Here is a 144,179-nt window from a genome sequence, read left to right as displayed (position 1 = left end):
ACCCCATTTTGGAAACTAGACCACCCAAGGAACTTATCTAGATGTGTGGTGAGCACTTTGAACCCCCAAGTGCTTCACAGAAGTTTATGACGCAGAGCAGTGAAAATAAAAAAATAATTTTTTTTCCTCAAAAATGATTTTTTAGCCCGCTATATTTTATTTTCACAAGGCTAACAGGAGAAATTGGACCACAAAAGTTGTTGTGTAATTTGTCCTGAGTACACCGATACACCATATGTCAGGGGAAAACGCTGTTTGGGCGCATGGGAGAGCTCAGAAGGGAAGGAGAGCGATTTTGGAATGCAGACTGATGGGATGTTCTGCATGCATCATGTTGCGTTTGCAGAGCCCCTGATGTGCTAAACAGTAGAAACCCCCCACAAGTGACCCCATTTTGGAAACTAGACCCCCCAAGGAGCTTATCTAGATGTGTAGTGAGCACTTTGAACCCCAAGTGCTTCACAGAAGTTTATAAACGCAGAGCCATGAAAATAAAAAATCATTTTTTTTCCTCAAAAATGATTTTTTAGCCCGCTATTTTTTACTTTCACAAGGGTAACAGGATAAATTGGACCCCTAAAGTTGCTGTTCAGTTTGTCCTGAGTACACTGGCACCCCATATGTGGTGGGGAACCACTGTTTGGGCGCACGGCAGGGCTCAGAAGGGAAGGAGCGCCATTTGACTTTTTGAATGGAAAATTAGCTCCAATCGTTAGCGGACACCATGTCGTGTTTGGAGAGGCCCTGTCTGCCTACACTTTGGAGCTCCCCCACAAATCACCCCATTTTGGAAACTAGACCCCCTAAGGAAGTTATCTAGATGCATAGTGAGCACTTTGAACCCCCAGGTGCTTTACAGAAGTGTATAACGCAGAGCTGTGAAAATAAAAATATTTTTTTTTCCTCAAAAAATGATATTTTTAGCCCGCTATTTTTTATTTTCACAAAGGTAACAGGAGAAATTGGACCCCAAAAGTAGTTGTCCAGTTTGTCCTGAGTATGCTGGTACCCAATATGTGGGGAGGGACCACTGTTTAGGCACACGTCGGGGCTCGGAAGGGAAGTAGTGACGTTTTGAAATACCGACTTGATGGAATGGTCTGCGGGCGTCATGTTACGTTTGCAGAGCCTCTGATGTGCCTAAACAGTGGAAACCCCCCACAAGTGACCCCATTTTGGAAACTAGACCACCCAAGGAACTTATCTAGATTTGTGGTGAGCACTTTGAACCCCCAAGTGCTTCACAGAAGTTTATAACGCAGAGCCGTGAAAATAAAAAATCTTTTTTTTCCTCAAAAAATGATTTTTTTAGCCCGGAATTTTTTATTTTCACAATGGTAACATGAGAAATTGGACCCCAAAAGTAGTTGTCCAGTTTGTCCTGAGTACGCTGGTACCCAATATGTGGGGAGGGACCACTGTTTAGGCACACGTCGGGGCTCGGAAGGGAAGTAGTGACGTTTTGAAATACCCACTTGACAAAATGGTCTGCGGGCATCATGTTACGTTTGCAGAGCCCCTGATGTGCCTAAACAGTGGAAACCCCCCACAAGTGACCCCATTTTGGAAACTAGACCACCCAAGGAACTTATCTAGATGTGTGATGAGCACTTTGAACCCCCAAGTGCTTCACCGAAGTTTATAACTCAGAGCCGTGAAAATAAAAAAATCATTTTTTTTTCACAAAAATCATTTTTTTAGCCCCCAATTTTTATTTTCCCAAGGGTAACAGGAGAAATTAGACCCACAAAGTTGTGCAATTTTTCCTGAGTACGCTGAGCCCTAAATGGAAAAAAAACTTTTTTTTTTATTTTATTATTTGCGCCTGGCTATGGGGATGATAAAAGGGGGGTGTATTTACTTTTTTTTTTCATTTTGATCACTGTGAGAGTGTATCACAGTGATCAAGATGAAAAATGAACGGGCAGCCGGCAAATACATGGGGGCCGCCATCTTGGATAATGGCAGGCGCACTGCGCATGCGCCCGCCATTTTCCAAGATGGCGGCACCCATGATCCGGACGGCGGGACACCGGGAGCCACGGCGGGACACCGGGAGCACCATTGGAGGTCCCAGGGGGATCGGAAGGTGGGAGGGAGTGATAGGAAGGAGAGGGGGAGCAGATGATGACGGCGGCGACCGATCGCCGCCGTCCATCGGTGGCGGGGGCCGATCGGCCCCGCCAGTCGGTGTGGGGGGGGTCGGGTGTCGGTGTCCAGCCATGTCCGATGCTATTGCAGCATCGGCCATGGATGGATTGTAATATTTCACCAAATTTCATTGCTGAAATATTACAAATCGCTCTGATTGGCTGTTTCACTTTTAACAGCCAATCAGAGTGATCGTAGGCACGTGGGGGCTAAGCCACGCCCCCTGGGATTAACCGGAGAGTGTCCTATGTGTGCGGGTCGGGTGACCTTTCAGGGACCCCGGTCACCTGACCCGCAGGGGGGCTATTTATAGCATGACGCCTACGTAGGCGTCATAGGTTGTTTGGGCACGACTTTTCATGATGCCTACGTAGGCGTCATGGGTCATGAAGGGGTTAAAATAGTACAGCAGCTTACTCCTCAAGAATGGATGGATGTGCTATGAGGCACTGGAATAACAGCTACGCGTTTCGACCCTACATGGGTCTTTATCACAGCTGCAAATTACTGACATAATGCAAACCTTATACTTCATGCTAACCAATGAGAACTACAATGTAGATCACATGAGCAAGCCAAAGGTCCTGTGAGCATTACTACAATGCCTATGTTCCATAGAGACCAATGACGCTATCACCTTCTATCCACATGTTCTAATAGAAAGGTCCTGTGTACGAAGCTCCACATTCTCTAGGCTTGCAAAATAATACCACATAAAAACAAATTGATAAACATATATACAAATATTTAAAATATAGCAATAACCATCAATAGTGATACATGATCTCTGTTCTCTTATTTAACTGATTTGGATATCTAGACCCCAGACAGAATATCCAAAAAGCCTCTCTTGTAAGAAGACGTCTTTTTCCATCCCCACCACGCGTTGAATTTTTAACCCATTCAATTCCTGCAACTGACATCGCCTCCAAATCTCCATTATGCTGCATTAAAAAATGTTTGGACACAATAGAAATATTACGTGTATTGCTACTATTATTCTCTACATCCCTAATATGCTCCAGGATGCGAGTTTTTAGTTTCCTTGTTGTGCAGCCTACATAAGATAAATTGCATATTTTACAATGTATCTTATAGACCACATTTTCTGTATTGCAATTAAAAAATTGTTTGATGTAATACCTCCGAATATTAGGCCATATCACCAATAGTGGGAGCTCGTCTAGCAACAACATTAGTACCAGCATCTAATATTTTTGCTAATGTTTCATCCTCATAGAGGATTGGTAGGCATTTAAAAAAAATGGTCTTTATTTTGTCAAATTGCAGACTATATTCAAGACTGACAAATATTTTTTTATTCACGTCTTTCCTTTTTTTAAGATTCACATTAGTTTTTAGTTCCAATAAATCTTTTCTTTCCCTATTGTCTGCCCTGATTTTAGCTCTTTCCAACATCCAATTTGCATAGCCTCGTTTTTTCAATTTTTTGTGCAGCGTATCAAATTCTTTATTTTTCACCTGTTCCTCCATGCAATTTCTTTTTAACCTTATATGTTCTCCAACGGGAATAGATTTAATTACATGCCTAGGGTGTCCACTTTGGGCATGCAATATGGTGTTCACTGTAATAGGTTTACAGTGAGTATTAGACATAATTTTCTGTCCTACATTTCCCCGTAGTTCTAGATCTAGAAATGATATTTGGGTTTTATTGGATTTGTGAGTAAATCTGATATTATATGTAAGTATTAGGCTGGGTTCACACGTAGCGGAACTCTTGCGGAAATTACAGCTAGAGTTCGGGAATTCCATTCCGCGGGAAAATCGCATTTTAAATTCCCACGATTTTCCCGCGGAAAAATTAGCATTTTGCAAGCGTAATTAGCTTGCAAAATGCTAGCGTTTTCCAAGCGATCTGTAGCATCGCTTGGAGAACTGATTGACAGGTTGGTCACACTCGTCAAACATAGTGTTTGACAAGTATCACCAACTTTTTACTACTGAGGCCGCCTATGCAGCATCAGTAGTAAAAGATAAAATGTAAAAAATAATAAAAAAAAATAAAAAATGGTGCTATTCTTACCTTCCGACGTCCCGCGCAGCCTTCCCGGCTCTCTCCACGCTCCCGTTCCCAGTAATCCTTTGCGAAAATGCACGCGATGACGTACGTTCTCGCGGGATCGCAAAGTCTCGCGGTAATTCGCGATGACGTCGCGCGAATGACCGAGAGACTTCGCGATCCCGCGAGAACAGACGTCATCGCGGGCAATTTCGCAAAGGATTACTGGGAATGAGAGCGTGGAGAGAGGTGGGAAGGCTGCGCGGGACATCGGAAGGTGAGAATAACAATATTTTTTATTTTAAATTCTATTTTTTACAGGGATATAGTACCCAGAGCCCGGAGGACAGTCTCCTCTCCTCCGGACCGTGGGTACCATCCGCAGTTGTTCTGCTTACTTTTCGCATGGTGGGCACAGCCACATGCGGAAAGTAAGCAGAACAATGCATTCCTATTGGTGCGGGATCGCCGCGATTCCGCAAAATTAATGAGCATGCTGCGTTTTTTACTGCGAAGCGATTCTGCCGCGGTAAAAGCCGCAGCATTAGCACAGCATTGCGGAATACCATAGGAATGCATGGGATGCTTATTTTTCGCATTTTCGCTGCAAAATCGCGCAGTTAAAACAGCCGAGGAAGCGCAAAAAAAACACCACGTGTGAACTCAGCCTTAGAGTTAATGTAATCCATAAATGCTGGTATGGTAGATACATCACCCTCCCAAATAATGAGGGTATCATCGATGTATGTACCATACCAGTGGATACACTGCACATAGGGGTTATTCACTGAATAAATTAATTGTTTTTCCCAAAATGCCATTGTCAAATTAGCCAAGGATTTAAACGATTATGCAAGCGGTAAAACATATGAATTGCGCCAATGGGAGAAAACACCGCGCAGACCCAAATCTATTTTAAAACATAGCCAGACTCATAGCACCCCAACCAGAAAATCGCATGTTGCTTTTTCCATCTCATCGGACCCTGATTGATCTGACTCCAATTGCAGTACTTCTAATTTTTCCTTTGGTAACAGTGCCAATAGAAATAAAAAATTTTTTTGGGACATTCAAAAAACGCAGGAGGCGTGCCAGTAGGAAACACCAGAGAAGCACAAGGAGCAATCACCAGGCACAGGAAGAAAAAAATGAAGAATTAAATGTGCTGAATTTATCTTCACGGACTCTTACACAAGATCATCTGGACATTCTGGGTTTGGGATTAAATTATGCACCTGATCAAAATTTTGACCTTTTTTTTTTGACAATTTTAGATTTCAATAAATTTATTAGACATCTGACAATTAAAAACATTTTTTTGCTGAGACTGATAAAGAAGAAATAAAAGAATGTGAAATTTCACAGGAAATAAATATTTATCAGAAACTAGATTATAGAGAACAGTTATCTATCCTAAATTTACAGTCTTTAGAATCTGAAAATGGTGTAGGTGATATAGACAAAGTTAATCAGTCTCAACACTTAAATGTTAAAAATTCTTATTTTTATCCAATACAAAGTAGAGGGGAGTGTATAGATAAATTTCAGGAAGTTCTAGAAAGAGAACTAAAACAACTGAAAAATGAAATTTTTATTGACACTCGTGTCAAAAAAAACTTCAGCAAAAAACAAAAAGCTGCATTGATAGACCTGAAAAACATGACAGATATAGTAATTAAAAACAGTGATAAGGGAGGTATGGTGGTAGTCCTCCAAATGTTAAAACTTTTATCTGACAATGAGGTTTATGAGAAATTAATTTCTAATCCAACAAAAACCTATAATAAAATAGCTGAAGATATAGTCATGGAAGGTTTTAATATGGGCATATTAAACAAAAAACAAGCTGAATATCTGATAGTTCAAAATCCGATTTTGCCAATCATATATGGCTTGCCCAAAATTCACAAAATTGCAGCTATCCCTCCTATGAGACCAATTGTATCGGGTATTGGGTCTTCAAATGAGCATCTTTGTGAATGGGATGATTCTCTTCTTCAGTCTATGGAACGGAGCCTACCAGGCTACCTTAAAGATTCTAGGGATGTTTTAGTCACTTTTTCTGATAAAATATGGCGAGAAAACTTTGTATGGCTCAGTTGCGATGTTATATCGCTATACACATGCATCCCGCATAATCTGGCTATGGAAGTTCTGGAGTATTTCTTACGGAGTTATAATGAATATTCAGAAGATTTGATCAATTTTTTGTTGCAGGTTGTGTTTTTTCTTCTTAAACATAATTTCTTTGCATTTGATAGTACTATTTATTTACAGAAGTCTGGAGTCCCAATGGGAGCTAAATACTCCCCATCCTTTGCTAATTTGACAATGGCATTTTGGGAAAAACAATTTATTTATTCAGTGAATAACCCCTATGTGCAGTGTATCCACAGGTATGGTAGATACATTGATGATACATCACCCTCCCAAATAATGAGGGTATCTACCATACCAGCATTTATGGATTACATTAACTCTAATACTTATAATATCAGATTTACGCACAAATCAAATAAAACTCAAATATCATTTCTAGATCTAGAACTACGGGGAAATGTAGGACAGAAAATTATGTCTAATACTCACTGTAAACCTATTACAGGGAACACCATATTGCATGCCCGAAGTGGACACCCTAGGCATGTAATTAAATCTATTCCCGTTGGAGAACATATAAGGTTAAAAAGAAATTGCACGGAGGAACAGGGGAAAAAGGTGACATTTGCACGGCTTTACTTTCAAGCCAAAGTTGGACAGGGCTTTGACTACCTCGGCTAGATGCTATACAAGTGGTCTTTGTAGTTTTTGGAGAAGACAATGTTGTTATCCAGGTACAGCAGAAAGGTTTCAAAGTTTTTATGTCCAATGCAGCATTCCATTAATCGCTGAAATGTCCCCGGCGCATTGCTGAGACTGAACAGCATGTAGTTAAACTCGCAGAGGCCCATTAGTGTCGCAAACGCTGTCTTCTCTTTGTCTGCCTCTGCCACGGGAACCTACCAATACCCACTGGTGCGATCTAAAGTAGAGAAATAGTTACCGGTTCTCAGTGCAGCTAGTGATTCCTCAATTCTAGGTAATGGGTAAGAGTCCTTATGTGTAATGCTGTTAATCTGCCTGTAGTCTACACACATTCTCATAGTACCATATTTTTTTTTAACGAGGACTAATGGAGCTGCCCAGGGGTTATAACTATCTCTGATTACCCCAGCCTCCATCTCCCATAACATACTCTTGGCACATTGATAGTGTATTGGGGGGTACAGGCCGATACCTTTCTTTAATGGGCAGATGATCTCCAGTGGGTATATGGGGTTGGACCCCTTTTGCCTGCCCAGTCTAGAGGATGTTTGCTGAAGACCCGTTCAAATTCTCGAGCCACCCGGTAAGCCCCATGCTTTTGGTGCGAAGGGGTGGAGCCAGTGCCTACCTGTAGCTGCTGACACCAATCCTCCAGCTGCCCCTCAGAGCCATTGTCCTCCACCTGGCCAGATGGAGGCAAGGGCTCTGCTGCCTCTATTGCATTGTTACTGACCGTGAACAGCTTAGCAAGGGTGGCATACCAGGGTAAATGGACCTCTCTCCCCCCACAATTCAAGATGCATATAGGTACTCTCTAGAGTTGAGCGACTTTTGGTTTTTTAGGGTCACGTTTCGTTTCGTGAAACCCGACTTTTCCAAAAGTCGGGTCGAGCAAGATCGTCCGATTATAGGGAAAAGTCGGGGTCGTCCCGAAACACGAAACCCAATGTAAGTCAATGGGGAATAAAAGTCGGCAGTGAGAGGAGGACAGGAAACACACCTACAGTGCCCATTTGAATGCCAAAAGCATCAATTCTTCTTTCTTAAGCTTGTCAACCTTAATTAACTTCATAATACAAGTTACGCACTGAAAAATGGGGGTTATTTGGCTACAAACTGTGGGGGGGAGGGCTGGCTCCAGGTTTTCATGTGCCCTGGGCGAAAGAGCGCCCCTTTAACACATACCACAACTCATCATGCTCCGATACGGCAGAGAAATAGCGGTATAGTACAATGAAAAATACCTCACTTTTTACATCTCATGACGAGGCCCATCTATTTCTCCATACAGAATCATTGGTCCCATATAATGTTTGAAACAGTATATGATGAGCTCCACATAATGCTACAGTATATGTTGGTCCCCATGGATGAAGCTCCACTGTCTTATGGGCCCAAATAATGCTCCAAACATAATGGGCCCCATTTCTAATGCTCTAGTGTATAATGGGCCCTGTAAATGCTGCTCCAGTGTCTGCTGTCCACCTTTGGAATGTTCCAGTGTATGGTGGGCCCCATCTATCATTCTCCAGAGTATAGTGCTCCCCAAAAATTGCTGTCCCAACATTGAAAACAATCAAATAAGTCTCCTCGCTAGGGAATCCCTGTACTTGTCTGGACAGGTGCTGTAGCTTGCTTAACAGCTCGCCAGCCGTTCTCACGCCCAGTATGGATTACACGTGATTGCACAAAGGTGAGAAAGGGTACCGTATCCCCAGATAACATGTATGGATAGCGTACACATTCAAAATATATGTCTCAGGAGGCAGGCTCAGACGGTGTTAGGCCCAGTATGGATTGCACGTGATTGCACAAAGGTTAGAAAGGGTACCGTATCCCCGGATAACATGTATGGATAGCGTACACATTCAAAATATATGTCTATACAGCATGAGGCAGGCTCAGACGGTGTTAGGCCCAGTATGGATTGCACGTGATTGCACAAAGGTTAGAAAAGGTACCGTATCCCTGGATAACATGTATGGATAGCGTACACATTCAAAATATATGTCTCAGGAGGCAGGCTCAGACGGTGTTAGGCCCAGTATGGATTGCACGTGATTGCACAAAGGTTAGAAAGGGTACCGTATCCCTGGATAACATGGATGGATAGCGTACACATTCAAAATATATGTCTATACAGCATGAGGCAGGCTCAGACGGTGTTAGGCCCAGTATGGATTGCACGTGATTGCACAAAGGTTAGAAAGGGTACCGTATCCCTGGATAACATGTATGGATAGCGTACACATTCAAAATATATGTCTCAGGAGGCAGGCTCAGACGGTGTTAGGCCCAGTATGGATTGCACGTGATTGCACAAAGGTTAGAAAGGGTACCGTATCCCCGGATAACATGTATGGATAGCGTACACATTCAAAATATATGTCTATACAGCATGAGGCAGGCTCAGACGGTGTTAGGCCCATTATGGATTGCACGTGATTGCACAAAGGTTAGAAAGGGTACCGTATCCCTGCATAACATGTATGGATAGCGTACACATTCAAAATATATGTCTATACAGCATGAGGCAGGCTCAGACGGTGTTAGGCCCAGTATGGATTGCACGTGATTGCACAAAGGTTAGAAAGGGTACCGTATCCCTGGATAACATGTATGGATAGCGTACACATTCAAAATATATGTCTATACAGCATGAGGCAGGCTCAGACGGTGTTAGGCCCAGTATGGATTGCACGTGATTGCACAAAGGTTAGAAAGGGTACCGTATCCCCGGATAACATGTATGGATAGCGTACACATTCAAAATATATGTCTCAGGAGGCAGGCTCAGACGGTGTTAGGTCCAGTATGGATTGCACGTGATTGCACAAAGGTTAGAAAGGGTACCGTATCCCTGGATAACATGTATGGATAGCGTTCCAATTCAAAATATATGTCTCAGGAGGCTGGCTCAGACGGTGTTAGGCCCAGTATGGATTGCACGTGATTGCACAAAGGTTAGAAAGGGTACCGTATCCCTGGATAACATGTATGGATAGCGTACACATTCAAAATATATGTCTATACAGCATGAGGCAGGCTCAGACGGTGTTAGGCCCAGTATGGATTGCACAAAGGTTAGAAAGGGTACCGTATCCCTGGATAACATGTATGGATAGCGTACACATTCAAAATATATGTCTCAGGAGGCAGGCTCAGACGGTGTTAGGCCCAGTATGGATTGCACGTGATTGCACAAAGGTTAGAAAGGGTACCATATCCCCGGATAACATGTATGGATAGCGTACACATTCAAAATATATGTCTATACAGCATGAGGCAGGCTCAGACGGTGTTAGGCCCAGTATGGATTGCACGTGATTGCACAAAGGTTAGAAAGGGTACCGTATCCCTGGATAACATGTATGGATAGCGTACACATTCAAAATATATGTCTATACAGCATGAGGCAGGCTCAGACGGTGTTAGGCCCAGTATGGATTGCACGTGATTGCACAAAGGTTAGAAAGGGTACCGTATCCCTGGATAACATGTATGGATAGCGTACACATTCAAAATATATGTCTATACAGCATGAGGCAGGCTCAGACGGTGTTAGGCCCAGTATGGATTGCACGTGATTGCACAAAGGTTAGAAAGGGTACCGTATCCCTGGATAACATGTATGGATAGCGTACACATTTTAAAATATATGTCTCAGGAGGCAGGCTCAGACGGTGTTAGGCCCAGTATGGATTGCACGTGATTGCACAAAGGTTAGAAAGGGTACCGTATCCCCGGATAACATGTATAGATAGCGTACACATTCAAAATATATGTCTATACCGCATGAGGCAGGCTCAGACGGTGTTAGGCCCAGTATGGATTGCACGTGATTGCACAAAGGTTAGAAAGGGTACCGTATCCCTGGATAACATGTATGGATAGCGTACACATTCAAAATATATGTCTATACAGCATGAGGCAGGCTCAGACGGTGTTAGGCCCAGTATGGATTGCACGTGATTGCACAAAGGTTAGAAAGGGTACCGTATCCCTGGATAACATGTATGGATAGCGTACACATTCAAAATATATGTCTATACAGCATGAGGCAGGCTCAGACGGTGTTAGGCCCAGTATGGATTTGATGGCCAAGATTACACAGCGGAGGAGCAGGGAGAGGTAAAGATTGCAAATGCTGGGGCCCTGCCCAAGCAAGGGGGGCCTACTCGTGGGCGTCGGTACTGGCACTGGGCCCCTCATAGTACAGCGGTGTGTCTGACGGCGGGTGTACACCACCACCGTCAGAGACACTTGATTGCACTATGAGGGACCCTGTGCCAGTGCCCGCGCCCAAGAGTCGGCCTACCCACCTGTCCAAGGCAACGGCACTCGCATGGTGTCGTGCGGTAGGTGGTGACCCCGGCCATGGGGGGGGAGGCAGCACAGTTAGGGAGTTTTAGAAAGTGGCATATGTTGATGTTGGACATTCAGCTGATGCAAAAGGCGAAATAGGTGAAGTACCAGGAAGAGGTGGACCAAAGCAAGCCATTTTTCTGTCACCCTATGTGTCATCAGGGGAAGGTGGGACAAAATCCTTGGAAACCCATGCGTGGTTCATTTTAATGAAGGTTAGATCATCCACATTTTGGGTTGACAGACGGGTCCTTTTTTCTGTCAGGATTGATCCAGCTGCACTGAAGACTCTTTCCGATAGCACACTTGCAGCTGGGCAAGCGAGCTCCTGTAAGGCATATTGGGCCAATTCAGGCCAGGTGTCCAGTTTAGCGGCCCAATAGTCAAAGGGGAATGACCTGTGTGGGAGAACATCGATATGGGAGGAAAAGTAGTTTGTAAGTTTGTAACCATAGTTGACAACTGCTGTCTCCTGTCACTTTCCATCGATGCAGTATTACCAGTTGTGTGAGCGGTATTTGAAAAATCAGTCCACAACATTGTCATGAAACCCCTGTCTCCAACGCCACTTCTGCTGTGTGCACCACGAACACCTCTGCCAAGCTGCCCCCGGCCCGTACGGCTCGTGTTAGAACCATCACCGCTGCTGTGTGCTGGGAATGCCTCAAGCAACCGATTTACCAGAGTTGCTTGTTTATTAGCCAATATTAGGTCAAGGTTCTCCTGTGGCATGATGTTTTGTAATTTGCTTTTATAGCGTGGATCCAGGATGCTGGCCAACCAGTAGTCGTCATCGTTCATCATTTTGGCAATGCGGGGGTCCCTTTTTAGGATCCGCAAGGCATAATCTGACATGTGGGCCAATGTTCCCGGTGTCAATGATGCACTGCGAGTGCTGGGTGGAGGAGCACTTTCTGGCAAATCCACATCCCTCCAGTCACGCACAAACCCTGTACCAGACCTTGCCACGCCAACATTTTCACTTGCCCCACGAGATGCATCCTCCTCCCCTAAGTAATCATCCCCATCATCCTCCTCCTCTTCTTCCTCCACCTCGTCCAGGAGAGGTCCCTGAGCAGACAATGGCTGAATGTCATCAAGGATTCCCTCCTCTTCCTCCTCATCAACATTGGCTGCAGACGCCTGCTCCTTAAGGTGCGTCAAAGTTTGCATGAGCAGACGCATAAGTGGGATGCTCATGCTTAGGATGGCGTCGTCTGCACTTACCAGCCGTGTGCATTCCTCAAAACACTGAAGGACTTTACAAAGGTCTTTCAGCTTCGACCACTGCACACCTGTCAACTCCATGTCTGCTCTCAAAGTGCCTGGCCGTGTATCCTCCCACAAATGCATTATGGCCTGCCTCTGCTCGCACAGCCGCTCCACCATGTGCAGGGTGGAGTTCCACCTTGTTGCAATGTCGATAATGAGGCGGTGGTTGGGAAGGTGGAGCAATCGCTGCAGCTTCTGCATACGAACGGAGTGTACAGGCGACCGGCGGATGTGCGCGCACAGTCTTCGCACCTTCTGGAGCAGGGCTGTTAACTCCGGATAATTTTTGAGGAAGCACTGCACCACCAGGTTCAAGGTGTGAGCCAAGCAAGGTATGTGGCTGAGTTTTGAAAGGGCTATGGCTGCCACAAAATTACGGCCGTTATCACTAACTACCTTGCCTGCCTCAAGATGTACACTGCCCAGCCATGACTCAGTTTGTCGCTTCAAGTACTCGGCCAGCACCTCGGCGGTGTGTCTGTCGCCCAAACACATCATCTGCAACACAGCCTGCTGACGCTTTCCACTAGCTGCTCGATAGGGGGACACATCGTGTGCAACAGTGGCAGCTGCAGATGGAGTGCTCGTACGACTGCGCTCTGTGGACGAGCTTTCGCTTCTGGAGGAGGTGGAGGAGGAGGAGGGTCGAACGCCTACAGCCAACTGTTTCCTATACCGTGGGCTAGGCAGCACTGTCCCACCACCGCTGTCCCCTGTGGACCCTGCATCCACCACATTAACCCAGTGCGCAGTGATGGACACGTAACGGCCCTGGCCATGCCGACTGGACCATGCATCAGTTGTGAGGTGCACCTTTCCGCTCAATGACTGCTTGAGTGCATGGACAATGCGGTCTTTCACATGATGGTGGAGGGCTGGGATGGCTTTGCGAGCGAAGAAGTGGCGACTGGGTAGGTCATAGCGTGGTACTGCATAGGCCATGAGTTCGCGGAAAGCTGTGCTTTCCACCAACCGAAAGGGCATCATCTCAAACGAGATTAGTTTGGCAATGTGGGCGTTCAAACCCAGTGTACGCGGATGAGAGACTGAGTACTTTCTTGACCTACTCATAGTGTCTGGGAGGGTGAGCTGGACTTGAGAGCTGCATATGGTGGAAGTAGCGGTGGACAGGGCGGACTGAGAGAGGGTTGATGATGGTGATGGAGTTGGTGTTCTTTCTGGTGGCCTAGAATCAGTCTTTCGTTGATATAACTGTGGGATTCCCTGACTGCTCTGGTCTTGCAACGACACCTCAACATTTGCTGCTGTGCTAACCGGTGGGCTTACAGTGGGGGAAACAATGTAGCGTTGCTGACTACCTTCGTTGTGATCAGTTGCACATGTGGCACTTGAGGTTTGGTGTTGTGTCCATGCTTGCAAGTGCATGCTGGTTAAATGTCTAAGCATGCAACTGGTATTCAAATTTTTCAGATTTTTCCCTCGGCTAAAGGTCTTTGCGCACTTCTTACAGATAACCTTGGCCTGATCATGAGGATTTTGTTCAAAAAAGTGCCACACTGCACTCTTCCTACTTTGGCAGACATTTTGCGGCCTAGCACGCTGTGATCTTTTGACCCTCTGGACAAGCTGTCCAGCAACTCTTTTGATGTTTGGAACCTGTCTTTGGAGTGCTCCGGGCCTGCCAGATAACAGCTGTTGCGATGTCGATGTCTGCTGTGGATGCTCCTCATCTGAGCTATTGGAAGCAGCACCCTCTTCCCCCAATGGATGCCAATCTGGGTCAACAACTGGGTCATCCATCACCTCCTCTTCTATGTCATGTGCACCTTCCTCTGTGTCACCGTGTATGGTGGTATAGTGTGCGGGAAGGGGCACCTGAGTCTCATCAGGGTCAGAATCTGGCTCTGTACACTGCGAGGACAATTGAGAAACTGGGTCTGAGCAGAAAAAGTAAATTAATGTGCATGCAAAATGTAATTGCATATGAACACATGACCTTTACACAGAGAAAACCAAAAGCAAAACACAAAACAAATATCCTGGAATAAAAAAGTAAAAAAATATATTGCAAAAATTGCATGAAGGTATTATTACTACCTTCATGCAATTTTTGCAATATATTTTTTTAATTTTTTATTCCAGGATATTTGTTTTGTGTTTTGGTTTTCACTGCGAGGACAATGTAGTTCTCTGAGTGAATGTACCAGCAGAATCATCCATCAGAGGCTGTGCATCAGTGCACTCCATGTCAGATTCATCTTGGCCTGAGTAATTCACCATTTCACTTGATAATCCAGGCATGGTATGTGAAAACAGCTCCATGGAGTAATCAGTAGTATGGCCTGCGTCATCCTTCAATCTTGGTTGGGGTGAAGGACACAAGGAAAGGTGTGGTTCATGAACATGAGCCTCCAATGACGACTCAGTGCTTCTACTTTTTACAACTGAAGAAGAGGAGGCGATAGAGCTGGAGGCTGAGTCAGCAATGTAAGACAAAACTTTTTCCTGATGCTCTGGCTTTAAAAGCGGTTTGCCAACTCCTAGAAAACTAAGTGTTCGAGGCCTTATGTAGCCAGACGATGACGCAGGGTCAGCACCTCCTGCATTCGGTCCTATTTTGCTCTTGCCACTACCATCAGATCCACCACCAACACCGTCATTACCAGCTGCCAACCCCCGCCCAATTCCACGGCCTCTTCCACCAGCCTTCCTCATTTTTGTTAGAAATGTAGACAAAATCCAACAAACTATATAGTAATGTAAAACAAGGTACAAGGTGTCTATAGGACAGGGGAGATTTTGATTTTCTGCTCACACTTTTGGACACTGGACACTTTTGGATTGTGTGAGGCCCACTGATATCTGAGCGCTATGTGACAGGCTCGATGGCACAGCTGTGACAAAAGTGACTAGAGGATAAGGGAGATTTTGAATCTCTGCACACACTTTTGGACACTGGACACTTTTGGATTGTGTGAGGCCCAATGAATATCTGAGCGCTATGTGACAGGCTCGATGGCACAGCTGTGACAAAAGTGACTAGAGGATAAGGGAGATTTTGAATCTCTGCACACACTTTTGGACTGTGGACACTTTTGGATTGTGTGAGGCCCAATGAATGTCTGAGCGCTATGTGACAGGCTCGATGGCACAGCTGTGACAAAAGTGACTAGAGGATAAGGGAGATTTTGAATCTCTGCACACACTTTTGGACACTGGACACTTTTGGATTGTGTGAGGCCCACTGATATCTGAGCGCTATGTGACAGGCTCGATGGCACAGCTGTGACTAAAGTGACTAGAGGATAAGGGAGATTTTGAATCTCTGCACACACTTTTGGACACTGGACACTTTTGGATTGTGTGAGGCCCACTGATATCTGAGCGCTATGTGACAGGCTCGATGGCACAGCTGTGACAAAAGTGACTAGAGGATAAGGGAGATTTTGAATTTCTGCACACACTTGTGGACAGTGGACACTTTTGGATTGTGTGAGGCCCACTGATATCTGATCGCTATGTGACAGGCTCGATGGCACAGCTGTGACAAAAGTGACTAGAGGATAAGGGAGATTTTGAATTTCTGCACACACTTGTGGACAGTGGACACTTTTGGATTGTGTGAGGCCCACTGATATCTGAGCGCTATGTGACAGGCTCGATGGCACAGCTGTGACAAAAGTGACTAGAGGATAAGGGAGATTTTGAATCTCTGCACACACTTTTGGACACTGGACACTTTTGGATTGTGTGAGGCCCAATGAATATCTGAGCGCTATGTGACAGGCTCGATGGCACAGCTGTGACAAAAGTGACTAGAGGATAAGGGAGATTTTGAATCTCTGCACACACTTTTGGACACTGGACACTTTTGGATTGTGTGAGGCCCACTGATATCTGAGCGCTATGTGACAGGCTCGATGGCACAGCTGTGACAAAAGTGACTAGAGGATAAGGGAGATTTTGAATTTCTGCACACACTTGTGGACAGTGGACACTTTTGGATTGTGTGAGGCCCACTGATATCTGAGCGCTATGTGACAGGCTCGATGGCACTGCTGTGACAAAAGTGACTAGAGGATAAGGGAGATTTTGAATTTCTGCACACACTTGTGGACAGTGGACACTTTTGGATTGTGTGAGGCCCACTGATATCTGAGCGCTATGTGACAGGCTCGATGGCACAGCTGTGACAAAAGTGACTAGAGGATAAGGGAGATTTTGAATCTCTGCACACACTTTTGGACACTGGACACTTTTGGATTGTGTGAGGCCCAATGAATGTCTGAGCGCTATGTGACAGGCTCGATGGCACAGCTGTGACAAAAGTGACTAGAGGATAAGGGAGATTTTGAATCTCTGCACACACTTGTGGACAGTGGACACTTTTGGATTGTGTGAGGCCCACTGATATCTGAGCGCTATGTGACAGGCTCGATGGCACAGCTGTGACAAAAGTGACTAGAGGATAAGGGAGATTTTGAATCTCTGCACACACTTTTGGACACTGGACACTTTTGGATTGTGTGAGGCCCACTGATATCTGAGCGCTATGTGACAGGCTCGATGGCACAGCTGTGACAAAAGTGACTAGAGGATAAGGGAGATTTTGAATTTCTGCACACACTTGTGGACAGTGGACACTTTTGGATTGTGTGAGGCCCACTGATATCTGAGCGCTATGTGACAGGCTCGATGGCACAGCTGTGACAAAAGTGACTAGAGGATAAGGGAGATTTTGAATTTCTGCACACACTTGTGGATAGTGGACACTTTTGGATTGTGTGAGGCCCACTGATATCTGAGCGCTATGTGACAGGCTCGATGGCACAGCTGTGACAAAAGTGACTAGAGGATAAGGGAGATTTTGAATCTCTGCACACACTTTTGGACACTGGACACTTTTGGATTGTGTGAGGCCCAATGAATATCTGAGCGCTATGTGACAGGCTCGATGGCACAGCTGTGACAAAAGTGACTAGAGGATAAGGGAGATTTTGAATCTCTGCACACACTTTTGGACACTGGACACTTTTGGATTGTGTGAGGCCCACTGATATCTGAGCGCTATGTGACAGGCTCGATGGCACAGCTGTGACAAAAGTGACTAGAGGATAAGGGAGATTTTGAATTTCTGCACACACTTGTGGACAGTGGACACTTTTGGATTGTGTGAGGCCCACTGATATCTGAGCGCTATGTGACAGGCTCGATGGCACTGCTGTGACAAAAGTGACTAGAGGATAAGGGAGATTTTGAATTTCTGCACACACTTGTGGACAGTGGACACTTTTGGATTGTGTGAGGCCCACTGATATCTGAGCGCTATGTGACAGGCTCGATGGCACAGCTGTGACAAAAGTGACTAGAGGATAAGGGAGATTGGATTGCTTTTAAAAAAGCAGTTTGCGGAGCAGTGGGTAAACAGCAATGCCAGCCTGTCAGGAAGCCTTAAAAGGCAGCCCAACAACCAACACCACTGATACACCACTATATAGCCTCCCCTTGCACTGCACACACAGTGACTGGTGTGTTGTGCAGGCCAAATTGCTAGCAGCAGAAGCAGTTTTTTTTTCTTCTCAGCAGGACAAAAAAAAAAAAATTGGGATTGCTTTTAAAAAAGCAGTTTGCGGAGCAGTGGGGAAAGAGCAATGCAGGAATGTCAGGAAGCCTTAGAAGGCATCCCAACAACCAACACCACTGATACACCACTATATAGCCTCCCCTTGCACTGCACACACAGTGACTGGTGTGTTGTGCAGGCCAAATCGCTAGCAGCAGAAGCAGTTTTTTTGTCTTCTTCCCTTCCTAACGCTCTCCCTACAGAATCAGCAGCAACCTCTCCCTATACTAAGATCGGCAGAAGTAAGATGGCGGTCGGCGTGCACGCCCTTTTATACCCCCTGTGACGCCCACCAAAGCAAGCCAATCACTTGCATGCCCTTCTGAAAGATGGTGGTGACCCGTGCCTATGTCATCACGTTGCCCACAGTGTCCGTGGATCCTGATTGGCTGAAAAAGAGCGCAAAACAAACTTTTGAAACGCGACTTTGGCGCGTAAGTCGCCGACCTCGTGGCCGACCTCATCCTAGGGTCGGGTTTCGTTTCATGAAACCCGACTTTGCCAAAAGTCGGCGACTTTTGAATTTTTTCGACCCGTTTCCCTCAACTCTAGCGGTGACAGATGGGCTGTCCGTCCTCATCGTAACAATCGCTATCTCTCCCTCACAGTTTTTGTGAGTGCAGCCACTCTTTTGGTCAGAGTTCCTTGACCTGGAGACGTAGGTCTGCAGCAGAGTCATCATCTTGGGCTGGTGTGTTAGTCTCAATAGGGGTCTGGGGAAAGGATGCTGCATCCTGCTGGTATGTAATTGCTGGGCGCCTAGAGGGCTCTGTGCTGCTGCTTTATGGCCTGTAGCGCCTCCTGAAGGTTAGGGGCATAGTCCCGTATACTGTCCTGCACCCTTTGTTTGCACCCAAAGAATCTCATTTTTATCTCTGCTGCAGGGCGGGTGTCAAAAGTGTTCTTCAGTCTGGCCAAGATTTGTTTGACAGTTCCTTTATTAGCGTCCAGCCAGGACTTTAATTCCCTCTGGGCTGCACCAGTTAACTGGCCAATCAGGATACTGACTTTTCGACTTTCAGACAGGGGGTACACTTTGAACAAACTACATAGTCTTTCCTTAAAATGGCTCAGGGCGTGCGACTCCCCTGAGTACTGTGGTAACCAGGCCGCACCTGGTATATATGGCATTGATAGCGGGATTATGGAGGCTGCGGCCGCCGCTGGATCTTGCTGCACTATGGGGGCTGCCATGAATCTCCACCCAAGTTGGGCATTTTCTTCCCTCCTCAGTGAACCTCAGTCAAGCTCCATTTACCTTTACCGTTGTCAGCAGCTGCTCTCCGACGGGCTGGCTTAAGCTCCTCCTGATGTCCAAATCAGGACTTCCTGCTTTTGACTCACTCATAATAGATTGTGGCTCCAGCTTCACTTCGCCCGCTGACGTCAGAGCGCAGGGCAGAGCTTTGCTTCGTGCTTTCTTTCTGGTTCCGCCCATGATGGCACACTCCTCTCTGTTCACGCGCACTGTGTGACACAGTTATGGGGTTGATTTGAAAGCTCATTTAAGTCTCTAACACACAATTTAACAAAGTCTCTGGCACACAGAAAAAAAAAAATCCTGCTTGTGACGCCAAAATGACGCCCTCACCATGGCTGTGGGGTACCCGGAATCGGGCCAGACAATTCTGTGGGGGGAGGTCACGGGGCTGTGATCCATTTCCGTGACCCTGGCCATGTCATAAAATGGAGAATAGTTATGTGTTGTTTAATTGTGACACCACCCGTGGTGTTTGCAATGGGTGGCCGACGCTGCGGTTTTGGTCCCCGGGGGCTGATGGTGATGCAGCAAAGATGGTTCAGCTCCACACGGGTAGAGCGGGTCCCCAGGGCAAATATATTTGATTGTTCAGATGGTGGTGAACGTTGGGGTGCAGAGAAAAAGTGAAGGACACAGAGAGGTGTAGTTTTCTTTACCTTTTACTTGAAAGTATATGCAATCTGGGGTACCAATTACAGATGACGGATTGAGTCCGGCTTGCCTGGAGGCATTCAGGGGATCCACCCTGTCAGGTGGTGTTGGAGACCTTCTTTCTGCACTCTCTTTTCGGGTCTCTGCTGCTTGTAGCTAAGCTTTGGTCCTCTCCTGCATGATGGTTTCTAATCTGTATGGCAGACAGCGTGCGCCTATATCACGGGCACTGTCCATTTCACTGTCAGTCCCGGGCTTTTGGTCTGCTGCCGTGCCTTCAGGTGTTCGGTGTGGCCACGGAGCTTGCAGTCCCTGCCCTCCAGATTCGGCTGTCAGGGCGTACAGCACCCATCCAGCCAAGGACTCTGGCATCCCTTTTTATCAGCGCTCCACTCTGGAGTCAGCTATACGCAATTTTAGTTCCCCTGAGCTCTTGTCAGTGCTCCTGTCCCTTCCCTCTCCACAGACCAACTACCAACTCTCTCACTGTCCTGTCACGAGCTCCAACTCACTCCCGTTTCCATGACAACTCTCCTGTTTACTCTCTCAGCTGTCTGACTCACTAACCCCACTTGCTGGCCAGAATTTATAAGGAAGCTCCCCTGGCCTGGAGCAGGAATTGACATGTACACTGTGCTACCTGGCATGGGGACCCCCCTGCCTCCAGGCATGACACACCCCCTAGAGGGTGGCAATGTCACCGTGGCAGTCGGACTCTGGGGTGCCACATATAAAAAAGCACAGCAGCACTCTGTGAATGCCAAGACATATAGTGTCAATGGAAATAACTTCCAAATGCATTGTCCTTCAGCAATATGTACATACAAAAAAAAGCGAAGGTTCTTAGAGCATAAATTGGCCAATTCATGTGTGTCCGTCAACCACAGCAAGGTGACACTTCTCTGACAGGTCCTGTCATAACTCTTCCATATCCTACTGTACATGCCACTTTCAGGCTAAAAAGCCTACAGTAATGGACAAACATGTCTCCCCTGGGCTGCAAGCCTGCAATTTGAATGAGCAAGTAGAACTGGCTGAGAACACCTGCAGGTTAATTAGGAGTGCAGTGTCAGAGCAGAGGGAGTCACACCCTCCAAATTAGCTATATAAAAAAAACCTGATCAGCATGTCCTAAGTGTGAATAAGTGCAAGCTGTATTGATTACTGATGGGCGAGCACTAAAATGCTTCGGTGCTCATTGCTCGGGTTGCATATATAGGAAGGAGAGAAGTCCGGCTTTCAGGATCGCGCTGTTCCAGTCCAAAGTTCACAAGGAGTTAATCCAAGGACCAAGCAGTGATTATAACTTTCTTTTTATTCCATAAACTCTACATACATTAATTAGTATATGATCATCTGCCTGAAATATAAGGAAAGTAAAAGTATAATATGTTGAATGAAGGGTTAATACTGAAAGGAAAATATAAGTGCGGTTATATAAGAGATTTGTGAATGTTGTTCTGCTAATTGATATGATGTACCAAGAATTTTAGATTTTTATTGAGTATAATCATAATTTTATTATAATGTTTTACATTTTTTCTAGTGTGAAGTTTTACATATGTGTGTTTTTATGGAAGTGTGTTTTATAGATGAATTTGTGATTTTTGTGATTTTACATTATGTTGATAGTTATGTGTGAATTTTTTTAAGTGCAATGAGCATCTACCTCACTTCCTGGGGGAGTTAGTATATAAGGAGAATGGAATGTGATGCCAGTGTAACTTTGCTCCTGAGGAAGTGTACAGTGTGTACACGAAACGCGTAGAGTTTATGGAATAAAAAGAAAGTTATAATCACTGCTTGGTCCTTGGATTAACTCCTTGTGAACTTTGGACTGGAACAGCGCGATCCTGAAAGCCGGACTTCTCTCCTTCCTATATATGCAATTCTAGTGACCGGCTGATTGCTGCAGTTCATCGGATCCTACCCATTTGTGCTTATGGTTGTTGTGTTCCACACAACTGAACCAGGTGAGTGGATCCATATCTGTGAAACGTTTATATCATTGGATAAGACCCTATTGTGCGCTTCTGTCTCCCCCTTTTTTCATTGCTCGGGTTGAGCATTTTGAAATGCTCGGGTGCTCGACCCGAGCAAAGAGCCCAATGTAAGTCTATGGTAAACTCTAGCATTTTTGCCGCGGCCCCCCGGGGGGTCTTTAGAGGGTCTATAAACTGTGGAAATCGATAGGAACAGTGTTCAAATTACATGGGAACATCATGGTGAAGACCTCTGGAAGCATTTCTCCTATACTGTTTTTGCGTATGCAGTAAGTGGCAGGGCTGCCCAATATTTGGACGCACTCCAATAACCCTTTGAAACCACATACAAGATGGCCGCCTGAAAGCATTGTTCCCATTATTAATAGTAATAATCTTTATTTATATAGCGCCAACATATTCCACAGTGCTTTACAGTTTAACAGTTTCAAAATTATTAGGAAGTTGGTACTCCCATACTGTTTGCTTATACATTGCATGCAAGGCCTGCCCTGCATCAAATTTCAACACACCCCAATACCTCTTTGAAGCCACATACAGGATTGCCATCTGAAAGCAATGATCCCATGATTATGAAGTCTGTACTCCCATACTGTTTGCGCATGAAGTGAATGCAACCCCTGCCCCTAATTTGGACGCACCTGAAAAACCCTTTGAAGCCACGTACAGGATGGCCACCTGAAAGCATTGTTCCCTTATTAGTAATTTCGTACTCCCATACTGTTTGTCTATGCATTGCATGCAAGGCCTGCCCTGGCCGAAAGATACACGCACCCCAATAATGCTTAGAACTTGTAAGTAGTTGACACACTGGCACTTGTCCACTCGAAGAAAGAAAATATTCCCAGATGCAGCAGGTGATGAACAGGCTCTGTGCGACAGACAGCGGGGGAGCTGGTCGGAGGTAAGTATCACACATAGCAATATTGCTAGCGATATCGCTGCTGCCTCACCATATCGGTGATGCTTTAGCGATATTACTAGCGATATTGCTATGTGTAAAACCCCCTTTACTGCAGAATGAATAGAAAAACCACTGGATCAAGGTTGTTGTTTTCAGATAGGGAGCAACTTAAGCTCAGGCACTGTGGATTAAATGAATGTGAGTAGCAGCGTGTGCTCACGGTTAAACAAGGTGCTGGACCTGGTGCATTTACTTGTGATGACTAGTGCTCGGTGAGGTAGGCTAGGTGCTGGTGCTCAGCAAGGGGCTGCTGCTGCTGGGTCTGCATGAGGAGGACGCCGATGCTTCGCGCGCTCCGGCCTGAAGCAACGCTGAGGGAGGCGGCGTGGTATGGGGGCGGAGCTTGTGTGACATCACACTAACACTAGGACGGGTGCATGGAAGGGGCACAAAACCAACCAGTTTCAAGGGAAAGCTTCCCTCTTCATTTATCAACCCTTAGAACTAACGTACTGGATGGCCACCTGAAAGCATTGCTTCCATTATTATGAAGTTTGCACTCCAATACTGTTTGCCCATGAAGTGAATGCAAGGCCTGCCCCAAATTTGGACGCACCCCAATAACCCTTTGAAGCCACATACAGGATGGCCCCCTGAAAGCATTGTTTCCATTATTAGTAATTTGGTAGTCCCATACTGTTTGTCTATGCATTGCATGCAAGGCCTGCCCTGGCCCAAAGTTACAAGCACCCAAATAAGCCTTTGAAGCCACGTACAGGATGGCTACCTGAAAGCATTGTTCCCATTATTATTAATTTGGTACTCCCATGCTGTTAATTATGCAGGGAATTGCAATGTTGAGCCTGAAGAACCTACATTGGAGAATTGCAGTGTTGGGGATGAAGACCCAGCAGTGGAGAATGTCAGTGTTGAGCCTGAAGAACCTGCATTGGAGAATGTCAGTGTTGAGGATGAAGACTCGTCAGTGGAGCATTGCAGTGTTGAGCCAGAAGAACCTGCATTGGAGAATGTCAGTGTAGAGGCTGAAGGCCCGACATTGGAGCATTGCAGTGTTGAGGCTGAACACCCGGCAGTGGAGCATTTCAGTGTTGAGCCTGAAAAAACTGCATTGGAGAATTGCAATGCTGAGGATGAAGACCCGACAGAGGAGAATGTCAGTGTTGAGGCTGAAAGACCTGTAGTGGAGCATGTCAGTGTTGAGGCTAAAGAAACTACAGTGGAGATTTGCAGTGTTGAGTATGAAGACCCAGAAGTGGAGAATGTCAGTGTCGAGGCTGAACAACTAGCAGTGGAACATTGCAGTGTTGAGGCTGGACACACAGCAGTGCAGCATTGCAGTATTGAGACCAAAGAACCTGCATTGTAGAATTGCAGTGTGAAGGAAGAACACCCGTCAATAGAGCATTTCAGTGTTGAGCCTGAAGAACCGGCAGTGGGGAATTGCAATGTTGAGGCTGAAGACCCGGCAGTGGAGAATTGCAGTGTTGAGGCAGAAGAACAAGCATTAGTGAATTGCAGTGGTGAGCCTGAAGAACCTGCAGTGGACAATTGCAGTGTTGAGGCTGAAGACCCAGCAGTGGACAATTGCAGCGTTGAGGCTGAAGAACCAGCAGTGGAGAATTGCAATGTTGAGGCTGAAGAACCCGCATTGGAGAATTGCAGTGGTGAGCCTGAAGATCGTGCAGTGGACAATTGCAGTGTTGAGGCTGAAGACCCAGTAGTGGACAATTGCAGTGCTGAGGCTAAAGAACCTGCATTGGAGAATAGCAGTGTTGATCTTGAAGAACCTGCAGTGGAGAATTGCACTGTTGAGGCTGAAGAACCTGCATTGGAGAATGGCAGTGTTGAGGCTCAAGACCCGGTGTAAGAGAAAGATCTTACTTAGAGAGCTGGAAGAGCCTGACAAAATTGCAGACAATCTTCTTGATAAATATGAGGTCGAAGTTTATTCAGGAGATACACGGCAAAACAGAACGGACATTCAGAGAAGTTGAAATATGCGGGCAAAAACAGGAATTCAGACGGGCAGAGATTCGCTAGGAAGTCTGGCGGTGATAAGGCCCTTTAGCCTGGCCATGGTGTGGCACAGCGGCATGATGGAGGTGGAATGGCCCCGATCGACAGTAATAGGGGCTTCTTATACCTAACAAAGAAAGCTGCATCTTGCCGTAGAGGGCGTTTTCATGATAATCTACAGAAACGTATTTTAGAACAAAGAATATAGTGACATAATACGAAGACATTAATTAACGTTTCCGCAAACAACCCTAAAACTCATAGAATTCAATGATCTCTCTAGCTACTGTTATTAATCTTATCACTACTTTCAGGCTTGATCCATAAATTCATGCATTTGACATTTAATGAGTGTGTTCTTTCTACCAACAATATATCACATATACACACAATGACCATATATTTGGTAACCCTATTCCCCTATTGATCCAATCTTCCTCTATGCACGTCTACTGAAGTTGGTAGGAGACATGATCTCATTTTCCATCCTCCATTTAGTACATTTTATTAGCTCTTTTGTAAAAGTGGAATCTTTTCCTAAATTTGACAAGATGGCTGCCAAGCTCATCATGGCCACTTTAGTATATTATAGCTGACCATTCTCTTACACCCGGCAGTGGACAATTGCAGTGTTGCGGCTAAAGACCTGGCAGTGGACATTTGCAGTGTTGCGGCTGAAGAACCTGCATTGGAGAATTCCAGTGTTGAGCCTGAAGAACCAGCAGTCGAGAACTGCAAAGTTGAGGCTGAAGAACCTGGAATGGAAAATTGCAGAAGTGAGCCTGAAGAACCTGCAGTGGACAATTGCAGAGTGTTGAAGCTGAAGACCAAGCAGTGGACAATTGAAGTGTTGAGGCTGAAGAATCAACAGTGAAGAATTGCAATGTTGAGACTGAAAAACCTGCATTGGAGAATTGCAGTGGTGAGCCTGAAGAACCAGCAGTGGAGAAATGCAGTGTTGAGGCTGAAGAAACTGGATTGGAGAATTGCAGTGGTGAGCCTGAAGAACCTGCAGTGGACAACTGCAGTGTTGAGGCTGAAGAACATGCATTGGAGAATTGCAGTGGTGAGCCTGAAGAACCTGCAGTGGACAATTGCAGTGTTGAGGCAGAAGACCCGGCAGTGGATAATTGCAGTGTTGAGGCTGAAGAACCTGCAGTGGAGAATTGCAATGTTGAGGCTGAAGAACTAAGAGTGGAGAATTGCATTGTTTAAGCTGACCAAACACCAAAGTTCACATTATTAGGAAGTTGGTCTCCAATACTGTTTGCCTATGCAGTGAATGCAAGGCCTGCCCCACATTTGAACGCACCCCAATACCCCTTGGATGAGATGTGTAGAAGGGCCTCATAAAAATCTGTTCCCATTAGAAAGGAGCGGGTCTCCTATACGTATAATGCCCATAAAGTAAGTGTATGGGCTGACAAATATTTCCCCATGTCTACTTTACATTAGCACAATTTTGGAAACAACTTTTTTTTGTTAGGAAGTTATAAGGGTTAAAAGTTGACCAGCGATTTCTCATTTTTACAACAAAATTTACAAAACCATTTTTTTTAGGGACCACCTCACATTTGAAGTCACTTTGAGGGGTCTATATGGCAGAAAATACCCAAAAGTTACACCATTCTAAAAATTGCACCCCTCAAGCTACTCAAGAAGATTATTAACCCTTCAGGTGCTTCACAGGAACTAAAGCAACGTGGAAGGAAAAAATGGACATTTTAATTTTTACAAAAAAAATGTTCTTTTAGCATCAATTTTTCCATTTTTTTCATTTTCACATGGGCAACAGGATAAAATGGATCCTAAAATTTGTTGGGCAATTTCTCCTGAGTACACTGATACTTCATATGTGGTCATAAACCACTGTTTGTGCTCACAACAGTGTTCGGAAGGGAAGGAGTGCCATTTGACTTTTTGAATGGAAAATTAGCTCCAATCGTTAGCAGACACCATGTCGCATATGGAGAGCCCCTGTGTGCCTAAACATTGGAGCTCCTCCACAAGTGACCCCATTTTGGAAGCTAGACCCCCCTAGGAACTTAACTAGATGCATAGTGAGCACTTTGAACCCACAGGTGCTTCACAAATTGATCCGTAAAAATGAAAAAGTACTTTTTTTTACAAAAATTTTCTTTCAGCCTCAATTTTTTCATTTTCCCATGGGCAACAGGATAAAATGGATCCTAATATTTGTTGGGCAATTTCTCCTGAGTACACCGATACCTCATATGTGGTTATAAACCACTGTTTGGGAGCACGGCAGGGCTCGGAAGGGAAGGATCGCCATTTGACTTTTTGATTGGAAAATTAGCTCCAATCGCTAGCGGACACCATGTCGGGTATGGAGAGCCCCTGTGTGCCTAAGCACTGGAGCATCCCCACAAGTGACCCCATTTTGGAAACTAGACCCTGCACGGAACTTATCTAGATGTGTTGTGAGTAGTGTTGAGCATTCCGATACCGCAAGTATCGGGTATCGGCCGATATTAGCTGTATCGGAATTCCGATACTTAGTTCCGATACTTTTTTCATATCGAATACCGGAATCGGAAGTTCCCATAATGCTAGGAGCCCGCTCGATTTGATTCAGCCAATGGGGATCCTCAGAAGTGTGGGCATATCCTGTTAGGCATGTAGGCATGTTAACTACTGGCATGGCTGTGATTGGCTGCTGAAATGATGTCATGATGCACTATAAAAAGCGCTGCAGCCGCCATTTCTGGTCACTCTGCTGTGAATTCAGTTAGGGACAGGCTGCTGTTGAAGACTGTGAGGGACAGTTAGAAATAGCGATTCTAAAAACAATATTGTGCTTTATCCAGGCTACATAAACCACCACTGTAGCTTGCTTTTCCCTAGCAGCGCTGTTTTCACAGCTTTCTGCAAGGGCTGTGTGAGTGCAGACCGACGCTGTGTAGTGTGTCCTGCAGGCACGTCTGCTTGTAGGCCGGCCAGCGTGTGTCTCTGCCTCATACACATTTTTCTTTTATTGCTGCTTTTTTTTTCTCCTGTATAGTGTGCTTCCATACGTATCCATATACGTTGGTTGCAAACACTAAAGGAGTGGACAGCGGAGCCTTTCAGCAGCCTTTCAGTGCTATAGCCCATTTCTCTGCACTGTTTTTGGCTGTCTGATAGGTCTCTCTGTGTGTGAGTGCAGCTCACGTTGCAGTGTGTTCTACAGCCACCGCTAGCTGTAGTCTGCTCAGCGTGCGTCACTGCCTCATACATAGTCCTTTTTTTGCAGCACATTTAGCCAGATTTTTGCTCCTATATTAGTGTGCTTCCAACCGCATCCATTGTCATTGGTTGGTTGCAAACACTATATAGGATTAGATAGAGGAGCCTTTTTGCTGGCTTGTGCCCTTCAGGGCCAGCCAGGCTAGTATCACCCTATTTTTTGGAGCCTCATCAATTGCATTGTAGGTTAGCTTCCTGCATTGTAATCGCTCCAAAAAGTTTGTGATACTATAGCTTTCAAACTTTGGTCACATCCTTTCCTTTCCCCCCACCCAAAAAAAAAAAAGGAAATAAAGTTCACCAAACACTCCACTTTACAGTTGTCTAGGCCACATTAGATCATATTAAAGTGTAGTACACACACTCTTAGCCAAATTAGTGTTTCTTATACTGGTTAGCAGGTGTTCAGGAATAAGAACACTAAGCCACCCCTTTTTTACTTTTCTGCCTATCTTTATCAGTCTACCAAGATGAAGAAGGCAGGGAGTAAGGCACGTGGTCGTGGCCGTGTAGTTTCAGCAGGGAGAGGACGGGGGGATTCAGCAGGGAGAGGACGTGGGGATTCGGTATCTGCTGCGGCCACCAGTGACCCGGCATCCCCCACTTTTACCAGGCAACAGTCCATCATGCGCAGCTTTGTAGGACCTCGCCGTACCCCACTGCTGCGTGACGAACAAATTGAAGCCGTTGTCGGATGGATGGCAGCTAACGCATCCACTTCAATGACTTCCGCATCCTCCCAAGGCCAGAGCACTGAAGAGCAACCATCTGTCTCTTCACCACCTGCCAAATTGCCCAGGCAGTCTGAGAGCCCTGGACAGGAGCCATCTCAATCTTTACTTCTGTTCTCAGAATCTGTTGGCTTGGAAAGAGGTGGCCAGCCAAGCAGCATTCTAGAGCGTGAAGAAGAGGGAGTATGCAGTGATGCGCAACTGCTTTGTCCCTCTGAATCTGAAGAGGCGGGTGGGCCAGTGCCTATGGTCAGCACACCTCAGTATGCATCAGATGATGATGAGACTCAGTTGCCAATTTCTGGTGCGTACGGTGCTGGCGAGACAACCCAGGACCAGCCGGTGCTTGAAGAGGGGAGTGGAGATGATGAGGTCCTTGACCCATCATGGCGTCAGCCACAGGAAGGTGGTGGGAGCAGCTCTGAGGAAGAGATTCCCTGAACGGCCAAAAGAGGAGGGAGAGGGCGGGGGCAGACTTGGTTGCCTGTAGCCTCCACTTTGGCACCCGTGAGGAGCAATCCTCTTCCAAAACACAAAACGGGCGCTCCCAGGACTTGCAGTGCGTGGTATTTTTTTGACACAGTTGCAGATGACATTTGCTTTGTCAAATGCAAGCTGTGTCATCAGAAAGTGAAACGAGGCAAAAATGTGACCAACCTCAATACCACAAATATGTGGAAACATGTGCGTACCAAGCACGAGGTGGAGTTACACAGACACACTGAAGATGTAGGCCAACCTTCAGCAGCACCTACCACCTCTTCAGCTCGTGTTGGGGCCTCTTCCTCCAGCTCACACACAGCTGGTTCAGCTTCCTCACTGGAACGCCATGGAAGAACCACTGCCACTGTTGTCCAGAGACCCAGTGAAATTGCACCCACTGAACCACGTTCGCAGTCATCAGCACCCTCCCAGGCCACTCACCAGCAATCGGTAGCACAGGCATGGGAGAAAAAGCGGCCATACTCGGCAAACCGTCCCCAAGCACTGGCTCTGAATGCTGGCATTGCCAAACTACTGGCCCTTGAGATGCTGTCATTCAGGCTGGTGGAGACTGACACATTCCGTCATTGGCAGTTCCACAATACAATGTGCCCAGCCGCTTTTATTTCAGCAGGCAAGCTGTCCCTGCCCTTCAAAAGCATGTGGAGGGAAAAATTAAAAATGCGCTACTAAATGCCGTCAGTAGCAAGGTCCACCTGACCACCGATGCGTGGACCAGTAGCCATGGACAGGGACGATACCTTTCCCTCACTGCCCATTGGGTCAATGTTGTGGAGCCAGGTACAGATCTGGAGAGTGGCTCTGTACGTATTCTGCCAACTCCAAGGATTGCAGGAATGCAGTCTGTACATATTGAGTCCTCCTCCTACTCTAGTTCCTCGGAATCAGCACTGCGTGAGCCTGTTAGGCCAGATATGAGCACAGGTGTGGCCAAACGTCAACAGGCCGATCTTAAATTAATTTCTTTGGGGAATCGGAGCCACACAGCACAGGAGCTCTGGAATGCCATCAAGCAGGAGAGTGATGTGTGGTTTGTGCCAGCGAATCTCCAGCCAGGTTTGGTAGTGAGTGACAATGGCCAAAATCTAGTGGCAGCTCTGGGCCTAGGCAACCTCACTCACATACCATGTCTGGCACACGTGCTCAATTTGGTCGTGCAGAGCTTTCTGAGGGACTATCCGGATCTTGATGCACTGCTGCACAAGGTTCGCCTAGAGTGTGCTCACTTGCGGCGTTCCAGCATGGCAAGATCGCGCATTGCATCTCTGCAACGCCGATTCCGCCTGCCAGAACATCGCATCATATGTGACCTCCCCACCAGGTGGAATTCAACGTTACATATGTTGGAGCGGTTGTGTGAGCAGCAGGCAGCAGTAATGGAGTACCAGCTGCATCAGGCGCAAACAAGTCGCACTGTGCGCCGGACACACTTCACCACCACTGAGTGGGCCACTATGAGGGACATCTGCCAAGTTTTGCGTGCCTTCGATGACTCCACGCGGATGGCCAGTGCAGATGATGCACTAATCAGCATGACTGTCTCCCTCATCTGTCTGCTTCAAAAAACCTTTACAAGCACTAAGTGAGGAGGTTTTTGAAGAGGTCGAGGATGAGCAGTCAGAAATGCCATCTGCTTCTGGCAAGTCTGCGCAACGTGCTTCCACACAAAGGCCCAGGCAGGGGACACTTAGTGAGGAGGATGACGAGGAGTCAATGGAGGAGGAGGAACACATCTCTCCAGAGGAGGGAGGTACACAAGGCTCTAGTAGTCAGTGTGTACAGCGAGGGTGGGGTGATGCTGAGCAGGCAGAGATGCTGCCTCAAGCTGGGGACAGCGTTTCCGGTCCAGTTGGCAGTCTGCAGCACATGGTTGATTTCATGCTGCAGTGCTTGTTAAATGACCGCCGCATCGCCAACATTCTCCACACAGCTGATTATTGGGTGTACACCCTCCTAGATCCTCACTACCGGGACAACTTACAAAGCCTCATACCACAGTTGAACCGGGAGCGAAAAATGCAGGAGTACCAAGAAACAATTGTGCAGGCCATCATGTTCTCCATTCCCCCCACAAGTGTTGCTGGTAGTGCTTTTCAAAGCAGCCATGTGGGTAGAGGCAGTGGAGGAAGCTCTGCACAAAGAGGTAGCAGAGGCAGTGCCGCAGGACAAGGCAAGGCCAGTATGGCCCAAATGTGGAAAAGTTTTGTGGGACCGCCACAAACGGCTACACAATCACAGACGGCTCCAGTCAGCAGGAGGCAACGTTTCCGTCAGATGGTGACAGACTACTTGTCGTGCCCTGTTAGTGTTCTCCCAGACGGCTCTTCCCCGTTCAAGTATTGGGTCTCTAAGCTGGATACATGGCCAGAGCTTAGCCAGTATGCATTGGAGGTGCTGGCTTGCCCTGCTGCCAGTGTATTATCGGAAAGTGTCTTTAGTGCTGCAGGTGGTGTGGTAACAGACCGTCACACGCGACTATCCACCGATAATGTTGACCGGCTTACTTTTGTGAAAATGAACAAGGCCTGGATCTCACCTGAATTTGCCAGTCCTCTTCCAGAATAAATAATTGGCTGGCAACAGGATCCAGGTCTCCTGTTGTGTTCATGTTTCTATGACCTGAACTTTATTTCCTGGGCTACAGCAATGCCCGTTGTTGCTCAGAAGTGCTGTCCGCACAGACAAAACACTCGCTCATGTGTAAGTGGGGTTCGGTAACGTCAGCTGATCCCCTGCTGTGTGTACGGCAAACTCTCCTGCTGCATACAACTTCTGACTACCTCTGATTTAATATGTTCTCTGATTTGCCCTCTGTCTCCACTCTGTTTTGAGTATTTCCTCCGGCCTACAACACCGCCTGTTTCTGCTCTCAAGTGCCGTCTGCACAATCCACACTTGTTCCTGTGGTACCTGGGTCCTGTAACATCTGCTCATCTCCAGAGTTGAGCACGGCAATGTCTCCTGCTTTGTCTACATTCCCACTACTTGTAGTGGAAATGTGGACAGAGCAGGAGACATTGCCTGACTCACCTCTAGGGAGAAGCTGCTGTTACAGAACCCCAGTAACACAGGAACAAGTGTGGGTTGTGCAGACGGCATTTCAGAGCAGCAACTGGTGTGGTTGGAAGCCAGCGGAAATACTCGAAACAGAGTGAAGACAGAGGCCTAATTGGAGTACGTTGACAGTTAGTAGTAGTCTAGAAACAATCGCAAACTGCCACCAAGTAGGCCTCGGCCTACTACCTGATTTTCCCTGGGCTCCGACACCGCCAGTTGGTGCTCAGAAATGCTGTCCGCACAGACAAAACACTCGCTCATGTGTAAGTGGGGTTCGGTAACGTCAGCTGATCCCCTGCTGTGTGTATGGCAAAGTGTCCTGCTCCCTCCACAGTCAAACAACCTCAGATTTACACCTGGCTCCAAGTAGGCCTCGGCCTACTACCTCATTTTCCCTGGGCTCCGACAACGCCAGTTGGTGCTCGGAAATGCTGTCCACACAGAAAAACACACTCGTTCATGTGAAAGTGGGGGTCAGTAACGTCAGCTGATCCCCTGCTGTGTGGAGGGCAAAGTGTCCTGCTCCCTCCAAAGTCAAAATACCTCAGCTTTACACCTGGCTCCTAGTAGGCCTCGGCCTGCACCATGATTGTCCCTGGGTTCCAACAACACTAGTTGGTGCTCGGAAGTGCTGTCCACACAGAAAAATACACTCGTTCATGTGAAAGTGGGGTTCAGTAACGTCAGCTGATCCCCTGCTGTGTGGAGGGCAAACTGCTGCTGCCTCCAAATTGTAACTACTTCAGATTTTAACATTCTCTGATTTGGCCTCTGTCTCCACTCTGTCTCTAGTATTTCCCCTGACCTCCAACACCGCCAGTTCCTGCTCACAGTTGCCGTCCACGCATTCCACACGTGTTGCTGTGTTACTGGGATTCTGTAATGTCAGCAGATCCCCCAATATGTGTCCGCCACTGTCTCCTGCGCTGTCCACCTTCCCACTGCAAGCGGTGGGAATGTGGACAGAGCAGGAGACAGTGGCAGACACACATCAGGGGATCTGCTGACATTACAGAATCCCAGTAACACAGCAACACGTGTGGATTGGGCAGACGGCTGCTGTACGCATAAACTGGCGGTGTTGTTGGTCACGTGAAATCCTGGAAACAGAGTGGAGACAGATGCCTAATTGGAGCACGTTGACAGTCTGTTGTAGCCTACAAACAATCTAAAACTACCACCAAGTAGGCCTCGGCCTACACCATGATTGTCCCTGGGCTCCAACAACCCCAGTTGGTGCTCGGCAGTGTCTTTGGCACGGGGACTCCCTGTTGCCCAGCCTGGTTCCAGCACGCCTGCTGTTTCCGGGTAGTGTCAATTTCACTATGCCACCAATCCGTTGTCCTGTCGTCTTGCGGCCGGGTTAGCCGACTCTACGGTGCCTGCAGTTTAGGTGACTCCTATGTGGGCTGTGGGAAATGGCACCGAAGGCTGGATCCGTAGTGCCAATGGGACATGGACCCCCTGTAGGACTGTGGGTTTCAGTAACTGCGGCCGGCTTGCGGCCTGGCTACTTTCCTTTGAATGGGTACCTTCTGCTACCCACCCGGGTTCCAGCACTGTCTGCTGGTTCTCGCCAGAGCCTTTGGCCTAGGTGCCTCCATCTCGGTATCCGAGATCCAGCACCGTCAGCTGGTCCTTGGTAGTGCTTTTTAGCACAGGTACCTTCTGCTTAGTAACCGTGGTCCAGCACCATCAGTTGGTCCTCAGTAGTGCCATTGGCTCTTGTTCCTTCTGCTACCCATCCGGGTGCCAGCACTGTCTGCTGGTTCTCGCCACAGCCTTTGGCCTAGGTGCCTCCATCTCGGTATCCGAGGTCCAGCACCGTCAGCTGGTCCTTGGTAGTGCTTTTTAGCACAGGTACCTTCTGCTTAGTAACCGTGGTCCAGCACCGTCAGTTGGTCCTCGGTAGTGCCATTGGCTCTTGTTCCTTCTGCTACCCATCCGGGTGCCAGCACTGTCTGCTGGTTCTCGCCACAGCCTTTGGCCTAGGTGCCTCCATCTCGGTATCCGAGGTCCAGCACCGTCAGCTGGTCCTTGGTAGTGCTTTTTAGCACAGGTACCTTCTGCTTAGTAACCGTGGTCCAGCACCGTCAGTTGGTCCTCGGTAGTGCCATTGGCTCTTGTTCCTTCTGCTACCCATCCGGGTGCCAGCACTGTCTGCTGGTTCTCGCCACAGCCTTTGGCCTGGGTGCCTCCATCTCGGTATCCGAGGTCCGGCACCGTCAGCTGGTCCTTGGTAGTGCTTTTTAGCACAGGTACCTTCTGCTTAGTAACCGTTGTCCAGCACAGTCAGTTGGTCCTCGGTAGTGCCATTGGCTCTTGTTCCTTCTACTACCCATCCGGGTGCCAGCACTGTCTGCTGGTTCTCACCAGTTTCACAGCCTTCTTGTAACTTCTGCTACATTTCCAAGATCAAGCTTTTTGAAATTGTCTTTGGTAATCCTTATTGATCTCCATGACGATGACCCTGATGATGACGACCCTGAAGACCACACCAAAGAAGACCAGAAATATGGCCCTAAATAATAAGACCAAGAGGACAAAGAACATGAAGACAACCACCAAGATACAGAACAAAAGACAGAAGAACAAGAAGCAGAAGAAGCAAAAGCAGAAGAACAGAAAGCAGAAGAACATTAAGCATAAGACAAAAAATCAGCATAGAAGAAATCAAAATTATAAGCAGAAGAAGACTAAGCAGTAAATGGGGGTGAGTCCGTTCCTCCTCGTGGTGCCCCTGGAAAATGCCTGCTGCTGCAGGCCAAACTGAACGCGGACAAATCCTGTTGTAAATCTTTTGTGACAGGCAGAACGTAAGGTGTAATCTTATAACTTTTATAGATAAGTACTACAGGAATGCCTGTCACCATAAGAAAATGAAGAAAAAGAAGAATAGGAAGAAGATGAAGAAATAGCATATGAAAATTAATAATAGCTGAATAAGAAGAATATGAAGAATGGAAAAAAAAAATTAATGGGAAGAAGGTGAAGAAGAAGAAGATGAATAAGGTGAAGAAAAAGTTGATGAAAAAAATGCTACTGCTGCGGATCATGAAGGAGAAAGTGTGGGAGAAGTACAAAAGAAGGTGAAGAGCATGGAAGTTGCGAAACATATATATCTGACTAAATATAAAAAAGTTAACATAGTCAATATCTTTTTAACTCCGAACGTCTTGAAAAAAAAAATTGGAATTAATGCTATGCCATGTGATTTGAATAAACCACTATGCTTTTAATGTCTCCTCCACCTCCCACAATACATTCTACATGATTCTTATTTGTTTTCAATTATGTAGAATTAGCCAACAAGGAAATAAAGGCCTTTTTTTAATTCCGATACCGGAAGTCCCATTGACTTGAATGGGACTTCCGGTATCGGAATCGGCGATACCCGATATTTTTTTCGTATTGGGCGATACCATCCGATACGATATTTTTGGGTATCGAACGGTATCGCTCAACACTAGTTGTGAGAACTTTAAACCCCCAAGTGTTTCACTAAAGCTTATAGTGCAGAGCCGTGGAAAAAAAAATCATTTTTTTTCCACAAAAATGATTTTTTAGCCCACAATTTTTTTTATTTTAACAACGGTAGCAAGAGAAATTGGACCCCAAAAGTTGTTGTCCAATTTGTCCTGAGTACCTTAGTACCCTAAATGTGGTGGTAAACCACTGTTTGGGCACACGTCGGGGCTCGAAAGGGAAGTAGTGCCGGTTTGGAATGCAGACTTTGATGGAATGGTCTGCCGGCATCATGTTGCGTTTGCAGAGACCATGAGGTGGCTAAACAGTAGAAACCCCCCAAAAGTGACTCTATTTTGGAAACTAGACCACCCAAGGAGCTTATCTAGATGTAGAGTGAGCACTTTGAACCCCTAATTGCTTCACAGAAGTTTATAACGCAGAGCTGTGAAAATAAAAAATAATTTTTTTTCCACAAAAATTATTTTTTAGCCCCCATTTTTCTATTTTCCCAAAGGAAACAGGATAAATTAGACCCAAAAACTTGTTCTGCAATTTTTACACTGATGCCCCATATGTTGGGGTAAACCACTGTTTGGGCACACGTCGGAACTCGGAAGGGAGGGAGCACCGTTTGACTTTTTGAATACAAAATGGTGGCGCCATTTGGAGAGCCCCTGATGTGCCTAAACTCCAACCCTGACCCCAACACACCCCTAATCCGAACCATAACCATAACCACAACCCTAACCCCAACACACCCCTAACTCTAATCCCAACCCTAACCATAACCCTAACCACAAGCCTAACTCTAATCCCAACACACCCCTAAACCTAATCCTAACCCTAATCCAACCCTAACCCTAATCCCAACCCTAATCCCAACCCTAACCCTTATTCCAACCCAACCCTAATTCCAACTCTAACCCTAATTCCAACCCTAACCCTAATTCCAACCCAAACCCTACTTCCAACATTAACTCTAACCCTAATTCCAACCCTAATGCTAATTCTAACCCTAACCGAAAAATGAAAATAAATACATTTTTTTAATTTTTTTTTTTACTTTTCTCTATGTAAGGGGGTGATAAAGAGGGAGGTTTATTTACTAATTTTTTATGTTGATCACTGTGATAGGGTCTATCACAGTGATCAAAATGTACCTGGAATGAATGAATGGAATCTGCCGGGTGCCAGCCGGCAGATCTCGGCTGGCGCACTGCGCATGCGCCTACCATTTTTTAATAGGAAGAAGAGGGATACTGGGAGCAACACCAGGAGGTACCAGGGGAGGGGATAGAATCGGATGGCAGGGGGAGTGGAGGGCAGAAAAGGGGAGCAGAGGACAGGACGGAGGGGATGAAATACTGATGGCGGCGGCAGATCATAGCTGTCAGTCGGCGGGGGCGGCAGATCGAGGTCTCCAGCCATGGCCGATTATATTGCAGCATTGGCTGGATTGTAATATTTCACCAAGTTTCATTGGTGAAATATTACAATTGCTGTGCTTGGCTGTTTTACTTTCAATAGCCAATGAGAGCGATCGTAGACATGGGGGGACAAAACCACCCCCCTGGGGTCAAGCACTGGTCCTCCTGTGCCTGCAGGTTGGGTGACATTTCAGTGACCCCGGTTATCCGACCCGCAGGAATGCAATCTCGCCATGACGCCATATATGCTTCACTGGTCGGATTGGCACCGACTTTATTGACACCCATGTGGCGTCACAGGTCAGGAAGGGGTTAAAATAGCTGGCCTGTAGGTGACAATTTTTTTTTCAGCAAACTGGTGTCAATGGCAGAATTTTCTGCGCACTCAGATGTGATCACTGTGACGGCCAAACCCCTGTTTCAAATAGCTGGATTTTCATGCTGTAATATAGAAAGGATCTGCCTGTATTCTGCGCTGCCAGCAAGCAAATGGAGCAAAAAAAAACCCCGTGTGCTCTGGATTGCTTTAATAATCAGGACTAAGATGCAAAAAAAACTATTCCTGGCCCCTGATAACTGGGACTATGTCTACACAATAAATATCTGTAATAAACAGCAGCTGACAGTAATGGAATGGTTCCTCTTGCTGTATGCAATTAAGCATGCAACATACAATGCCTGCCTAGCCTACCTACCATTGATATCTAAATACACTGTAATGAGTCCTCAGAAGGACTGTTGGGTTAGATGGATTTGTGTACTCAATATGGTATACCCACACTAACTTATACACCACCAAATCTGTCCTTATCTATGCAGCAACTCCCTACACTGCCTAAAGGGCCTGTCACACTAAGCGATATCGCTAGCGATATCGCTGTGTGTGATACTTACCTACGACCCGCTCCCCCACTGGTTATCGCTGATCGCTCGAGAACGTCCTGGACCATTTCTCGTCGTCAGCTTCCTGCAGCGCTTCCTGTGGAGAGACGAGCGACGAGCGTGGAACCGGGTGGGAGGACGTCAGGATCACCTACTGTGATAGGTAAGTAGCGACCCCCAACCCCTGCGATGTCACTGGTGAGATCTGCCTGTGTGGCAGCTCACTAGCGACCACTTAGGCTACTTTCACACATCAGTTTTTGTGCATCAGGCGCGATGCGGCGAAAAGTGTAAAAACCGGATCCGGCGCCTGTTGCCACCGGATCCGGTTTTTTCCCCATAGAGTTTCATTATCGCCGCATCGCGCCTGATGCCTATGCGGCGTATCCGGTTTTTGCCAGATCCGGCAAAAACAGCCGGTCCGGCGTCTGGAAAAAACGTTCTCTGCAACGTTTTTTCTCAGCGCCGGACCGGCTTTTTCCACAGCGCATGCCCGGACTCTGTGAATGTTAACCCCACAAGTGCCCGGTGAGAGAGAGAGAGAGATCTCTCTCTGTCACCCAGACACTTGTGAGAGATCTCTCTCGCCGGGCACTTGTGGGGTTAACACTCACAGTGTCTGGGTGAGAGAGAGAGATCTCTCTGTGGGGTTAACCCCACAAGTGCCCGGCAAGAGAGAGAGATTCTCTCGCCCGGACACTGAGTGTTAACCCCACATGTCTCTCTCTCTCCAACCCCCTCTCCTCTCCCCTCCCCTCTCCCCTCCCCTCTCCTCTCCTACCCTCACCTCCCTTTCAGCAGCTGTCTCTCTCAGCGCTGTCTCTGTCCACCTCCTGCTGCGGCTCCTTTAAATCACGTCCGAGCCGTATCAGACGCCGCACACACATCCGGTGTCACGGCTGCAGGCCGGATCCGGCGGCCCGGCTTTTCGCCGCACCCCACACACCGGATGTGTGAAAGTAGCCTTAGCGATGCACTAGCGATCCTGACCGCGTCATATCGCTGGTCGGGATCGCTGGTGCATCGCTAAGTGTGACAGTACCTTAAGTCCGGAGCTGACTGAGACAAGCAGGGCGGTGCCAGGTCTGATATAGACCTGATGACGCTGTGCGGCCAGCCAATCACTGTAATGCCACAACTAACATGGCTGCGGCATTACAGTGTGTGGCAGACTATCCATGCCTGTTGATTGGCACTCTAATGAGCTCCAAACATGCAGGGCAGGGACCCGAGCAACCCCGGAAATTCTCGGCACTCGCCGAGCATCGCGAGCAGCGAGAAGCTCGGGTGAGCAACGAGCACTTCTGAGCATGCTCGCTCATCACTAGTAGTGACAACAAAATATGTATAAAAAAAGCACAGCAGCACTTTGTGAATGCCAAGACATATAGTGTCAATGGAAATATCAACTTCCAAATGCATTGTCCCTCAGCAAACTGTACTTACAAAAAAAGCAAAGATTCCTAGAGCATAAATTGGCCAATTCACAAGCGCCCATCAACCACAGCTAGGTAACACTTTTCTGATGGGTCCTGTCATAACCGTTCCATATCCTACTGTACATGCCACTTTCAGGCTAAGAAGCGTACAATAATGGACAAAAATGTCTCCCCTGAGCTGCAAGCCTACAGTTTGAATGGGCAAGTAGAACTTGTTGAGAACACCTGCCGGTTAATGTGAGGAGTGCAGTGTCAGAGCAGAGGGAGTCACACCCTCCAAATTAAGCTATACAAAAAAAAACTCACCAGCACCTGCTAAGTGTGAATAGGTGCAAGCTGTATTGACTACAAAATATGTATAAAAAAAAAAAGCACAGCAGCACTCTGTGAATGCCAAGACATATAGTGCCAATGGAAATAACTTCCAAATGCATTGTCCCTCAGCAAGATGTACTTACAAAAAAAGCAAAGGTTCTTAGTCAGGCATGTACAGTAGGATATGGAAGGGTTATGATAGGACCCGTCAGAGAAGTGTCACCTTGCCGTGGTTGACAAACACATGAATTGGCCAATTTATGAGCTTAGAACCTTCACTTCACACACTGAGGTCAACTTTGACACATGATAAGGTTTTAATATTAGACTGAGATGGCTTTCATGCTTTTTTGATCAAAAATCATATTACTAAGAACCCTGTGTTATTTAAACACACTTTTGCTTTTTACTTATTTAATTACAGCAGGGTTTTTGTTTATTTTGCTTCCTGTAGGTTTTTTCAATGTTTTATGGCCAAATTGAACATGTGTTTATATATGCTGCATGTATACCAACTTTAATTAAGCTCAATTTTTATGTGTTTTTTCTTTGTATTTTTGCATTCTGAGCAAGTCAGGGTGTGGCCTCACCCTCTTGAGCTGTAAATCACATTTAAAAGCTCCCCCCCGGCTGGTGTCCTTAGGTCGGGACCTGGTCCTTTTGTCGGCCCTTATTCACACACTGAGGTCAACTTTGACACATGGTAACGCTTTAATATTAGACAGTGTAGGACCGTCTCGATCAGGGTCACCTTGGCGATGGTGAGATGGCTTTCATGCTTTTTTTTATCAAAAATCGTATTACTGAGAACCCTGTTTTATTTAAATACACTTTTGCTTTTCACTTATTTCGTTATAGCAAGGTTTTTGTTTTTTACTTCTTGTAGGTTTTTTCCAAGTGAGTAGTGGTAATGTGTCCAGCTTATATCATAGCTGCAGGTGATAGGAGAATATACAATGTATGTTGAGTTTACACACACAGATAAAAACCGATGAAGAACTATGTGCATGGAAAATGAAAAATAGTTATTGCAGGTATACAAAAGAGATAAGTGACAGATGTAATCTACAATACAAATCTTTAAAAGAAGTTTCTACAAACTATGTATAAGGCAAAGTTTTAATTTTATTATATTATATAGTCAAATATTTATTGGTTACCATGATAAAAGAGAGAGTAATGAAAAACAAGAGCAAAATGGATGAACGCCAACACCATCACAGGGACAATATGGGAGGATGGAATAATAAATCCACAATCAAGATGTCGTAAATGGAGTGTGAGTAATTGTATGGTGAGGTCATATAGGTCATATATAGATAGGTGTAGATGAAGCAGAGCTGTTTATGTCAGGTTCACAAAGCAAAATTTGACATCTAATCCTAGCAATGTCTGGTGTTTATGACAAAGCTGTGTGCTTAGGCCTTGTATGGAGCTTTTACAGATGTGTTGCTATATGGTGCTTCTCTGCAAACACTAAATTCTCTACTAGACTGAATGCTTCATCCACAGTGACAGAAGAAATAAAAAGAGATCCCTTACTTGCGTGTGCTACGGTCGCCATGTGTTGTCCTCTTGCAGATCCGGTACACTCATGTGAAAATAGTCACTGACCTAGCAGAGGCTGGCAGCTGACGTATGCACCCGTCACAAGTGCCATATGACAGTAATGTCATTTGCTGGTGACGTCACTGTCGCGCGCTGCCTGCGATGGGCGCACACAAGTCAGCCGCCTGCCTCTGCTAAGACAGCGGCCTCGTTAACTAGTGTGGTTGTGGTGCAATACATTTCAACTAAAAGGACACACATTCAGTTGAAACCAGCAGCCTGGGGCCCACCGGAGGATTTTCTGGGGTCCTGTTTGCCCCTCCTGCTGTAATATTATACCTATTGATAACAGCATATTAACTTAATGTCATTTCATGCCATTACTCTTTTTATTATGTTTTTACTATATTTTTAATTCTTGGTCAATGGGACAATACTGTTTAGTAGAGTTGAGCGACTTTTGGTTTTTTAGGGTCGCGTTTCGTTTCGTGAAACCCGACTTTTCCAAAAGTCGGGTCGAGCAAGATCGTCCGATTATAGGGAAAAGTCGGGGTCGTCCCGAAACATGAAACCCAATGTAAGTCAATGGGGAATAAAAGTCGGCAGTGAGAGGAGGACAGGAAACACACCAACAGTGCCCATTTGAATGCCAAAAGCATCAATTCTTCTTACTTAAGCTTGTCAACCTTAATTAACTTCATAATACAAGTTACGCACTGAAAAATGGGGGTTATTTGGCTACAGACTGTGGGGGGGGGAGGGCTGGCTCCAGGTTTTCATGTGCCCTGGGCGAAAGAGCGCCCCTTTAACACATACCACAACTCATCATGCTCCGATACGGCAGAGAAATAGCGGTATAGTACAATGAAAAATACCTCACTTTTTACATCTCATGACGAGGCCCATCTATTTCTCCATACAGAATCATTGGTCCCATATAATGTTTGAAACAGTATATGATGAGCTCCACATAATGCTACAGTATATGTTGGTCCCCATGGATGAAGCTCTACTGTCTTATGGGCCCAAATAATGCTCCAAACATAATGGGCCCCATTTCTAATGCTCTAGTGTATAATGGGCCCTGTAAATGCTGCTCCAGTGTCTGATGTCCACCTTTGGAATGTTCCAGTGTATAGTGGGCCCCAACAAGAAAATAGGGGGGGAAGCCAGCACTGCTTAAGGTTAGAACGCATAAATTGGAGTGCATATGCACATAATGTCTAGCTGTATTCAAAAATGAGATATTTAGCAAAAAAATTGATCAATTCAATTGAGCCACCCCGCCGCGCCAAGGCAATCTCATATGGGGGGTCCTACTCTATATATTTTTAATAAATGCTGTGCCATTACGGCCTCCTAAATACATTTAGAGCATGACCACATCAAGTGCAATCTGTACCTGAACATTGCTGGATCGCTCCCATGAAGCCAGATGAAGCAAGTGCAGATGAAGGCCAACCAGGTCTGAACACAGACATATCAGGAATGGCCTCCACACATTGCCTGACCAGCAAACATAGATGAAGGGCGATGTTGGTCCAGACACAGGTGCACAATTAAATAAAGCTTGGGGCAGGGTGGGGCTGCCGTGTGTATGCACAGCAGCCTAATCCATCACAATGAACACAGAAAAATTATGGCGGACATAACCAAGCGTGCACGGCAACAGTGGTGGTGAGTCACAAACCAACAACAAGAAAATAGGGGGGGAAGCCAGCACTGCTTAAGGTTAGAACGCATAAATTGGAGTGCATATGCACATAATGTCTAGCTGTATTCAAAAATGAGATATTTAGCAAAAAAATTGATCAATTCAATTGAGCCACCCCGCCGCGCCAAGGCAATCTCATATGGGGGGTCCTACTCTATATATTTTTAATAAATGCTGTGCCATTACGGCCTCCTAAATACATTTAGAGCATGACCACATCAAGTGCAATCTGTACCTGAACATTGCTGGATCGCTCCCATGAAGCCAGATGAAGCAAGTGCAGATGAAGGCCAACCAGGTCTGAACACAGACATATCAGGAATGGCCTCCACACATTGCCTGACCAGCAAACATAGATGAAGGGCGATGTTGGTCTGTTTGTCTGTGTTCAGACCTGGTTGGCCTTCATCTGCACCTGCTCCATCTGGCTGCACGGGAGTGATGCAGTCATGCTTCAGGTATGGATTGCATTTGATATGGTCTTGCTTTTAAAACATTTAGGAGGCCGCAATGGCACAGTGAATAAATACAAATGTAGAGTAGGACCCCCCATATGAGATTGCCTTGGCGTGGCGGGGTGGCTCAATATATTGATCAATATTTTGCTAAATGTCTCATTTTGAATGCAGTAAGATATGTGCATATGCACCTCATGTTATGCGTTCTGACCACTGGCAGTGCTGGCTCTTTTCTCTTTTTATTGCAAATTGGTTTTGTGGCTGACCACCACTGTTGCCGTGCACGCTGGGTCATGTTCGCCATCTTTTCTGTGTTTATTGTGATTGATCTAGGCTGCTGTGCACACTCACAGCAGCCCCGCCCTGCCCCAGGCTTTATTTATTTTTGCATCCATGTCTGAGCCTGCAATTGCCCTTCATCTGTGTTTGCTGGTCAGGCAGTGTGTGGAGGTCAAACCTGAGATGTCTGTGTTCAGACCTGGTTGGCCTTCATCTGCACCTGCTCCATCTGGCTGCACGGGAGTGATGCAGTCATGCTTCAGGTATGGATTGCATTTGATATGGTCTTGCTTTTAAAACATTTAGGAGGCCGCAATGGCACAGTGAATAAATACAAATGTAGAGTAGGACCCCCCATATGAGATTGCCTTGGCGTGGTGGGGTGGCTCAATATATTGATCAATATTTTGCTAAATGTCTCATTTTGAATGCAGTAAGATATGTGCATATGCACCTCATGTTATGCGTTCTGACCACTGGCAGTGCTGGCTCTTTTCTCTTTTTATTGCAAATTGGTTTTGTGGATGACCACCACTGTTGCCGTGCATGCTGGGTCATGTTCGCCATCTTTTCTGTGTTTATTGTGATTGATCTAGGCTGCTGTGCACACTCACAGCAGCCCCGCCCTGCCCCAGGCTTTATTTATTTTTGCATCCATGTCTGAGCCTGCAATTGCCCTTCATCTGTGTTTGCTGGTCAGGCAGTGTGTGGCGGTCAAACCTGAGATGTCTGTGTTCAGACCTGGTTGGCCTTCATCTGCACCTGCTCCATCTGGCTGCACGGGAGTGATGCAGTCATGCTTCAGGTATGGATTGCATTTGATATGGTCTTGCTTTTAAAACATTTAGGAGGCCGCAATGGCACAGTGAATAAATACAAATGTAGAGTAGGACCCCCCATATGAGATTGCCTTGGCGTGGCGGGGTGGCTCAATATATTGATCAATATTTTGCTAAATGTCTCATTTTGAATGCAGTAAGATATGTGCATATGCACCTCATGTTATGCGTTCTGACCACTGGCAGTGCTGGCTCTTTTCTCTTTTTATAGTGGGCCCCATTTATCATTCTCAGACGGTGTTAGGCCCAGTATGGATTGCACGTGATTGCACAAAGGTTAGAAAGGGTATCGTATGCCCGGATAACATGTATGGATAGCGTACACATTCAAAATATATGTCTCAGGAGGCAGGCTCAGGCGGTGCTAGGCCCAGTATGGATTGCACGTGATTGCACAAAGGTTAGAAAGGGTACCGTATCCCCGGATAACATGTATGGATAGTGTACACATTCAAAATATATGTCTCAGGAGGCAGGCTCAGACGGTGTTAGGCCCAGTATGGATTGCACGTGATTGCACAAAGGTTAGAAAGGGTACCGTATCCCCGGATAACATGTATGGATAGCGTACACATTCAAAATATATGTCTCAGGAGGCAGGCTCAGACGGTGTTAGGCCCAGTATGGATTGCACGTGATTGCACAAAGGTTAGAAAGGGTACCGTATCCCCGGATAACATGTATGGATAGCGTACACATTCAAAATATGTCTCAGGAGGCAGGCTCAGACGGTGTTAGGCCCAGTATGGATTGCACGTGATTGCACAAAGGTTAGAAAGGGTACCGTTTCCCCGGATAACATGTATGGATAGCGTACACATTCAAAATATATGTCTCAGGAGGCAGGCTCAGACGGTGTTAGGCCCAGTATGGATTGCACGTGATTGCACAAAGTTAGAAAGGGTACCGTATCCCCGGATAACATGTATGGATAGCGTACACATTCAAAATATATGTCTCAGGAGGCAGGCTCAGACGGTGTTAGGCCCAGTATGGATTGCACGTGATTGCACAAAGGTTAGAAAGGGTACCGTATCCCCGGATAACATGTATGGATAGCGTACACATTCAAAATATATGTCTATACATCAGGAGGCAGGCTCAGACGGTGTCAGGCACAGTATGGATTTGACGGCCCAGATTACACAGCGGAGGAGCAGGGAGAGGTAAAGATTGCAAATGCTGGGGCCCTGCCCAAGCAAGGGGGGCCCACTCGTGGGCGTCGGTACTGGCACTGGGCCCCTCATAGTACAGCGGTGTGTCTGACGGCGGGTGTGCACCACCACCGTCAGAGACACTTGATTGCTCTATGAGGGACCCTGTGCCAGTGCCCACGCCCAAGAGTCGGCCTACCCACCTGTCCAGGGCAACGGCACTCGCACGGTGTCGTGCGCTAGGTGGTGACCCGGCCATGGGGGGGGAGGCAGCACAGTTAGGGAGTTTTAGAAAGTGGCATATGTTGATGTTGGACATTCAGCTGATGCAAAAGGCGAAATAGGTGAAGTACCAGGAAGAGGTGGACCAAAGCAAGCCATTTTTCTGTCACCCTATGTGTCATCAGGGGAAGGTGGGACAAAATCCTTGGAAACCCATGCGTGGTTCATTTTAATGAAGGTTAGATCATCCACATTTTGGGTTGACAGACGGGTCCTTTTTTCTGTCAGGATTGATCCAGCTGCACTGAAGACTCTTTCCGATAGCACACTTGCAGCAGGGCAAGCGAGCTCCTGTAAGGCATATTGGGCCAATTCAGGCCAGGTGTCCAGTTTAGCGGCCCAATAGTCAAAGGGGAATGACCTGTGTGGGAGAACATCGATATGGGAGGAAAAGTAGTTTGTAACCATAGTTGACAACTGCTGTCTCCTGTCACTTTCCATCGATGCAGTATTACCAGTTGTGTGAGCGGTATTTGAAAAATCAGTCCACAACATTGTCATGAAACCCCTGTCTCCAACGCCACTTCTGCTGTGTGCACCACAAACACCTCTGCCAAGCTGCCCCCGGCCCGTACGGCTCGTGTGAGAACCATCACCGCTGCTGTGTGCTGGGAATGCCTCAAGCAACCGATTTACCAGAGTTGCTTGTTTATTAGCCAATATTAGGTCAAGGTTCTCCTGTGGCATGATGTTTTGTAATTTGCCTTTTATAGCGTGGATCCAGGATGCTGGCCAACCAGTAGTCGTCATCGTTCATCATTTTGGCAATGCGGGGGTCCCTTTTTAGGATCCGCAAGGCATAATATGACATGTGGGCCAATGTTCCCGGTGTCAATGATGCACTGGGAGTGCTGGGTGGAGGAGCACTTTCTGGCAAATCCACATCCCTCCAGTCACGCACAAACCCTGTACCAGACCTTGCCACACCAACATTTTCACTTGCACCACGAGATGCATCCTCCTCCCCTAAGTAATCATCCCCATCATCATCCTCCTCCTCCTCTTCTTCCTCCACCTCGTCCAGGAGAGGTCCCTGAGCAGACAATGGCTGAATGTCATCAAGGATTCCCTCCTCCTCTTCCACCTCATCAACATTGGCTGCAGACGCCTGCTCCTTAAGGTGCGTCAAAGTTTGCATGAGCAGACGCATAAGTGGGATGCTCATGCTTAGGATGGCGTCGTCTGCGCTTACCAGCCGTGTGCATTCCTCAAAACACTGAAGGACTTTACAAAGGTCTTTCAGCTTCGACCACTGCACACCTGTCAACTCCATGTCTGCTCTCAAAGTGCCTGGCCGTCTATCCTCCCACAAATGCATTATGGCCTGCCTCTGCTCGCACAGCCGCTCCACCATGTGCAGGGTGGAGTTCCACCTTGTTGCAATGTCGATAATGAGGCGGTGGTTGGGAAGGTGGAGCAATCGCTGCAGCTTCTGCATACGAACGGAGTGTACAGGCGACCGGCGGATGTGCGCGCACAGTCTTCGCACCTTCTGGAGCAGGGCTGTTAACTCCGGATAATTTTTGAGGAAGCACTGCACCACCAGGTTCAAGGTGTGAGCCAAGCAAGGTATGTGGCTGAGTTTTGAAAGGGCTATGGCTGCCACAAAATTACGGCCGTTATCACTAACTACCTTGCCTGCCTCAAGATGTACACTGCCCAGCCATGACTCAGTTTGTCGCTTCAAGTACTCGGCCAGCACCTCGGCGGTGTGTCTGTCGCCCAAACACATCATCTGCAACACAGCCTGCTGACGCTTTCCACTAGCTGCTCGATAGGGGGACACATCGTGTGCAACAGTGGCAGCTGCAGAAGGAGTGCTCGTACGACTGCGCTCTGTGGACGAGCTTTCGCTTCTGGAGGAGGAGGAGGAGGAGAAGGAGGGTCGAACGCCTACAGCCAACTGTTTCCTATACCATGGGCTAGGCAGCACTGTCCCACCACCGCTGTCCCCTGTGGACCCTGCATCCACCACATTAACCCAATGCGCAGTGATGGACACGTAACGGCCCTGGCCATGCCGACTGGACCATGCATCAGTTGTGAGGTGCACCTTTCCGCTCACTGACTGCTTGAGCGCATGGACAATGCGGTCTTTCACATGATGGTGGAGGGCTGGGATGGCTTTGCGAGAGAAGAAGTGGCGACTGGGTAGGTCATAGCGTGGTACTGCATAGGCCATGAGTTCGCGGAAAGCTGTGCTTTCCACCAACCGAAAGGGCATCATCTCAAACGAGATTAGTTTGGCAATGTGGGCGTTCAAACCCAGTGTACGCGGATGAGAGACTGAGTACTTTCTTGACCTACTCATATTGTCTGGGAGGGTGAGCTGGACTTGAGAGCTGCATATGGTGGATGTAGCGGTGGACAGGGCGGACTGAGAGAGGGTTGATGATGGTGATGGAGTTGGTGTTCTTTCTGATGGCCTAGAATCAGTCTTTCGTTGATATAACAGTGGGATTCCCTGACTGCTGTGGTCTTGCAACGACACCTCAACATTTGCTGCTGTGCTAACCGGTGGGCTTACATTGGGGGAAACAATGTAGCGTTGCTGACTACCTTCGTTGTGATCAGTTGCACATGTGGCACTTGAGGTTTGGTGTTGTGTCCACGCTTGCAAGTGCATGCTGGTTAAATGTCTAAGCATGCAACTGGTATTCAAATTTTTCAGATTTTTCCCTCGGCTAAAGGTCTTTGCGCACTTCTTACAGATAACCTTGGCCTGATCATGAGGATTTTGGTCAAAAAAGTGCCACACTGCACTCTTCCTACTTTGGCAGACATTTTGCGGCCTAGCACGCTGTGATCTTTTGACCCTCTGGACAAGCTGTCCAGCAACTCTTTTGATGTTTGGAACCTGTCTTTGGAGTGCTCCGGGCCTGCCAGATAACAGCTGTTGCGATGTCGATGTCTGCTGTGGATGCTCCTCATCTGAGCTATTGGAAGCAGCACCCTCTTCCCCCAATGGATGCCAATCTGGGTCAACAACTGGGTCATCCATCACTTCCTCTTCTATGTCATGTGCACCTTCCTCTGTGTCACCGTGTATGGTGGTATAGTGTGCGGGAAGGGGCACCTGAGTCTCATCAGGGTCAGAATCTGGCTCTGTACACTGCGAGGACAATGTAGTGCTCTGAGTGAATGTACCAGCAGAATCATCCATCAGCGGCTGTGCATCAGTGCACTCCATGTCAGATTCATCTTGGCCTGGGTAATTCACCATTTCACTTGATAATCCAGGCATGGTATGTGAAAACAGCTCCATGGAGTAATCAGTAGTATGGCCTGCGTCATCCTTCAATCTTGGTTGGGGTGAAGGACACAAGGAAAGGTGTGGTTCATGAACATGAGCCTCCAATGACGACTCAGTGCTTTTACTTTTTACAACTGAAGAAGAGGAGGCGATAGAGCTAGAGGCTGAGTCAGCAATGTAAGACAAAACTTTTTCCTGATGCTCTGGCTTTAAAAGCGGTTTGCCAACTCCTAGAAAACTAAGCGTTCGAGGCCTTATGTAGCCAGACGATGACGCAGGGTCAGCACCTCCTGCATTCGGTCCTATTTTGCTCTTGCCACTACCATCAGATCCACCACCAACACCATCATTACCAGCTGCCAACCCCCGCCCAATTCCACGGCCTCTTCCACCAGCCTTCCTCATTTTTGGTAGAAATGTAGACAAAATCCAACAAACTATATAGTAATGTAAAACAAGGTACAAGGTGTCTATAGGACAGGGGAGATTTTAAATTTCTGCAGACACTTGTGGACACTGGACACTTTTGGATTGTGTGAGGCCCACTGATATCTGAGCGCTATGTGACAGGCTCGATGGCACAGCTGTGACAAAAGTGACTAGAGGATAAGGGAGATTTTGAATCTCTGCACACACTTTTGGACACTGGACACTTTTGGATTGTGTGAGGCCCAATGAATATCTGAGCGCTATTTGACAGGCTCGATGGCACAGCTGTGACAAAAGTGACTAGAGGATAAGGGAGATTTTGAATCTCTGCACACACTTTTGGACACTGGACACGTTTGGATTGTGTGAGGCCCCATGAATATCTGAGCGCTATGTGACAGGCTCGATGGCACAGCTGTGACAAAAGTGACTAGAGGATAAGGGAGATTTTGAATCTCTGCACACACTTTTGGACACTGGACACTTTTGGATTGTGTGAGGCCCAATGAATATCTGAGCGCTATGTGACAGGCTCGATGGCACAGCTGTGACAAAAGTGACTAGAGGATAAGGGAGATTTTGAATCTCTGCACACACTTTTGGACACTGGACACTTTTGGATTGTGTGAGGCCCAATGAATATCTGAGCGCTATGTGACAGGCTCGATGGCACAGCTGTGACAAAAGTGACTAGAGGATAAGGGAGATTTTGAATCTCTGCACACACTTTTGGACACTGGACACTTTTGGATTGTGTGAGGCCCAATGAATATCTGAGCGCTATGTGACAGGCTCGATGGCACAGCTGTGACAAAAGTGACTAGAGGATAAAGGAGATTTTGAATCTCTGCACACACTTTTGGACACTGGACACTTTTGGATTGTGTGAGGCCCAATGAATATCTGAGCGCTATGTGACAGGCTCGATGGCACAGCTGTGACAAAAGTGACTAGAGGATAAGGGAGGTTTTGAATCTCTGCACACACTTTTGGACACTGGACACTTTTGGATTGTGTGAGGCCCACTGATATCTGAGCGCTATGTGACAGGCTCGATGGCACAGCTGTGACCAAAGTGACTAGAGGATAAGGGAGATTTTGAATCTCTGCACACACTTTTGGACACTGGACACGTTTGGATTGTGTGAGGCCCAATGAATACCTGAGCGCTATGTGACAGGCTCGATGGCACAGCTGTGACAAAAGTGACTAGAGGATAAGGGAGATTGGATTGCTTTTAAAAAAGCAGTTTGCGGAGCAGTGGGGAAAGAGCAATGCAGGAATGTCAGGAAGCCTTAGAAGGCATCCCAACAACCAACACCACTGATACACCACTATATAGCCTCCCCTTGCACTGCACACACAGTGACTGGTGTGTTGTGCAGGCCAAATCGCTAGCAGCAGAAGCAGTTTTTTTGTCTTCTTCCCTGCCTAACGCTCTCCCTACAGAATCAGCAGCAACCTCTCCCTATACTAAGATTGGCAGAAGTAAGATGGCGGTCGGCGTGCACGCCCTTTTATACCCCCTGTGACGCCCACCAAAGCAAGCCAATCACTTGCATGCCCTTCTGAAAGATGGTGGTGACCCGTGCCTATGTCATCACGTTGCCCACAGTGTCCGTGGATCCTGATTGGCTGAAAAAGAGCGCAAAACAAACTTTTGAAACGCGACTTTGGCGCGTAAGTCGCCGACCTCATGGCCGACCTCATCCTAGGGTCGGGTTTCGTTTCATGAAACCCGACTTTGCCAAAAGTCGGCGACTTTTGAATATTTTCGACTCGTTTCGCTCAACTCTACTGCTTAGGGAAAATATTTTATTTACCAAAAATAGTACTTTCTCGTAATTAACAATACCACACACAGGATATTGGGAGAAATAGCATTCATTTGCTTCAGCAGTTCAAAGGTAGCTTTGCTATTAACCTGCTGAGTCATTGAATATAAATGTAATTACCATCCGGAGTCCATTTTTCAGCTGTTACAAGCAAAAATGAATTAATTGCGATAATTACTGTAGCATTTTTAAAGAATGTAATTAAATATTTAAACCCCTTATCTGCTTGCATTATCTTACAGTTGCTTTTATCAAAATAAATAATAAATAGGCTCATTATAGTGAGGAAATGAGCTGATGCTTGGCATAGAGTAAATCTATTAATCAATATTATTTGGATAAAATGTACAAAGTAAACCTTGAAATGTAATCCTGTTGTTTGAATACACTTGACCTTTTTTCTACTTATGCTATTTTCTGTATACAGTACATTATTTATGCTTTCTAAAAGCACCCATGGTCATGAGATTAACGTCACTGAACCCACATATTTTGATGCAATCAGCCAACCATATCTTTTCTATAGGAGTCTCCCGACAATTACCACATCAGGAAATAATGTTTAGCTTGTTATTACCATACATATAGGGTTACATTTTTTTTCAAAGGTAGAAAGATAGTCATTTCAATAATCTTCATATGTAATATATATGCTGTAGCAATATGTTATATGATGATGTGGCCTCTAGGAGTCTCACTACATTTATCTGTGTTCCATAGTCATGTTGGAAACTTGTTGGTTATTGTGAAAGAGAACTCTTGTAATAGTGGATTGCACATTGTGAAATAAACAGCCTGGAGATACCCACAGAGTGTGATCCATGAAAGGAAACCACTAACAGAACATGATGGCAGCTGGGCAAGGAACCTGCAAATCCTCAGAGCTTGTGTGAGGCTGGGACTGTACAGAGGATCACAGCACCTGTAAGTACAGATTCCCTGACATTACTGCAAAATGGAGACTGGTCTGAAGCCCCTTCAGGGACTGGATGTGACTTCATGTAATCTGTCCCAGACTTGGAGACATTGGAAGGAAGAGTTTACACTGTATGTGGATCTCACAGTGGCCCCCACTGATGACAAACGTAAAGTAAAGCTGTTTTATTACCTTATTGGGGAAAATGGCAGAGAATTAGCCCACACCTTACTCCCACACACAGACAACCTCCTTCTAGCAGATATTGTGCCGGCATTTGATAAACACTGTGACCCAAAGAAGAATGAGACAGTGGAAAGATATAACTTTTTCACAAGACATCAGGAGGATGGTGAAAATGTGGACAGATATCTGACAGAGCTGATGAGACTGGCAGCAATATGTGGTTTTGGGGAGATCAGGGACAGTCTAATCAAAGACAGAATGGTGTGTGGCATGAAAGACAGTCATCTCAAAGAAAGATTACTGAGAGAGGAAGACATTACTTTAGAGAAATGCATGCAAATCTGCAGGGCTGCTGAGCTGACAAAACACAGCCTGAAGATGATGGCAGGCACCAGTGATAATGATGATGATAAGGTACATGCAGTATCTATGAAAGGAAAGACAAGACCAAGCTCCCCTATAAGCATTGTCCACTGCAAGTATTGTGGGAAAAGACATGAGAGAGAAAAACCAAGTGTTCAGCATATGGTGAAATCTCTAGATTATGTGGAAAGAAGAATCATTTCTCAGCTGTCTGCAGGCTGGGAACAGGCAAACAGTACAGACAGCTCCACACTGTGACACCAGACACTGACAGTGCAGAGGACATTTCATGGCTACAACTGCAGCCTGCAGCAGAGAAAGTCAATGTAGTCAGGCAGTCAGTAGGCAAGGATGCCAAGCAGCTTTATGCAACATTCTTGTTGGATGAGAAGCCCAATAGATTTCAGCTGGAATGTGGAGCAAGGTGCAATGTAATTCCATCTGCTCTGCTGAACAAACAGGTTTCCATTGAGCCAACTGACAAGGTACTGGTGATGTACAACAAAAGTGTTCTGAAACCGATGAGGATATGTAAGCTCAAAATACGGAATCCATGTAACAGAAAGAGTTATAGAGTGTAATTTACTGTGTTGCATGGTGGTAACCATTGTCCATTATTTGGAGTACAAGTAGTTCATGCAGTGGATTTAATAAAAGTACAGTGTCAGAATATTATGTCTGTTGACGTTTCCCAGGATATACCAAATCTCAAACTAAACGCAGAACACAACTTGGATATTCAGAGCATAAAAACGAAGTATGCTGATTTATTTGAAGGTGATGGGTGCTTTGAAGGTCAATATAGGCTAGAAAGTGACAACACTGGGCAGCCTACCAGAACACCTACAAGGAGAGTGCCTGTAGCTTTAATGCAACCACTGAAAGTAGAACTGCAAGATTTACAGAGAAGAGGCATGATAGCACCAGTCCAAAAGAGCACAGATTGGATCAGCAGTTTGGTCATAGTGCAGAAACCATCTGGCAAGTTAAGAATATGCATTGATCCTAAGCCACACAACAAGGCGCTGAAAAGAAATCATTATCCCATGCCGACATTAGATGATGTTCTATCAGATCTATCAAAAGCTAAAATATTTTCTGTATGTGATGTGAAAAATGAATTTTGGCATGTGGAACTGACTGAAGAATCAAGTTTATTGACAACATTTTCTTCACCATTTGGACGCTTTAAATGGCTGAGAATGCCCATGGGACTAAAACCTGCTCCAGAGGTGTTCCAGCAGAAATTGATGCAGGCTTTGGAAGGACTTCCAGGAGTGAAGACAATAGCAGATGATATACTAATAGTGGGAGAAGGTGAAGAGATGGAATCTGCAATCAAGGATCACGATCAGAAGATGATTCAATTTTTGGACAGATGCAGAGCAAAACAAATAAAGCTGAATTTGGACAAATTCAAACTGAAACTGACAGAAGTGGCCTATATTGGACATCATCTGACTTCAAACGGTGTAAAAGTGGATCCTGAAAATGTGAGAGCCATACAAGATTTGTCTACCCCTACTGATGTTTGTGGAATACAACAATTTTTGGATATGGTAAATTATCTCTCCAAATTTTGCAGTCATCTGTCAGACATGTGTGAGTCACTGAGACAGCTAACCCACAAAGATGTGCTCTGGGAATGGACAGAAAGCCAGGAAACTGCTTTCCAATCAGTAAAGAAGGTTATTGCAGATGTAGCAACCCTAAAGTATTTCGATCCAGATCGAGCCGTGGTGGTACAATGTGATGCTTCAGAAAAAGGCCTTGGAGTCACATTAATGCAGAACAAACAGCCAATCACATTTCCAAGCAGAGCCCTTACAACAACAGAGCAGGGATATGCGCAGATTGAGAAGGAACTACTGGCTGTGGTATTTGGGATGGAGAAGTTTCCTATGGTCGACGGGTAAGAGTACAGTCGGCTCACAAACCATTGGAGAGCATTATAAAGAAACCATTACTAAGGCTGGTTTCACATGAACTTTTTTTAGCACGTCGTGCGCGTCCATGCGCCCCTATGTTTAACATGGGAGCGCATGGTCTAGCGTTTGCACACATTTGCGTTTTCGTGCGCATGCGTTTTTTGTAGTGTGCGCCTAGGCGCGCCGGACGCAACCTGTTGCATTTTTGGTCCATCCAACCTGTATCAAAAAACCGCATGCGCACGGAATGAGCCAAAATAACACATTACAGTCTATGGGAACGCAGGCGTGAGCATGGACATGCGTACGCCTGCGTTTAAAATTGCATGCGTTTTAAGAGTTAACATGGCTAGAAACGCATGCGCCTAAAAAAGCAAATGCATGCAAAACGCATGATGCGTTTTTTGCATGCGTTTCTATTGCGCACAAAGTGCAGCGCTAAAAAATGTTAATGTGAAAGTAGCCTAAGTGCCCCAAAGAGACTACAGTGCATGATGTTACAACTTCAGAAATATTATTTTGACATCGGGTACTGTCCAGGAAGAGACTTACTGATTGCAGATACACTAAGCAGAGCTTACCTTCCTATCAAAAATGATGAGGATAAAGACATTGAAACCATCAATATGTGTAACTATCTTGCAGTGTCAGCAGAAAAGTTGAAGCAAATCCAGACTTCCACAGAGAAGGATAAAAGTCTCCAGAGTTTAAAGACTGTCATCTTACAGGGCTGGCCAAAATACAAGCATCATATACTCCAAGGGAAGTTTCACCATTCTTCCACATAAGAGATGAATTGCAGTGTGTGGCGCCCCTGAGGGTTCAGTTGCCACAGAGGTACTGCACCTCCTCCTGAAGTGTGGTACCCCACCATCCAGGTAAGGTGGAGACACCTGACCACGCTCCAACACCTGCATCCCACACCACAAAGTAGTGCAGCAAAGCACCTTCGGCGGCTCCCTGCTTGGAGTGTAGCATTGCACCCCTTGGTGGCTCCCTGCTTGGAACACGAAACTTGCTGGGAGGTGGGTGGAGTTTAGATAACATAAAAGAGCGGGAAGAGTTGAGTCAGTCAGTCAATGAGTGAGGATGTAGAAGGACAGAGTGTGAGACAGAGAAGATCCCTGGGAGAGGGATGGAAGAAGGAAGTGCTGCAGCAGGCCACAGTGATCTGGGTCTGCTGGCATAGGAAAGAGACAGAGAAAGGAAGCTTGATTCTCCATTGGGAAGAAGGATTAGCACGGAACGTAAGGAGAATAAGAGAATAATGACCAGGGTTAGAGGAGAACCCTTTTCAAGTTCTAGGCGCAAGGCCGGGGTCCAGTCCCCGAGGTTGTACGGATACTAATGGTCCTGCAGCAGACACCAGAGGAATAGAAGTAGTGACCACTTTATTCCTACTCAAGACTTGGGGGCACAACAGCAACATATTAGTGAGCTGGGACTTAGCAGCAAGGAGTCCCCGAAGCAGGCTACAGCTGTCTTCCATACAAGTAGAGTTCATAGGAACATCTGACAGGAGGAACTCCAGTGTAACTCAGTACTAGGAGTACTTAATTCAAAGGCGCTATAAGAGGAGACGTTCAGAAAAGGCACATATGTTGGTGGAGTGTTGGAAAGGAGTACTTCATCTTGCCTGGAAGTTGGCTGAGCTCCTGACCCGGAGGACACGGCACGGATGCGGGCACCTGTACCTGCTACAGACTGTGAGTAAAGCTTTGGAACTACATGCCCTGGTGTCCTCCACTTATTCCTGCGCCAACCTGCCCAGCACTGCTACATCCCCTGCACCTGACACTACACCATCTACGTGTCACTTCACCTACACTGCCCTGGGACTACAGCCCTGCTTGTGAAAAAAGGAAAATGTTGATTTTTTTCCTTGCACATTGCTTTAGTTCTCGTGAAGCACCTGAAGGGTTAATAAACTTCTTTAATGTGGTTTTGCGCACCTTGAGGGGTGCAGTTTATAGAATGGTGTCACTTTTGGGCATTTTCTGTCATATTGCTGCCCCAAACTCACTTCAAATGTAAGGTGGTCCCTAAAAAAATTGGTTTTGTAAATTTTGCTTGAAAAATAAGAAATCGCTGGTCAACTTTTAACCCTTATAATGTCCTAACAACAAAATTGTGCTGATGTAAAGTAGACATTTGGGAGATGTTATTTATTAACTCTCTGATTTAAGGGTACAAAACTTAAAAGTTTGAAAATTGCAAAATTTTTGCCAAATTTCCATTTTATTCATAAGTGCAAGATATAGCGAAGAAATTTTACCACTGACATGAAGTACAATATGTCACTAATAAACTGTCTCTGAATCAGTGGGATATGTTGACGCGTTCCAGAGCAATAAAATCATAAACTAACAGTGGTCAGAATTGTAAAAATTGGCTTGGTCATTAAGTACCAAATTGGCTCTGTCACTATGGTGTTAATGTCCTTGCAAATAAACCGGAAGCAAATTATTACAGTAAATCGAGACATTTAAAGGGAATCTGTCACGATATTCATGCTGCCCAAACCACGGGCAGCATGACGCAGCGCCTGTCTACACGATTGCAGCTACATATATTTTTCTCTGAAAAACACCATAGACTTATACAAGACTAGTCTGTCCCTGCCTAATGAGAGCTTTTCCAAGCACTGCTCCAGTGATTGACAGGCCTGGTTGTTTTCATGTTTTTCCAAGGTTGGCTAAGTGTGGTAATAGATTTTTATAAAAGAAGTAAGCATTATACTTGTGTCCAAAATGTATGTTATGAAAAAATGCAAGAGCGCAATAGGGTCTAATCCAATGTAAATAATTGGTAAAAAAAAGTAAGAGAACTGCTTACCTAATAGTGTTGTGTGAGACACAACACCTAAACAGCTTGAAATCCAGATGCCGCAGCTCTCTGGGGGTACGTTAGAAATAGATGCCGGGAATGGAAGTTGTTCTGAATTCATGACAAACGAGCAGTAAGGATAAAAATATACTGTATTTTTTGGACTGAAAGACACACTTTTTTCCCAAAAAATTTTTGGGAAAATGGGAGTGCATCTTAAAGTCAGAATATACTTACAAATACTGTGGCGGCAGCAGGAGTTGGGCATTTCTCCGGCGGTCCGATGCTGCCAGGCGATGATCACACTCCCTTCCCAGGCTGGTGCGGCTGTTGCAGCATGTGTGGCAGGTTCGGCAGTGGTGCTCTAAGGTGCGGGGGGGCTTCGCCGGCATTTTGTGAAAGCAGAACATCCATTGCTGCGATGCGTGGCCTCCAGGAAAATGGCCGCCAGGGGTGGCGCATGCCCTAATTGAGATCTCGGCAACGAGATCTTGTCCCAAGATTAGGTTTAGTCGCACTGTGTCCTTTCTCAAGAAGATACACCCTGGGGTTTCTGGCTCAGGAAATAAGACAAGTGGCAAGAGGTAGCTTAATTTGTTATGGGCATAATGTCATACCCTGCCTCCAGGGCACTGGAGCACTGTCAGGCCGGTTTCACAAGTCCTGATATTTCCGGTACCGGAAAAACGGTACCGGAGATATCCGCGTCCGTGTGTCAATTTGTCACATTCGTGTGGCATCCGTGTGCTATCCGTGTGTCCGTGTTTACCATTTGTGTGTGATCCATGTGCTGTCCGTATGCTGTCTGTATGTCCGTGTCTGTGTATTGAAACAATTTGTTTCAATGTTAACCCTATGACTTTTAAAAGGCACATGGACGGAACACGGATGCCATCCGTGTGCGGTACATGTTTGACTTGTATGGGTCCTTGTGATCCGTGCTGTTGCTCAAAAACGGGCATGTCAGCCTGGTTTACACATGGACACAAGGTCCGTGAAAACACGCTGATATGTACATAGACCCATTCATTTGAATGGGTCTACGTGTATCAGTGAGAAAACCACACGTAGCGGAGACACTGACATCTGAAACTGGCCTCAACGAGAGGATTCAGCACAGCCAGTGGTTTTGTCACACCCAATTAGACAAGGTTATCCTTCACAAATGTGGAAAACCATACATTTAACAAAATGAATCAGACATGATCAGCGCTGACTTCCATCCAGCTATGGCTGATGACAATAATTACATCAGAAGTACCACCTGCCGGTGTCATAGAGGAAAATTAAAATCCTTAAGACATGTCCCCCTCACATTGAACATATGGGAAGAGGGAAAATAATGTATATCTGGAGAAAATCTCCTTTTTGAAGTGGGAGTGATTAGACCTAGGAAACTCAAGAGAAAATTACTTATAACTGGAAAAAAGAGATGACGCTTCAACTTCCTGTGAAATAGGCCTCACATTGAACATTTGGGGAAGGGAAAGAGAAACTAATTAAAACCACTTTAAAGCAGAGACCTCCTGCAATGGACAGGTGATTAAAACAGGATATCTGCTGGGTAAAAGACAGCCAGATTGATATTTTGGTACGTAGGGAAGGAGAAATGGAAAGGCTGCCTTTGTTCAAGGAAAGAAGCATCCTGAGTTCAAAGGATATTTATGAGAGTGTCCCCAGTTTTCTGTCTCCATTGTGCACATATGAATGTTGGGGTTTTGTATCGTAATATTTATCGAATATACAGATTTTCATTGTTGTAATCAAGGCACAAATGTGCTGCATTCATTCACATCACCACAGGACCACTAAAATCCCTCCAACTTAATAACGGTTCAATAGATGATGCTAACCAGGCCATGTTTGATCTCTATGTAATGGTAAAATCATGATAAGAAACATGGCGTCAATATCTACTGGCTGGAACCTTCAGAGGCGAAGATAACTTGTAAGTTAGGGGATCTCATAAAACCCTGAAGAGCCAAGCATACCACAAAAACAGCCCCCACATGAGATCATCAATGTAGGTGTAACTTAGAGCTGATGAAAAGCAGAATCTAGATTTGGGTCTTTGTCAGTCCTTGAAAGACATAGTTTGGTGTGGAGGGTCTGTCAATTTTCTCAACTGAAGTGCATCACTTCGCTAAGCTCTGAGCCATTTCCATTACCAGGTTTAATAGTTTTTTTATTCCTTTTTCTTTTATGTAATTGTATAAATTGTATTGTTTTTCACATTTTGCATCATCTTGTATATTTTTATAAACACTGCCTACCTTTATTTAATATTAAATTTAATTGCTCTGTAAACCACACCCCAGAAGCTATATGCTAACTGTAACAGGTGTCCAATCAGCCTATAAAAATGATTGGTGTCGGCAACTAGTAGTTCTTTTGTAGTAGTAGTTTTGCTGGCAGTGACCGTACGATATGTAATGAGGCTAATGGCCGTGTAGTCAATGGGAGGTAAGTGTCGCAGAGATGGCTGCTCCCTGCGATGTAACCCAGAGTATTTTGCTTTAGTGCATGTGAGCACTAAGATGTCATTTAGTGCATCTGGGTCTGAGTTTCAGGTAGCTATGCGAGATGGGTGGGTCTGGCTACCCATATACCTCCCCTGTTGGTGTGGTTACAGCCTACATAATGGAGGCTGTTGTTTGGCACATAGTCTGTGTTTTGGGAGGTAGAAGGTCTCCTGTGTGTGTGGCTCCAGACTGAGCCTGCTTGCTGGACATTGCCCAGCCTGTGTACCCACAGGCCTGGGGGAGCAGAGAGTCCGGCTAAGGACAGTTTTGTGTTGTTTTGCCTGCTCTGAAGGATGTTTGCCATTTGTTGTTACTACTGGGTTTATGGAGTAAATACACCCAAAGAGATTTTTTTTTTACAAGAAGCACGCCTCCTGTTTTCCTCTAGCGCTCCTGAGTGAGTACAAATACCTACAGCTGATATACAGGGTGGGACATTTATATGGATACACCTAAATAAAATGGCAATGGTTGGTGATATAAGCTTCCTGTTTGTGGCACATTAGTATATGGGAGGGGGGAACTTTTCAAGATGGGTGGTGACCATGGTGGCCATTTTGAAGTCGGCCATTTTGGATGCAACTTTATTTTTTTCAATGGGAAGAGGGTCATGTGACCCATCAAACTTATTGAGAATTGCTGGGGATCGTCGGGTCCATGAACTCCGGGTGGTCTGCTGTGCATCGGTGAGTCTACGAAGTATGCAAAGCAGTGCCATGCGTACAGAGCCAGCAAGGGTTCCACTCGTCGCTGGGGACACGGCGGCCACAGAAAGGCAGGCCAGGCTGAACCCTCTGAAGAAGAGACAGTCAGGTGCAAACAAACTTAATGTCCTAGATAAGGAGGTCAAATTGCCACTGACAAACCCCAACACAGAGGTAGCCGCTGATGTGCCGAAAATATAACTGATACATTGTGATGGTGGAGGTCCATCAGCAAAGATCGCAGTAGGAGGTGAAATCCCAGAGAGAGTAGGTGGGGTGAAAATACAAAAAGGTCAAGGAGAGCAGACTGGTGGTTCATTTGCCTCTGAGGTGGTGGAAAATAAGAACTGCGCCAAAATTCTGGAAGGGGAAGGAACTGTACTGAGGCGTATGACACCAGGATAGTAGACGGTGAGAACTCCAGAGAACTCGAGGCTGGAGAGATGGAGTCTGGGAGCGAGAAAATTGACTCTTCAGAGAGCCCAGCAGAGACCCTAGAGGTGATTGAAGGTAATGGAGGGAAGACCCAAAAGAAAACTGTACCTGCTGATGAAGGAATAGGTAGAACTCTGAAGTGGCAGAGAGATGGTGGGCAAGCTGCCCCATCTGAAAATTTAATTAAAGAATTTATGGTGCGACACCTGCTAGCCACAAGGGAACAGGATCACAAAGTGGAGATGCTTAAAGAGACAGTAAAAGACTGTGTCGCATGAGAAAATGACCTGAGACAAGCGGCTGAGTACAGAATGGATGAGCTGGAGAAGGAAGTCTCTGAGCTCAGAGGTCACCTTTGAATGTGTCAATCTGTGAACAAGGCCATATTGGAAAATATGGAGGTGCTCAGAGAAGCATTAAGAAGACTTCTACAGGAGGAGATGGTGGTCGCAGACTTACAATGGCAGTGCCAGAGTAATAAAGAGGAGGAACTGCAAATGCCCATCTTGGCAGGGGAATGAGATAAAGTTCTCCGAGAGCTCAAGATTGAGCAGGAGGCTAAGGCCCAGCTCCAGAAATACATGGACGGCTAGAAAAATTAGCTCTCCCCACTCTACAGAATCAACTGCTGCGCTCTCCTGATCTGATCGCAGTGAAGGGGAGTGTGCTGGAGAGACTGACCAAGGAAGTGGCCTCCTGGGAGGAAAAAAATTCAGCAGGGGAAGTGCCACACAGACTGTCTCACAAGGGAGGTCGACGGCTTGAAAAACCGCTCTGACTTTCAGGAAGGAGAGATCAAACAGTATATCCAAGAAGGTGAGACTTCGCTCTTCCAGTGCCTGGTAGAGGTACCCGAGAAGCATGTGCCAGTGAGGACGTGCATGAGGCATTTAGAAAGGTAGTGGAGGCATGTAGTGTGAACTGGGCGCCAGAGACTCAGCAGGTGGTTATACTGTCGACTAGGGAAGTCACAGTGAAGCGAATGGCAATCCTGAGTGACATGCACCAACACTGTCTCCGCATTAAACAGATGATCCTATTGAGGAATAAGGAAGCCATTCGACATCTGGAGCATGCAAGGAGAGCTCAAAGTCAGCTGGGGTTTGTGGAAGACATTGTTCAGGTGCCCAGAAGTCTGATGAGGAAAGTCATTGGGAAACTTGGACAAGTGATGCAAGAAATTATGAATAAGTTCGGTGTGGTGAGTGTGAGGATCAAGCGTGCCGCCAAAGCCCAGATAGCTGGTGAAGATGGGATGGTTCCATTCTTCATTGTCGGTTCAATGGAGAGCCTTAAAAAGATTCAAATACTTCTGGAATATTGGGTGGCGTACCTATGGGAGTTAGTGCAGCTGAGACGGGAAAGACTGCAGATTAAGGTACAGCTGCAGGAAATGGAAAGAAGGTGGAGACCATTTCCAACCCAAGGTATAGAGAGACAAAGGGGTTCTCCAAGGACTAGAAGTAGGCAATATGAAGTTAAAGGGGTTAGAAGTAGTGACTCCTCTGTTAACTCAGTGTTGAGTAGCATAGGCAGGAGACCCTGTAGCAGACAAAGTGACAAAGGGTCAGTCTCAGACAAGACAGTAGGCTCAACTGTAAGGGAGTCTCGCGGCTGCCCAAAGCAGTGGAGGAGGTCAGGTGACAGAATGGTCCAAAAAAGCGGCAACCCTAACAGAGCAGGTGATGGAGTCAGATGATACATTGTTCCAAAAAGATTCAAAGGCGACTGAGAAGCGTCTCTGGATGGTTAATGGACGGTGCCAAGCCCCACAGCTTTAGGCAGAGGGGGAGGTATGTAAGGATGCTAATGGCCATGTTTTCAGTGGGAGGTATGTGTCGCAGAGATGGCTGCTCCGTGTGATGTAACCCAGAGAGATTTGCTTTAGTGCACATAAGCACTAAGATGTCGTTTAGCGCACCTTTGTCCGGGTTGCGGGCAGCTATGAGAGATATGTGGGTCTGACTACCCATATACCTCCCCTGTTGGTGTGGTTATGTAAGCAGGTTGCGGGATGCAGTGACACAAGGGAGGTAGAGCAAGGGTTAACAAGTTAACAATTTAATTGGAAAAATAGAGAAACTACTCGCAGGGAGAAAACAGTTAAATAGAAAAATGGAAATTTAAATGTAACAACAGTCCAGTAATCAAACTTATGGTGTCCTTAAGGTCCTCTGCCACAAGTGATCCGATGGGGGTTGTAGTCCCAGAAATGGCCGGTGGGGTGTCCTGAGATGAGGTCCAAAAAATAACAATCCAACTTCTGGCGGCAACAGGTGGTCACCGGTTTTACCCGCTGAGCCCCTAGTCCATAATCCTGTTCAGCTTAAGCAAAGAGAGCTGCCGAAGTCCCAGTGTCAAGTGTGGGCTGCTGTGCTCTGGCCCGCAGAGAAGATTGCAACTTAAAGTCCTGCAGCCGTCTCTCATCTCTCTACACGAGTGGAGTCTCACTTTTAGCCAGGTGCACGGTGCTCTCCAATCTCACCGTTCCGCCCGAGTCTCCAATGGATGCCAACCACAGCTGGTCGCGGTGCTGATGCTCGTGGTGCGGAGCACACTGCTCACCCTGCTGTGCTCTCCCCGACGGTGGGAAACTGACTGCCGCTTCATGCGCTTTCGGCTCTGCTTCCGGTTTAACCACTCCCCCTCGCCCCTGGTCATGGGGCCTGTCCGATCCTTTTTGTCTTCAACCAGGCAACTGGGACGCAGCCTTCACAGTTCCAGACCCGGCTCAATGCAGGTACCCGCAGCCCGATCTGCCTCCTTACAGTTACAGCCTACATAATGGAGGCTGTTGTTTGGCACATGGTCTGTGTCTTGGGAGGTAGAAGGCCTTCTGTGTGTGTCTGGCACCAGACCGAGCCTGTGTGCTGGACATTGCCCACAGGCCTGAGGGAGCAGAGAGCTCGGCTAAGGACAGTATTGTATTGTTTTGCCTGCTCTGAAGGACGTTTATCGCTTGTTGTTACTACTAGGTTTATGGAGTAAATACACCCACACAGACTTTTTTTTTTTTACAAGAAGCATGCCTCCTGTTTTCCTCTAGTGCACCTGAGTGAGTACAAATCCCTACAGCTGATATACAGGGTGGGACATTTATATGGATAAACCTAAACAAAATGGCAATGGTTGGTGATATAAACTTCCTGTTTGGAGCACATTAGGATATGGGAGGGGGGGAACTTTTCAAGATGGGTGCTGACCATGGTGGCCATTTTGAAGTCGGCCATTTTGGATGCAACTTTATTTTTTTCAATGGGCAGAGGGTCATGTGGCCCATCAAACTTATTGAGAATTTCACAAGAAAAACAATGGTGTGCTTGGTTTTAGCGTAACTTTATTCTTTCATGAGTTATTTACAAGTTTATGACCACTTATAAAATGTGTTCAAAGTGCTGTCCATTGTGTTGGATTGTCAATGTAACCCTTTTCTCCCACTCTTGACACACTGATAGCAACACAGCAGAAGAAATGCTAGCACAGGCTTCCAGTATCTGTTGTTTCAGATGCTGCACATCTCGTATCTTCACATCATAGACAATTGCCTTCAAATGACCCCAAAGATAAAAGTCTAAGGGGGTCAGATCGGGAGACCTTGGTGGCCATTCAACTGACCCATGATGACCAATCCACTTTCCAGGAAACTGTTCATGTAGGAATGCTCAGACCTGACACCCATAATTGATGGTATGGTGTGGTATATGGGGTACAAATATAGTGGGGCCATTCTTCATCAACGGAAACCTCAATGTCACTGGATATCTGAAATTGCTGCATGATGATGTGTTGCCCTCTTTATGCACTGAAGATGGCACGTTCCCTGTGTTTTTCCAGCAAGATGGTGCACCACCAAATTACAGGTGTCAGGTTCGAGCATTCCTACAAGGAATCTGACCCTCTTAGACTAGCATTTCTTCTGAGGTGTTGCTGTCAGTATGTCAAGAGTGGGAGAAGAGGGTTGCATTGACAATCCAACACAATGGGAAGCACTTTGAACACATTTTTTGAGTGGTCATAAACTTGTAAATAACTCATGAAAGAATAAAGTTATGTTAAAACCAGGCACACCGTTGTTTTTCTTGTGAAATTCTCGATAAGTCTGACGTGTCACATGACCCTCTTACCATTGTAAAAAAGTTGGATCCAAAATGGCCGACTTCAAAATAGCTGCCATGGTCACCACCCATCTTGAAAAGTTCCCCCCTCCCATATACTAATGTACCACAAACAGGAAGTTGATATCACCAACCATTGCCATTTTATTTAGGTGTATCCATATAAATGGCCCACCCTGTATATCTAACAGACTGGACATTCAGGGTCTCCCTCTCCCACACCACCTCCTCAACTCGACCCCCTATCTGTCGGTGTTCCTCAAGGCTCAGTCCTAGGACCCCTACTCTACTCCATCTACACCTTTGGCCTGGGGCAGCTCATAAAATCCCATGGTTTGCTGTGTTATCTCTACACCGATGACACGCAGATCTACTTATCTGGACCTGACATCACCTCCTTACTGACCAAAATCCCACAATGTCTGTCTGCTATTTCATCTTTTTTTTCTGCTTGCTTTCTAAAGCTGAACATGGACAAAACAGAATACATCATCTTTCCCCCATCTCACTATACCCCTCCACCAGACCTATCAATGTCAGTGGCTGCTCACTTTCCCCAGTCCAGCATGCTTGGTGCCTCGGGGTGATTCTCGACTCTGTCCTCTCTGTCAACCCACATATCCAAGCCCTTGCCTCCTCCTGCTGACTCCAACTCAAAAGCATTTCCCGGATCCGTACATTCCTTGAACAAGAAACTGCAAAAACACTCGTGCACGCCTTTATCATCTTCCGTCTCGACTACTGCAACCTCCTACTCTCTGGCCTCCCCCTCTAGCACTCTTGCATCACTCCAATCTATCCTAAACTCTGCTGCCCGACTAATCCACCTGTCTTCCCGTTATTTCCCAGCCTCTCCTCTCTGCCAGGCCCTTCATTAGCTTCCTATTGTCCAGAGGCTCTAATTTAAAACCCTAACTATGACATACAAAACCATCCACAACCTGTCTCTTCCATACATCTGTGTCATTGTCTCCCGGTACTTACCTACACGCAACCTTTGATCCTCTCAAGATCTCCTTCTCTACTCCCCTCTTATCTCTTCTTCTCTCTACCGCATACCAGACTTCTCCCCTGCTTCCCCCTTATTCTGGGCCTCTCTTCCCCAACACATCAGACTTTCGCCTACCATGGAAACCTTTAAAAGGAACCTGAAGACCCACCTCTTCCGACAGGCCTACAACCTGCAGTGATCCTCAGTCTGCTGAACTGCCGCATGACCAGCTCTACCCTCTCCTCGTGTATCCTCACCCATCCCCTGTAGACTGTTAGCCCTCGTGGGCAGGGTCCTCTCTCCTGTACTTGTGTGCCTTCTATTGCTCATGTTTATTGTACTTGTCTAAGTATGCCCCTTTTTTCACATGTGAAATGCCATGGAATAAATGGCACAATAAAAATGAATAATAACAATAATAATATATATATAATACATATTCAAGTTAGTTTATTTTAGTTTTTCAATACAAAATGTGAAACTCCTATATTATATAGAGTCATTGCAAACAGAGTGATCTATTTCAAGTGTTTATTTCTGTTAATGTTGATTATGGCTTACATCCATAAAAAAAAAAACAAAAGTCATTATCTCTGTTAATTAGGTACTTTATAACACAAACTTGAAAAATAATTTTAAAATCTGAAATGTTGGCCTATTGAAATGTATGTTCAGTAAATGCACTCAATACTTGGTCGGGGCTCCTTTTGAATCAATTACGCATCAATGCAGTGTGGCATGGAGACGATCAGCCTGTGGCATTGCTGAGTAGTGAATTTGTTCGGAAAATAATCGCCAAACATAAATTTGGCACAAATATGGCACATTCGGATTCGTGATCGTAAACACAAGCAAAATTTTATAAAATTGTGATAAATCGGAAACATTCAGTAAAAAGTGCGGGAAATGTGTGCATTGACACAAAATTATTTTCAGCACTTTTGCTACGATAATGGCAATGCATCATGAGCGTGGGGCACGTGTTTGATGAGGGGAGAGTGTTTGCAGACCTCAGAGGCGTGATGTGATTGTAAACAGTATTTTTTTTTCCTAACTTTATATGTTCACATTGCGGCTAGCCAATCAGGGCGCAGGAAACATCCATAATGTCCTGACAAAACAGTTTGTGTAATTGGCTGCTGAAATCACGTCCAGCAATATTTTTTTGCCATTACTGAGGTCCACAGACAAAGCCAGCAGGGCACATGTCATACAAGTTTGTTGTGCACTGCTTCTATTGTGCCCCATGCACAAGTATAGCATTGTAAATCTTATTTTTTCACTAGCTAATGTGTCATATCCCACTTTGTCATTTAGTGATGTGTTGACATTGTTCTGTGATTTGAGCTGTTGGGTATGAAGAAGTTTTTTTGGTGCAGTTGCGAGAGTGATTCACCATGCCATATCTCACCTTGTTATTTAGTGGTGGTGAAATTCAACAGTGTGCATAGCTCATGCACATTAAAAAAATTAAAACTTTTTTCTGTTGGTAAACATGATACAGCACACCATATTCCATGTTGTAATTTTGTGGCAGTAATATGAAGCTGTCTGTATACCTAGTGCACATCAAAAAATATATACATTTTTTTTTATCTGTTACAAAACGTGATACAGGCCGCTGAATTTCATGTTGTAATTTTGTGGCGGTGATATGAAGCTGTCTGCAGACCTAACGCACATTTAAAAAAAATGAATGTTTTTTTCTGTTGCAAAACGTGATACAACCCACCAAATCCCACTTTGTCATTTTGTGGCGGTGATATGAACCTATCTGCAAACCTCACACACATTCACATTAAAATCATTTTTTTTTGTTGCTAAACGTGATACAGCCTGCTACTGCATATCCAACCTTGTCATTTAGTGGTGTTGAAATTGTTCTGTGTGCAGAGCTGTGCACATTAAACATATTTTTTTTTACAAACATGATACAGCAGCCGAAATCTGAGTTTGAAATTGTTTTGAGCCTATCTTCTAGATTATGTGCATCTTTGGCATCCAATTTCTCATGGGCATCTTTTATGCCTAGATTGAGATGCGCATCTGTTACAGCTATCTTCTGACAAGCATCAAGCGCTCTCTAGTAATAGGTGTTGAGTATACGACTAATCATTGTAGGCTGCATCCTGGATCTCATACCTACCATAGCCTTCCTGTTATTGATCCTGTTGTACGTTCCCATTACCACCATCGTCATGCCCCTTTTCCTGATCAGTTCATTTTACGACTCGTCGGCAAAATTTCTCCAGCAAACCTTCACCTTACCAGCAGCAACTGTAGGAAAGAGGGCGTTCCAACACCATGGACAATCTTCTAGATTAAACAGGCCTCATCCACGCAAAAAATATATATTTTTTTAATGTTACTAATGTGATAAAGAAGGGGAGATCTTAGTTTGAAATTGTTTTGAGCGACTAATCAATGTTATACAGGACTCATCAACAGGCCCCCTCTAAACTTCTTCTGTTACTACTGTAATGTAATACAGTATGGGATATCCAATTAAAAAATTGTTTGGAGCATATCTTCTTTGTCATCCAGCCCTCATCCACACTTAAACAATTATTTCTTCTGTTACTAACGTAATACATTAGGGGACATCTCACTTTTTTTTTTAAACTCTTTTTATTGAAAGATTCCACAAATTAATACAACAAGCATATAACATTGCAGTATAGAATTCGGATCAGCCATAAAGTCACCATCCACAGTAGATATGAAAGTATACTTTCAATAATAGAGTGAACCAGCAAAACAAATAAAGTATAACACTTCTATAAAGCACTGCACCATCAAACCGACTGGTTCTTTGTCAGAGTTTGAGTCTGTATTTATTCAAATTAAAATAGACATTTATTCCCAAGATCCCACGTAGCATCACCTTCACACGGTGAAGAAGATATACATCAGGGGTTATATCGCGAAATTAATGAGGTTATAACACTAGGGGCCAGATGTGTTAAGGGTGAGTCGCACTATCTTTCCCAAATCCTATGAAATTTCTGGGGGCATTCTCTATGCCTATATAGTATATTTTCATATGGAATCATGTCGTTCACTAACTTCTTCCACTGCCGAATTAAAGGAGACTCCCCCCCCCCCCCCCCCATCCATCTCAATGCTATCGCCTTTCTGGCCATAAATAGAGCTTCCCGGAGAAATATTCTATCGTAATGAGTCCACATCTCCTCATCCACTACACCCAGAATACATAACTCTGGGCAACATTCAATCAGTATTCCAATTATCCTCTCCAAAGTAGCTATTACATCATTCCAATATCTTCTCATAATTCTGCAGTTCCAAATGAGATGCCAGAGATCCGCACCCACTTCCCCACATCTATGACATTCATCAGTTGTCCTTCTGCCAAATTTATATAGCCTACTTGGGGTTAAATAGGATTGATGAAGTATATATAATTGGATTAACTTGTCATTTGCAGCTGGAGATACCATCGTATGTGCCTCTATTGCTTCACTCCACTGATCATCTGTAATAGAAGGGATTAAATGCCTCCATTTACCCTCTACAGCTAGCTAAGTGGATGCAATCTTGGAACTTAACAGAAAAGTATATTGGGAGGATATCATACCTGTGGGTCCCTGAGTTGATAATACTCATATCAGCGGAAATGTAGATATTCGCATTCTAGGAAACGGGAATTGGTACTGTATGGCGTGTCTCAGTTGCAGATATCTATAAAAGTCCCTATGGGGAATCCCAAACCTCACATGAAATTGTTCAAATGATAGTAAAGTTTGATTTTCAAAAATCTGATTGAACGACACTATTCCATTTTGCTTCCAGAAATTTGGATCCTGCAAATTCTGAAGGTGCGGAAATTCAGGATTATCCCATATTTGTGTCTCCCCCACTTGATCAGTAAATTGTACCGTATGCTTACTTTCTCGCCAAACCTGTATTGCCAAATTATGTGCAAACAGCAAGCCCTGAGATGGTCTATATGAACCCTCCAATATTGCCCATGGTGTGTGTCTTTCCAGAAAGTGTATGAGATGAGATTCAGCATTATTAAGTCTATCTTGAATTAACCAACACTTTAGATAACGTAATTGACCAGCTAGATAATATAAAAAGAGGTCGGGCACTGCATATCCACCTTGTTTTTTAGGTCTCTGTAGGGAGCTAATACTTAATTTAGGTCTGGATGAGCCCCATATAAACATTGCCATCAAGCTATGCAGTTTCCTGAAGAAACCCTTAGGGACCCAAATTGATGTATGTTCTAGCAAATATAGACACTTTGGGAGAATTATCATTTTAATTAGTCCAATCCTACCTGCTTACAGAGAGGGGAAGTCAGGATCATATTCCAAACTTCTTCCTCATCATATCTTCCAGGGGGTATATATTGTCCCTAAGGTCTTCAATCGGGTTTTGATTGATTATGACGCCCAAATATTTAAATCTGGAAACTACTTGTAGACCAGATAGTGTATCTACTGTTATATTATCAAACAGCGGCATAACTACAGATTTACTCCAATTAATTTTGAGGCCCGACAATTCTCTAAAATTATTAATAAGATCAATCGCTCTAGGAAGGGACCGTCCAACCTCCCCCAGAAAAAGCACCAGGTCATCAGCATACAATCCCACCTTGTCCACCCTGGAATTTATGTCAATTATCTCAACCAGAAGATCTTGTCTAATTCTAAGTGCAATTGGCTCAATCGCAAGAGCAAAGAGCATTGGGGACAGTGGGCATCCCTGTCTAGTTCCTCTGCCCAGGTCAAAATATTCCGACAAGATGCCATTTACCAGTATATTAGCTCTCGGCATTTGATAAAGTAGTTCAATCCATCCACAGAACCTATCAGTGAATCCAAATCTCAGAAGCACCCGTTGCAAAATTTCCCACTCCAGTGAATCAAAGGCCTTTGCAGTATCTAAAGAGGCTATCGCCCAGGGTTTTTTATATTTATGGCCTATCTGTGTCAGAACCTGCACTCTTCTAATATTAGTGGAGGTGGATCTTCCCGGCATAAAGCCAAATTGGTCCTCAAGTATAATACTCTATATTACTGTTTTGAGTCTATTGACTATTAGTTTTGTAAGAATTTTATAGTCAGAGTTAAGTAGGGATATTGGATGATAAGAACCACACTCCTCAGCAGGCTTGTCAGGTTTTGGAATGACCACAATAGTAGCATCCTAAAAGGACTGAGGAAGCGAGCACTTTTCAAGTGTCTCGGAAAGAGTTTGATTCAGAATGGGCCCAATTTGATTTGGAGTTTTCCCATTAGAGAGAGACATGACTGCCTCCTGAATTTCTTCCAGAGTGATCTCCCTATCCAGGAATGCCTGCTCTTCATGAGAAAGCCTAGGGAATTCTATCTGGCCTAAGTACTCGTCAATTTCTTCTGTAGTATGGTTCAGTTGGGAGGTATACAACTCTCTAAAATGTTCTTCAAATCTGTTTGCAATTTGGTCACATCTGAGCAGCGGCACTCCCTCCCTTGTATTAATGGACAATATAGATGGGAACATTTGATTTTGTTGGACTATGTAAGCTAAGAATTTACTTGATTGATTACCCAACTCGAAGTAAGTTTGCTTGGTGAAAAAGAGTTTCCTCTGGGCCTTTTCCTGCAAGTGCATCAGATACTCCCTCCCTTTCTCGAGCCATTTAAGTAAAGTTCTATCAGAGGGGTTATTAAAATATTCAGTTTCCAGTAACCTACATTCATCAGCAAGTCTCTGTTCCCCAATATGAGACTCTCTTTTAATATATGAAGTCGTGGACTTAACAAATTCCCTCAAATATGCTTTAAGTGTATCCCACTTTACCAATTTATCAGGGAAATCAGCATGGTCTGTTATGAAAACATCTAGTTGGTCTGTTATTCTATCCTGTATCCTGTTCCCCAATGAGGAATAACCAAAATGGGTGCATACCAAATATCTTAGGTCTCTCAGAGCCATCTAAATGAAATCACATCACCAATGGAGCGTGATCTGATACTGCCCTAGGAAGATACTCAATCTCACGTAAATCTGACAGTGCAGTATTATTCCCAAATGTGTGACCAATTCTGGACAGACAGCGAACAGCCGGCGTGTAGCAGGAGAATTCTTTCTTAAGAGGGTGTTGCTGTCTCCATAAATCAATCCAACCCATTTCCTTTACGAAAGCTTCTAACACAGTGGTGTTGTGGCTATCGGATCCAGAGCCAGCAGCTCTCATTCTATCCATATAAGTATTAAGAATGTTGAAATCACCCATGCACACCATTTTAGCATCAGGATACTGCGACACAAAAATTGCAGCCTGTTGAAGTACATCCAGTTTGGCCGGTGGGGGGTTATAAATATTAATTAGCACATAAGGCACCATGTCTATGAATGCATATATAAAAATGAATCTACCCTCTGGGTCTTTCTTGATCATTTGGACAGACCATCTCAAGGATCTATGTACCATAACAGTTACTCCCCTTGAATAGGATGCATGTGTGGCGTGTTTCTGCCATTGTATCCAAGGCTTGTTCGTTCTAGATATAGTGTCTGGCGTCAAGTGGGTTTCCTGAAGACATATTATCTGCGCATGTGTTTTACGTATCTGAGAGAACACCATATTCCGCTTCCTAGCATTTCCCAATCCCCTAATGTTCCATGAAAGGAGTTTAAGTCATGCCATATAGACTCCGTAGAAAATCTATACACAGGGTACTATTCACTTCTGCAGAATTCAGCTCCATCACATACAGAGCATTTTCAGACGATGAAGTATAGGTGCAGTGCTGGTTTTTAACTGAATTTACAATTAAACTAAGAATTATTGACCAATAGTGGCCATCAAACAAAACAAGAGATGCCCATAAACTTCTTCAAAATGAAGCATAGGCATAAGAAAAATCTTTTTTTCCTCCTCCACTCAATCTGAACCACCAATAACAATTGTACCGGATTTAATACACATCTTAAAAACTTTTGTTCCCCCAACCTCCTCATCCCAGTAAGAGTATTCCTGGGTTTGGTCCGACCACCCAGTTTTTACTAGACCCAAAGGGTAACCGAGTTTTCGGACCAGGGAGTATAGCACCAAAGTCCCCAGTATTGGACGCCCCGCTACCTCCCCACATTGAAATTTCCATAGTTTCTGTTTACTTCCCAGAAGACCAGGAATCCAGATGTCTATGTAGAATGGTTACATTCCTATTCAGTTCAATCCACATCCCAATAATTCAGCAGGATAGGACATCCAGGGGGAGTGGGGGGGGGGGAAGACCCAGCCGCATCAGGCAACCAATATAGTAACATCTTATCAAGGTTATATAGGAACAAACAGCACTAGGTATATAGCTATTAGCCATTATAGTAGCTCAGTTCAGCTGTACGTATAGGTCACCATACTGACATTATCTTAATTGCTTCTGGAGTCTCTCTCTCTTGGAGATCCGCTCCTCTGCCTCCACCGGATTCTGAAAGAAAATTACTCTCTCACCATCCACCACCCTAAGCCTGGCTGGGTATGCCATTGAATTAATCACATTAGCACTTTTAAGACGCTTTTTGACCGATGTGAATGAGGCTCTTCGCTTTTGTAAGTCTGCTGAAAAATCCGGAAACAACATTACAGTAGTGTTATCATGTTTGATTACTTGGGCCTTTCGTGCCAACTGCAGGCTATAGTCTCTGTCCTTCCAGTTAAGAAATCTAGCCAGTAGGGGGTCTAGGAGGGGCTCCAGGGGGATTCGGTTTTCCAGGTACACGGTGCACCCTCTCCACTGCATAGGAAGCAGAGAAGTTGGCATCCAGAAACAAAGTACAGTACGGATCCATCTCTCCACAAAGTCACTCAGGTTATTTCCTTCAGCCCTTTCCGGCAATCCAACAATACGGATATTATTTCGCCTCAGTTTATTCTCAAGATCGTCATGTTTTGTACACACTACTCCATTTTTTGTTTTAATTCTCTAATATGCTCGGGCAAAGGTGCCATTTGGTCCTCCAAACTCGAAATTCTATCCTCCGCCTGTCGGATTTTGTCTCTCAAATTTGACATGTCATTACGAAGGAGTCCCAAATCTGTCTTAACCTCCTCAATTTTTCCAATTAGGGAGGTGTCATGATCCATGCTGGATCAGGACTGCCCAAGGAGAAAAAGCAGTCAAAAATCCATAAAATCCAAATTTTATTAAATAATGTAAAATGTTAAATAAGGACATACGGTGTATGGTAGGGAAAACAGGAATAAACAGCATAATGGTCAAAAAGGGGGACCAGCCACACTGCAAGCATCGCACCAGGAGTTAACGTGTTAAAGTAAACAAAATGACAATCGGACAGGGAAAGAATGGCAAATATTGTTATGGCAAGGAGTGTACAAAAGCATCACCATATAGCCAAAGGATAATATCCTATTAGATGGCACACTACCCTGCCCGTAAAGGACACATAACATCCATAACTGATGCCATATAAAGCATCAGGAACAAAAGCAAAAGGTAATATTGTTGTACCTGGAAGCAGTGGTGGCAGTGGGGTCGGTCCAATCCTCGACGTGCGTTTCGGAGCCAAAGGACTCCTTCCTCAGGGGGAAAAAAAGCACAGGTAACTTTTTTTTTCCTTAAGCTGTGCTTAAGTTTGGTTTTTGCCCCCGGTGGCCATTAGGATTATTGCACTGTGGTTTCTTTAGTTAAGTGCACATGATTATAATGCAGGTGTGATAGCTCTGGCTCTGCTTTAAAAGAGTCACAGGTTTTGCAATCAATGTTGGTGATAGTGTTCATTTCAACCATCCTTGGTGGATGAAGGAGCTGGAGAGCGTTCCTTGCAGCACTGTCTTAGCCCTGGTGTGGAAGGAGTCATAGGGGATTTTCTTGTAGCTCTGACAGAGCTTGGTGGCAGTGATTCAGGAGGAGAGCAGCATTCTGGTGGTGGACTCTGTTGCCAGGAGCAAGTGCAACAGAGTAAAGCTAAGTGGTGTTTCCCTGTTTGTGTTTTTTCTTAGTGTGTATTAGTACAGTGGTGGGGCCAGGACCTGTGCCACCCAGCTCCCTAGCAAGGGATAGGTGTAGGGTGTGCTAGGGTGACAGGTTCCTGATCGGCGCCCAGTGCGGAACCGGCATAGGGAACGTTAGGAGTGTTAGGGACACTGACTCAGGGGAGTGCAGGAGGTCTCCACATCCCCTTCCCCTATTGCAGGGCCCATCGTTGTAACTGTTTCCCCTTTACCAGTGTCTTGTTGATTTAGTTACTGGCCTGCGGGCCGTGTCACACAGGACAGTATCACGTGCCGCATCTTGTTGTTTTAGTTACCGGCCTGCGGGTAGCGTCACACAGGATGGGTCATCGTGACATTTTCACCAACCCTTAACTTTTTTTTTCTGCTGAGCCATGGACCCAGTTCAGACCTTTGCCCAAATGCTGCAGACCATTACTGAGGAGATTAGGGGGCTGCGCGGTGAGTCGGTGCAGCAACTGCAGCAGTTGGTGGGCTTTGGGGACTTGGTTCAGAGACAGACTCAGCCAGAACCCAAGATATCCATCCCTGACAGATTTTCTGGAGGGAGAGATCAATTCTTGGTGTTTCAACAAGCCTGCAAATTATATTTCAGGCTGCGCCCTCGGTCATCAGGGAGTGAAGAGCAACGGGTGGGAATCATTATGTCCCTTCTTAAAGGGGATCCTTCTCCCTACCGGACGATTCTCCATCATTAGAGTCCGTGTACGAGTTTTTTGCGGCTTTGGTGCTTGTGTAAGGGGATCCTGATGGCGTCGCCCTGGCGGAATACTGAATCCGTAGGTGTAAACAGGGAGCCTGGGTTGCTGAGGAGTACTGCTCAGAGTTTAGGAGATAGTCCACTAACACTCAGTGGAATGACCCTGCGCTTAGGAGTCAATTTGTGCAGGGTTTGTCTCCAAAGTTGAAGGATACTCTGGTGCAGTATGCCGCCCCCAGGTCACTGGAGGCCACCATGTCCCTTGCCATTCAGGTGGATAGACGCCTTAGGGAAAGACATATACAAGAAGTGCCCCCTGATGTCCTCACTGGGGAAGAAGACCCACCAGTGCGGACGGAGGAACCCAGACAGCCCGGTGTTGTTGATACAAAAAAGGGGGTGTCTGCGGCTCGTTGTGGTGGGGGGGTATGCTTTTCCTGTGGGAAGCCTGGCCATTTTATGAGAGCCTGCCCAGTTCATGCCAAGTCTCCAGACGAACCTATGCAGGAGGAGCTAGTTTGTATTCGGAGCTGCCTACGGTTTGGGGAGTGGTGTCAGCATGTTTGTACTGTGGACAGACTGGTCATGTCCTGAAGGCTTGCCCATTGTGCGCCAAATTATCTGCGCCATCTGAGAAGCCGCATTCCCCTGGTCGCTTGGAGTGAGGCGACCAGGGAGTATACGTTTCCTCAATTTTGCCCTTCCAAGGTACCATGTCAGCAGAGGTCTTGGCTGGCGGGGTACCGGAGGTGATACCGGTGCTTGTGGCCAGCGGAGCAGGAGTCAGTCTGGTGGATGCTCGCTTTGTCCAGACTCATGGACTGAGGTGTAGGACGCTAGCCCAGCCTATAAGCGTCCAGACCATAAACTCTGTTCCACTGAGCCAGGGGAGCTTGACCCAAGTCGTAGAGAGTATCCATCTGCGTATAGGACATCATGAGGAGTCCTTGTCATGCTACGTCTTGGAGAGAATGCCAGTACCTATTGTTTTAGACCTCCCTTGGCTGAAAACACACAACCCGGTAATAGATTGGCAGGTGAGGGAAGTGGTCAGCTGGGGGCACTCGTGTGAGGGCTGCTGCCTAAGAACTACTGTCTCTGCCATCTCTCTTCAACGGACCCCTTCCTCTCCGGTGAGAGCAGCAGATGTGCTGCAGGAGAGTAGGGGCAAGTCTCAACCCTCGCCATTGGCCAACCCTGGGAGGCACAGACCTCGTGGTGGAAGGGAGTTGGAGGGGGGTGTACCCCTTGGTGAAGTGCGGGGGTGTGAGTGTGGTGACACAGGGGGACGCCTCTGTTGTCAATCCCAGAAAGTGTTCTCCAAATGGTGACAAACGATAAACGTTCAGGTCCGGACCTGTGTGTGAACGAGCATGTATGGGTGGCCACCAAAAAACATCCAGTGGAAGTGTGTTGTGGAGTGCTACCAGCTCATACCAAACATACACATACACAATTTGTTTCCCAGGTCAGCGCGTTGGAGATGTGTGGTGCCTCCAGAAACGTTGCCAATACCAGAGGGCTCGTTTGTCATCAACCTGACGTGCAGGTAGTTGCTGGGGTGAACTCTGGGTCTGGGCGTCTCCGCTGTAGGTAGTTCCCTGATGAGGAACTGTCTTGAGGGTCCAGAGTCCCCTCGTTAAGGGAAGGGTACTGTCATGATCCATGCTGGATCAGGACTGATAAAAAGCACAGGTAGCTTTTTTTTCTTAAGCTGTGCTTAAGTTTGGTTTTTGCCCCCGGTGGCCATTAGGATTATTGCACTGTGGTGTCGTTTGTTCTAAGTTTGCCCCCGGTGGTGGTGAGCGTCATTGCACTCTGGTTTCTTTAGTTAAGTGCACATGATTATGATACGGGTGTGATTGCTCTGGCTCTGCTATAAAAGAGTCACAGGTGTTGCAATCAGTGTTAGTGATAGTGTTCATTTCAACCATCCTTGGAGGAGGAAGGAGCTGGAGAGCATTCCTTGCAGCACTGTCTTAGCCCTGGTGTGGAAGGAGTCATAGGGGATTTCCTTGTAGCTCTGACAGAGCTTGGTGGCAGCGATTCAGGAGGAGAGCTGCATTCTGGTGGTGGACTCTGTTGCCAGGAGCAAGTGCAACAGAGTAAAGCTAAGTGGTGTTTCCCTGTTTGTGTTTTTCCTTAGTGTGTATTAGTACAGCGGTGGGGCTAGTGCCTGTGCCACCCAGCTCCCTAACAAGGGATAGGTGTAGGGTGTGCTAGGGCGACGGGTTCCTGATCGGCGCCCAGTGCGGAACTGGCATAGGGAATGTTAGGAGTGTTAGGGACACTGACTCAGGGGAGTGCAGGAGGTCCCAACGTCCCCTTTCCCTATCGCAGGGCCCACCATTGTAACTGTTTCCCCTTTCTCCATGTCTTGTTGTTTTAGTTACAGGCCTGCGGGTTGCGTCACACAGGACAGGTCGTCGTGACAGAAGGCTGTACTGCCCTGGATGGCAGTCATCAATTTTGCAGATACTTGTTTCAGGGTGGGTTCTATATCAATACTCTACGTTTCTTGTGACACTGATAACTCATCCTGAGCTGATTTATAAGGGGACTTATGCATGGTTGTTGAATTATTGCCCCTAGCATATGACTTAAGCTTATCAGCAGCTGATTGTGCCTTGGAGGGGCCCATGATGCCTTTCCAAAGATATGTATATACTATTAGGAGAAGTCACGTATGTGATCAGACAATATGCCATCAGAAGATAATGGTGGTGGCTCGGACAATAATAGAAGAAGAAACAAGAAGACCTACAAAGTCATTTCTCTATTACATTTGGTTGAGGAAAAATGTGTGCAACAGGCACAGTTTCCACAAAGGGCACTAAGTGGCAGGAGAACGTTGCATACAATATTCTTTAGTCAATATCAGGGTACATGCCCAAGCTGAGAGAAAGAGGAGAGGGAGAAAGTGAGCTGTATATCCATTCTGACCTGCGGATCCGATATCACCCCCTGAAAGCAGGCCAGCTAACCGCCCCAGGATTTCAGCTTGCAGTATTTCAGCCTGCGGTGTTTCAGTATTACAGTCTCAGCCGGGATCAAAGATGGCCGCCGTCACTCAGCTCCTTTCCCGCCACACACGGTCCAGGTCTCCAGAGGTGCAGAGAGGGTCCGGACCCAGCCTTAGGTCACCATCGCATTTCCAGCCCTTCACCACCTCCAGCTCACCAGGCAGCGATCTTCAGGCAAGTATCCAGCCTTTTGTGTCAGTCGCTCGTCGGGTCTCAGCACGTCCAGCAAGCCACCTTCTTCACTCAACAGTTTCACTGCCTTCCGAGGCAGATAGAGTAAGCTCCCTCCCGCTGGCTCTCCAGTAATTCCTCCAGCAGTACCCGGGCTTCAGGCTCGTTCAGGGTGGGTAGGAGCCCGGTTTTAATATAAACGCTGGGAAGTGCTCAGCGCTGCACGTCTGTTCTCCTCAGGATCTTGGCCACGCCCCCCGGGGGACATCTCACTTAGAAATTGTTTGTAGCATCTAGTCAATGTATTACAGGCCTCATCGACAGCCCTCCCAAAAATTATTCTGTTACTAATAGTGTTGAGCGATAACATCCGATACCCTAAAATATCGGATTGGATGGTATCGGCCCGATACGAAAAAAGTATCGGGTATCGCCGATTCCGATACCGGAAGTCCCGTTCAAGTCTATGGGACTTCCGGTATCGGAATAAGAAAAACCCTTTTCTGTCCTTGTACAGCCTCTCGGGGAGGTGTACGGACCTTTCGGGGGTCTGTGCGGACTGCCGGTGGTCTGTACCGACTGCCCGGGGGTCTGTACCGGCCTGCCGGTGGGCTGTGCCGGCCTGCCGGTGGTCTGTGCCGACTGTCTGTGGGTCTGTGTAGGCTGCGGGGGTCTGTGCAGGAACGTCCGATGGGACTACAAGTCCCATCGGGCGATGCCTGCTACCATGACGGTGATTGACACATTAGCCAATGATGGGACAGTAGTAGTCCCATCATCCGGCTAATGTGTTGAATGTACAAAAAAAAAAAATACATACATGCTACATACATACTACATGCATGCAACTTACATACTACATGCATGCAACTTACATACATACTACATATATACCACATGCATGCAACATGCATACAACATATATACTACATGCATGCAACATACATACAACATATATACTACATGCATGCAACATACTGTGGCAGGGCTAAGGGTCGTGTAATTGATGGGAGATATGTGCCTCATAAATGGCTTGTCTCTATAATGTAAGGCATAAGTAAAGCGTACCAGATATTATTATTGTGGTTGTTTGAAGGACCTGTGGTGAGGTCACAGTCAGGTGACCAGTCAGCTGCTGAGTTTGTGGGTGTGGCTACAGCCTTATAATGTGGCCTGCTCCTGAACCAGGGAGTTGTGTGTGGGGAGGACTAAGCCTCCCATGTGTGCTGAGACTCCTGCTCTGAGTCTACAACTACGGACATTTTGTGTTATTTTGCCTGAGCTAAAAGGCTATTTGTTTGGTGTTACGTTGCCTTGTGCGTTTATGCCGTGAATAAACCGCAAGCACTGTTGAAGAACCTGTCTCATATTTGTCTCCCGCTGCACCTAAGCGAGCCACATCCCCACAATTGGTGGTACACGTGCGGGCAGCGGTCCCAGCAGAGACTTGAGACAGTTGCTGCATGTCCTGGGTGAAGTTTGCAGCGGGGCAACAAGTACTGCCGGGAATCATGGAGGACCTGCTGAAACACCTGGTCCAGTCCCAGGCACTGCAGCAGGAAACCAACAAGCTGTTGTTACAGCAGATCCAGCAAGGCCAGCAGGAGCAGCGGCAGCAGTTCCAGCAGAGCCAGCAGGAACAACGGCAGCAGATGCAGCTTCTGGCAACCGCCATCCAGGAGGGCAGGATGAGCGCCCCAACCCCAGGTCGGGCTGATGCCACCGACGTCGAGAAGGCGGTAAGACGCGCATTACAGAAAATGACCCCTGAGGATGATGTTGAGGCCTTCCTGACGGTGTTTGAAAGGGTGGCTGAGAGGGAAAAACTTCAGCCAGAGCGGTGGGCGGAGGTACTGGCCCCATACCTAACGGGGGAGCCCCAGAAGGCGTACTTTGACCTGACGGTACAAGATGCCAGAGAGTATCCCAAATTAAAAGCGGAAATTCTCGCCCGCTTGGGGGTAACAATGACTACCAGGGCACAGAGAGTGCATCGTTGGGCCTATCACCGGGACAAACCCCCGCGCTCCCAAATGTTTGACCTGTTGCACCTGGTCCAGAAATGGCTGCAGCCAGAGTCGGCTTCCCCGGCACAGATGGTAGAGCGAGTTGTGATGGATCGGTTTGTGCATTCTCTGCCGAGACCTCTACAGACTTGGGTTGCCCAGGGTGATCCCCAAAATGCTGATGAACTGGTTGGGCTGGTCGAGAGATACCAGGGGATGGAAGGTTCCCTGGGGAAGCAGCCCATTCCATATTGGGGGTCCCAGCAGGGGGCGGAGTCACAAAAAGGCATGGTGCGTCCAAGGTCAAAAGGGGTGGGGGAGGCGGTGCCCAAGGTCCTCTCGGGTGTTATTTGCTGGAAATGTCATGAGCCAGGACATATAGCGGCCCGTTGTCCCCAGACCACCGAGCAGATGGACTGCAGCATGGGACGCCGTAGTTCATACTACGCATATCCAGCTTGCAGTGTGAACTCGCTACCTAACAAGGGGCCACAAGCGTGTCCCGTGAAGGTGAACGGTCGAGCAGCAATGGCGCTTCTGGACTCCGGGAGCTTGGTGACCCTTGTGAGGGCCAGTTTTCCTCTAAACCTACTCCCGGGTAAAAAGATTGGTGTTCGGTGCATACATGGCGATGCAAAGGACTACCCTATGGCTAGGGTGAAGATTGAAACGGCGCATGGCACCGAGTCGCATGAAGTTGGTGTTGTTCGAGACTTGTTGCATCCCATAATTATTGGCCGGGATTTCTGTCTGTTTTGGGATCTGTGGAGGAGGGGTTCTGAGTGTGCTAGCAAGAGCAGGGAACCAATCCAACCCACTGAGGTATCGCCACCACCAGAGGCAGACGACTTTCCTTTATGTGTCCTTGTTGGGGATGAAGAGGAAGGGTCCCCTGTACCTGACATCCCGGAGTTAGGGGTGGCCGGGGAGAATTTTGGGACTGCCCAACATAGGGACCCCACACAAAGGGAAGCCTTTAACAATGTCACCGTCATTAATGGGGTTGCACAAGAGCCAGGAGCAGACACAAGGTTTCCCCATTTTATGTTGAGTGGGGAATTGTTGTACCGGGTCACGAAAATAAGGGAGGAGGTGGCAGAGCAGTTAATAGTACCAGGCCCCTATAGACGAAAAGTGTTGGACATGGCCCATTCACACATCTTGGGGGGACACCTGGGGGTGGAAAAAACCCAGGAACGGGTTGTACAGAGGTTCTATTGGCCTGGGTGTCACCGGGAAATAGTAAACTATTGCAGGTCCTGCCCGACATGTCAGTTAACTGCCCCCACATCTCATTTTCGGAACCCTCTTGTGCCACTGCCCATTATTGAGGTGCCATTTGAGAGAATTGCCATGGACTTGGTCGGTCCCTTAGTTAAATCAGCTCGGGGGCATCAGTATATATTAGTCATCCTGGACTATGCCACACGCTATCCTGAGGCCATTCCCCTGAGAAACTCCTCCGCGAAGAGTATAGCCCGTGAGCTGGTCCATGTGTTTTCCCGGACGGGTTTGCCGAAGGAGATCCTGACCGACCAGGGGACACCTTTTATGAGCAAAGTGATGAGAGAATTATGCAGAGTCTTGCAAATTTCCCAGTTAAGGACTTCAGTGTACCATCCACAGTCAGATGGCCTTGTTGAGAGGTTTAACAAGACACTGAAGAGCATGCTGAGAAAAGTCATAGAGGAAGATGGTAGAGACTGGGATTGTCTCCTACCGTATTTACTGTTTTCTATCCGTGAAGTTCCCCAGGCCTCCACGGGGTTCTCCCCCTTCGAGCTTCTGTACGGCCGGCATCCACGAGGTCTCCTAGATATAGCCAAGGAAACCTGGGAAGCTGAAGTCACGCCCCACAGAAGCGTCATTGAGCATGTGGCACTGATGCAGCAGAGGGTTGCGAAGGTGATGCCCATTGTTAAAGAACATCTCCGCCAGGCACAAGAGGCTCAGGCCAGGGTCTACAACCGGTCAGCCAGAGTGAGGCAGTTCAATCCGGGAGACCGAGTTCTCGTGCTAATCCCGACGGTGGAAAGTAAGTTCTTGGCCAAGTGGCAAGGGCCATATGAGGTGGTGGAGAAGCTGGGAGGCGTAAACTACAAGATCCACCAACCCGGAAGACGGAAGCCATACCAGGTTTACCATATTAACCTTATCAAGCCATGGCAAGATAGAGAGCCAGGGGTAACTCCGTGCTTGCTGGGCAACCTAGAAGGGGAGGTTGGAGCCGTTACCATAGCGGAGACTCTGTCGAAGGCCCAGAAACAGCAGTGCCGGGAGTTACTCCAGAAAAACCGCGACCTGTTCTCAGAGTTGCCGGGGAGCACGAAGGTGGTGGAGCACGAAATTCTGACCGAGCCACATGTGCGGGTGAACGTGAAACCCTATCGTATTCCTGAGGCCCGGCGAGAGGTAATCTCCAAGGAGGTGCAGCGTATGTTGAAGCTCGGGGTCATTGAGGAATCCAAGAGCGGCTGGTCGAGCCCGATTGTCCTGGTCCCAAAACCTGATGGTGAATGGAGGTTCTGCAACGATTACCGAAAGCTGAATGAGGTCTCCAAGTTCGACGCTTATCCCATGCCATGCGTTGATGAGCTCATCGAGAGACTTGGACCGGCCAGATACATAACCACTTTGGATCTGACAAAGGGATATTGGCAGATTCCCATGGCACAGGAAGCCAAGGAGAAGACGGCATTCTCCACACCAGACGGGTGCTTCCAGTATGTCCGGATGCCGTTTGGCCTACAGGGAGCTCCAGCAACCTTCCAGAGGGCGATGGATAGAATCCTTGCACCTCATAAGCTATATGCTGCCGCATATCTAGATGATATCGTCATCTTTACCCCGGACTGGGAGACTCACCTGGAGAAGGTCCAAGCAGTGTTTGATGCTCTAAGAGAGGCGGGGTTTACAATAAACCCGCAGAAGTGTGCCTTGGGGAGAGAAGAAGCCAAGTACCTCGGATATGTAGTGGGGCGTGGTGAGATCAAACCCCAAATCAATAAAGTGGAAGCAATTCAGACATGGCCGAGACCTCTGTCAAAGAAGCAAGTTAAAGCTTTCCTGGGGATTGTGGGATATTACAGGAGGTTCATCCCACACTTCGCCACAATGGCTGCACCTCTAACTGATCTGCTTAAGGGGACGAAGTCAGTGATGGTCAGCTGGTCCGAAGAAGCAGAGTCAGCCTTCCAAGAAATGAAGGGAGCTCTTTGCAAGCAACCCGTTTTGGTGGCCCCAGACTTTAAACGTGAATTTGTCCTCCAGACAGATGCCTCAGATGTCGGGATAGGAGCAGTCCTCTCCCAAGAGATACGTGGGGAGGAGCATCCTGTTCTCTACTTGAGTAGGAAGTTGACTCCTTGTGAGAGAAATTACTCAGTTGTAGAGAAGGAGTGTTTGGCCATAAAATGGGCAGTGGACACATTACGGTACTACCTGGTGGGACGGAAGTTTAGATTAATATCCGACCATGCCCCACTCAGGTGGATGAGGGAAACAAAGGGCAAGAATGCTAGGGTCACCCGCTGGTTCTTAGCCCTACAAGACTTCAGCTTCCATGTAGAGCATAGGGCCGGGAAGCTACATGGGAATGCCGATGCCCTCTCCAGAATCCCTTGCCTGGTAGGTGAAAGTGCCAAGCCCCACGGCTTTAGGCAGAGGGGGGAGGTATGTGGCAGGGCTAAGGGTCGTGTAATTGATGGGAGATATGTGCCTCATAAATGGCTTGTCTCTATAATGTAAGGCATAAGTAAAGCGTACCAGATATTATTATTGTGGTTGTTTGAAGGACCTGTGGTGAGGTCACAGTCAGGTGACCAGTCAGCTGCTGAGTTTGTGGGTGTGGCTACAGCCTTATAATGTGGCCTGCTCCTGAACCAGGGAGTTGTGTGTGGGGAGGACTAAGCCTCCCATGTGTGCTGAGACTCCTGCTCTGAGTCTACAACTACGGACATTTTGTGTTATTTTGCCTGAGCTAAAAGGCTATTTGTTTGGTGTTACGTTGCCTTGTGCGTTTATGCCGTGAATAAACCGCAAGCACTGTTGAAGAACCTGTCTCATATTTGTCTCCCGCTGCACCTAAGCGAGCCACATCCCCACAATACATACAACATATATACTACATGCATGCAACATGCATACTACATATATACCACATATATACTACATGCATGCAACATACATATATACTACATATATACTACATGCATACTACATATATACCACATATATACTACATGCATGCAACATACATACTACATATATACCACATGCATGCAACATACATACATACTACTAGTGTTGAGCATTCCGATACTGCAAATATCAGGTATCGGCTGATATTCGCTGTATCGGAATTCCGATACAGAGTACCGATATTTTTTCAATATCGGATATCGGAATCGGAAATTCCCATAATGCAAAGAGCCACTGTTGTGGCTCTGATTGGCTGCAGAAATGACGCCATCATGATGCGCGGTCTGTGCGCATCATGATGCGCCGTCAGTTCGGGCCTTCCGGGGGGTCTATGCAGACTGCACGGGGGGTCTGTACCGGCCTGCCAGGGGTCTGTGCCGACTGCCCGGGGCTCTGTACCAGCCTGCCGGGGGTCTGTGCCGACTGCCCGGGGGTCTGTGCGGACTGCCGGGGGGCTGTGCCGGCCTGCCGGGGGGCTGTGCCGGCCTGCCGGTGGTCTGTACCGATTGTCCGGGGGTCTGTGCAGGCTGCGGGGGTCTGTACCGGCCTGCCGGGGGGCTGTGCTGGCCTGCCGGTGGTCTGTATCGACTGTCCGGGGGTCTGAGCGGACTGCCGGGGGGTCTGTACCGGCCTGCCGGGGGGGCTGTGCCGGCCTGCCGGTCTGTACCGACTGTCCGGGGGTCTGTACCGGCCTGCCGGGGGTCTGTACCGACTGTCCGGGGGTCTGTACCGGCCTGCCGGGGGGCTGTGCCGGCCTGCCGGTGGTCTATACCGACTGTCCGGGGGTCTGAGCAGGCTGCGGGGGGTCTGTGCAGGATCGTCCGATGGGACTACAAGTCCCATCGGGCGATGCCTGCTACCATGACGGTGATTGACACATTAGCCAATGATGGGACAGTAGTAGTCCCATCATCCAGCTAATGTGTTGAATGTACAAAAAAAAAAAATATATATATATATATATATATATATATATACATGCTATATACATATTACATACATGCTACATACATATTACATGCATGCAACTTACATACTACATCCATGCAACTTACATACATACTACATATATACTACATGCATGCAACATACATACAACATATATACTACATGCATGCAACATACATATGTACTACATGCATACTACATGTATACAACATGCATGCAACATACATATATACTACATGCATACTACATATATACAACATGCATGCAACATACATACATACTACATATATACCACATGCATGCAACATACATACATACTACTAGTGTTGAGCATTCCGATACTGCAAATATCAGGTATCGGCTGATATTCGCTGTATCGGAATTCCGATACAGAGTACCGATATTTTTTCAATATCGGATATCGGAATCGGAAGTTCCCATAATGCAAAGAGCCACTGTTGTGGCTCGGATTGGCTGCCGAAATGACGTCATCATGATGCGCGGTCTGTGCGCATCATGATGCGCTGTCAGTTCGGGCCTTCCGGGGGGTCTATGCCGACTGCCCAGGGGTCTGTACCGGCCTGCCGGGGGTCTGTGCCGACTGCCCGGGGCTCTGTACCGGCCTGCCGGGGGTCTGTGCCGACTGCCCGGGGGTCTGTGCCGACTGCCCGGGGGTCTGTGCCGACTGCCCGGGGGTCTGTGCCGACTGCCCGGGGGTCTGTACCGGCCTGCCGGGGGGCTGTGCCGGCATGCCGGTGGTCTGTACCGACTGTCCGGGGGTCTGAGCGCACTGCCGGGGGTCAGTACCGGCCTGCCGGGGGGCTGTGCCGACTGTCCGGGGGTCTGTGCAGGCTGCGGGGGTCTGTTCCGGCCTGCCGAGGGGCTGTGCCGGCCTGCCGGTGGTCTGTACCGACTGTCCGGGGGTCTGAGCGGACTGCCGGGGGTCTGTACCGGCCTGCCGGGGGGCTGTGCCGGCCTGCCGGTGGTCTATACCGACTGTCCGGGGGTCTGAGCAGGCTGCGGGGGTTTGTACCGGCCTGCCGGGGGGCTGTGCCGGTCTGCCAGTGGTCTGTACCGACTGTCCGGGGGTCTGTACCGGCCTTCCGGGGGTCTGTACCGACCGTCCGGGGGTCTGTACCGACTGTCCGGGGGTCTGTACCGGCCTGCCGGGGGTCTGTACCGGCCTGCCGGGGGGCTGTGCCGGCCTGCCGGTGGTCTGTACCGACTGTCCGGGTGTCTGTGCAGGCTGCGGGGGTCTGTACCGGCCTGCCGGGGGGCTGTGCCGGCCTGCCGGTGGTCTATACCGACTGTCCGGGGGTCTGAGCAGGCTGCGGGGGGTCTGTGCAGGATCGTCCGATGGGACTACAAGTCCCATCGGGCGATGCCTGTTACCATGACGGTGATTGACACATTAGCCAATGGGACAGTAGTAGTCCCATCATCCGGCTAATGTGTTGAATGTACAAAAAAAAAACATACTACATACATACTACATGCTACATACATACTACATACATGCTACATACATATTACATACATGCTACATACATACTACATGCATGCAACTTACATACTACACACATGCAACTTACATACATACTACATATATACCACATGCATGCAACATGCATACTACATATATACCACATGCATGCAACATGCATACAACATATATACTACATGCATGCAACATACATACAACATATATACTACATACATGCAACATACATACATACTACTAGTGTTGAGCATTCCGATACTGCAAATATCAGGTATCGGCTGATATTCGCTGTATCGGAATTCCGATACAGAGTACCGATATTTTTTCAATATCGGATATCGGAATCGGAAGTTCCCATAATGCAAAGAGCCACTGTTGTGGCTCGGATTGGCTGCAGAAATGACGCCATCATGATGCGCGGTCTGTGCGCATCATGATGCGCCGTCAGTTCGGGCCTTCCGGGGGGTCTATGCAGACTGCACGGGGGGTCTGTACCGGCCTGCCAGGGGTCTGTGCCGACTGCCCGGGGCTCTGTACCAGCCTGCCGGGGGTCTGTGCCGACTGCCCGGGGGTCTGTGCGGACTGCCGGGGGTCTGTACCGGCCTGCCGGGGGGCTGTGCCGGCCTGCCGGTGGTCTGTACCGATTGTCCGGGGGTCTGTGCAGGCTGCGGGGGTCTGTACCGGCCTGCCGGGGGGCTGTGCTGGCCTGCCGGTGGTCTGTATCGACTGTCCGGGGGTCTGAGCGGACTGCCGGGGGGTCTGTACCGGCCTGCCGGGGGGGCTGTGCCGGCCTGCCGGTCTGTACCGACTGTCCGGGGGTCTGTACCGGCCTGCCGGGGGTCTGTACCGGCCTGCCGGGGGTCTGTACCGACTGTCCGGGGGTCTGTGCAGGCTGCGGGGGTCTGTACCGGCCTGCCGGGGGGCTGTGCCGGCCTGCCGGTGGTCTATACCGACTGTCCGGGGGTCTGAGCAGGCTGCGGGGGGTCTGTGCAGGATCGTCCGATGGGACTACAAGTCCCATCGGGCGATGCCTGCTACCATGACGGTGATTGACACATTAGCCAATGATGGGACAGTAGTAGTCCCATCATCCAGCTAATGTGTTGAATGTACAAAATATATATATATATATATATATATATATATATACTACATGTTACATACATACTACATACATGCTATATACATATTACATACATGCTACTTACATACTACATCCATGCAATTTACATACATACTACATATATACCACATGCATGCAACATATATACTACATGCATACAACATATATACTACATGCATGCAACATACATACATGCAACATGCATACTACATATATACTACATGCATGCATACTACATATATACCACATGCATACTACATACATATACACTACATATATACTACATGCATGCAACATACATATATACTACATGCATACTACATATATACAACATGCATGCAACATACATACATACTACATATATACCACATGCATGCAACATACATACATACTACTAGTGTTGAGCATTCCGATACTGCAAATATCAGGTATCGGCTGATATTCGCTGTATCGGAATTCCGATACCAAGTACCGATATTTTTTCAATATCGGAATCGGAAGTTCCCATAATGCAAAGAGCCACTGCTGTGGCTCTGATTGGCTGCCGAAATGACGTCATCATGATGCGCGGTCTGTGCGCATCATGATGCGCTGTCAGTTCGGGCCTTCCGGGGGGTCTATGCCGACTGCCCAGGGGTCTGTACCGGCCTGCCGGGGGTCTGTGCCGACTGCCCGGGGCTCTGTACCGGCCTGCCGGGGGTCTGTGCCGACTGCCCGGGGGTCTGTGCCGACTGCCCGGGGGTCTGTACCGGCCTGCCGGGGGGCTGTGCCGGCATGCCGGTGGTCTGTACCGACTGTCCGGGGGTCTGAGCGCACTGCCGGGGGTCAGTACCGGCCTGCCGGGGGGGCTGTGCCGACTGTCCGGGGGTCTGTGCAGGCTGCGGGGGTCTGTTCCGGCCTGCCGAGGGGCTGTGCCGGCCTGCCGGTGGTCTGTACCGACTGTCCGGGGGACTGAGCGGCCTGCCGGGGGTCTGTACCGGCCTGCCGGGGGGCTGTGCCGGCCTGCCGGTGGTCTATACCGACTGTCCGGGGGTCTGAGCAGGCTGCGGGGGTTTGTACCGGCCTGCCGGGGGGCTGTGCCGGTCTGCCAGTGGTCTGTACCGACTGTCCGGGGGTCTGAACGGACTGCCGGGGGTCTGTACCGACTGTCCGGGGGTCTGAGCGGACTGCCGGGGGTCTGTACCGGCCTGCCGGGGGTCTGTACCGGCCTGCCGGGGGGCTGTGCCGGCCTGCCGGTGGTCTGTACCGACTGTCCGGGTGTCTGTGCAGGCTGCGGGGGTCTGTACCGGCCTGCCGGTGGTCTATACCGACTGTCCGGGGGTCTGAGCAGGCTGCGGGGGGTCTGTGCAGGATCGTCCGATGGGACTACAAGTCCCATCGGGCGATGCCTGTTACCATGACGGTGATTGACACATTAGCCAATGGGACAGTAGTAGTCCCATCATCCGGCTAATGTGTTGAATGTACAAAAAAAAACCATACTACATATATACTACATGCTACATACATACTACATACATGCTACATACATATTACATGCATGCAACTTACATACTACACACATGCAACTTACATACATACTACATATATACCACATGCATGCAACATGCATACTACATATATACCACATGCATGCAACATGCATACTACATATATACTACATGCATGCAACATACATACAACATATATACTACATACATGCAACATACATACAACATATATACTACATGCAACATACATACTAGATATATACCACATGCATGCTACATATATACTACATGCATGCAACATACATACTACATATATACTACATACATATAGACATACAGTACATATAACATAGAGTACATACTCACCATCACTTGTCACTTTGATCCCCGAAGCCATTGTCATTTTTGAAATAAATATTAAAATAACAAACAAACAATATACTCCCTGATCCGCAGAAATCCACGAGAGTCCCACGACGATCTTGCGTGGAGAACAGCCGCATCAGCTGATGCTACCGTTCTCTATGGGCTCCAGGAAACCAGTGTCGTGAGGTAGGTATCCTTCCGCCCTGTATTCCTCCGCCACTGTTAAAAAAAAAAAAAAGTCCCTAGTCTCACTTTATGGCAAAAGATGCATGGGAAATTTCTAACACAGCAATGCCATAAAATGAGACTAGGGACTTTTTTTTTTTTTTTACAGTGGCGGAGGAATACAGGGCGGAAGGATACCTACCTCCCGACACTGGTTTCCTGGAGCCCGTAGAGAACGGTAGCATCAGCTGATGCTACTGTTCTCCACGCAAGATCGTTGTGGGACACTCGTGGACTTCTGCGGATCAGGGGTAAGTATATTGGTGCTTTGTTATTTTAATATTTATTCCAAAGAAGACAATGGCTTTGGGGATCAAAGTGACAAGTGATGGTGAGTATGTACTCTGTTATATGTACTGTATGTCTATATGTATGTATTGTATGAATGTATTGTATGTAGTATATATGTATGTTGCATGCATGTAGTATATACGTAGTATATATGTAGTATGCATGTTGCATGCATGTGGTATATATGTAGTATGTATGTTGCATGCATGTAGTATACATGTATGTTGCATGCATGTAGTATATATGTAGCATGCATGTGGTGTATATATATGTAGTATGTATGTTGCATGTAGTATATATGTTGTATATATGTATTATGATGTTATATGTGGTATATATGTAGTATGCATGTTGCACGCATGTGGTATATATGTAGTATGTATGTATGTTGCATGCATGTAGTATATATGTAGTATATATGTATTTTGCATGCATGTAGTATGGATGTTGCATGCATGTAGTATATATGTTGTATGTATGTATGTATGTTGCATGCATGTAGTATGTATGTTGCATGTAGTATATATGTTGTATATATGTATGTTGCATGCATGTGGTATATATGTAGTATGCATGTAGTATATATGTGGTATACTGTATATGTAGTTTGCATGTTGCATGCATGTGGTATATATGTAGTATGTATGTATGTTGCATGCATGTAGTATGTATGTAGCATGTATTTTTTTTTTTTTACATTCAACACATAGGCCGGATGATGGGACTACTACTGTCCCATCATTGGCTAATGTGTGAATCATCGTCATGGTAGCAGGCATCGCCCGATGGGACTTGTAGTCCCATCGGACGATGGTTGCACAGACCCCCGCAGCCTGCACAGACCCCCCGGACAGTCGGCACAGACCACCGGCAGGCCGGTACAGACCCCCGGCAGTCGGCACAGCCCCCCGGACAGTCGGCACAGCCCCCCGGACAGTCGGCACAGCCCCCCGGACAGTCGGCACAGCCCCCCGGCAGGCCGGCACAGCCCCCCGGCAGGCCGGCACAGACCCCTGGCACTCCGCACAGACCCCCGGGCAGTCCGCACAGACCCCCGGACAGTCGGCACAGACCACCGGCAGGCCGGCACAGCCCCCCGGCCAGGCCGGCACAGCCCCCCGGCAGGCCGGCACAGACCCCCGGCAGGCCGGCACAGACCCCTGGCACTCCGCACAGACCCCCGGGCAGTCCGCACAGACCCCCGGACAGTCGGCACAGACCACCGGCAGGCCGGCACAGCCCCCCGGCCAGGCCGGCACAGCCCCCCCGGCCAGGCCGGCACAGCCCCCCGGGCAGGCCGGCACAGACCCCCGGGCAGGCCGGCACAGACCCCCGGGCAGGCCGGCACAGACCCCCGGCAGTCGGCACAGACCCCCGGACAGTCGGCACAGCCCCCCGGACAGTCGGCACAGCCCCCCGGACAGTCGGCACAGCCCCCCGGCAGGCCGGCACAGCCCCCCGGCAGGCCGGCACAGACCCCTGGCACTCCGCACAGACCCCCGGGCAGTCCGCACAGACCCCCGGACAGTCGGCACAGACCACCGGCAGGCCGGCACAGCCCCCCGGCCAGGCCGGCACAGCCCCCCCGGCCAGGCCGGCACAGCCCCCCGGGCAGGCCGGCACAGCCCCCCGGGCAGGCCGGCACAGACCCCCGGGCAGGCCGGCACAGACCCCCGGCAGTCGGCACAGACCCCCGGGCAGTCGGCACAGACCCCCGGGCAGTCGGCACAGACCCCCGGGCAGTCGGCACAGACCCCCGGGCAGGCCGGTACAGACACCCGGGCAGGCCGGTACAGACACCTGGGCAGGCCGGCACAGACACCCGGGCAGGCCGGCACAGACCCCCCCCGGAAGGCCTGAACTGACAGCGCATCATGATGCGCACAGACCGCGCATCATGATGACGTCATTTCGGCAGCCAATCAGAGCCACAGTAGTGGCTCTTTGCATTATGGGAACTTCCGATTCCGATATCCGATATTGAAAAAATATCGGTACTCGGTATCGGAATTCCGATACAGCGAATATCGTCCGATACCCGATATCTGCAGTATCGGAAAGCTCAACACTAGTAGTATGTATGTTGCATGTAGTATATATGTTGTATATATGTATGTTGCATGCATGTGGTATATATGTAGTATGCATGTAGTATATATGTGGTATATATGTAGTATGTATGTTGCATGCATGTAGTATATATGTAGTATGCATGTTGCATGCATGTGGTATATATGTAGTATGTATGTATGTTGCATGCATGTAGTATGTATGTAGTATGTATGTAGCATGTAGTATGTATTTTTTTTTTTTTTACATTCAACACATAGGCCGGATGATGGGACTACTACTGTCCCATCATTGGCTAATGTGTCAATCACCGTCATGGTAGCAGGCATCGCCCGATGGGACTTGTAGTCCCATCGGACGATGCTTGCACAGACCCCCGCAGCCTGCACAGACCCCCGGACAGTCGGCACAGACCACCGGCAGGCCGTCACAGCCCCCGCGCCAGGCCGGTACAGACCCCCGGCAGTCCGCACAGACCACCGGCAGGCCGGCACAGACCACCGGCAGGCCGGCACAGCCCCCCGGCAGGCCGGTACAGACCCCAGGCAGTCGGCACAGACCCTGGGCAGTCGGCACAGACCCCCGGGCAGGCCGGTACAGACCCCCGGGCAGGCCGGTACAGACCCCCGGGCAGGCCGGCACAGACACCCGGGCAGGCCGGTACAGACCCCCCGGAAGGCCCGAACTGACAGCGCATCATGATGCGCACAGACCGCGCATCATGATGATGTCATTTCTGCAGCCAATCAGAGCCACAGCAGTGGATCTTTGCATTATGGGAACTTCCGATTCTGATATCCGATATTGAAAAAATATCGGTACTCTGTATCGGAATTCCGATACAGCGAATATCGGCCGATATCCGATATTTGCAGTATCGGAATGCTCAACACTAGTAGTATGTATGTAGCATGTAGTATATATGTTTTATATATATATGTATGTTGCATGCATGTGGTATATATGTAGTATGCATGTAGTTTATATGTGGTATATATGTAGTATGCATGTTGCATGCATGTAGTATATATGTTGTATGTATGTTGCATGCATGTAGTATATATGTGGTATATATGTAGTATGCATGTTGCATGCATGTGGTATATATGTAGTATGTATGTATGTTGCATGCATGTAGTATGCATGTTGCATGCATGTGGTATATATGTAGTATGTATGTATGTTGCATGCATGTAGCATGTATGTAGCATGTAGTATGTATTTTTTTTTTTTTTTACATTCAACACATAGGTCGGATGATGGGACTACTACTGTCCCATCATTGGCTAATGTGTCAATCATCGTCATGGTAGCAGGCATCGCCCGATGGGACTTGTAGTCCCATCGGACGATGCTTTCACAGACCCCCGCAGCCTGCACAGACCCCCGGGCAGTCGGCACAGACCCCCGGGCAGTCGGCACAGACCCCCGGGCAGTCGGCACAGACCCCCGGGCAGGCCGGTACAGACCCCCGGGCAGGCCGGTACAGACCCCCGGGCAGGCCGGTACAGACCCCTGGGCAAGCCGGCACAGACACCTGGGCAGGCCGGTACAGACCCCCCGGAAGGCCCGAACTGATAGAGCATCATGATGCGCACAGACCGCGCATCATGATGACGTCATTTCGGCAGCCAATCAGAGCCACAGCAGTGGATCTTTGCATTATGGGAACTTCCGATTCCGATATCCGATATTGAAAAAATATCGGTACTCGGTATCGGAATTCCGATACAGCGAATATCGGCCGATACCTGATATTTGCAGTATCGGAATGCTCAACACTAGTAGTATGTATGTTGCATGTAGTATATATGTTGTATATATGTATGTTGCATGCATGTGGTATATATGTAGTATGCATGTTGCATTCATGTAGTATATATGTAGTATGTATGTTGCATGCATGTAGTATATATGTAGTATGCATGTTGCATGTACTATATATGTATGTTGCATGCATGTAGCATATATGTAGTATGCATGTTGCATGCATGTAGTATATATGTGGTATATATGTAGTATGCATGTTGCATGCATGTGGTATATATGTAGTATGCATGTTGCATGCATGTGGTATATATGTAGTATGCATGTTGCATGCATGTGGTATATATGTAGTATGCATGTTGCATGCATGTGGTATATATGTAGTATGCATGTTGCATGCATGTGGTATATATGTAGTATGCATGTTGCATGCATGTGGTATATATGTAGTATGCATGTTGCATGCATGTGGTATATATGTAGTATGCATGTTGCATGCATGTGGTATATATGTAGTATGCATGTTGCATGCATGTGGTATATATGTAGTATGCATGTTGCATGCATGTGGTATATATGTAGTATGCATGTTGCATGCATGTGGTATATATGTAGTATGTATGTTGCATGCATGTGGTATATATGTAGTATGTATGTATGTTGCATGCATGTGGTATATATGTAGTATGTATGTATGTTGCATGCATGTAGCATGTATGTAGCATGTAGTATGTTTTGTTTGTTTTTTACATTCAACACATAGGCTGGATGATGGGACTACTACTGTCCCATCATTGGCTAATGTGTCAATCCCCGTCATGGTAGCAGGCATCGCCCGATGGGACTTGTAGTCCCATCGGACGATGCTTGCACAGACCCCCGCAGCCTGCACAGCCCCCCGGACAGTTGGCACAGCCCCCCGGCAGGCCGAAACAGCCCCCCGGCAGGCCGGAACAGCCCCCCGGGCAGTCCGGCACAGACACCCGGGCAGTCCGGCACAGACACCCGGGCAGGCCGGCACAGACCCAAGGGCCGGCTGGCACAGACACCCGGGCAGGCCGGCACAGCCCCCCGGCAGGCCGGTACAGACCCCCCGGAAGGCCCGAACTGACGGCGCATCATGATGCGCACAGACCGCGCATCATGATGACGTCATTTCGGCAGCCAATCAGAGCCACAGCAGTGGCTCTTTGCATTATGGGAACTTCCGATTCCGATATCCGATATTGAAAAAATATCGGTACTCGGTATCGGAATTCCGATACAGCGAATATCGGCCGATACACGATATTTGCAGTATCTGAAAGCTCAATACTAGTTACTAACGTAATACAGTAGGGGACACCTCATTTAGAAATTTTGTAGCATCTAGTCAATGTTATAAAGGCCACATCGACAGGCGCCCATAAAATTCTTCTGTTACTAACGTCATACAGTAGGGAACATCTCACTTTGAAATTGTTTGGACCATGTAGTTAATGTTATACAGGCCTCAACAACAAGCCCCCCAAAAATTCTTGTTACTAACATAATATAGTAGGGAACATCTCACTTAGAAATTGTTTGTAGCGTCTAGTCAATGTTATACAGGCCTCATCGACAGGCCAAAGAAAATTCTTCTTTCTGTTACAAACGTAATAAAGTAAGGGACATCTCACTTAGAAATTGTTTGCAGCATCTAGTCAATACAGGCTTCATTGACAAGCCAAAAAAATTCTTCTGTTACTAACATCATACAGTAGGGGGACATCTCACTTTGAAATTGTTTATAGCATGTAGTCAATGTTATACAGGCCTCAACCACAGGCTTCAAATAATTTTGTCGGTTACTAACGTCATATAATAGGGGACATCTAATTAAAAAATTGTTTGAAGCATATCTTCTTTGTCTCCAGCCCTGATCCACACTGAAACAATTCTTTCTTCTGTGAGCAAAGTGATTCATCACACCATATTTCATCTCATTTTGTGCTGCTGAAGTTCAGCTGTTTGCAGAGGTTGTGCAGAGTAAAAAAATTTGTAGTTACTCATTGTGTGCTCCTCGCACACTATCTGAGCAACATGACTGGGAAAAACGGTCAGGAGATGCTCCGGTGTCTGGATAGGGCGGACGCGCTATCCAGACACCGGAGCATCTCCTGACCGCCACTGCCGGTAATTATTATAGTATGGACGTTGTTCCCTGTACATACAGCGGCCACTTGCGGGTGGTATTATAGACAGCATTATGGGTGATTAGTCAGGTTTAGTGTCTGCATTTAAGTATCACCCTATAAATGTTTATTGTTATAGGTAATAACGTCTATTAATTGTAATGGCTATTTTTTAGCGGTGGAGGCTTATTACAACAGACATTTAAAATATGGGCTCTTTATATTATGTTGCAGTATGTGAGGATATAGTATTGTATTGTCAATTACTCATTCCCTTTGAGGTTGATGTACTATTTTGAGTAAAACTGCCATTTCTAGATAGCCATATAATTGGAGTCGTATAGCAGCCTATATTTTCCAGGTGCTGGATGTGTGCGTCTTTTTTAGATGTGTAATCACAATATACATATGTGTATGTTTACTTCCCCTTATTCCCCTAATTGGTGATGTGTAGTATTTTATCTATGGTTCTAAACAATAAAGTCTTTTTTCATATTAGTAAAAGAAGCCTTTTAATCATCTTTTTTCTGTGGATATGTTACTGTACTGTATGTTGTAGTTTTTAGTGTACTGCATTGTTCTCGCATAATTGCAGTCCCAGATATCATTAGTGTAGCTTTTGTTTTTGCTGTTGCTGCTGCTGGAGATTTTAACTAATTTGTGGAAATGTGAACGGTGCTGCTTGGGTGTCCATCTGCTGGGTTGGATCTATTCACTTAGTAGGAGAAGAGGATCATCACCTCGCTGCCACAAGAAGAATTCCAGGAGTAGTAAAGATTCAACATGGTTTATTCAACGCGTTTCAGGATTCAGGCGACCCCTTCGTCAGGCCATACCACATGCAATGGGGTTGGATGTATTGGCAGACCAGTCGGTTCCTATTACACTATTTCTACTGTAGTAAAATTAATGCCACTTTGTTAGTGCCTGCCACTAATTTTTGGAAATGTGATCACTCCTGGTTGGGTGTCCATCTGCTGGCTTGAGTGTAGTGGAAGACCTTTCGGTTCCTATTGTATTATTTCCACTGTGGTAAACTTGATGCCACTTTGTTGGTGTCTGGCAACAAATTTTTGTAAATGTTTAGACTCCTGGTTGGGTCTCCTTCATGTGTGTGGCCTCTAGCAGTAGGACTCCAATACCGGCAGTCCTCCACTTTCAACTACCCATGTTACTATCGTGCGCAAGTTTTTGCATTGATGACTGAACTTTTCTGTGGTTGGAAAGCTATCACTGCGATGCAAACTGTGTGCTTCACTGCTGTCTTGGGCAAAACCCCTGTCAAGATTGTCTACCAGCATTTTTGATACTACAGCATGGGCGCGTCCCTTTCCAGGGCGGAAGCAACAGGCAAAATTTACTTTTGTATTGTGGATAGAGCACACTGCTAACCCAGTAGTCAGCACTATTTCGAATCATAACTATACAGGTAATAATCATGTTGCAGATAGTGCTGCAAGAAGGCACTCCTGAGTCGGTCTCTTTCATGAGGTCCAACTCCACAGTGTTTTGGTGGCGGGATAACACTCAAGCTTTCATCCTGCGTCACCTCCTGACCACCAAGTACAACATAGAGGGAATCATTATCATCTTCATCTCGTGTTGCGCATTCATCACTTCTTCCTTATCGTCCTTTTCATGGTCCTCCATTTGTTCCTCCCATGGCAACCGCCTGTGAGCTGACAGACCTGAACTTATATATATTGTTGATCCTAACAGAATCCTCCTCTGCTTCCTCCTATTCCCCCGGGATCATCACCAACACCACCTCCTCAACCAGACTATTTAAAGTGTTCTCTAGCATATAGATCACAGTAATATACTGTAATGTATATAATAGTAATATATTTTGTTCTTAAACACGTTACCATTGACCTTAAAGTACAGGCTGTGGTAAATATGCCTGTCAATTTTCTTGGACTCATGATAATGATGAAGCACTAGACGAAGAATTCTCATCCTCCCCATCCAACACAGCTTCTCGGGCAAACGAGCATTAGTAGTACCCTTTCATTTGCCATTGCCCATATGTCTGCCCTTTCTACGTGCAAGGGTGTTCTTACGATAACGAGCACAAGAATGGACGGTCACTGGTTTATGGATAATTAAACCATCCTTAACCATCTTCCTAATTTGCTGATGGGAATTGGCATTGGCAGTCTCATTGGTTTCATTTGGATCCAGCCATACTTTTTTCTTGCCGCAGCGCAGCACGCTGAAGGCGAGCCTTTTCTGCAGTCTGAGCATACTCATGGCGGCTGCTCAGCTTCAGCTCTTTCTCTTTATGCTTCCCAGCTGGCAGAGGTGCAACTCTCATCGGTCGTCCCTAATCCGGGTTCATTCCACACTGAAACAGGCCAGAGTGAAGCGGAGCCCTTTAGTCTGACACAACTACGCCTCCTAAATTCGATCCCACTGAGATTAAAATCGTGCTCCTGCGATGCACTGGTGGGGAGCTTGGAGCCACCTCTGCTCCTAAAATCGGCCCTCTGGGTTTTGTCTCCCAAGAAATTCGGTGATGACATTGCCAAGGCAACAGGTGAATGTAAGGGCCTGAAGATCACCATCAAACTGACCATTCAGAACAGGCAGGCTCAGATTGAGGTTGTACCGCCTCCGCTTTGATCATCAAGGAGCTCAAGAAGCTGCCCTGTGACAGGAAGAAGCAGAAGAACATAAAACACAATGGCAACATCTCCATGGATGAAGTGATCAACTTTGCCCGTCAGATAAGGCCCTGATCCCTGACCAGATTGCAGTCAGGAACCATCAAGGAAATCCTGGGAACGGCACAGTCATGGGCTGCAATGTGGATGGCAGACACCCACACGATATCATTGACGATATTAACAGAGGTGCATTGAAGTGCACAGCGAATTAACTTGCAGGTGTCCAGGGTTGCAGAGGGACAGAAGAAAACAAATTTGCAAGATGATTTCACTGCATTCATACAGGCAACGCTCGCTTTCAAATATGCCCTCACCTCTGCTAAACAGGCCTACTACACAACTCTTGTATCTTCCCTATCCTACAACCCCAAACAATTATTCAAAACTTTTAACTCCCTTCTCCACCACCACTGCCCCTCCAACCTCTCTCACCTCTACTGAGGACTTTGCCACATATGTCAAAAATAAGATCGACCAAACAAGGCAACCACCACAACCCATTTGTATATATCAGACCAATGCCCAAATCCTATAACCTCCCTCTCCAACATAACTGAAGGGGAGCTTAATTGTCTCCTCTCCAAATCACACCTCACCACTTGTGCTCTAGACCCCATCCCATCCCACCTCCTCCCCAACCTCACCACCACACTTAACCCACCCCTAACCCACCTCTTCAACCTATCACTAACTTCTGGTACCTTCCCTTCTGCTTTCAAACATGCCACATTCATGCCTATCCTTAAAAAGCCAACCCTCGACCCAACCGCTATATCCAGCTATCACCCAATATTGCTGCTCCCATTCGCTTCCAAACTCCTGGAGCAGCACGTCCATGCTGAACTTTCCTCCCACCTCCCATCTAACTTTGACAATCTACAATCTGGTTTCTGCCCCCATCATTCCACTGAGACTGCCCTGACCAAAATTACTAACTACCTACTTACAGCCAAAGCTAATGGACAATACTCTATACTCTTCCTTCTGGACCTGTCCTCTGCTTTTGACACAGTTGTCCACTGCCTCCTATTACAGATCCTCTCCTCCTTTGGCATCAAAGACCTTGCCCTATCCTGGATCTCCTCATACCTTTCCAACCGCACATTCAGCATCTCCCACTCCCACACTACCTCCTCATCCCACCCTCTCTCGGTTGGAGTCCCCCAAGGCTCTGTTCTAGGACCCCTTCTCTTCTCAATCTATTCACATGGCCTGGGACAACTCATAAAGTCCCATGGATTCCAGAATCACCTTTATGCTGATGATACTCAGATCCACCTCTCTGGCCCAGACGTCACCTCTCTGCTGTCCAGAATCCCGGAGTGTCTATCAGCCATATCCTCCTTCTCCTCTCGCTTCCTCAAACTCAATGTGGACAAATCTGAACTCATCATCTTTTCTTCATCTCACAGTTCGTCCTTACCTGACCTATCACAATTAATGACATCACGCTTTCCCCCATACTGGAAGTCCACTACCTCGGAGTAACCCTTAAATCTGCCCTGTCCTTCAAACCGCACATCCAAGCTCTTTCCACCTCCTGTCGCCTCCAGCTCAAAAATATTTCCATAATCCGTCCTTTCCTCAACCCACAATCTACTAAAATACTTGTGCATGCCCTCACAATCTCCTGCCTCGACTACCGCAACATCCTTTTCTTTGGCCTCCCTGCTAACACTCTCCCACTTCTCCAGTCCATCTTTAACTCTGCTGCCTGACTAACTCATCTCTCTCCTTGCTACTCCTCAGCTTCTCCCATTTGCAAATCTCTTCACTGGCTCCCATTCCCTCAGCGTATCCAGTTCAAATTACTAATACTGACCTACAAAGCCATCGATAACCTGTCTCCTCCATATATCTCTGAATGAATCTCCCAATATCTTCGGTCACGTAATTTCCGGTCCTCCCAAGACCTCCTTCTTCTCTCCTCCACACTTTTTGCTCCTCACCTAATCACCTCCAAGACTTCTTCCCCCATTATCTGGAATTCTGTGCCCCAATAAGTCCGACTATCAACCACATTCGGATCCTTCAGACAGACCCTGAAAACCAACCTCTTCAAGAAAGCTTACAGCCTGCAATGACTCTGCTGCCTTCTCACCACTGCTGGAGCGATCGCCTCACCAACACCATTCCCTTAGCGTATCCAGTTCAAATTACATGGATCATGACAAATAGTCCTCCTTTGATTACTAATTTCTCCCATTGGCATAGCATTAACAAAGTGTCCTGAGTCAAAGTCTGTCTCTGAGTGTCGTTAGGTATTTCGCCAGTGGCCACCCATTGGCGCAGGACCCCAATCTCTCCATCTTCTTGTTGCTGCTGGATCCATTTGTCCTGGGATTGTTCTAGCATGCCTCTAGTGAGTACTATGTGGGATTTTTCTCAGGTCGTGGCAGTGAGTCCTGCGGTGGTAAGAGCGAACGGCATCTCCTCTCCTTCCAGGTCGTCATCTCGACTGTGCCCCGGGGCTGTTTGTCGAATCCTGGAGAGGGCGTCAGCATGTACATTCTCGGCTCCCCTTTTATAGATGATCCTGTACTGGAACTTGGCCATCTGGGCCACCCATCGTTACTCCAGGGCCCCTAATTTCACATTTTCGTGGTGGGCCTGCGGATTGTTGTCGGTTCGTATCACCACCTCGGAGCCCGCCAGGTATTCTGCAAACAACTCGGTCATGGCCCACACTTCTGCAAGGAGCTCGAGCTTAAAGGAGCTGTAATTGTCGGGATTACGTTTGGAGTCGTGAAGTGATCGACTGCCGTAAGCGATCACTCTTTCACAGCTATTTTGGACTTGCGACAATACAGCTCCTAGCCCGTGTAGGTTCCTGTCAGTGTGCAGTATGAATGGCTGTGAGAAATCCGCATAAGGTAACACCAGGGCATCCGAGAGTGTGGCTTTGAGATCTCTGAAGGCCTCCTCCTGCGCTTCTCGCCACTGAATCTTCCATCCAGTTGCTCCGGCAGGGGCCCCCTTCAGCAGGTCTTGCAGGGCTCGGGCTCGACGTACGAAGTTCTTTACGAAACGAAGGAAATATCCGGCCAACCCTAGGAAGGCTCGTACGTCTTTTACCGTCTCAGGAGTAGGCCACCCTTGGATCACGGCGACCTTTTCCACGGACGGTCTAACGCTTTCGGCGGAGACGGTATGTCCCAGGTATTCTGTGTATGAAACAGGTGGCATTTCTGGATCTTTACCTTCAACCCGTACTTCTGCAGCCACCGCAGGTGTTCCTCAAATGTGGCGGCATAGATGATGATGTCGTCCAGGTATATCAACGTGGCCTCGAAGTTTAGATCTCCCAGACACCGCTCCATCAGCCGTTGGAAGGTCCCGAGGGCGTTGGCCAGCCTGAACGGCATACGATTAAATTCAAACAGTCCCATGGGTAAGGTGAACCCGGTCTTGGCACGATCTTCCTCTGACATTGGCACCTGTCAGTACCCGCTGGCCAAATCCAGAGTCAAGAAGTATGTCGCCTTCCCCAGGGCGGATAGGGACTCCTCTCTCCGAGGCAGCGGGTACGAATCTTCGATGGTACAAGCATTCAATTTTCGATAGTCCACACAGAACTGCAAGGTGCCATCCTTCTTGCGGACCAACATGATGGGGGCCGCCCAGGGACTCTGGCTTTCTCAGATAACTCGCAGCATTTGGCCCAGTAATGTTTTTACCTCCTGATATAATTGTGGGGGAATCTGTCGATATCGTTCCCTGATGGGAGCCGTTCCTGCAGTGAGGATGCCATGAGTGATGGCTGTGGTACATCCAAAATCATCCTCATGGTTGGCGAATACCTCCTGGTACTGGCCCAAAAGCGTTTCTACCTGGAGGATTTGGGCCAGGGTAAGGCCAGAGAGTTCAGCTCGCATTCTCTCCAGGATGGCTCAGCCTTTATCTTCGGTCGAGGATCTGGTGGACTGAAGAGACCGGATAGATACCTCCCAAGGGTCCCCTGCCTACACTTTTAATTGGAACGCAGGGGTCCGAAGTACCTCTTCCAAAGGTCTCACCAGCTTCACCATTTCGGCCCGTGGTTTCAGGACGATGTCTTGGTCTTCTAGGTTGACGCAGTGCACCAGGACGGTCCCTTTCCGCACAGTGGCCAAGGTGCGGGCCACCAGGACTCCAGGGGGTAGGCGCTCCGAGAAGCATGGCTCCACCTGCATCTCCACTCCCTCCAGGGGCACAGGGGCCTGGATAGGCAAGGCCACTACTGTCTGCCCTGGCGGCAGCACGAGTGGAGGAGCCTCCGGCGCAATCGCCTTCCCCAGTACCTCACCCTCCTGGCAGTCCTGGAGGACTCGCGCTGCCCGCACCAACTGCTGGAAGATCCGCCCTTGGGGAATGCGGGAGACCCACTGGCTCAGAGTCTCTTGCATGGGCTCATTGAGGAGTAGGTTGCCGAACTCTCGTAGTATGTTCATACCCAGGGTAACCGGATGTTTGTCATTTGCGTCTCCCTGGGTAAGGATCACTCCCTGGCGGCCGAGTGATTTGCCGCTTAGCGAAATCTGCATCCAGACTTCTCCGACGACAGGAACCAGTAGCTGGTTGGTGGCTACCAACTTTATCACGGACCCCCACTGAGATTTCACTGCTTTGGGAAAATGCTGCCAAAAATATGTCTCTGGCATGGTCGTTACTTGTGACCCTGTATCTACTAGGCATCATACGGCACGGCCTTCGACCTCTGCCCATACCACTGGACACTGCACGATCAGATCTTCGTGACTTACACCACCCCGTGTGATGGGCTCTGGCCCCGAGCGGCATCCCCCCAGCTCAGGGTCCTCTGATTTTAATGGCTGGTGGGGCAGGTTCCTCCTACAGCGCGGGCACTCTCGGGGGAGTGTCCCAATCCTCCACAATCGTAACAGGCGAGTGGTCGTGGGAACCGACTCTGGTGAGGGCCGCGATGGTTCGTGCCTTCTCAGCCCGGCCCCAGCCGATTTCTTGTGGCCTCTTTTTTTCGCTTCAGCCAATTCGCCTTTAATACTTTGCAGCTCTTGCCTCATCTCTTGTACCCAGTGGGGTTCTTCCAGGGCACTTACTGATGCTTCGATACTCTGAGCCATCCCCACAGGGACTGTCACCCCTTGCTCCTGTTCCCGAACACATGCTTCCTTTCCGATGTCTGAAAAGGTCAGATGCGGGTCCACTCTCATCCGCTCTCGCAGATCCTGTTTCGTCAGGGTGTCTCGTAGCCCAGTCACTAAAAGGTCACGTAGTGTTACATCCACGGTCCCCACGCCGACCCCGTCCTTCCTTTCAATGGCTACAAACAATTCCTGCAAAGTATTCATATATTGCGTCACTGTTTCCCCCTCTTTCTGCATGCAACTAAACATCTGGGTTCTCAGTTCTCCCACATCAGTTGGGTCCCCATGGGTCTCCTCTAGGATATGTAACACCCTGACTAAGGTGTTTCGCTGCCCCGGGGGCCTCAACATTACTCTGCCTCCTGGTCAGGGGTCAGCGGATGCATTATAAATATCCCTTGCATTCGCTTCCTCCAGCTCCACAGCATAGTATTGCTGCCGGAGAACCTGGGTAGATTGCTCAGCATAGCCCCCAAGGATAGGCTGGGCCAGGGCCCACCGCTGCCCCCTGGCCCACACCATCTCCGCTCGGAGACTGCATTCTGCTGACTACGCCAAATGTAGTAATCGCAGGTACGTGGGATGCAGTGACGAGACGGGAGACGGGATGAACTTTAAGATGTAACTTTTATATAAATATAGACGCCTATAGGGGCTATCTCGAGCAACCAAACAAGCTAACAGCAGTTATCCTCGCAGGGATCAAAACAAGAATACACTGGTGATACAAACACGACTAACCCGGCAAAGACCGGTCACTATAGGGCCGTGGTATGGCCAACTACGAACTATAACATGTCACTTATCCTCTCTAACGTCCGGCCGACGAGGATTTGGTGGAAACTTTGGTCGTTCCTATGCCCCGGCGAAGTGGTGGCATAGCAGGCCCCTGAAGAGTTCCTCTGCGCCGCACCTCCCGGCGGAGGTGAGACGGCTTTGCCCGGGGAGCGGACGGTGTAGGCCGCAGCCACCAACAGGGGACAGGCAGCCGCGTGCGGCAGTGGACAGGCCACACCTGCGGGCTGGAGTCGGGCGGGGGTGGCCGTAGGCGGCAGCAGACAGGCCGCACCTGCGGGGTGGAGTTGGGCAGTGGCGGCCGTGGGTGGTTGGTGCCTCTCCGTTGGACGGCTCAGTGCCGTCTACCTTCTGTTGGCGGTGAGTATGCATGGTCCCCTTATCCCCCTATCCTGGTATGCATGGTCCCCTCAACCCCCTATCCTGGTATGCATGGTCCCCTCAACCCCCTACCCTGGTATGCATGGTCCCCTGACCCCCCAAACCTGATATGCATGGTCCCCTCACCCCCCAATCCTGGTATGCATGGTCCCCTCAACCCCCTTTCCTGGTATGCATGGTCCTCTCACCCCCCAATCCTGGTATGCATGGTCCTCTCACCCCCCAATCCTGGTATGCATGGTCCTCTCACCTCTCTTTCCTGGTATGCATGGTCTTCTTACTCCCCTTTCAGGGTATGCATGGTCCCCTCACCCCCCAATCCTGGAATGCATGGTCCTCTCACCCCCCAATTCTGGTATGCATGGTCCTCTCACCCCTCTTTCCTGGTATGCATGGTCCTCTTACCCCTCTTTTGGGGTATGCATGGTCCCCTCACCCCCCAAATCTGGTATGCATGGTCCCCTCAACCTCCTATCCTGGTATGCATAGTCCCCTCACCCCCCAATCCTGGTATGCATGGTCCCCTCACCCCCCAATCCTGGTATGCATGGTCCCCTCACCCCCCAATCCTGGTATGCATGGTCCCCTCAACCCCCTTTCCTGGTATGCATGGTCCTCTCACCCCCCAATCCTGGTATGCATGGTCCTCTCACCCCTCTTTCTTGGTATGCATGGTCCTCTTACCCCCCTTTTGGGGTATGCATGGTCCCCTCACCCCCCAATCCTGGTATGCATGGTCCCCTCAACCTCCTATCCTGGTATGCATGGTCCCCTCACCCCCCAATCCTGGTATGCATGGTCCCCTCACCCCCCAATCCTGGTATGCATGGTCCCCTCACCCCCCAATCCTGGTATGCATGGTCCCCTCACCCCCCAATCCTGGTATGCATGGTCCCCTCACCCCCCAATGCTGGTATGCATGGTCCCCTCACCCCCCAATCCTGGTATGCATGGTCCCCTCACCCCCCAATCCTGGTATACATGGTCCCCTCAAACCCCCTTTCCTGGTATGCATGGTCCTCTCACCCCCCAATCCTGGTGTGCATGGTCCTCTCACACCCCAATCCTGGCATGCATGGTCCTCTCACCTCTTTCCTGGTATGCATGGTCCTCTTACCCCTCTTTTGGGGTATGCATGGTCCCCTCACCCCCCAATCCTGGTATACATGGTCCCCTCACCCCCCAATCCTGGTACGCATGGTCCCCTCACCCCCCAATGCTGGTATGCATGGTCCCCTCACCCCCCAATCCTGGTATGCATGGTCCCCTCAACCCCCTTTCCTGGTATGCATGGTCCTCTCACCCCCCAATCCTGGTGTGCATGGTCCTCTCACCCCCCCAATCCTGGCATGCATGGTCCTCTCACCTCTCTTTCCTGGTATGCATGGTCTTCTTACTCCCCTTTCAGGGTATGCATGGTCCCCTCACCCCCCAATCCTGGAATGCATGGTCCTCTCATCCCCCAATCCTGGTATCCATGGTCCCCTCACCCCCCAATCCTGGTATGCATGGTCCCCTCACCCCCCAATCCTGGTATGCATGGTCCCCTCACCCCCCAATCCTGGTATGCATGGTCCCCTCACCCCCCAAATCCTGGTATGCATGGTCCCCTCACCCCCCAATCCTGGTATGCATGGTTCCCTCACCCGCCTTTCCTGGTTTGCATGGTCCCCTCACCCGCCTTTCCTGGTTTGCATGGTCCCCTGACCCCCCTTTCCTGGTTTGCATGTTCCCCTCACCCCCCAATCCTGGTATGCATGGTCCCCTCACCCCCCAATCCTGGTATGCATGGTATCCTCACCCCCCTTTCCTGGTATGTATGGTCCCCTCACCCCCCCTATCCTGGTATCCATGGTCCCCTCACCCCCCAATCCTGGTATGCATGGTCCCCTCACCCCCAATCCTGGCATGCATGGCCCTCTCACCTCTCTTTCCTGGTATGCATGGTCTTCTTACCCCCCTTTCAGGGTATGCATGGTCCCCTCACCCCCCAATCCTGGAATGCATGGTCCTCTCATCCCCCAATCCTGGTATGCATGGTCCTCTCACCCCTCTTTCCTGGTTTGCATGGTCCTCTTACCCCCCTTTTGGGGTATGCATGGTCCCCTCACCCCCCAATCCTGGTATGCATGGTCCACCTCAACCCCCTATCCTGGTATCCATGGTCCCCTCACCCCCAATCCTGGTATGCATGGTCCCCTCACCCCCAATCCTGGTATGCATGGTCCCCTCACCCCCCAATCCTGGTATGCATGGTCCCCTCACCCCCCAATCCTGGTATGCATGGTCCCCTCACCCCCCAATCCTGGTATGCATGGTCCCCTCACCCCCCAATCCTGGTATGCATGGTATCCTCACCCCCCTTTCCTGGTATGCATGGTCCCCTCACCCCCCCCAATCCTGGTATCCATGGTCCCCTCACCCCCCAATCCTGGTATGCATGGTCCCCTCACCCCCAATCCTGGTATGCATGGTCCCCTCACCCCCCAATCCTGGTACGCATGGTCCCCTCACCCCCCAATCCTGGTACGCATGGTCCCCTCACCCCCCAATGCTGGTATGCATGGTCCCCTCACCCCCCAATGCTGGTATGCATGGTCCCCTCACCCCCCAATCCTGGTATGCATGGTCCCCTCAACCCCCTTTCCTGGTATGCATGGTCCTCTCACCCCCCAATCCTGGTGTGCATGGTCCTCTCACCCTCCCAATCCTGGCATGCATGGTCCTCTCACCTCTCTTTCCTGGTATGCATGGTCTTCTTACTCCCCTTTCAGGGTATGCATGGTCCCCTCAGCCCCCAATCCTGGAATGCATGGTCCTCTCATCCCCCAATCCTGGTATGCATGGTCCTCTCACCCCTCTTTCCTGGTTTGCATGGTCCTCTTACCCCCCTTTTGGGGTATGCATGGTCCCCTCACCCCCCAATCCTGGTATGCATGGTCCACCTCAACCCCCTATCCTGGTATCCATGGTCCCCTCACCCCCCAATCCTGGTATGCATGGTCCCCTCACCCCCCAATCCTGGTATGCATGGTCCACCTCAACCCCCTATCCTGGTATCCATGGTCCCCTCACCCCCCAATCCTGGTATGCATGGTCCCCTCACCCCCAATCCTGGTATGCATGGTCCCCTCACCCCCCAATCCTGGTATGCATGGTCCCCTCACCACCCAATCCTGGTATGCATGGTCCCCTCACCCCCTTTCCTGGTATGCATGGTCCCCTCACCCCCCAAATCCTGGTATGCATGGTCCCCTCACCCCCCCAATCCTGGTATGCATGGTTCCCTCACCCGCCTTTCCTGGTTTGCATGGTCCCCTGACCCCCCAATCCTGGTATGCATGGTCCCCTCACCCCCCAATCCTGGTATGCATGGTCCCCTCACCCCCCAATCCTGGTATGCATGGTTCCCTCACCCGCCTTTCCTGGTTTGCATGGTCCCCTGACCCCCCTTTCTTGGAATGCATGGTCCCCTCACCCCCCTTTCATGGTATGCATGGTCCCCTCAACCCCCTATCCTGGTATGCATGGTCCCCTCACCCCCCAATCCTGGTATGCATGGTCCACCTCAACCCCCAATCCTGGTATGCAATGTCTTCTCACCCCCGTTTCCTGGTATGCATGGTCCCCTCACCCCCCAAATCCTGGTATGCATGGTCCCCTCACCCCCCAATCCTGGTATGCATGGTTCCCTCACCCGCCTTTCCTGGTTTGCATGGTCCCCTCACCCCCCTTTTATGGTATGCATGGTCCCCTCAACCCCCAATGCTGGTATGCATGGTTCCCTCACCCGCCTTTCCTGGTATGTATGGTCCCCTCACCCCCCAATCCTGGTATGCATGGTATCCTCACCCCCCAATGCTGGTATGCATGGTATCCTCACCCCCCAATCCTGGTATGCATGGTATCCTCACCCCCCAATCCTGGTATGCATGGTCCCCTCACCCCTCAATCCTGGTATGCATGGTCCCCTCATCCCCCAATCCTGGTATGCATGGTCCCCTCACCCCCCTTTACTGGTATGCATGGTTCCCTCACCCGCCTTTCCTGGTTTGCATGGTCCCCTGACCCCCCTTTCTTGGAATGCATGGTCCCCTCACCCCCCTTTCATGGTATGCATGGTCCCCTCAACCCCCTATCCTGGTATGCATGGTCCCCTCACCCCCCAATCCTGGTATGCATGGTCCACCTCAACCCCCAATCCTGGTATGCAATGTCTTCTCACCCCCGTTTCCTGGTATGCATGGTCCCCTCACCCCCCAAATCCTGGTATGCATGGTCCCCTCACCCCCCAATCCTGGTATGCATGGTTCCCTCACCCGCCTTTCCTGGTTTGCATGGTCCCCTCACCCCCCTTTCATGGTATGCATGGTCCCCTCACCCCCCAATCCTGGTATGCATGGTTCCCTCACCCGCCTTTCCTGGTATGTATGGTCCCCTCACCCCCCAATCCTGGTATGCATGGTATCCTCACCCCCCAATGCTGGTATGCATGGTATCCTCACCCCCCAATCCTGATATGCATGGTATCCTCACCCCCCTTTCCTGGTATGCATGGTCCCCTCACCCCCCCTTTCCTGGTATGCATGGTCCCCTCACCCCTCAATCCTGGTATGCATGGTCCCCTCATCCCCCAATCCTGGTATGCATGGTCCCCTCACCCCCCTTTACTGGTATGCATGGTCCCCTCACCCTCCTTTCCGTGTAGCTGCGACCAATCAGCGTCGCGGCCCTCTGTCCGTAACCAATCACTGCCGCGGCCCTGTACAAAAATAATATTAAAAAATAAAAAAAAGTTATTCTCACCTTCCGACGGCCATCTGTCTTCTTTCCACGCGCCCGGCCTCACGTTCCCAGTAATACTTTGCGGCTTAGACCGCTGAGGACGTCGATCTTCTTTCTCGCTCTCGCGAGAGTGACTTCATCAGCAGTCTAAGCCGCAAAGCATTACTGGGAACGCGAGGCCGGGCGCGTGGAAAGAAGACAGGAGGCCGTCGGATGGTGAGAATAACTTTTTTTTATTTTAATTCTCTTTTTTAGAGATTAAGGCCTGCCCCTGCCGCTGATTGGTCACGATCAATCAGTGGCAGGCGCAGCTTACCGTTACAAACAGCTGCGCCTGTCGCTGATTGGTTGCGGCCTGGCAGGGGCCTGGCGGCCGCGATCAATCGGCGGCCCGCGATTTCGGTTACAAACACGATAAGGCGTTTATATATATAGATATATATATATATATATATCTATATATATATACATATATACTTCTTCCATGTTTAAAATTAATAAAATTAATAAAGTTATTCATCTTTTAGCATCAATAATAAAGATTTTGTATATATCTCTCATGAGACAAAACTATTTTTCCAACCCGTAGATAATTTCATTTTATTAATTTCATCACTAGGGACCATCAGATTAACTAGTATCTGTCAGGACTAGAACTCATGCATTCATATTCCCTATATCTTTATCGTACTTACATATTTACTCTACAGAGCCACCCACATGTATGGTCTCTGGGTGCTTAGTTTCTTTCAATGGGATTTTTAGCCATTGATTTCTAGCCGGGGATATTTGCGTTCCTCACAAATCATTATTATATTATTGTATACTAGAGGAAACATCTCATCAAAAATGGCATATGATCACATTCTTAAGGGGGATTCAAAGCGAACCAACAAGAAACGGGTGGTGAATATATCAAAGGATCTTTTTAGACTTAAGACAACAGTACTATATATTTTCTAGCTAATCATTGAGGCCATCTGGATACAGAGTCCTCAATCTGTATATCCAGAAGGCCTCTTTTTTTATTTAACTGTTGTATCCTGTAAGGCTACTTTCACACATCAGGTTTTCGGCGTCAGGCGCGATCCGGCGTCGTGCCGGAACGCCGGATCCGGCAAATGTTTTGTAAAACCGGATGTGACGGATCCGGTTTTCTGCCGGATCCGTCTTTTTCTTGACAGACAAAACCGGATCCGTCTCATCCGGTTCATCCGTTTTTCTATCCGTTTTTCGACGGATTACGCCGGATCCGGTTTTTAAAATTGACCCTTGTGGCCTTCCGAACGGGATTGGCTACTGGAAAACTATATATAGCATGTTCCTACAGCCTTTCTTTGACAGGTTGTAGAGGATAAAGTGCAGGTTGGAGAGAAGAGCAAGTTACTGGCGAAGATGGATGTTGTCATTGGAAATATTTTGAAGAATTTGGCGGATTTTATAGCGGAGGCGAATCGTTTGAGGGTGATTGTTCTGGAGAAGGAGAGAGCGAGACAGCAGCGCATCAGGCATCGTAGACGACGTTTGTGGATCCACCCCATCACAGCCAAGAGAATGACGCGTGGGGTCTATTCTACACTCTGCATGGACCTTCGACGAAACCCGGATAAATTTTTTGGATATGTTAGGATGAAAATGGAGAATTTTGATTACTTGGTGGAGCGCATTGCACACCTCATAAGAAAAGCGGACACCTATTGCCGCTTCTCTGTTTCACCCGCAGAGCGTCTGATGGTGACTTTAAGGTAAGCCACATTTATTGGATGTGATTGCATCAGAGCACACTTTCACTGCAATCTTGTTGGTGGTAGTTTGTATCTCCAAGTGTTATAGCTCAGTTTTGGTATGTAATGCTGTGATTTAAAACTAATTTATTGGTTTTTAATTCCCCACAGATTTCTTGCAACTGGAGAATCCCTTTCGTCACTGCATTTCCAGTACAGATTCGGGATTTCCACCATATCTGGAATTGTGAAGTACACATGCCGTGCACTGTGGGACTCCTTAGCTGAAGAGTTTTTACCAGAGCCCACAACAGAGAGGTGGATTGAAATTGCTGACAAGTTTCAACAGATATGTCAGTTTCCCAACTGCTTGGGCGCTGTGGACGGGAAACATATCCGCATTGTAAAGCCAGCTGGATCGGGATCGGAATATTTCAATTACAAGAAATATTTTTCAATTGTCCTCATGGCCATCGCTGACGCGGAATACAAATTTATTGCGGTTGATATTGGGGCCTATGGCCGCTCCAATGACTCTCAAGTTTTCAAACTGTCTGCCATGAGGCGTAAACTGTATGGAAACACCTTCCAGTTCCCACCACCTAGACCGCTGCCGCAAACATCTGGTCCACCTATGCCATTTGTCTGTGTAGGGGATGAAGCCTTCCAGCTGTCAGAACACCTTTTGAAACCGTACTCTAGCAGAGGATTGACAAGACCAAAACGCATTTTTAATTACCGCCTCACAAGAGCAAGAAGAATGGCTGAATGTACCTTTGGTATTCTGACAGCCAAATGGCGGGTCCTATTGACTGCGATCAACCTCAAGACAGAAACTGTGGATGAGGTGATCAAAGCGTGCGTGGTACTCCACAATTTTGTTATCTGCAAGGAACCCATTTCCATTGAGGACACCTCTGAAGAAACCACCTTGCAAGATTACCATGACATTACCACTAGAAGTTCTGTGACGGTTTCAGTAATGAGGGACAATTTTGCACTATACTTTAAGTCACCTCAAGGCAGAGTACACTGGCAGGATGACAGAGTGTGAAAGATTTGTGCCCTAACCAAACTTGTGTACCTTCTGTACCAACAGTATATACCTTTGCCAACCAAAGTTGGCTATCTTGTCATGGTCTCTATTTTTAGCTTTAGGCCACAGGTGTGTACCTGGTTGTGTTTTATGCAAAGTATTTCACCTTTTAACAAAAGTTGTGTACACTGTTAGGAAATCACCAACAATAAACACAACTTTTTAGGTGAAATACTTTGCTTCAAACACAACCAGGAACACAACTGTGGCAAAAAGCTAAAATTTACCCACAGTTATATACCTAGTTTTGAATACCATTTCACCTTTTAAATACCCTGTATTTAACCTTTTTCGCCGCAGAAAAAAATGACAGACAACCAGTGTAAAATAATTTAACTTTTATTGAAAAATGGTTTTTTTTAGTAAACTTTTTTAAAATTTTAATAAACTTGTTTAATAAAGCTTTGAAACCATAAAACTGGTCATTTTTATTTAAATACACACATTATAAATCTGTGTAGTGTGTGGTGGAAATACTGCTGGAGGGGCTGCGGGACACTTCGACACTGGGAGTGTGGAGAGAGGACTGGGATCGTGGTGGGGAAGGAACAGTTAGAGGTGAAGGTGTGGAAAAAACTACAGAATGGGTGGACATGTGGGAAGCAGAAGAGGTGGTGGGTGGTGGAGTGGAGGGTTGGGCAGGGACTGTAGGAGCAGATGATGTTGATGGCAAGTTGTATGGTGAAGGAGTTTGGTACGGGGCAGGTTGCTGGAAGTGGGGAGATGTCTGGTACGGGGCAGGTTGCTGGAAGTGGGGAGATGTCTGGTACGGGGCAGGTTGCTGGAAGTGGGGAGATGTCTGGTACGGGGCAGGTTGCTGGAAGTGGGGAGATGTCTGGTATGGGGCAGGTTGCTGGAAGTGGGGAGATGTCTGGTACTGGGGAGATTGCTGGTACTGGGGAGGTTGCTGGTACTGGGGAGGTTGCTGGTACTGGGGAGGTTGCTGGTGCTGGGGAGGTTGCTGGTGCTGGGGAGGTTGCTGGTGCTGGGGAGGTTGCTGGTGCTGGGGAGGTTGCTGGTGCTGGGGAGGTTGCTGGTGCTGGGGAGGTTGCTGGTGCTGGGGAGGTTGCTGGTGCTGGGGAGGTTGCTGGTGCTGGGGAGGTGGATGGTGCTGGGGAGGTGGATGGTGCTGGGGAGGTGGATGGTATGTAATAGGAGGGGGAGGATGGAAAGTGGCTGGAGGGGGTGTAGATGTAATAGGAGGGGGAGGATGGAAAGTGGCTGGAGGGGGTGCAGGTGGAGGAACTACTGTGGTGGGAGGAGGAGGTTGGGAGGTAACTTGCTGGAGAGCAGCGTGGCATGAATGCATTACATGCATCTGCTGGGCAGGAGAGAGCATTTCCATGCGCTCCACAACAGACCTGAAAAAGGTGTGGTTTGGCGAAGATCTTGCTTCTGAATGCATGGTTTGCAGAAGTGTCTTCACCTCCAGAATGCTGGAGTTGATCTGCTGATAGCCTGCAGAGATTTGCTCTGACAAGACTTTTAGACAGTTCTGGAAAGATGCATTCAGATGCAAGAACTCTGGCGCATAAGTCTTTTCCTGACCCCTCTGCCGCTGCCGCCCAGTACCCGCAGGTGTACTAGAGGTGGCAGGGGCAGAAGGGTGGGGTAAAGGGAAAGCGATCTCCTCACCAGCAGCTTCATGTAATGTAGGCGGCCACGATGCTCCTGTGCTGGTGGATGGGACAGATGGGTCGAATGTGTGGGAAGGCTGGGAAGGTGCAGATGTACCGGGGCGGTCGAAGTCTCCCTCGGTGCCGGTCTCCTCAGGGATCGCCTCAGAAGGGTCCAATCGTGCAGGCTCCCGAGTGCTGCTCACCGTGCTGTGGAATAAAGAGAAAAAAAAACAATTAAAATAGTGACATGGTATGGCCCTGGCTGAAAAAAAAAGTTACATCTAAACATTTTTTTGTCACATGTGGTGTGTAATATTACCTTCTGGTGAGCATTGTCTCCCGGAGGAACGACGGGGCTCGTGCGTACTTGTACTTGCTCCTGCGTCCTCCAGATCCACTCGGGGCCCACATCTCTTTATTGAACTCCTTCTTGAAACGATCCCTCACAGACCGCCACCGCTTCACAATTCTCTCCCCTGAAACGAGAAAGGACAAAGTGGTTAGTATACAACATCAGTGTTTCCCAAACTCCAGTCCTCATGGTCCCCAGGGGTCATGTTTTCAGGATTTCCAAAGTAAATAGAAATCCTGAACACATGATCCGTGGGGACCACGAGGACTGGAGTTCGGGAAACACTGGTTTAAAACAAGCAACCGGTACTGTATATACTTACGCTCTTTAATCTGGGCCCGAGCTTCGAGGTCCTCCCAGCGGTCCACAAGGAGCGAACAGATTTCCTCCCAGAGTCGTCGGGTAACGATCAGGTCAGCGTGGCGGCGGTCAGCCATATTCCAGAGCGGCTCCCTTTCTCTGACGAGATCGATGAGGCGGTCCACATCAATCCCTCCATCCTCACCGTCCGAGTCGGGAGCACGCTGTGAAGGCTGTTAAAAAAAAAGACAAAAATAACATAATTAGCCTCCACAAAAGAAATGAAATAAAAAGTGCAAAAAAAACAAAGCAAAAATATTTATACTTACACGCTGGTGACCGCCGCGTTGCTGTCGCCGACAACCCTGGGAGGCACTGCGAGGACCTCTTGGCCGAGCATCAGATTGGGAAGACTAGAGAAGAAAACAAAAAATGTTATGTCTTTGGATGTAGGCATTTGTTTGCTGTGTGTGGTCTGCAGAACATTGTTTTCTATGTGTTGTGTGTAGTGTGATGTTGTGTTTCTGCGTTTGATGCAAAAAACTTACCAATTGTGAGCCCACTCCAAGTGTCTGTCCACCCCTTCCTTCTTCTTCTGGGAGCTCCTCTTCATCTTGTGATTCCTGTTTTGAAATAAAAGGCAATGAATACACATATATTACAGAGATGATGGATTTTGGAAATAAAAACTTACCGTCAAACGCTGACGATGCGAGGGAGGGCTCCCAGAAGATGTGCTGTCTTCCTCATGGCCAGACTCCATGGCTGTGGGTGGTGTTTCTGCTGCTGCCATTGCTGCTGCTGCTGCATCTATTGGGCGGCTGTTGAATAAAGAGAAACAAAGGGCCAATGAATATCTTGATATTCCATAGCCCTAGTTTGGAGGAATGGGGGATTTGATAATTACCGTCTCTCATCTGCTGCTGGACTCCCCTCCCGTTGTTCAGCATGCTGCTCCATTTGGGGTGGTGCTGATGGTGCTGCTGCTGCAGATGTCTGCTGCCTTCTCCTGCTCCTGGTTCTTGGCTTGGGTGGCATGTTGGGTGTGGCTGAGGGTCCCATTGTCTTGCTTTTATATATGTCCTGTGGGCAGAGCTACTGAGCATGCTCAGACCAAAGAAACCGGATCCGGCCGCCGGATCCGGCGCATTGCGGCGCTCATAGGCTTTCATTGTATGAAAAAGCCAGACACGCCGGATCCGGCGTGTCCGGCTTTTTCGACGGAGACAAAAAACGTTACAGTCTCCGTTTTTTCCAGACGCCGGATCGCGTCACATTGCCGGATCCGGCGAAAATCGGATGAAACGCATGGCCATCCGGCTCGATCCGGCTCTAATGCAAGTCAATGGGGGGGAAACCGGATCCGGCATTGCATTTCGACGGATCCGGTTTTAGTCAAAAGCGCCGGATCGCGCCTGACGCCGAAAACCTGATGTGTGAAAGAGGCCTTAGAAACATCTCCAGGAATCTGTTCAACCGGTGTTAGGGTCACATTGAATTCTTTTTTATGTGTTAGGCCTCTTTCACACTTCAGTTTTTTGCATCAGTCAAAATCCGCCAAAAGGACAGATGCTGGATCCGTTTTAGAACTGATGACAACGGATGCCACTCATCCGTTTTTTTTTGAAGAGAGAGAGAGAGAGACACCAAAGTCATGGTGTTTCAAAAGAGGAGTTCTAAAGAAACCTCCACTTCCTCCCTCACACTAAATGGTGCCACGCTAGAGAAGACAAGCAGCTATACCTACCTCGGTCTGGAGCTAAGCCAAACCGGGAGCCTCAAGCAAGCAGCAGAGACCCTGAAAGGGAAAGCATGCAGAACCTTCTATGCCATCAGAAGACAAATGTACCACCTCAAACTGTTAGCGTGGGTAGTCTGGAGCCGGAAACTCCAGGAGTGGACCCTCTGGGCCGTGGCACCGAGGGGCCCCGGGCGAGCTGCCAGGTGGAACCGACCCCTATACAGGGACCGTTAGGAGCAGGCCCAGGGGTTCGAGTACCACGGTAGCCGGTACCGAGAGGGGCGGCTCAGGATGGACCGGAGTAGGACTGTGGGACAGAAGTATAGATGACGGAACAGGAACACTGGAGGCAGGACTGGAGTAGGACGGCAGGACTGGAGTAGGATAGAACAGGAACACTGGAGGCAGGACTGGAGTAGGACGGCAGGACAGGAGCAGGATGGACCAGGAACACTGGAGGCAGGACTGGAGTAGGATGGAACAGGAACACTGGAGGCAGGACTGGAGTAGGACAGCAGGACTGGAGCAGGATGGAACAGGAACACTGGAGGCAGGACTGGAGTAGGACAGCAGGACTGGAGCAGGATGGAACAGGAACACTGGAGACAGGACTGGAGTAGGATGGCAGGAACACCGGAGACAGGACGGAGAGGCTGCTGTGGAGAGCAGGCAAGAACAGAACTGCAGGAGCTGAGAGCACACGATGCAGCGAGGCCAGTGTGCTTGGAAACACAACGATCAGGCACCTCCCACAGGGGGAAGCGGCCTGATATGCTCCTGTCTGGTCTGCCATTGGTCAGGGAGGTGCTTCCGGGTCAGGGCATAGCCGGAGCACAAGAAGCAGGAGGGAGGCGCGGCCGCGGCCTATGGCGCATGCGCATTGCATGCAGGGACGCCGCCGACCGCGCACCTGCCAGAGGCGCCCTCCGTGGATGTCGGGCGGCGGGAGGCTGCGGCGTGAGAGCGATGGCCGGGTGAGTACGCAGGGACGGTGTAACACAAACCACCGGTGAGAGTCTGGCTCAAGATATTCGACAGCGTCATCACACCTATACTGCTATATGGCAGCGAGGTATGGGGTCCAGCAACCTATCCAGACCAGAATAAGTGGGATTCCAGCCCAACCGAAGTCTTCCATCTGGAGTTCTGCAAATATCTCCTCCAGGTACATCACAGCACCTCAAACATAGCCTGTCGGGCAGAGCTGGGCCAATTCCCCTTATGGCTCACTATACACAAAAGGGCGCTATCACACCAGGCGCATATACAGAACAGCAACCCCAGCTCCTACCATCATAAAGCCCTGCTGAGCCAGAGCCAAGAGCAAGCCAGGAACCTCAGCAGCCAGCTCAACCAAAGTCAGCAACACACCCTAACTAAAGCCCAAATAAAAGAGATCTCAGAGAGCTGCAAGATGCAATACATAGAGGGTTGGAAGAGTGAATTGGAGAACTCCCAGAAACTCACCATCTACCGGTCACTGAGGAGGGACTACACACTGGCTCCATACCTGGAAAGGCTACGCCACCCCAAAGACAGGCAGACCCTGAGTATATACAGATTAAGCGCCCACAACCTAGAGGTGGAAACAGGGCGGCACCGACAGACATACAAGCCACGAGAGAACAGACTGTGCCAGCACTGCCAGCAGGGGGCTCTGGAAGATGAGGTGCATTTCCTGCTGCACTGCAACAAATACTCAGCAGTGAGGGACTTCCACTTCCAGAAACTTACCACCCATACCCCAGACTTCCCATCCATGGGCGAGGAGAGGAAACTCTGCATCCTACTGGGGGAAGAAGAATCAATGGTGGAGGTCGCCGCCCAATATGTCACCACATGCCATAAGATGAGAGGAACTAAAGACCTCCAAATGGACAATCACTCCCCAAATTTTGCCCCCAACACCCCGTCCCCACTACCCTAATCCACTCCCCTGCTACACTTCTTTTCTTGCTTTGGCAACACTAATTGTATTTTGGTCCTGCCAATAAAGCCTATTTGAATGAGAGAGAGAGAGAATTATTTTTTGTCCGGCACCCAGAAAGAATTTCGGGTCAAATGAGTGTCTGGAGGATCCGCCAGAAAAAAAAACGTTGCAAGCTCCGTTTTGAAATCTTTGAGGATGGTGACGGACAGCAACTTTTGGCGGATCCTCAAAAAAAACGGATGCAACGGACAGCAATCCGTCACAATCCGCCATTAATGAAAGTCAATGGAGAAAAAAACGGATCCTCAAAAGAAAATTGAGGATCCGTTTTTTTCAAAACCTGGCGAATTGTGACTGATTGTAAAAAACTGAAGTGTGAAAGAGGCCTTAGCAGGAGGTGTCTTGATAGACTGTGGGTAAGGAGACCGACTTTGGTATTGTGCCTGTGGCCATTCAATCGGGTTTGGACCATTTGTGTGGTCCTCCCCACATATTGGAGGCCACAGTCACAATTGATGACATATATTACAAAGTCGCTCATACTTGTTCTATTTGAAATATTTCACCTGTACTGTTGGAGACTGTTGTTGTCTGTCTGCTATATTATAGCAACGCTGACATTTTTCCTGTTTGCATTTGTATGCCCCAATTTTATTACCCTTCTTTTGGTGCAGAGGGTCTTGTTTCAGGACATACCAATGTTTTTTCAAAATTTCACGGATTTTTTTGTTGTCTTTATTGTAGGCTGTAATAAAGTTAACCCCTTCACCCCCAAGGGTGGTTTGCACGTTCATGACCGGGCCAATTTTTACAATTCTGACCACTGTACCTTTATGAGGTCATAACTCTCGAACGCTTCCATGGATCCCGGTGATTCTGACATTGTTTTCTCGTGACATATTGTACTTCATGTTAGTGGTAAAATTTCATTCAAATAACTTGCGTTTATTTGTGAGAAAAACGGAAATTTGGCAAAAATTTTGAAAATTTCGCAATTTTCCAACTTTGAATTTTTATGCCCTTAAATCACAGAGATAAGGCACACAAAAAACTTGATAACTAACATTTCCCACATGTTTACTTTACATCAGCACAATTTTGGAACCAAAATTTTTTTTTGTTAGGAAGTTATAAGGGTTAAAAGTTGACCAGCGATTTCTCATTTTTACAACACCATTTTATTTTTAGGACCACATCACATTTGAAGCCACTTTGAGGGGTCTATATGATAGAAAATACACAAAAGTGACACCATTCTAAAAACTGCACCCCTTAAGGTGCTCAAAACCACATTCAAGAAGTTTATTAACCCTTTAGGTGCGTCACAGGAATTTTTTTGAATATTTAAAAAAAAATGAACATCTAACTTTTTTTCATAAAAAAAATACTTCAGGTTCAATTTTTTTTATTTTACCAAGGGTAACAGGAGAAATTGAACTGCAAAAGTTATTGTGCAATTTGTCCTGAGTACGCAGATACCTGATATGTGGGGGGGAACGACTGTTTCGGCGCATGGCAGAGCTCAGAATGGAAGGAGCGCCGTTTGACTTTTTCAATGCAAAATTGGCTGGAATTCAGATTGGACGCCATGTCACGTTTGGAGAGTCCCTGATGTACCTAAACAGTGGAAACCCCCTACAAGTGACCCCATTTTGGAAACTAGACCCCCCAAGGAACTTATCTAGATATGTGGTGAGAACTTTGAACCCACAAGGGCTTTACAGAAGTTTATAACGTACAGCGGTACAATTAAAAAATCATATTTTTTCCACAAAAATGATCTTTTCACCCCAATTTTTATTTTCCCAAGGGTAACAGGACCCTAAAAGTTATTGTGCAATTTGTCCTGAGTACGCTGATACCCCACATGTGGGGGTAAACCACTATTTGGGCGCATGGCAGAGCTCGGAAGGGAAGCAGCGCCATTTGACGTTTTTGGCTGGAATTGAGATCGGACACCATGTCGCGTTTGGAAAACCCCTGATGTACCAAAACAGTGGAAACCCCCCACAAATGACACCATTTTGGAAACTAGACCCCCTAAGGAACTTATCTAGATGTGTGGTGAGAACTTTGAACCCCCATGGGCTTCACAGAAGTTTATAACATAAAGCCATACTATTAAAAAATCATATTTTTTAAACAAAAATGATCTTTTCACCCTCAATTCTTATTTTTCCAAGGGTAACAGGACCCTAAAAGTTATTGTGCAATTTGTCCTGAGTACGCTGATACCCCACATGTGGGGGTAAACCACTATTTGGGCGCATGGCAGAGCTCGGAAGGGAAGCAGCGCCATTTGACGTTTTTGGCTGGAATTGAGATCGGACACCATGTCTCGTTTGGAAAACCCCTGATGTACCAAAACAGTGGAAACCCCCCACAAATGACACCATTTTGGAAACTAGACACCCTAAGGAACTTATCTAGATGTGTGGTGAGAACTTTGAACCCCCATGGGCTTCACAGAAGTTTATAACATAAAGCCATACAATTAAAAAATAATATTTTTTCCACAAAAATGATCTTTTCACCCTCAATTCTTATTTTTCCAAGGGTAACAGGACCCTAAAAGTTATTGTGCAATTTGTCCTGAGTACGCTGATACCCCACATGTGGGGGTAAACCACTATTTGGGGGCATGGCAGAGCTCGGAAGGGAAGCAGCGCCATTTGACGTTTTTGGCTGGAATTGAGATCGGACACCATGTCGCGTTTGGAAAACTCCTGATGTACCAAAACAGTGGAACCCCCCACAAATGACACCATTTTGGAAACTAGACCCCCTAAGGAACTTATCTAGATGTGTGGTGAGCACTTTGACCCCCCCAGTGCTTCACAGAAGTTTACAACGCCCGGGCGTGAAAATAAAAAATTCGTATTTTTTCCACAAACATGATCTTTTAGTCACCATTTTTTTATTTTCCCAAGGGTACCAGGAGAAATTGGACCCCAAAAGTTGTTGTCCAATTTGTCCTGAGTATGCTGATACCCCATATGTGGGAGAAAACTACTGTATGGGCACACGTCGGGGCTCGGAAGGGAAGTAGTGACGTTTTGGAATGCAGACTTTGATGGAATGGTCTGCGGGTGTGATATTGCCTTTGGAGAGCCCCTAATGTACCTAAACAGTGGAAACCCCCCACAAATGACACCATTTTGTAAACTAGACCCCCCAAGGAACTTATCTAGATGTGTGGTGAGCACTTTGACCCCCCCAGTGCTTCACAGAAGTTTACAACGCCCGGGCGTGAAAATAAAAAATTCGTATTTTTTCCACAAACATGATCTTTTAGTCACCATTTTTTTATTTTCCCAAGGGTACCAGGAGAAATTGGACCCCAAAAGTTGTTTTCCAATTTGTCCTGAGTACGCTGCTACCCCATATGTGGGAGAAAACTACTGTATGGGCACACGTCAGGGCTCGGAAGGGAAGTAGTGACGTTTTGGAATGCAGACTTTGATGGAATGGTCTGCGGGTGTCATGTTGCCTTTGGAGAGCCCCTAATGTACCTAAACAGTGGAAACCCCCCACAAATGACACCATTTTGTAAACTAGACCCCCCAAGCAACTTATCTAGATGTGTGGTGAGCACTTTGACCCCCCCAGTGCTTCACAGAAGTTTACAACGCCCGGGCGTGAAAATAAAAAATTCGTATTTTTTCCACAAACATGATCTTTTAGTCACCATTTTTTTTATTTTCCCAAGGGTACCAGGAGAAATTGGACCCCAAAAGTTGTTTTCCAATTTGTCCTGAGTACGCTGCTACCCCATATGTGGGAGAAAACTACTGTATGGGCACACGTCAGGGCTCGGAAGGGAAGTAGTGACGTTTTGGAATGCAGACTTTGATGGAATGGTCTGCGGGTGTCATGTTGCCTTTGGAGAGCCCCTAATGTACCTAAACAGTGGAAACCCCCCACAAATGACACCATTTTGTAAACTAGACCCCCCAAGGAACTTATCTAGATGTGTGGTGAGCACTTTGACCCCCCCAGTGCTTCACAGAAGTTTACAACGCCCGGGCGTGAAAATAAAAAATTCGTATTTTTTCCACAAACATGATCTTTTAGTCACCATTTTTTTTATTTTCCCAAGGGTACCAGGAGAAATTGGACCCCAAAAGTTGTTGTCCAATTTGTCCTGAGTACGCTGACACCCCATATGTGGGAGAAAACTACTGTATGGACACACGTCGGGGCTCGGAAGGGAAGCAGTGACGTTTTGGAACGCAGACTTTGATGGAATGGTCTGCGGTTGTCATGTGCGTTTGGAGAGCCCCTGATGTACCTAAACTATTGAAACTCCCCACAAGTGACCCCATTTTGGACAGTAGACCCCCCACGGAACTTATCTAGATGTGTGGTGAGCACTTTGAACCCCCAAGTGCTTCACAGAAGTTTATAACACTCGGACGTGAAAATAAAAAAATCATTTTTTTTCCACAAAAATGATATTTTTGCCCCCAATTTTTTATTTTCCTAAGGGTAACAGGAGAAATTGGACCCCAAAAATTGTTTTGCAATTTGTCCTGAGTAGGCTGATACCCTACATGAGGGGGTAAAACACTGTTTGGGCGCATAGCAGAGCTTGGAAGGGAAGGAGCACCATTTGACTTTTTCAACTCAGAATTGGCTGGAATTGAGATCAGACGCCATGTTGCATTTGGAGAGCCCCTGATGTGCCCAAACAGTGGAAACCCCCAATTCTAACTCCAACCTGAACCCCAACACGCCCCTAACCCTAGCCCTAACCCTAGCCCTAACCCTAGCCCTAACCCTAGCCCTAACCCTAGCCCTAGCCCTAACCCTAACCCTAGCCCTAACCCTAACCCTAACCCTAACCTAACCCTACCCCAACACACCCCTAGCCCTAACCCTAGCCCTAACCCTAATGGAAAAATGGAAATAAATACATTTTTTTTATTTTATTATTTTTCCCTAACTAAAGGGGTGATAACGGGGGGTTTGATTTACTATTTATGGCGGTTTTTATGTTTGGCGGCTGTCGCACGCTAAAAGACGCTTTTTATTGTAAAAATAGTTTTTGCATCACCACATATTGAGAGCTATAATTTTTCCGTATTTTGACCCACCGAGTCATGTGAGGTCTTATTTTTTGCGGGACGAGTTGACGTTTTTATTGGTACCATTTTCGGGCACGTGAAATTTTTTGATCGCTTTTTATTCCGATTTTTGGGACGCAGAATGAACAAAAACCAGCGTTTCATGAATTTCTTTTGGGGGGGGTGCGTTTACACCGTTCCGCGTGCGGTAAAATTGATAAAGCGCTTTTATTCTTCGGGTCAGTACGGTTACAGCGATACCTCATTTAGGTCTTTTTTTATGTTTTTGTCGGTTTTATGCAATGAAAACTATTTTATATAAAAAATAATTATTTTTGCATCGCTTTATTCTGCGAGTTATAACTTTTTTATTTTTTTGCTGATGATGCTGTGTGGCGGCTTGTTTTTTGCGGGACAAGATGACGTTTTCAGCGGTACCATGGATATTTATATGCGTCTTTTTGATCTCGCGTTATTGCACTTTTTGTTTGGCGGTATGATAATAAATCATTATTTTTTGCTTCGTTTTTTATTTTTATTTTTTAAGGGGTTCGCTAAAGGGGTTAACTAATGGGACAGTTTTATAGGGCAGGTCGTTACGGACGCGGCGATACCTAATATGTGTACATTTATTGTTTTTTTTTTTTATTATTTTAAAAAAATGAATTTATTGGGGAATATTTTTTTTTTTTTTTACTAATTTATTTGGCGATTTTTTTTAATTTATTTTTACACTTTTTTTTTAATTTTTTTTTACTTTATTACATAGTCCCAGGTGGGACATCACTGTCCTGTGACAGATCGCTGATCTGTCACATCACAGATCACTGTGACAGATCAGCAATCTGTCACAGGCAGTGCACAAGGCTTCCTCATGCCTGCGCTTTGCAGGCACTGAGGAAGCCAGCTTCCCCAGGCCCCCGAAGGCCCCCGTCGCCATCTTGGATTCGGGGGCCTGGGGGATAGGAGTCCCCCGCAGCAGCGCTGCACATTGCGCTGCCGTGGGGGGCTCAGGGAAGCACGGAGGGAGCCCCCTCCCTGCCGATGCTTCCCTTTAACTCCCGGTACACCGCGATCGCGTTTGATCGCGGTGTGCAAGGGGTTAATGTGTCGGGGGCGGTCCGTGACCGCCCCTGACACATTGTGCCGGGTGTCAGCTGTGATAATCAGCTGACACCCGGCCGCGATCAGCGGCGCTCACCACGTGGGCGCCGCTGATCGCGGTAGACGTACTATCCCGTCCCCGGTCATACGGGCCCGGGTACCGTGGACGGGATAGTACGTCTCATGTCAGGAAGGGGTTAAACTGCCATTTTTCAATATCAAGTTTCAGGTGAGGTTTAGTTGTATCTATAACAGCATTTTCCCTCAGTTTTCTCAATGCTTTTTTCCATGGTGTTTTCAAGCATTTTTTTCAGACATTCTCCCTGGGTTTTTGCTAGATTAACCTTATAAGCTTGTTGTATTATGGTTTTTGGATACTTTTTTTCCCGAAACCTATTGGTCAGAATTTTGTTTTGTGCTATATAATCCTATTCTCTGCTATTATTTTTCCTTATTCTTAGATATTGACTAAATGGAATATTATTCTTCCATTTAGTATAGTGTGCACTATTGTAATGTAAATATCCATTAACGTCTACTTTTTTAAAATGGGTTTTTGTTACAATTTTCTTTCCCATGTGTGAGATCTCTAAATCCAAGTAGACTATTTTTTCTGCACTGATTGTAGACATGAAGGAAATCCCCCATGTGTTTTGGTTCATTTCTCCTACCATCATATGGGCTTGTTCTATGTCACCCCTCCAGATTATTATTAAGTCATCTATAAAACGTTTATACATTATTATGTTGTCTTTGTATTTTTCTGAACTGAGAAGGGATAGGGACTCGAATAACCCCATAAAAAGATTTGCAAACCTTGTGGCTACCCTAGTCCCCATTGTGGTACCATGCTGCTACAGGTACAGTTGTCCATCAAATTCAAAGACATTATGACTCAAAATAAATTCCAGACCAGCCAGAAGGAATTCCAGTTGTTCCTCTGGCATTTTTCCATTTTTCTCCAAGTAAAATCTGGTAGCTCTTATACCCAAATTATGTTCTATATTTGAATATAATGCCACTACTAGGGTTAGGAATAGAAAATTCTCCTCCCAACTTATTCCCTCCAGGAGGCTGATTAGATGGTTAGAGTCTTTCAAATATGAGGGTAGTGATTTGACATGCGTTTGTAGGTGTAAATCCAGAAAGTGAGACAAATGGCTAGTGAGAGAGTTACTCCCCGATATAATGGGTCTTCCAGGTGGAATCACGGGGTCCTTATAAATTTTGGGAAGATGGTAGAAGAAAGCCATGGTCGGTTCTTTATTAACTACAAATTTTTTCTCTCTTTTTGCTATGATCCCTTTCTCAGATGCCTCATTCAGAAGTGAGTGATATTCTTTAGAGAAATCACTGGTGGGATCCTTTTCACTCATTCAGAAGTGAGTAATATTCTTTAGTTTTGGTATAATTTTAGCTTTGGTATAATTCATTTGTTGCACTGTATGTAAGGCTTACTGCTTTAGATCCGTGACTGGGGCCTCTCTAGATCTTATCAGGTGGGGTGGAAGGTGCTATAGCATATTTACACAGCCTGGTCTAGTGCCTTTGATCATCTAAACATCCCCTGGTGTGCTGGCCCCAGCTGCCAAATTGTACTCAACCAGCTCCCACAATCCCTCTTTCCTGACCCTGTAGTGTGGCCTATATATGTAGTAGTTCCTAAGGGGAAGTACGCAGTGTGGGGTGCAGACGCAGTGTGGGGTGCAGCACGCAAGCATCCCGTAAGCAAAGCATCCCAGAAGCTAAGCATCAGGAAAACGGCAGTTATACATGGCAGTTAGTCAGGGCAGGAGTCAGGTAACCCACACTTTGCTCTCCCCTTTAACCATGTGCTTTATTTTTATCCTCCTGTGTTCCCTTGCCATCCACATTCACCACGCTATCCCCCTTCCATCACGACTCATACACATCAGCTCCTCTATACTTCCCTTTCCCATGAACAGCTCCCATGCACTCCTCACCTTCCTGAGAAACCTCAGCCCATCTTGACCAAACACATCGCAGAAAAAAACTACTTACAATTCCAACAACTGTTTGCTCTTTATCTTCCTACTCCTACAGATTTCAGGGGACATCTCCCCCAACCCTTGTCCACCATCCCCCAACCTCAACCCCTACCTTACCTCATATCGAAACCATAATAATCTTATTAATATTACTTGCACTCCCTCATCTCCTTCTTTTAATTGTGCCCTCTGGAATCCACAGTCTGCTTGTAACAAGCTTCCTTTCCTACACAACTACTTTCTGAACAACTCTCTTAATCTGTTGGCCCTCACTGAAACTTGGATTCAGGATTCTGACACTGTCTCTCCTGCTGCCATTTCCTATGGTGGCTTACAATTCTCTCACTCCCCGAGACCCACAAACAGACATGGTGGTGGAGTCGGCATACTCCTGTCCCCACAATGCACTTTCCAGGTCATCTCCCCAGTTCCATCACTCTTATTCCCTTCTTTTGAGGTCCACACCATCAGGCTCTTCCGTCCCCGCTCCCTCCCTCAGAGTAGTGGTCATATACCGGCCTCCAGGCTCACCCACCCACTTCCTTGACCACTTTTCAGCCTGGCTGCTGCACTTCATGTCCTCAGAACTTCCAACCCTTATCCTGGGAGACTTCAACATCACCATTAACAGCCCTACTTCCACATCTGCATCCCAGCTTCTATCACTAACCACCTCTCTAGGCCTCTCGCAGCTTTCAACCTCTGAGACACACAAGGACGGTAACACCCTTGATCTGGTCTTCAGCCGGCTCTGTTCAATCTCCCACCTAAATAACTCATGGCTTCCACTCTCTGACCACAACATTTTCTCCTTCACGCTCACAAATCCTCGCCCACCCCAGCTCACTCCTACCTACCACACAGTCAGAAATCTACAAGCCATTAACCCTCAGACACTTTCAGATTCCCTACACTCATCACTGTCCCCAATCTCCTCTTTTTCCTGTCCTAATCTGGCTGTTTATCACTACAATGACACTCTTAGAAGCACCCTTGACCAAGCAGCTCCCCTCACCCTCAGAACCTCCAAGCACAGAGTAAAACAGCCCTGGCTCACATCGCAAACTCAACTTCTCCAGCGATGATCTAGGAGTGCTGAACGCCTATGGAGAAAAACCTGCACACCAGAAGACTTCATCCACTTCAAATTTATGTTAAGAGCTTATAACGCTGCCCTTCACCTCGCCAAACAGACCTACTTCACCACCCTGATCTCATCACTAGCCAACAACCCCAAGAAACTTTTTGAAACTTTTCACTCCCTCCTCAGGCCAAAAGCACAAGCCCCTATCACAGACATTTGTGCTGATGACCTGGCCTCCGACTTTACAGAATAAATAGATAATATCCATCAGGAAATCTGCTACCAACCACCAAGTGCTTTGACTCCCATCCCTTCCTGCATCTCCCCTGGCTCACTTTCCACATTTAATTCCATCACAGAAGAAGAAGTCTCCAGACTCCTCTCTTCTTCTCGTCCGACTACATGCACTACCGACCCCATTCCCTCACATCTCCTCCAGTCTCTCTCTCCAGTCGTCACAACCCACCTAACTACAATCTTTAATCTCTCCCTCTCCTCGGGCATTTTCCCATCCTCCTTCAAACATGCCATCGTTACTCCATTACTAAAGAAACCTGCTCTCGACCCATCCTGCACAAACTACAGACCAGTCTCCAATCTCCCCTTCATCTCTAAACTTTTGGAGCGCCTAGTTTACTCCCGCCTTACCCGTTACCTCTCCACTCACTCCCTCCTAGACCCTTCACAGTCCGGCTTCCGCCCCCTACATTCGACTGAAACTGCACTCAAAGTGACCAATGACCTTCTGACAGCAAAATGTAACGGTGACCACTCTCTGCTCATTCTTCTTGACCTATCTGCAGCTTTCGATACTGTTGACCACCATCTCCTACTCTCTAGGCTCCAGTCACTAGGCATTAAGGACACTGCTCTCTCCTGGTTCTCTTCCTATTTCTCTGACCACTCCTTCAGTGTTTTATTCTCTGGCTCCACATCATCTCCTCTTCCTCTTGCTGTCGGGGTACCTCAGGGCTCAGTCCTTGGCCCCCTTCTTTTCTCTCGCTACACGGCCTCAATTGGACATACCATCAGCAGATTTGGCTTTTGGTACCATCTTTATGCTGATGACACACAATTATATACGTCTTCCCCCGACCTTACCCCCGCTGTACTACAGAACGCCAGTGACTGTCTGTCCGCAGTCTCCAACATCATGTCCGCTCTCTATCTGAAACTCAACCTCTCCTAAACTGAAATTTTTCTGCTCCCGCCATCTACTAACCTCCCTAAATCTGACATTTCCCTCTCCGTGGGTGGTACCACGATAACACCAAGGCAGCAGGCGCGCTGTCTGGGTGTTATGTTTGACACCAATCTCTCCTTCACATCTCATATACAATCTCTTGCCCGCTCTTGCCGCATACACCTAAAGAACATCTCTAGAATCCGCCCTTTTCTCACCATGGAAACAACAAAAACCCTCACTGTAGCATTGATCCACTCCCGCCTGGATTACTGCAACGCTCTATTAATTGGCCTCCCCGTCACTCGACTATCCCCTCTCCAGTCCATACTTAATGCAGCAGTCAGGGTCGACAATCTGGCTAATCGGTACTCGGACGTGTCCGCTCTTCGTCAGTCATTACACTGGCTGCCCATTCATTATAGGATACAATTCAAAGTACTTGTTCTCACCCACAAAGCTCTCCACAGTGCAGCCCCCCCCTACATCTCCTCCCTCATTTCTGTCTATCGGCCTAGCCGATCACTGCGCTCTGCAAACGACTTTCGACAAACCTCTGCACTAATCTGTACCTCCCACTCCCGACTCCAAGACTTCTGCCATGCTGCTCCTATCCTCTGGAATGCTCTACCCCAAGAAATTAGGGAATTATTAAAGAAGATATAGCCAGTAAGTTCAAGAAACATCAATTATAATATCAGGAAGCCTTACATAAATTAGATATAAGATATAAAATAGAAGATATAAAATCAAACCTTTATTATAGTCTTAATAAAAGACACCACAACCACACAATTAAACAAATAACCGTGTCACCTACTGGACCCTACATAGGGGGGTCCTGATAACAAACCTGCCCAACAATGTAGGTTGGCACCCTAAACAATTACGATATCGGCGCCCCCGCTCCACGATGGCTGTACCCTAAATATCCTAGATAACCCTGGATAAGTGCAACAAGCAATCTTTCATTTAGCCAGGAAAGAAGTGTATAGGGGTTGTCACAATGATAATTGCTGAGTAGGCAACGATAGAAAAAAGTGCAAAAAACAGTGCAGTTGACAAGACAAAAAAGTGACATGTGCAGAACAAATGAGTACCTAACTAACAGTTCCCTGTTTTTAAGATTTAGCAATTTTCAAACTTTTAATTTTTATGCCCTTAAATCAGAGAGATATGTCACAAAAAATAGTTACTAAATAACATTTTACACATGTCTACTTTACATCAGCACAATTTTGGAACCAAATTTTTTTTTTCTTAGGAAGTTATAAGGGTTAAAAGTTGACCAGCGATTTCTCATTTTTACAAGAAAATTTGCAAAACCATTTTTTAGGGACCACCTCACATTGGAAGTCACTTTGAGGGGTCAATATGACAGAAAATACCGAAAAGTGACACCATTCTAAAAACTGCACCCCTCAAGTTGTTCAAAACCACATTCAATAAGTTTATTAACCTTTAGATACTTCACAAGAATTGAAGCAATGTGGAAGGAAAAAATGAACATTTACCGTAACTTATTTCCCCCAAAATTTTTCTTCAGACACAATTTTTTTTTTTATCAAGGGTATCAGGAGAAAATAAACCACAATATTTGTTGCACAATTTCTCCTGAGTACACCGATACCCCAGGTGTGGAGGAAGACCAATCTTTAGGCGCACGGCAGTGGTCAGAAGGGAAGGAGCATCATTTGAGATTTTGAATGTCGAGATCTGACGCCATGTCGCGTTTAGAGAGCCCCTGATGTACCTAAACAGTGGAAACCAACCATAAGTGACCCCATTTTGGAAACTAGACCCCCCCAAGGAACTTATCTAGATGTGTGGTGAGCACTTTGAACCCCCAGGTGCTTCACAGAAGGTTATAACGCAGAGCTGTAAAATTAAAAAAATCATATTTTTTCCACAAAAATGATCTTTTCATCCTCAATTTTTATTGTCCCAAGGGTAAAAGGACCCCAAAAGTTGTTGTGCAATTTGTCCTGAGTACGCTGATACCCCATATGTGGGGTGGATCCACTGTTTGGGCGCATGGCAGAGCTCGGAAGGGAAAGAGCACCAATTTGAAATGCAGACTTGATGGAATGGTCTGTGGGCGTCATGTTGCGTTTGCAGAGCCCTTGATGTGCCTAAACAGTAGAAACCTCCCACAAGTGACCACATTTTGTAAAATAGACCCCCCAAGGAACTTATCTAGATGTGTGGTGAGCACTTTGAACCCCCCAGTGCTTCACAGAAGTTTATAACGTAGAGCCGTGTAAATAAAAAAATCATATTATTTTTCAACAAAAATGATTTTTAATGAGCTATAATTTTTCTATATTCTGGCCGACAGAGTCATGTGCAGGCTTGATTTTTGCGGGACGAGTTGACGTTTTTATTGGTACCATTTTCGCGTACATAACATTTTTTGATCGCTTTCTATTCCGATTTTTGTGGAGGCACAATGAACAAAAACCAGCAATTCAGGAATTTTTTTTTCTCCGTTCCACGTGTGGTAAAATTAGTATGGCAGCTTTATTCTTCGGGTCACTGCGATTACAGCGATACCTCATTTATATCTTTTTTATGTTTTGGCATTTTTTTTATTTTTTTTTTACACACAATAAACTTTTATAGAAAAAATAATTATTTTTGCATCGCTTTATTCTGCGAGCTATAACTTTTTTATTTTTTCACTGATGGTGCCGTATGGTGGCTTGTTTTTTGCAGGACAAGATGACGTTTTTAGCGGTACCATGTTTATTTATATCCATCTTTTTGATAGTGTGTTATTGCACTTTTTCCAAGCGGTATGATGATACCGCTTGGAAAAAGTATAATTTGCAACTTTTTTGTGGGTTTTTTTATGGCGTTCACTGAAGGGGTTAACTAGGGTGACATTTTTATAGATCAGATTTTTTCGGACATGGCAATAACAAACATGTGTATTTTTTTGTTTATTTTATTTTTTTTACATAAAAATGTGTATTTTTAGGGGAATTTTTAGGGAATTTTTTAAATTTTTATTATTTTTTTAATTTATTTTTTTACATATATTTTTAAAAAATGTTTTTTTTTTTTTACTTTGTCACATCATGGGACTTCCACTTTCGGTATATTACATTGCAATGCTCCAGCATTGTAATGTAATATGCCTATGTTGAGAGCTGCTGAGATGGTCTCACCAGCTCTCCGTAGCTGTATGACCCGGAGGTGTCATGACAACCTCCGGGTCATCAGAGAACAGGTCGGGCCCCGCAATTACATTGCGGGGATGCCGACCTGAGGCAGAGGGAGCCCCCTACCCTCTGCCTCCCCCTGAACGCTGCGATCGCTTGATCGCAGCAGTGAGGGGGTTAACAGCGGGGGCGCCACTCCCAGCTGTCAGTGCAGGACGCTCAGTCACTGCAGCGCTGAGCTCCTGGCACTGATCATCAGGCAGGAAATGCTGACATTTTAGCCTCTCCTGACCGATCGCTGCTGTGTTCACAGCGCTTCGGGTGGAGGGACTGACTGCAAGTATCCCTGCACCCCCTGCTGTGCCTGTCAGCTGTCATAGACAGCTGTCGGCACTTAACTGTCACTGTGTGTTTACACGTAGTGGCAGTTCAAAGTCATGACGTGCAGAGTCTGTCATGTTGCTGGAAGTAACCTCCTGCCATGACGGACTCTGCACATCAGTGGACATTTAAGAGTTAAAGTCATTCTATGTGTAAGTGTTCGTGTGTAGCCCATTCACTATCTCCATCCATCCTTCACTCCCTCAAGATGGCTGGACCTTCATTGTAAATACCCAATTGTAAATACACACCTGTACTTTGTATCTCCCTCACCTCATTGTAGATTGTAAGCTCTCACGAGCAGGGTCGTCTTATTTCGTCTTATTTTGCTTTAATTATTGTATTGTTAACGTTGTTACTTATGACTTGTGTTTTGAAACTGTTAAACTGTAAAGCGCTGCGGAATATGTTAACGCTATATAAATAAAGATTATTATTATTATTATTATTATTATTATTTAGAGACGCGTTGTGTTTTTATGTCTAACAATAAAATGGATATTCCTTAAAATATTCGGAGTAATTAATGAATCAGACGGAAGCGCTCCTTGACAAACTGGAAATCCTTTTCTGCATTCCCTGAGGAATCTCCTACAAGGTAGTTCATTCCACCTGTTTTGAGCTGCAGGCCAGCAGATCCAGACGATTACTCCATTACCCAAACACAGGGTTTTACGCTGAGCAGCAAGACACCAAAAAGATCTGTGCCCCCCTTCTTTTTCCCTCTCACCCTTGTCTCGTAGACTTCATTGTCTTCAAAGACGGTATTGATTTATGACACAAGGAATGCGACACTTGTAGCCCATGTCCTGGATACGTCTGTGTGTGGTGGCTCTTGAAGGAATGACTCCAGCAGCAGTCCACTCCTTGTGAATCTCCCCCAAATTTTGAATGGCCTTTTCTTAACAATCCTTTCAAGGCTGTGGTTACTCTGGTTGTTTGTGCAACTTTTTCTACCACACTTTCTTTCCACTCAACTTTCCATTAATATGCTTGGATACAGCACTCTGAACAGCCAGCTTCTTTAGCAATGACCTTTTGTGGCTTACCCTCCTTGTGGAGTGTGTCAATGACTGCCTTCTGGACACCTGTCAAGTCAGCAGTCTTCCCCATGATTTTGAGCCTACTGAAACAAACTAAGGGACCTTTTTAAACACTTAGGAAACCTTTGCAGATTTTTTTTGTTAATTATTTAAATTTACTAATAGTCAAGGTATCCAAGGTCAGAAGCCAGGAGGGTACATCATAAACAGAAGGAAAAGACAAAAGCTTAGTCACGTAACGTTATGAGGTCAGATTGCCAGGAGGACAGCGGATCAAGCAGGAGGGGTTAAACAGATGGATGGTCAGAACAAGGTTCAAGGTCAAGCAACAAAAGATCTACAAACAGAACGCAAGTCACAGAGAGAAAAACCATACAGTAGCTGAATGTATGTCTGACCGAGGTGTGGGAGAACCAGCCCAGTTAAGTAGCCTGGCAATCACCTGGGACAATGAACATCTGGAGACAGCAAGTGCCTCCCAGTCTCAGACTGGACGGCTGAGCTGTCTATCAACACACTGACATCTCAGCACATTCCATAGCCAGACTGGACAACTGAACTGTCAAAGTATTGACATCATCAGCACGCTCCTGTACCAGATTGGACGGCTGAGCTATCAGTAACTGCATCCCAAAAACACTGAGGGAGGGAACCGTGACACCTAATAGTGGAAGCAGCCACAGTCTCGTCCATTACTTGTCAGCCAATTGTGTAATTGCCCTGATGTTTGAAGGCAGCAGAGCTGCGTTCCCTTTACAAAGTGGTAACAGTGGTAGGTTCTGCTTGACCCCCTGCTGTGCATTTGTAGGGTCAGTGGGCCAGGCTGGTGGGTGGTCCCTCGATATACCGCGCAGTGACGTACAGACACAAGATGAGGCAGGTTTCGGGTACAACAGGTCCAAGTTTATTCTCTTGCCGTCCGCCTGACGGCCTCCGAAGTACACCGCACTTCACTTATCGGCCCTCCGTTTCCAGGGCCGCTTCCCGCACACCGTACTTTTCACCGGGGACGTACACTGCGCACCGTCCCCTCTTCACTCTTCGACGCTCCTGTCAGATCCATCACTGTATCCGCCTTAGGCCCGTAAACCAACAGTACTTTTACTGATCAGTCGTCTCTCCCTCAATACAGTGTGCTTTACCTCAGTGCCTCGTCTATACTGCGGTACTCTTGTGTCAGGACCACCCCCCTGACTTTCTCTCTCCTGAGTCCCCCTGGGTTGGTTTTCCTCAAAGTGCACAAACTGTCGTAGTCCTCCTGTCACTTGAGCTCCCCCTGGGGACTGGAACTTTCTGGAACCCTCCTGTCAAATTTATATCATTCCCGGTTCCCTGTAACTCCGCCCCCCCTGACCAACGGTTTCCTAAGCCCTAAGCTGATGTCAAGTCCTTTGCTCACACTCCTCCCTGCCCTCTAATGGTCAACCCAAGGTACTGCACGTCCACTACACTTTCTCAGCTGTTTCCCCACTGTAGTAACTGACACCTGTCTAGCTGTGCAAACCTTCATTTCTCTAATTTGACAAGTCTGTCCGTCCATCAGGTCACCTTCCCTACACATTCATGACATATTGGTGTCAGCATTGGATTCTGCATGACAACCCCTGGCTGTTATCTGTGACAGCCGCATTGCCTATTGTCTACCTTTTTCATGGTTCTACCACTGTAACTGCCAATCACACATGTTCAAACAGGAATCTACAGCCTATCCATCATATCATCTATCCTGTGTTACTGCTGCTTCCATAACTTCTGATGCTGGTGTACACCACTAGAGATCTCCATGCCTGCCCCACCATTAATTTCTGCTGTGTATCTTCTGCAGCTGCCACTGCCGCTAACCAGCCACACATCTTCTGGTTGCTGACTGTGTTTTAAAAGGCTATACTGTAGTGGTGCTGCCATTGCTGGTCTTACACTGACAAACATCTCCTTGCCTGCCCCATCATATTTTTAGCATATTTGGCTTATGCAACTATCATAGCACAAGCTACCCATTGAGTTTTATAGCTATACTGTACTGCTGTTGCCATAGCAGGCCTTACACTGCCAGACATCTCTTTGCCTGCCTCATCATATTTTCATACTATCTTGCTTCTGCCACTGCAACTGAACAGCTGTGCTAGTGACACATCTGGCTGCCCACTGTGGTGGTCGAACCCCTGGATGTTCGGGTCCAGCAGGGTTCGGCTGTACAGTTAAACAAAAGTTTGGTTAGAGTACCAGAACAGTACCTGAACCCGGACCCCATTGAGCAGAATTGGGGGCCCGAACATCCATTGTTTTTCCACAATGTTATCTGCATGACAGAATGGCAAACACTGGCTTTGATTGGAGGTAACATTATTATTTACAATAGGACTATGAGATTAGTAATGGACTTCTCCAGAAAGTCCATGTTACTGTTTGGGTTCAGCACTCCGAACCTCGGGTGTTTCCCACACTGACAACACAGAAAATAACGGTGGCTCTGATAGGTGGTAGCATTAATACCACCGGTCAGAGCACTGCGGCTCCCTTGCTATCAGATGACAGCATGAGCCAGCAGCTGTGAATAGTGGTAAAAACAGTTACTGCTAGAGGCATCGACTGATGAGAGTACTACTCCCATCAGCCTATGCCCTGCTGTCACTCACAGCGAGAGCAGACACCAGCTGATGGGTGCATTCATCAGCCGACTTCTGGACTATAAATAAATGAAAATAAAAATGCCATAGGTTCCCCTCTATTTTTGATAACCATCATGGCAAAACTGACAGCTATGGGCTACAACCCTCAGCTGTCAGCTTTATCATGGCTGATTATCAAGAATACAGGGGTCCCCACATAGTTTTTTTTTTATTATTTAAATAATTTATTAAAAAACAGCACGGGGTCCCCCCATTTTTTTACAACCAGCCAAGCTAAAGCAGACAGCTGGGGGCTGGTATTCTCAGGATGGTAAGGGGCCATGGAAATTGGACCCTCTCAGCCAAAAATAGCCCATAGCCACCCCGGAAATGGCGCATCTATTAGATGCGCTAATTCTGGTGCTTTCCATGGCTCTTCCCACTTACCTTGTGGCGATGGTAAGTGAGGTAAAATTTGTGGGGTTGATGTCACCTTTGTATTACTGCAAAAATGAGGATGAGTGACCTCATGGAGATCAACATCCAACACTGCGGAGACACCATCATATGTTTCTCAACGCAGTGATTCTAGAGCAATGCCCCCATCCCTTATGGGAAATATGCAAAAACATGTAAATCAACAGCCGCGGAGACACCATCACATGTTTCTCAATGCAAGCAATGACTAGCCAGGTCTTTCACCGGGAAGGAACAACCACGGGAAGGGCAGTCTCCAATGAAGGAAACCACCTATGCCAAAACATGGTATCCATCCACAGACAGCTGTTTCGGGGTATTGCCCCTCATCAGTGTGGAGTAGGAAACTGGCTAGTAGGAGCAATGCCTAGTAAAAAGACTGCGAAAATGAGGATGAGTGACCTCATGGAGATCAACATGATTTACATGTTTTTGCATATTTCCCATAAGGGATGGGGGCATTGCTCTAGAATCACTGCGTTGAGAAACATGTGATGGTGTCTCCACAGTGTTGGATGTTGATCTCCATGTTGAAATCCAATTAAAAAGCCCCTTCCCTATCATGTGACTCAGAGGGTAGTGTCTCACAGCGCATTAAAGGCACTCAGTTGCTATAGTTACCGATATACGCTCAGCAAAAAAAGGAAATGAGAAGACGTCTTCATTAAAGGCAGGACAATAACGGCGCATGCGCCCATCATATACCTCCTGAATAAACAGGTACTTCCTTCCCTGCGCCTTAGAAGCAGCGTCAAAGTTAATGCGCTGCCACCATCTATGGCGCGGCAGGAAATACCAGGTGCATTGATATAATTGGATTTCAATATACATTTAAACCCTTTACTGACGCCAGTAAGCCACGCCCCCGGAAGAAGCAGCAGGGCAAAACGCGTGTCAGGGCGCAGGGGACAGCGGCTGGACTGCATAAGCACATTATAAGGTATTAATATTATGTCTCTATCTACTTGGGATGTTATGAATACACTGGTTGCTCCACTTGAACATTATATAGTGGAGTACAGGGGCTAATGCTATATTATGTCTCTATTTTCTTAAAGTTCCTTACTGGGATATTATGAGTGTACTATTAATATTATGTCTCTATCTACTTGAAGGTCCTTATTGGGAATGTTATGAATACACTGGTTGCTCCACTTGTACATTGTATAGTGGAGTACAGGGGCTAATGCTATATTATGTCTCTATTTTCTTAAAGTTCCTTACTGGGATATTATGAGTGTACTGGTTGCTCCACTTGTATATTGTATAGTGGAGTGCAGGGGCTGATGCTATATGCTTCGCCTAGCACTGATTACACCTTTCTTTAAAATTCCCCATTGGGGGTATTATTTAATAATCTGATATATAAGTTAGATTCTATACTGTTTTATAAGGTATAAACAGGTTTTCCGGTGTTGGGAGAGGCATATGGGATTAATGCCGTTCAATGTATGACGTCATGTACCTTGTTTTATGAAGTCTTAAGGGAGGAGTCATTAGAGATCATATGTGGAATGATGTATGTTGATTCCTTGGAGATAGTCCGCTGTCTAAGCTAATTAACATCATTTTCAATAGATGCCAATTATGGCACTAGTGAAATTTTTACCTTACATATGGATGTATGTTGTTATGTTATAGATTGATAGGGGACATACCTTTAGGATATCAATTTTTTCTTACCTGTGCAATACGTTATTATGATAGTGCTGCAGTCCCCTCTTTGGGGTATTTTTGTATTTATGGGTATGTGGCCCTTTTAATGTATGTGATTTTTCTAATAAAAATAATTTTTAATTTAATGTTTTGGTTCGCTTCTTTATGGTGAGCTCATTTCGTGGCCATCATAGTGTGTTTTTTCCATCTTTGCAGAGAGAGCAGGGAATGCAGGCAGAGATGCAGACGCTACACTTTTAGTCTTAAAAACTGTAATTATAATGTGTAGGTGTTCCAATACATTCATCCATATAATGTAGCTCTAAATATGCACACTTATTGTACATTCATACCATACTGAAGGAAAGATTAATTTATATAATAACAGTAGCTGTAGTACATGAGTCTATAACAAACGTGTTTTGTAAACCGTAATGAATATACAATTAAATATGCAAATAGTTTTCATTACTTGCTTATTATAAGTTATGAACACTTGCCAGTATTATAGATTTCTTATTTTGAACCATTTTATCCTGGAAATTTTTGTATACTAAATTTTAAATTTTAAAATAAACAGTGCTTACAAATCAAAATTAATAGCATAACATCCTTTGAATTTTCATCTCACTTGAGAAGCTGAATACATTTCTGCACTTTTCTCTCACCTTCCTTTGTCATAAAATTGATTTTACAGCATAAATTTTAGAAAGGAAAAAAAAAAGATAACTAAAAGCAAACATTTCCCCGAAGGTTTGAATCCAATTATACAAAGATTTTGTAGTGAAAGAAAAAAAACAAAGTAAGTCCAAAATCATAGTTTTGTGGATACTATGCATGGTATGAAATGGAATTTCTGTGATTGATATTTCTACTTCAAAGCAAAGGTCATGTATTAAAATGTCTTCATGGCTTACACCATTTATAATAAAATAGGCTCAGAATTGTTTCTTACTATTTAAGCAGAGGTTTCCTTAGGATCTTGTTAAGATGTCTTCAGCATGAAAAGGTTACCAGACTCCTAAAGTCGTCCTAAAGGTCAGTGTGCATATAATTGTTTTTTGAAGGAATTTTAAACTGTACAGAAACAGCATGTATCGCAACACCGAACATTTCTTTATTATACATGCAAGTATAAGTGTTATTGGGGTATCACTGTCTTATAAAAATGTCTTTTTCAGTGTCAGCAGTCAGAGTAATGTTAGCAAATTACATTTAATAAGTTAAAGCAACACAACCATCAAAGTTTGTATCCTCTTAAGATATTGCAGTCATATTATATAGCACTTTGTACTTACAATTGATTATTTCGCCTCTATCCAGTAAATTCTTCTCATTTCCCTGCTCTATGTAGAAACAGGAAGTCTTTTTTTCTCTGCATAAGGCTACTTTTATACTTACCGCTTTTTTGCAGTCCATTATTGCAGCCCGTTTTTGCGGGCTGTATCGCTGCAATTTTAACGGTCTGCCGCAATAACGGCGATCTGCAAAAGCGGAATTTTCAATGGGGGCTGTGTCCGTATGCCGAGCAAGCTCGATCTTTTATCACGGCTGCAATTACGGCCCCCATGGCCATACAGCACACCGTGGAATTTTTGTGGGCCAATTTTGTGGACCCATAGAACTATATTGTGACCACAAAATCGGCCTGCAAAAACACGGTAAGTGTAAAAGCAGCCTTAGGCTGGTTTCAGATTTGGGTTCAGGAGGGCTGTGGATGGCAACCTACTTCCTTCATTCTTCCTTCATGAAGCTCCGCCTACTTATGTATGCGTCCTGCGTTTCCCTGCGTACCTATCTTTAACATTAGGTACACAGGGACATGCGTTGTATGCGGATACATCAGCATGCGGCAATTTGATGTGTGCGGCAACTGCATGGAAATGCAAAATAGGCAGAGCATAGGCGGAGCTTCACAGAGGAAGAAAGGAGGAAGTAGACTGCCATCTGCAGCCCTCCTGAATGCAAATATGAACCTAGCCTAAGTCAATCCCCTCTTCAACTCCTGACCTAGCTGCTCGACTCCTCCCTCATGCCATGCACTTTTACAGTAATGACTCATGCAGGGAAAAGAGACTACATGTTTCTAAATAGAGGTTAGAAGTATTGATGAGCAAACTAGTGAATGTTTGAAATCCGAACTTGACTTCATACTCTGAAACCCATATAAGTCAATGGGAATCCGAACTTCAGGACTGTAGAATGGCTGTAAAATGGTTGGAGTAAGGGCTTTGCGTTTATTATGTGTGATCTATATGGTGATATTATGTGCGATCTATATGGTGGTATTATGTGAGAACTATATGACGGTATTATGTGTGTTCTATATGACGGTATTATGTGTGTTCTATATGGCAGTATTATGTGTGATCTACACTCACTGGCCACTTTATTAGGTACACCTGTCCAACTGTGTGTTAAGACTTAATTTCTAATCAGCCAATCACATGGCGGCAACTCAGTGCATTTAGGCATGTAGACATGGTCAAGACAATCTCCTGCAGTTCAAACCGAGCATCAGTATGGGGAAGAAAGGTGATTTGAGTGCCTTTGAACGTGGCATGATTGTTGGTGCCAGAAGGGCTGGTCTGAGTATTTCAGAAACTGCTGATCTACTGGGATTTTCACGCACAACCATCTCTAGGGTTTACAGAGAATGGTCCGAAAAAGAAAAAAAATCCAGTGAGCGGCAGTTCTGTGGCCGGAAATGCCTTGTTGATGCCAGAGGTCAGAGGAGAATGGGCATACTGGTTCGAGCTGATAGAAAGGCAACAGTGACTCAAATTGCCACCCGTTACAACCAAGGTAGGCAGAAGAGCATCTCTGAACGCACAGTGCGTCGAACTTTGAGGCAGATGGGCTACAGCAGCAGAAGACCACACTGGGTACCACTCCTCTCAGCTAAGAACAGGCATCTGATGGCTACTTTCAGCAGGATAATGCGCCATGTCATAAAGCTCGAATCATCTCAGATTGGTTTCTTGAACATGACAATGAGTTCACTGTACTCAAATGGCCTCCTCAGTCACCAGATCTCAATCCAATAGAGCATCTTTGGGATGTGGTGGAACGGGAGATTCGCATCAGGGATGTGCAGCCGACAAATCTGCGCCAACTGTGTGATGCCATCATGTCAATATGGTCCAAAATCTCAGAGGAATGCTTCCAGCACCTTGTTGAATCTCTGCCACGAAGAATTGAGGCAGTTCTGAAGGCAAAAGGGGGTCCAACCCGTTACTAGCATGGTGTACCTAATAAAGTGGCCAGTGAGTGTATATGGCGGTATTATGTGAGAATACTATGGCAGTGTTTTCTATAGAAATGGGACCCATTCTAGGGTGGTTCTGGCTGAGCACCTGCAAATGGGTCTGGGGTAATAGAAGTGGCAGCACCACCTCCAGTTAGGTGCAGTCAGGGTAGGGCTGGTGAGGCAGCTGAAGAGAGGGGTCTCATTTTTATTGTTACTATATGGCTATATTTCCCGCTAGCCTGCTTCCCAGTGTCACCCCGGACTGCGCCTGTCACCTCGCTTTCACACATCGCCAGGACAGGATGGAGAAGACAGGATCTTTGCATGCAAAGTCTGGATCAGAACAGGCAAATCAATCATCGGAAATGTTTCCTGGATTTCTGTGGAGCAGACAAGCAGATTTTCCATCTATGTGTATATAAAAGACAGCGCTCTATGTACAATCCCTGACTTCTCTGTGCACCGAACAGGGTGCCTCCCCCATAGACCAGCACACTGTTCTCCTGAAATACTCTGATGCTGTCACCCTGCTCCCTCAACCATATGTCTCCCAGAATCCTTGCTGCCTGCCATCTTCAGTGACTGTTTACTTGTCAGTATAACTTTGCAGTCACCAACAAAATGACTCCTCACTGTGTTCCTAAATGTTATCCTCTTTTATTCCTTAGCAAACACCCAGAAGGGGAGAAGAGTGACATCAGACCCATGTCAGCAGACTCAGCCCA

At 47.0% G+C, this 144,179-nt stretch overlaps 1 pseudogene; it reads left to right on the top strand.

Annotated features, from left to right (window-relative positions):
• Window positions 1-62,778: 62,778 nt before the first annotated feature.
• Window positions 62,779-100,812, top strand: LOC141099804 (large ribosomal subunit protein uL11 pseudogene; annotated as a pseudogene).
• Window positions 100,813-144,179: the final 43,367 nt, after the last annotated feature.

This window comes from Dendrobates tinctorius, unplaced genomic scaffold (genome assembly GCF_039654945.1).
Source record: "Dendrobates tinctorius isolate UK_male_01 unplaced genomic scaffold, ASM3965494v1 ptg000102l, whole genome shotgun sequence".
Classification (NCBI taxonomy): Eukaryota; Metazoa; Chordata; class Amphibia; order Anura; family Dendrobatidae; genus Dendrobates; species Dendrobates tinctorius.
This window is presented reverse-complemented; position numbering and strand designations above follow the sequence as displayed.